Genomic DNA, 144,179 nt, shown 5'->3' on the forward strand with positions numbered 1-144,179 from the left:
AAGTCACAGTACGTAGAACAGCAATGTGCAGGTATACTGCGATAGAGATTCACAACAGAAAGAAGACTCTCCAGAGCATCTAAATTTTAATGAGACAAGACTTTTGTGCACAAGGCTGCTCTTGTTAATGTCTAACATGAAGTTACAAAATCCCAAAATATATAAAACATGTTGTAATGTAGAGAGCGAGGGTTGGTACAGACATAAAAGTAATTATACAATCATATACAATAAAATAAAAAGGGGGTACAACTCCCCCCTCAACTCAACTCGACAACTCAATAACTCTACTTATTCTCTATTACGACATGTCATGTACTCTGGAATTGTGTAACTTGATGTTAGACCTCAAGAAGTACAGCCTTCTGTGCGAAAGTCTTCTTTCTGTTGTGCACGATCATTATACAGTAAATACGACTATCCATTTCTTGTCATTAAATGCTTTTTCTTTTTTTTTTTTCTGCAGTGATGAGCATCCATAAGGACACATGCCAGAAAGGGAGTCTCTTTTGGATGACAAACCCTCATCACCTCATGAGGATACAATGGTTGATGAATGGTTCTCAAGTACGTCGAAACTTCAACAAATAATTCATGAAAAAGCCAGTCAGTGCTAGCACCAGGAATTGAATGTGGACCGTCCTGCTACCAGTCAGAGACGTTGCATTTCAGGCGCTCATTGACTTTTGGTGAATTACTTGTTGACTTTGTCCCAAGGTGGAGCTCGCCACAGCTCATTTGCCTATCTGTTAATGTTGTGGCGTGTGTTGCGTTTCTCTCTTCGTGTGTTCCAGGCTCAGAACGGTGGATCAGGTCAGGTACATTTCATTTAGACATGGCAAACATAAAGTGGTGTTTCTCAACACAACTTAGCAGTGGCCTTCATGCATTACTGCTACGGCCATTAAGCGTGAATGGAAAGCTGCACATTATGCATGATGTAAAACCCCAAGACTAGGGAACACGAAGGGACAGACACAAACACGTCCCTTTGTGTTCCCCATATGCATCATCTTCACCAGCTCGCTTGCTTCCTAGCCATTTTTTCTGCACATTATGTTCACTCTACTTTTATCGTGTGCTATATAATCTTCTTCAAGTTCTGTCAAACGACGTGTAATGCTATAAAAAAATTCAGTACACTGTTTATGTGGGTTGAATGGTAGCGCATGAATGCAGGAAGGAAACTGTCATGTTATGGCAAGTGTTTACGTATTGTGCATTTAACTACTAATTTTGTTGGTTAGCTTTCGTCGGCGTATCATGTCAAGCCATGTTATATTAATTTGGAACATGTTCTTCTTAGTAGCCAGAGCAGCTGATACACAGTGAGAACATAGTCCATGTGTGTTTGCCTTTTCCACCGCAGCCCTTGGGTTTCCTCCCTGATGGCTACACATGTCAGGGATAGGTTTCAGAACCGGTAGTTCCCGCCAAGTGTGAATTGCTTTTCAGGGGATCATCACGCTGGCAGATGAAACATATGGTTTAAATTATTTGCAGGACAGGAATTGCGTAACTTCACACAAACACTACTACTACAATGTAAGAGTGGTTTCAAATCTAGCTTTTTTGTGTTCCTGACATTATCGCACGAGATGTAGTATCCACTATGATCCTTTATATGGGGGATATGTACAGTGCAATCAACAGGTGCTATTTACAAATCTGTGTTTTCTACTGTGTTGAAATGGGGTAGTTTGTATCTGAGAGCCATAGTGAAACACAGGCAGCCAAGGACAGACTTTTGATGCCCTCGACAAACATGGATACACATTGCAGGGACTTTGGATGCTGACTAAATTTCCAGAACACACAGCTCAAGGCAGCGGTTAAACAACAAGTGGTTAGAGAAATCCAAGACAGTTGCATGTGTAAGCAGTCTGCTGTTGGATTTGCTTCTGTCCGAGATACGTTATCTCAAAGGGAACGCACGCTCAGAATGATACTAGGGCTGCCTGTAAAATAGAATGAGGAGAGGGGAAGATATATAACCCTTTTTTCTTGTCTGTTATTCTATTGGTTAAATTGTCATTTGCTTAGCATCATATATGTGTATATTCCAGAGTCTGCTAATAAATATATCTGTTTAGAGCTAGCAGTCGCATTGCAGATGTCTCATCCGGTCCTTGGCTGCTTGTGTTTTACTATGACCATGCTTGCTATTGCATAAACAGAAAACAAAAAAGACAATAAAAAACACGAAAAGAGCGACCTAAAAAGCTGCCTGTTCTAGTGCTCACATGGAGGCAATGCAATGAGGTAACATGTTCCATTCATGAACTGTGCATAGTAGTACATATCACAACGGCAACAGATTATTCAGATTTTTCTCGAAGTACTTTGTTTTTTGGAGCTTTGTTTGCAGAGTCAATTATTGGAGCTTTATGTGATTCCCCTCTTGAGATACTTTAAGATTGCTGATGCTGTGCAGTTTGTTAATTTTGAAACTGTACTGTGCTGAGGTACAAAAACAGAATTGTCATATCTGCATTTGAGCACATAGGAATAATTTGTAAGTACCTTCCTTGTTGACATTAATATTTGCACCAAGTCACAACATTGTTGATTGATGGGAAATGTAAATAAATATACAGTCAACCCTCGATTTATGAACACCCTCGGTTCCCCGAAAAATCGTTCATAAATCGAGGGATTCATAAATCGAATATTCCTTTAAGTGAGTACTATCGAGCAAATGGAACAGTATTTCCGAGTTGGTATTGTGTTTATAATGCAATATATTGTGTAATTTTGCTTTCGACCATGCCTTCTGCTGTATCAATCTCACAAAGCACAGATGTTAGCGCATTCACACTCATGTTTATTATGCAATACTTAATAGTTTAATTTTGCTTTGGACGATGCCTTCCGCTGTGTCAATCTTGGAAAGAGGAGATGTCAGCACATTCGCGCTCAACTGGTCTCGGATTTCCTCTGGGGTTTTTAACCTATGTTTATTAATCTTCGGGTGACAGCGGACACCTTATTCATGAATTGAGGTCAGGAACACTTCTGCAAAAACCCGTTTGTTGTTCGGATTTCGAGGGGTTAAGAACCGAGGGTGCAATACCTGGAAAACGTTTTGTCTGTTCAGGCGTCATTCATAAGACCACGAATAATCCTTTTGAAGGTTTTTGTTGGCCTAGGAACGATCCGTTCATAAATTGAGGGCAAAAACGCTGGGCAACTCCTAGTTGGTTCCCAGAAATTCCATTCATTATTCGAATATCGAGGTTCATAAAATGAGGGGAAAATGCATGTAAAAAGTTTGGTTCCTCGTGCTAGTGTTCATAAAACGAGGGAATTCATAAATCGAAGGTTCATAAATCGAGGGTTGACTGTATTTATTTGCTTGCCAAACAATGCACAAATGTCTTATTTTCTAGTGAGATATTCCCTGTTCACCAGACATAAATGTGGAAAAGTTAAAGGGGCACAATGATGGTAGAGTCCAGCGTTGCTTTTTGCCACTTCACATAGATTCACTGTTATTCGTGTGCACATGTAGGAATAGGAAGGTAGAGCATGCGCATAAAAAAATTCGTATGCAGCCACACATATGGTTCAGAAGATTAATTAGATCATGTCCAAGCATACTGTAGAAGTGGTTTTTTTCGCGCGGAATTATTTTTCGCGTTTTTCGCGCACACCTCCAAAATCGCGAATTTAAGTTCCCGCGAATAACTCTGGCCATATGAGGGCGAAAAGCGTTAGGCGTTCGACGCTATACCGCGACTACCTGATACTTTCTACTCCATGTAGCATAGGCAGTTTAAGCAAGCGCAGAAGATTGTTTTATCCCATCAGGCTAGATGAAAAGAAATGAAAATTCATCATGCTTTTGTTACTCCTATAAACGCTCCGCACTATACATGCAATATACCACTATACCACGAAGCCAGAACATGCCTTTCCCCGCATTCTCAAAACCAGCTTGAATGATAGTACCACATTTCAACCGAACTGGTCAGTGCCCCGAGTGATAATTAATAAGAACTGCTAAAATAAAATGGCTAACTTGCACACGGCCAGTACTATGGCCTCCTACAGGGTCCCTAAAGGCCATTTGACAGGACCTTTCCTACTATCTCTGTGAGGAGAAGAAAGGAATAGACCTAGAATGCCGCAATCCACGTGAACAACGGAAGTGTTAGTACGTGTCGAAATATGACCGAGTATTGACGGCGCCACGATATGCAAGAGCAAAGCACTCCTCAAATCAATCCTCAAAGCAGCTCTGCTCGAAAACGCGAAAATATTTTGCACGCGGAAAAAACCACTTCTACAGTATATAATTGTGCTTCATGTGCAATGGGTATGGTAACGGATTGCTTCCATGAAGCCTTTTAATTTATTTTTTATAAATGCTATTTTTTATTTTATATAAATTTCATATTACATATTGTATACTTATATTTTTATAAATTAAAAACTCAAGTTACACGGCCCCTGTAAGAGTGCCCTTTTTAAATGGTTTGGTAACGTGTCTCTAACTGTAAAGGTAAGAGGCCATCGAGAATGCTGCAGACAAGGTTGCAACTTACATATTGCTTATCGTGTCCTACATACAAAGTGATTCGTACAATAATTCCTGAGCACAGTATTAATTCCGAGGCTGGCCAGTGATGTCACCCAAGACGACAAGTAACATAATTGCCTCTAACACTTTTACACCCCATGGGCTGGGTTGTGAATTGAAAGAGCACACTACAGAAGGATAAGGTGCACCTGATTTCTAGGATCTTTGCTATGCCCTAACTCTTCAGACACCACATTTCTAAAAACACCATTTCTAAGTGGCAATATGTGCTCTGGTACTTCTTTTGCGTCTGCATAGTGTGCAACCACATGGCTACTGGAGCTTTCGTGTGCATGTTTTTGTGCAACGGTGCTCATTATAAACAATATCCAGATGTTAGACATAAAATGCAGTAGTTTGTAGCGTGCCACACAACGCAGCGTGGGGGTGTGATTCAAAGAAAGCTCCTAGAAAATGCACAGCATCCCACAAAAAGTTTAAAATGTGATTTGTATTTCGTTTTACATCTCTCGTCGTTACATACCATCGTCGACGCTGTTGCACATTGATAAATCGTACGTAAAACTTGTCCCATAGCAGTATGCGGTTTCTCAAATACATAGCACAATTTTTCCTGCAGGAATAAAACGCTGTCGGCATTTTCTTGCTAACACGGCTGTCGAAACGTCAGTCTCTACAATGGGCAGGGGCTGTAAAGGGGCTAACGCAGACGCGACTTGATACAAATTGTACGTGCTCACAAAACACAAACGACGAATTCCAGTCACAACATCGCACAGAGGTTGGTTCGCGAATGAGTTCGCAGCTGCTGCACTGTTTACTTATCGCGGAACGGTGGAACCCGGCTGTCCGCCATCTTCAAGCACAGATACGTGAAGCCGCGAGAAGCCGTAGCTGAAATCCACTGACAAGTACGAAGGCGCGTACACGTCACAATGCCCGTTCGGGTGCATCTACGTCACAAAAATGGCTGCGCCCATGTGTGTTTCGGAATGAATTATCTATTTTTTTTCATGGTACAGTACCGAATTGAGAGAATGAAGGTGCATTTTGGGGAGAGCTGGATGTGGGCTTTCAGAATATCACAACCGTTTCGACTATTTGGGATATCGGCATAGCTGACATTTAAACCGTTAGATGCTGTGCAGTGCTCCACTCAAATCCGGCGCTGAAATCTAGTTCAAAGCGCCACCGCACCATTTGGAAAGGAACGATTCATACGACCCAATAAAAGTCGCCTCGCCTCGCTCATTCGTTTGCTTCCGTATAGGTGGTGTCGGTCGTTTCATTCGAGTAAAAACGATTGGGTAAAACTTCCTTATCTTGAAGATGAACAACGAAATCAGCTTTCGCATTGCATAATAAGAGATGAAGAGTCCCTTTTTGTAGTAATGTACTCAGGTTTTGTTAGATTGTGCACTTGAAGTAATAGTATAAACGCGAGGCAGAAAGGTGAAAGAGATAACGCATTAAATTGGTTGTGACTGGGAGAGCAAAGAATATCGGTCACTGCGATGCATGCTGGGCTGTACACGTCTTGACGGTTGATGACTTCAGTGCAGGGATTACCCTGTAAGCATCACGGTAGTTGATCCGCTTGCGTGTCCTTTATTGCTATCGCAAAGGCAAATAAACTCACCTTTATGTTCCGATCAGTGGTCTCCAGTCCTGGTTATAGACCGCTATTGTGTTTGTTAGTCTGTTTTGCGGCCCTCTGCTCGCTTACTGTTGGCCCATTTTGAGATAGCTGTTTCTGACTTTTGCTACCTAAAATGTGTGTTTAAACGTCTCTATACAAGATAATGTGACCAACGAAAACAAATTCCTGCGACTGATTATTCTATTCCACAGCAATATGTCGTTTAGAGACAGAACAAAATATCGCTTCCTTGTTCCAGCAGCCAATATCATAGCATCTGGCCTATGCGCCTCCCATTTTTAAGTATAGAGGAAGAAGAGCATCATAGAACATCAACTCAACGTGGATACTGAGGTGAAGAACACAAATGGCATCGCAGAGTCCACGGTCACCTATGCATCCACAACTTATGCAAAGTACGTACAGTCTTTTCCCCGGTTCAGTTCCAACTTCGGTTTATGCAGCAGTCAGAGAAGAACGCAGGATATTCAGTAACCGTCGTGTCGCACATACGCAACAAGCACTTTATTTTCTAGGCCCAATTTTCCTACTGTAACCGGTCTGTAGCCTAGATCACTACGTTCACATAATCCCCTCCACACTCTAACAAAGCAGCCATTCCCTCCGGCCGTAAAACACCGTACGGAACCTTTCTTCCCTCCGGGCTGTTGACCCACAATTCGCATGAACTTTTAAACACGTCACACCTAACCCTTTAAATACCATGCCAATGATGAGGACGGTGCCCAGAAGAAGAACAGTCTCTGTTCGAAATATCGGCGGCTTCTGTCCTGAGGCAACTCCTTCCTTCCTCCTTCCTACTGTAAAGTTTCTTGAGTATTAACAATATCTTAATCAAAGATATGGAGTAGTATTTCTTTTAAACGTGACGTTTGGTATGGGATCTTCTCGCATTCCTGCATACACATTCAGACGAATGTGGAAATGAGATAATTAGATGAGATGTGGTAAGAAGAGGGCCTGCGTGCGACTGTGACCTGATGGTCTTGATGGGAAAGGATGGTTTTTACTGGCGCCATAAGTTCGCCCACAAACTTTGCACCACCCACGCGATGAGCCCAAAACTTGCCCCAAATTTGGCCCCATACACCAATTACAGATCTATGTACAGGCCACATTATATTTTCACTCGTCTCCATCACCGCCTAAATGCCATGTTCACACTACGACTTCGAAAGTCGCGAACGCGTGCATTCATTCACGGCTTTGCTTATCTTTTCAAAACGTGTATTTTTTGTATTTAATGCAGCAACCTGGAAAGCCGTGCCCGCTGCGAGCAGCACACGGCACGCATCTACAAACGTCTCCACACAGTTGACATAGGGTAATGTGGGGCTACTTGAAGATGGGGGCAAGTTGACGGGCGACAGTTCGCGTTTGTCGCGTGGCATTTTCTTAGCAATATTTTTTTCTCGTCTGTGACACCAGGGTGAGCACAGTCGTTGTCTGGGCTTTGCAGTAACGTGTTCACCCTCTGCACGTGGCTTTTTAGAAAGACGTGAGACGTTGTTTTGGAGATGTGGTCGAGGCAAGAGGGGGCTTTTTTTGTCCCATCTGTAACTTTCGCGAGCATTAACTTCCAATTGGCTCATTTCTGCTCCTCGGCTAATAAAAGATGACCTCGCCGTTATGATGGTGTGTGATGGGATGGGAATACTGAACGGAATTTCTGGAAAAGTGGTACGTTTTGTGTACTCTTATGTTTCTAACCCACTGACCGTTTGTGTTGGAACGAAAAAAAAAAAGAAACAGCATGGCGCGAGACTTCTACTTTACAAGGACATAACAAACCGAACCATGTCGTCCCTTGTGCATGTTACAGTCGTTATTCTCATCGATCAGTTCCATGGCGTCTTTTCTACTGGCGTTTGTGGGAACAGCGGTGGTTTACGCGTCGGGCTATGCAGCGCACTTCCTGAGAAGCTTCCGTGAAATGCTTACCCGCTCGTGTTACGGACGTGAGGTCGCCCTAAGGCACGTGCTACGCTGTACAGCGTTAATTATACGCAGCTAATACACTGGAGCTAAATTTCATACATTTGCTTGAAAAATGTTCCGATGATGCTTTTCCACAGCACCGCACAGTCCCGCTAGGTCGGATGGGGGCCGCGAAGGACGGCACAGCCACCACATTGAGAGCCATAAGGCAAGGCATGCTTCACCTGGGTGCGCCAAAGGTATGTCCAGTGATGGGTAAACTTAGCGTCTGGTAGGTTCCATACTGATGCTACACTCACTGGGAATTGCAGAGTCGCGTGTGTCGACAAGTATACGCGCAACAATTCCTTGTCTTGTGGCGTGTACCGAAGGTATGCGCTTGACGTGTATGAGCTTCGACCAGACATGTACAAGATACTCAAAAATGTAAAGATAAGATAATAAGATAAGATAATAAACGTTAGAATGCAATTCAGATAGAGTATAAATACATGAAAATTAAAGTAATTACGGTAGAGTACAAAATACTTCAAAAACTATGTGAAATACAATTAAGATACTATTTATCCTTGAACGCAAAAAGTCACCGGTCACTGGTCAATGCGGCTAGTCGCCGCTATGTGACATGAATCACCTAAACCCCGCCCACTACGCAAGCCGCCGCTGTGTGATAGGAGTCATCTAAACCTAAGTCCCAAAAAGATGACAAAGACATACCAGATAACTCCACTAAGTATATGTGACCCAGAACAAAGCAAACTTCTAGTAGGTGCCTGCTCGGCGAGGTCAGAATTCGGCGTCACCACGTCAGGGCACAGATATTAGAACCCTCACTCGCCAACGATTAGTACACACGGGGCAATATCTCTCAATGGAGACTTCCAAGAAGGGCCAATGTCCGGGTCAAGTCCGAGGGACTCAGGGAATTTTCACTGAACAAGCAAGATAATGGAAAGACAAGACACAGAAAGTTTGAGAGGGAGATCCAAAATATGTAATTAGAGTATTGAGTAGAAAATACCATAAAATGTATTTTAAATAGATTACAAATACACAAAACAAAAAGTATTGAGTACAGTACCAAAATACCACAAATTGTATTTAAAATACAGTATTTTAAATACAATACTCCAAATACGTACAAGTCTGGCTTCGACGATGTCGCCGCCTTTCAAGCGGAAGCAGTAGTAAGAATCCCAGCTAGATTGGAGTTGGAATCAGGAAAGACAAATATGGAGATGATAGCTCCTACAAAACACATGAACTGGCTACTCCCAAACGCTTCAAAATAAAAATCAGTAAGATTTAAAAGTTAGAGGCGCTGCAGTGTCCACAAGAAATGTCATTAAAACAGCTAGATTACAGCTAAAAAATGTCTCCAAATGAGAGAAGGCCGACACGAGACACCACGAGAGAAACACATTACTGTTACTCGACCTCGAGTATATAGACCTCTCCATGTGTGTAAACAAATGACGCCATAGTGTTCGACAGCGCCACCCATAGAGCTCTCCCTGTTTGTAAACAAATGATGTCATAGTGTTCGACAGCCCCACCAATTTGGTAGAGTTGAACTAGGCTCAAAGGCAGGGTCGAACAAGGTCGTGCCTGACAGCCAGGGTCTTGACGGGACTACAGTGGTCTCTGAGAGGTACACGACCTTCTGTCCTACTTTTCTTTCAATGGGGGCAGCGAACAAGTGCCCATTCATGAAACCCAGCCATCCCCTTCCGATTTGTTTCGGTTTCGGTTCCTACAACGATGACGTCATTGACGTCATGATGACGTTTCGTCGGGTAGAAGTCTATTGCTTTGTTGTCTCAGACACCGCTGCCGGTGCTGAAAATTCTGCGTTTCGAAAATTTTCGTTAGTGTTTAGTATCTTACTGAGTAGTTTGTCAAAAACATATTTGTATCCTATTTTAATTTTGTTTCATTACTTGATACTCAGCCCTCTAACTATTCTGTTTATCTATGTGTTTTGAAATCATGTTAGCTTCAGAATGTATTACTGGCTATGACCAGTGATGGGAAAAGTACCACAAAATTATACTTAAAGTAAAGTACCAAGTACCTGGCGTCGTTAGTACTTCAAGTACAGTACAAAGTACCCAATTCCAAATGCACTTCAAGTAAAGTACAAAGTATTAGGCAAAGTACTTCAAGTATTCATCAAGTACATTGCCAATTTAATTTGTATCGCTTAGCATTTCACTGTTTAGTATCTGTTTTGCTTTTTTGGCAAAACTGTAGCGAGCATTCTCGACGAATGCTCTAAAGCCATAAAGTCCTAGGTTAAGTGCGAAGCCGCGAATATCAATTTAATCAGATGACATAATTTGGAGTTACTCGTACATGTAGAGAGATAATCAGTCAGCTGTGCTGTGATTCTGTACTATACCCTGACTGATCCAAGATCACCCGCAGAGTGTGGTGCTCCGGTACTAATCTTGTACTATAACAGGCTAGGGAATTTCAAGGGAAAAAAAAAGTACTGGGCAACGGAGATTATATATTTCTCGGCATTCCATGCTGCTTTTTGAAATACAGCATGCTTAAAAAAAGAATATGAAGAGAGTAAAAAGGGATGAAACACAATGTAAGCCATCATTTTTATACGACTGTGATCTGCAGCGACCAATGTGACCAATTAAAAAAACGTAAAATGTAAAAATGAAAGCATGTATGTATTTCAGAGTGTTCATCATGTAATGCAATCACACATTGTGATATAAAATGACTATTAATTGCCAATGAAGGAAACAATATAAAAAAAGCATAGAACCCTGCGTTGGGAGAACTAAAGTGACAACTGACCAAGTCATTGTGCTGCCGGTTGCTGTGTCATAACGTGTGCGTGTCTTTGCATTCCATTCGTCTTGTATAATCATAGAAGCGTTGATACTTTTTCAACATTTCGAGCATCTCAACAATAAATTTGCTTAAACAAATATGCTCTTTAACAGCACAAAAATCATTTTTGGTAAAATGTCAGACTGGGACTCTTGGTACGCATCCCACTAAAAGCGCTAAAATGACGGCAAGAAGACGAAAACACACATCTGTGTGTTTTCGTTTCCTTGTTGTCATTTACCGCTTTTAGTAGGGTGCATTTTTGATACTCGTTTGTGCTTTTTTGTCTGGAGTCCAAGTTTGAGTACTTGAGTACTTGATGGGAAAGTACTTGGGAAAATAGTACTTTAAGTACGGTACAAAGTGCACGATTTAAAATGTACTTATAGTAATGTACAAGTACACAGAAATGTACTTAAAGTACTACTTGAGTACTTGGTACTTCAAGTACTGCCCATCACTGGCTATGACTCTATGTATGAGCGCTATGACGCTCCCTCTGTTTCAAGGCTACCCGGCATATATCTCTGGTTCGGTGAGAAGAGAAACTCGAACCTGTAAACCCCGCACTTCAAAAATGTTCGAACAGGCCGTACTCCACTCTTACACTTGTCATATACCTGCTACCCTTTACGACTGTATTCCGTTTACAAACGTTAAAGAAATTCCGAAGTAATTCAAGAACTGAGTGCTGTGGTTATTTCATTGCACCGAGTGGGTATATGAAAGAAACGTGTTTAGGGTTAACTTAGGCGCATTCAAGCGTGTTCTATTCATTGTGTCACTTAATCCTTCTAAGCGTTCACAAGGTACCATAGGAAAGCAAATTTGCAATCAGCTTTAGCTGAGGGTTCTTACTAACAAATGCTACCCTTGTAGCGAATATCGCGTAAAAACACATTTTAAGGGTTTTTTTTTTTTTTTGTTACTAAGAACACATTTTAAGGGTCACGCCCGATGCTTTATGCATTTGTCGTCTTAGAGAGCAGTGCGACATTGGGAACGCTACTCCCGTTCCGATGTCTAGTATCGTTCTCGCAGTAGTGTTTTTTTTTTACATTGTTTTGCTTTCATTTTGGTATCTTGTGCAGTATTTTGTCCTTGCGTTTTAAATATTTTGTACGTATTTCTTTTACATCGCGCGCAGTCTTATGCTGACACTGCCTAGAGTACACGGGGGAACTGTAGTCAACAAACTTGAACTAATCTTGGTCTCACAACAGCAGCGTACATACACATGTGTCGTGTGACAATAAACTGAACAACATCGCTTCGTGTTGTGCGGATTCAGCACGCCTACCCTGTTAAGCCTAACCATCGCTGAAACGTGAATTTCATTCGCTACAACGACTTCAATGAATATCAAAAACACGCGAAGCTGTCACGTTGTTCAGTGATGTCATAGTCTGAAACACGGTCATTCTCAGACCAAGCAGATATATGCTTTGAGGTTGCAGTTTGTGTTTTTCGTATCACGGATTTTGAGATCTGGGACTTTGAACGCTGGGACATTGTGCCATAGCCGTATTAAGTTTCACAAATTCTTTCGATTGCCTTTTGGCATCATTTGAACTCTGTTATGGAATCTCGCTTCGGGTACATTGGTCTGACTTCAAACTTCTTACTCAGGTGTCTTCGTTTCAAGAGCAAACCCCATGTGAATTCAAGGTCTTTTTCCTGAGTATTACAAAAAATTTGTACCGCATATTGTGCACCTATAGAACTTGGCGCGATACGAAGTCACCAATACAGGTCTTGTTATCCATTTCATTTCTGGAAGGTCGATCACCTTCCTAGTTGTGTGCCATTCAGAGTAGGCCTAGCCGTTACATAGGCACCGGCATCGGAGAGTAGTAACATAGCAAGGAGGCACTCTTGCTTCCATGCCACGGCCAAGTTTCGCACCTTTAGGCGTATAGTACGTCTTTGTCTACGGCTATGGCTCGCTCTGGAACGCCGGGACTAACGAAATTAGGATAGATTTCGAAAGCTTTCTGCTACTCGGAGAATAGGCGAAAACAAATGGCAACTGTATCACGTGATATACCATACACTCTAAACCTTTTTACACCTTAAAGGGTGTAAACCCAAATGTGCAGGGCACGCACCTTTTAAGGTGTAGTTTAACACTGTCAACATTGTTACGGTGTAATCATGTGGAAGGGTATAAGTCTCAACGCTGAATAAGAAAATACGCAGAAAATGTTGTCAGCTTGATGCGAAAAAACTACTGTTTTCGCATCGAGCTGACAACACTTTCTGGGTATATGCCCAGGACCATCTAGGAATGTATTTCTATGTCATTTTGATAATCACCAAATGAACATATATGTAAAAAGTTTCACTGCATCTAAAGTATTCAGTAAAAGTTGGTCTGCTCATGTTGCATGTCATTAGGTAATTGGTGAACTATAATGCGATCAACTATGCGTATACGAATGTTATGTGAAGGAAATATATACGGCTATACATAGGCAACTCAAGGATAGTCAATTCACCAGAACACACTTCAATGAGCTATATGAAAAATGGTATGCATGGCTTGTTATATGCTCTTGATTCTTTTTTTTTTTTTTGCTGAAAACTGATGGAACAAAGAGAGGTGTCACTTAAACAGGTACCAGAATGTCACATAAGCTATGTTTCTGACAATCGTATAGTTGTTGACATTGTGATGTCGTCAGAAGTGTCACGATTGATGGATTCACAGTTTCAGCAAGTTGTGTAATTGTAAAAGAAATTCCTGAAAATGACTTTCCGGTATTTTCAGAGATCTTAGGAATATATGTTGTAAATTCTCAGATTCTTTTCATTTCCCTGTGTTTAATCACCGTTGAATACGATTGCCACTTGCATGTCCATGTGGTAACTACCACTCAGGAATCCACTGTTTTGAAAAATTGGAAGAGCGTTTCACCTGACGTGCTGAACCTACACAAGCTCCCGGATGGCAGGCGCCTTATCAATCCATGTCATGCGCTTCTGTAGTGTGACGTACTTATGTCAATTCATGTGACGCGCTCTCTGATTGCCTATGTTATTTCTCAACTTATGTCAAGCTCTCCTTAGTGTGCCTGAATTAATCCACGCTGCTGTTAATCATGCCAGGTGTTTATTATTTCGTCATGTAGTGCGTTCTTCTAGTGTTTCGCAAGTAATTTTATGTAATGTGGAAAACCTGCCCACTCCATCGTCAAAATATAATTCTTGTTGTTGTTATGTAATGCGCTCCCTTATAATTAGGGTTCCGCGTTTTCGATGTTATTTCTGGGCAGATTCGGCGTATGTTTTTTTGTGTTTATTGATTTTCGAGAAATCGGAGTTTTTCTATGTTTTTCCTTGCGTGTACATGGTTTACCCGACAGTTAACGGCGCATAGCAATTACAATGTAATTTCAGTGCTGTGAGCGTCTAACGCAGCCTCAACAACAACAACCAATGCGAATTACCAGTTTTGTGAAATCACAAGAAGCTTTATTGCTCCACAGCGAAGTGATGGCGCATTCACGAAACCAATGAAAGCACAACACATTCAAGCTTATAGTAATAAGTGCAAGCATACTTGCCGAGGTTCTTGTCAAACATTGCTACGCGCTCTTTAGTTCGCGAGTTCTATAAGTGCTGCAAGAAATGGCCGGAAGGCGTTTGTTCACCTTCTTCGTTACGATGATTCTTCATAATCACGTGGCGCCGCGATTGCAGGTGCTCTGATTTGTGCGCCTGAGAGTTCAAAATCTTAATTTTCGCAAACGTAGTCCGAGGCTCTCTTCCTTTTTCTTCCCATCTCGGGTGCCGCGGAAAAACAGGACCGCCGTACGTGGAAAGTGGAGGTGTATGTACTGTCGTAACCTCTCCACTAAACAACTAAAGGCCTGTGACCGAGATTGTACTTGAGGTCACGTCCCTAAAAGGCTCAGAAACGCTGTGAGGCAACTACAATGGCAGAATGAGATTGCGACTAGCGCACCCGATCCGGGACAAAGGGATTGACCCTAGAACACTCAATGTGGTCGCAGGTCATCCAACCATAGCAAATACCAAGAACGAAGAGCAATAAAGGAAAGCCTGCTTGGTATGTTGGAATCTTAAGCTGGGCATGTGCAGCAATTTATCTGTCATGGTTCCTGAAATGTTCCTCTGTATTCGATGTTTTCCGATTAAAACCGAATTAGGGAAAATTTAACCGGCGTATGTTTTTCGATGTTTTTCGATTAAAACCGAAAACGGGGACCCTACATAATGTTCCCCTGTCATGTCTGCAGTATTCGATCTCTTTTCAGTGAAACAAAGTAAATGTATGTTCAAGATTCAAACACACCCTCAATACACCCTGTATCACACCCTCACCGAGATTTTTCAGAAAAGGGTGTAATACAACATTCTTACACCCTCGAGAGCTCTCAAACGGATTTTTAAGGTGCACAAATAGTGTATTGCTGCTGTGTACAGCCACTTTACACCCATTTTACACCTTTAGGAGTGTGAAAAGATTTAGTATGTAGATGCGCGCGTGACCACGTAGTGCGGTGTGTCTCGTCCTGAACATTGAGACGGCCGGCGGCACATGTGAGCGCAACTAAGGCTCAAGTATTTCAGGGCCTGACCTAATGGCACGCCAACCTCTTCTGATTGCAGAACAGTCCTGCCTTGAATGTCTGGCACAGCTCAACGAAGTATCACTCTATGAGATGCCAAAGGGTGAGCTCACCTTTTGATGCCATTCTTGTACTCAATAAGGACCAACCGTGAGCCGTTTGGAACGTTCACGTGGTGTAATACGGGTACAATACGGGTCGTTGAACTTCGGATGCAGGCGAGCTGCTCTAAGGTAGACACTCGTAGTGTTTCCCTGAGTCGATAGAAGTCGGACAAAAGAGGAACACAAGCTTGTTCATGGCTGGAGACTCTCTTTACCAATGACCGAACGCTGCTCACACACGCTTTGAACGAGGAACAAGTCCTTTCAATGTTGCCATGAGGACGCATACAGGGTGTGCCAGAAACGTGTAATTGAATTATAATAAACAACTACGCCACCTAGAATCATGCGGTTAACGGCATTTGTTCTTACTAGGTTTCTGCCACTTCCTGATGTGATGTCATGTAACGTAAGTTTAATTACGTAAATTTTTGCGAACTGAACTCGGAAATTTGCCAAGTAAAGATAACTTCTTTTTACCTCACCAATATGAAGAGCGTGCCTTACTTCCTTAAATGCATGGACTCCCTGCGCTTCGCGAAGCACGAACGAACTTTCGTGGATCTTCCACTGAAAGAGTTAACAATCGTCGTCGCATGTGATAGGTCAACATCCGCGCCAATATTACCGTAAATCAACATTTCGCCTGCTGGGTTGGGCGGACTGCATGGGTTGCCTCACACGACACTAAGACCATGCAACGCCCTGTTGGGCATTGTTTCTTCGGGACCTCACATATACACTCAACCACTCCCAGCTAGACCAGACAATATCTATCATGCCATGCTGCAAAGGTTAGTTGCACACCAGACTATGATGCCCCTCGTGCAACTGGGGCCCCGAAACCTGCTCGACCGATACTCATGCTGATACTGTCGACCCCTCGGTAGTGGAGGAAGAGTACAAACAGTAGTGTAGGCTTTACTTTACATCACTCTGAGAGACGAAATGATCTGTAGAGCATCATAGCTACCGCCGTCCTCCGTATGCTGCGTCGTGTGCTGCCTGCTCTACAGTCAGAATCCCCTCTTTGCACTTATGTCCCCGATGACACCCTAAGTTGACACCGTAGCGCTCGCACCACTGACATCCGGAATTCACGCGTATGCGCGCGTTCAATGGTTTGTATATTGGCAAGTACGACACGCAGGGTAATACTTTTTTCACAGTGCTCTGGCGAGGAGTACAAGGCGTGCATGATGTAATAAACTGCACATACGAGGGTCGTACCGAAATTAATGAGCAACAATTTTTTTGCAAACCACCCGCTAACAGCAGACGAAGGGGACTATGGCGATAGGTGGCGCCATCTGTTGCGCTGCCCTTGAGAGCCTTGTGACCTCATTATCTTGCATCATGTGAGCACTTGCACTCTTAGCAAGATGGCCGACAACGATATGACGTTGCGTCAGCGTGCTGTCATCGAATTTCTCATTAAAGAAGTCCCTGCTGAAGAAATTCACCAGAGACTTCAGCGTGCTCATGAAAGTGTGTGCATGGGCGCTAGCAGTGTCCGGAGGTGGGTGAAACATTTCAAATCTGGAACACCAGCATCAAAAATGAATCTCGGGGCGGTTGCCCTCGGACAGCTTCAACCCAGGGCAACAAAAGTTGCGTTTACATGAAGACGGCAGAAGGCGATTTCGGCACAGAAGGCGACATACGGCTTGCATTAAACGGTTGCAAGACGACTTAAATAAGCTGTCGATTGAACGCCGCTGAATCGACAATGTTGGGTAGTTTAGGAGACAGCTGTCGACTGTCATCTTCCATGTAAATCGGCAAAGAAGACTTTGCAAGTCATATCCACTACGTCATTTCCCTCTCGCAAGAAGCAACATGCCGGAAATGGGAGCTCCTCGCAATCAGCAGAGGTGCATTTGGAATAAAGAGTATGCAGTGTATTATCCTGGAAATGAATATTGCATCACAGCTCCAAAGCGTCGAATCTTTGTTGTTGGACTTGAAGAGGGCGCTTCTATCGGATAAGTCGCTCGTTAGTCGCCTGGCGTGTAGTGGCGTGTAGGCGCCTGGGATTCTTCCAGCCGCCCCAGCCTCCCACATGTAAACGAGTAGAAGTCGACTGGGCGAGAAAAGTCGACTAACACGTTTAGTCGACCTATGTTTGCATGTAAACGCGGCTAAAGAGAGGTGGATGCCATTATTCAAAATGACAGGCGTGTAACTGTGGACATTATAGCAGGAATTAACACTTGGAATAGAGCACAATGCAGTGCAAGAGATGATAGGTAGCTTAGGCTACAGGAAAGTTCGTGCTCGGTGGGTCCCGCGCTTATTTACCAAAGACCACAATCTTCAGCGAAAAGCCCCGAGCTCAGAACTGCTGCAGCGATATCGGCACGAAGCTGATGACTTTCTGCTTTGCCCTGTGGCACCCACCTTACAGCCCTGATCTGGCGCCCTCCGACTACCAAGTGTTCGCATTTGTGAAGGATCAGCTGCGCGAACAATCTTACGAGACAACGCAGGCCATCTAAAATGCAGTGTGTCAATGCCTTCAGATTGCTGGAACGGATTTCTACTGCGGAGAAATTCTCGAGCTTCCTGAACTCGGGACAAATATGTACAGAGAAGTTGAGAGTATGTGAAAAAATAAAGGAGGGACTGTAGATTAAAATGATCCATTTTGTTTGCCACCAATAAATAATAATGTGCTAGAAAAAAAAAATGTTTGCCCATTACTTTCGGTATGAACCGCGTACATAAAAATATCACCACCACCCCTTTAAGGGGAACCACCACTGATGTATCCAACGAGACAGTCGCATTCCTCGTTCCTCATAGTCATATGCGACAGCAAACTTGAGTGAGAGGCACCGCATCCGCCGCGACCCGGAGTAAAGTCGTCATGTTGTAGAGGAGGTGGTATCCCTCTACATGAGTCCTGACCGGCGATGATGGAATGTCCCAGCGGGCAGATGGTCGTGGCCTCACGCTAGGACGGTGCCGGTAGAACTGCCGTGCCAGCGCCGTAGCGCGTGGCAGCAGAGGCGCGTCGTCGTCGTCTTCCACGGGCCGCCACATCACTCCCCCCCTCAGACGCGGAGCGGTGCATGCGGTTGAGGTCCGCGTCGATACCATGAAGAGGAGAATGAGGACGATTCGTGGATGGTGGACGATTGGAGATACGGCTTGCGATTGTGGCTGTTGATGCAGCAGCGGGATGGCGGGCACAAGGGCGCTGCGGTCCGGGCGGGTTCCAGAGATGAGTTGTGAGTGCTGAGTGGTTGGGTGCTTGAGTGCGTTGTGTGGCGTTGAGTTGCTGCGTTGCTTGTTGCTGAGGGAGTGTGTTGAGTGATCGTTGTTGAGAGCTGTTTGTTGCTGATTGTGTTGAGTTGCTGAGTGGGCGACAGTACCGCGACCGGTACGACAGCGTGAATGCCGGTTGCCGCCAGAGAAGTGCCGGGGAGGACCATCGCGAATCAGGTGGAGGCCGTAGACTGAGCTTGCTGTGGTCTCCCTGCGGGTCCCCGGTGGAACAGTGGTCCCGGTGCGCCTTGCCTGCTAGAGGGTGGTTCGCTGCTGGTTTGCCGAAAAATTTAGGATGTTGCATGGCCGAATTACGCCGAACATGGTGTTCGTTGTTCGGGTCACCAAATGTAGAGGAGGTGGTATCCCTCTACATGAGTCCTGACTGGCGATGATGGAATGTCCCAGCGGGCAGATGGTCGTGGCCTCACGCTAGGACGGTGCCGGTAGAACTGCCGTGCCAGCGCCGTAGCGCGTGGCAGCAGAGGCGCGTCGTCGTCGTCTTCCACGGGCCGCCACAATGTGATCAGTTTCAATCCAAACAGCCAGATGCAAGATTTGTCAATGGTAGAAACACAATTAACCCTGGATATCTTTCTTTATACAGGTTCTCCATGTGCCCTAATCATACAGGGCCCAACGAACAACAACCTTTTCTATCTGCAAATAGGTATGTCACTCTTGCCAGCTTTCTCTGACATTGGCATTTTGGAACGTTATAGAGTGAGCTGCACCATATCAGGCGAGGCCCCGCCTCCATGCGGTTATTAATGTTAATGTAGAGCAACACATTCCACATGTGTTTCTGCCCCACACAAACTGGCGTCATAGGACGTCGCCAGATTGCCACCATTTGGCGCATTCGCTACCGTATCATTTGGCGCAATGGTTGGCGCCCAGATGTTGGCAACCCCATCTAGGTTGTGAATAGCTCACTGCGCACGAACCATTGCGACGAATGATGCGGTTATCGCCCCTAGCCGTGTTTACATGAATGCGACACAAGCGTATCGAATCGAGTCGAAACCGGAGAGAACACGATACGCCACCGTTTACATGAATGCGCATCGAGCCCAGACCGGAGGTGGCGCCACGCCGTGTCATATCGGAAAGGTAGAGGCGCACTTCCGCAAATACTGCCGTTTCCGGTGTCCCGCTACCTTAGCACCGAACGCTGAAACGTCGAAAACGTAGCATCTACGCCCCATTTTCAAGCGTACTTCAGAATGAAATCTGTTTTACGGCTGCAAGCCCTCCTGCTTCTGTTAGTGTAGACTAACCCACATATCCAAAACGGAGCGTGGCTGCGAACTCCCTAATATCATCATTTTGTGATCCCGACTAGGAGTAGCAGACGACGCAACTAGCCCGCAGCCGAACGCCGCTTCCCAGTTCCCACAATCCTCTCTTCTTGCCTTGATGCGCATCGTCTGTTTACATCCACAGTCTGAATGCGCATCCACCGTCTCGATCCACCTCTGTTTAGCGAATTGAATACGATACGCTCTCCTAGCGAATTGACGCATTTACATAGGTGGATTCGATTCGACATGAATACGACGCTAGTGTCGTATTCATGTAAACGCGGCACCTGATTCGAAGAAATAGGGAGGTGCACGCCTCGCTGTGGCACTTTGGATATATAATTGACACAAAAAGGCATACGCCCACCTCTCTCTTCGAATTACAAGCGATTACCCTACGATTCGTGGCAGTGGTTGGAGCACGACATGGTACGGGGAGAATTTTTGTGTTTAGGGTGTGGGAGGGAAGTTAAAGGGTCCATGGAGAGATCCCCAGAAATCGGAGTTCTCAGTGGAGAGAGGCTCGCAGGGAGACCTATTTGAAATATATCCTATTTTTGCCATATGGCGTTCAACGCGGGCGCAGTTCACACACACACACACAACGAAGGAGCGTGGAGCGGTTGCCCGGCAACCCCCTCCCCTGTAAGCGGATTGACGTCACTTACATCCTTTGTGGACTCCAAGGTTGCTCCAAGCTAGCCCGCCCGTGGCAAAGGTCGCCTGCTCTTGACGTCACAACCAGTTTCTCCGTCTTGTCGGCAGCGGTGCCGTAAAAGCAGGCGCCTCTTTTTCTTTTTTTGCCGTGGTTTGTAGTTTATATCTCCGTTATTCTAACAAAGGCTGGGTTCGTACTCCACATGGTGAATGGATCAGCGGGTAGGAGTGCATTATATATGACTGCAGATGTTTTTGGGATATCTTCATTCTTCATGGTCACTTTAAGCTTTCAATGTGAGGTGTGTTGTTACATTTTGCGGACGGATTCGGATGGATTTGAGAAGGGATAGGTGTTACTCTAAAAATGTGCCCAATTGAATCATGATCGAGGCGGGATGAGATTTGATGGGGAGGATTCATATGGCATGATCGGAGGCCAGGAGCGTGATAGAATTTATGAAACAGCGATACGCGGGAGATTTTCTTCCCGTACACTTATCTCTGAATACATCTAGTCTTTGTCTGTTTTGCCGTGTCTTTTAGAACGATATTTGCGTGCGGTGAGTGGTTGTTAGTGATCAATCCGGTGATTTGGATGAGATAATCCGTTGGGGAGTCACAAACAGCTGACGCATACTCCAACCGGGGAAGAACAAATGCGGTGTAATCCAGGCGTCTAACAGGGGAAGGATTGTGAAAGAGGTGTTGTTTAACACCATAGTGTGAGATATGAGTCGGCGATTAAAGGGGCTGGTTGATACATGGCAAGAGAAACACGACTGCAAAACACCGACAAGCACGGGGAACATCATACATTCAACCTTTAATAACAAGAAATGACAAAAAGCGAGCAAAATACATACAAAACGATTATCACAGCTCTCTCCAGAAAACCTAAGATAGCCGAACACCAACCATACCGTTCGCAATTATGAATGAAGATTTTCTGTTTGTGTGAGAGCATCGCCGCAGGAGTGCCAAGCACATATTTCCTAACCTCTATATCTGACGTGACCCATTAACCTACCCCAAAAAGACGATCTGCTGACTTGCACAAAATCTCCGTGGACTCAAACAACGGAGAACAATGACATTCCCCAACATGCGCAGTCAGCTTAGAATCGGGACACAAGTTCGCTACTAGGTACCGAGTATACAGTATACAGGTTTTCTGGAGGGCACTGTGATACTTGCTCTGTGTGTCTTTTGCTTGATTTTTGTCATTTCTTGTTGTTAAAGGAACTGTGAAATGAATGGCAAACCTGTAGAAACTGTATGCTTTACTGAAGTCTTTTAACTTGGACGCGCCATATACGTAATGGCTCTGCTGTACATTGAGCATTTTGTCAGCAATCGAATGTCAGAGATTGCTGCGCCTAGCAAAGCTTGTGGACTTCCAGACGCGCCAACCCTGAGGCGACTCGCGCGCCATCTAGGCGATGTCGTGGCGGTTGTCGCAAGCGCAGTGCGCGTTCCATGGTCGAAGGTGCACGGTTTGTGTATCCCGAAACACAAGAACGTTAACCAAACATCCGCGTCAATCACCTGAATGAGAGATTTTGCAAACAGCAGCGATACAACCAGCACGCGACACGGACACGTGGAGAGAGAGAAAGGCGTATAGATGGCGCAGATCGCACAGATATTTCTCACAGGCGCCGAGCTCACAGGTTACAACCGTTAACAGTAATACTCCAGAGTTGCTGCTGCTCTGCAAAACAGGTCTAATTGTAATGAGTAATCTGTCTCAAATGCGTTACACTCGATGTCACGTGATATGCGACCGCCAGTCTGGGGCCGGCTCCAACTTTGCTTTCGGCGAACGTCAAAGTTCACAACATTTCAGCTTCTAGAAGCGTTCAAAATTAATTTACGAAAAGTATGAAGAACTGAAAGGTGATTACTTGTGTTGATGATCTCACAGCCAAGTCCTACATGATGGTATCTTCGAACACTGTGGTTATATTTCACTGTACAGTTGACTTAAAGGTTGAAATTACGACGTTCCCCGTGTTTGTCTTTGCGTTTTGCTGTCGAGTGTTTCTCTTCGTTCGAGGTTTGTTTGGAAGTCACTGTTTAAGTATCTGAATGATATTGATGAGCGAACAGCAACATCGTTTAGGTACTCATACGAGCGGGTAATTTTTCATGGCGCTTTACAGAACAGGACGTAGCATCAGCGATACGCAGTAGTTAACTACTTGTAGTTAAATTATTAGTGAAACTACTGTGTGGTAGTTAAAAATAGTTAGGAACTACTTGCAAAAATGGTCGTTACACTACTAATTAAACTCATTTTTAGTAGTTAACTAAAGTAGTTGGGTTACAACGGGCTACATCTACTTCGCATTTTTTCACTTAGCGTTCCGTGTGCTTCACGGCCTTCTTTCGGCTTCTTTTTTTTTCGGCCTTTTTCTCTCTCTTTCTTTTCTCTTTTCTCTCTTTTTCGGCCTCTTTTGTCGGTAATAAGCATAAAGCTTACTACCGACAAATTTGATAATATTTTCATATTGCGCATCACACGCATGCACAAAATATCAGCACTGTGCATCTGACGCAGGCAGCAAAAGCTCATTCAGCAGTGTCCTTGAAGGAGAGAACTGCATAACGCACTGCAATGTTCAACGCGGGTACATAGAACACTCAAAACGCTTACACCCTCCATCGTTAGAATGGAGGCCATAATTGTATCATTGCATGACATATCACTACATCAGTATTGTATGGAGGGGCACGTGCTATGCCTATGACTGTTGCGAGTGTGGGAGTTCGCTGTCTTCTCGCTCCCCACGCACTAGTTCTACGCCTAAGCCATCATAGATATAACGAGGCGTACAACATATTTGTGTAGTTACAAATGTAGTTAAACAACTACATCATAGTAGTGGCAAAGCAGTTTTAACTAGGGCGGCTGTGATATAGTTACACTAGTAGTTAAACTGGAATTTGACGCAGCAGTCAGTAGTTGTAGTTACATCTCTGCGTAGCAGCATTTCCCAATATTACACAACACTAAGCAGTTGCTGCAGCAGTTATCAATTGAAGCAAGGTGGTCCTGGAGAATATAATGACTCCCAGAGGAGGGAGTTTGGGGGGAAAACACAGCCATCCGCGAAAAGCAGTAGTTTATTGTATACTCCATTGCCCGACGTGCATCATTAATGTGCAGTAAACTTAGTGTTGTGGAATCCATGCTGGCTCGACAAAAATTGCAATGTAACCGTGCTGCGCCGGAGAGCAACAGCAGCGCCGCCACTCTCTCCGTTCCAAAGTAAAAGACAACAACGCAGCCATTGCGGCTTGCCGAAAGAACCATGTAGCACGTAACTTGTAACTTGTGTTCCCTGTAACCAAGAGTAAACATATTACAAGAAGTTGTACTATACAACAAGTCAGCAAAGCCTCTTCCTGCTCTGGATGCCGGCTCCGAGATTCGCGTGCCCGAGCACACCCCAGGTCAGTGGACTCCTGGAGTAGTAGTCTGCACTAGGGTTCGGAATCCCGAACGGTCCCGGTTTTTACAATCCCGGGATTTCGGGATTTCGAAGTGTGGTTCCCGGGACAGGATCGGTATTTTTTCGCAACTATACCCAGGATGTCGTATAGGACTGTATCCACTTGCACAACCATGCTATCACAAATTCCGATATAGTTCGCGTCTTCTGTCATCCCACGGAACATTTTAGCGGGGGGAAAAGAGCGAAAAAAAAAAACTGCCCACGGGGCAAAATCTGCGTATTATATTGAGCATTCGCACCGTGCTGGAATGTCGACTTTGCAATGAAATGCGTCTCTTCTTGTCATCTTCTACGGAATATCTTCTAGCTGCGCCCCAGGATATTTCCCGCAGTTAGTAGTGCACGAAAGGATATATATACTTATGACGTACGTCAACTGTAGTTACGCAGCCGCTAAAATCAATGACGTATTTCTCATCATCCGCTGGAGTATTCTGGGGAATGTCGCCTGTTTGAATACATGGAATGGTCCCTTCTTGCTTTTATTCATCCACAGTGACTGTTGTGTTCTAGTCTGGATCAGCCGAGTCTATAGTTTTCTGAAAAGGCTGTCTCCATTTTCTCTTTTTACTTGCAGACAGATATATTTTAACGTCTCAAATATACGTATTCGAGAGGATCAAAACAACAAAGAGAGATTGTGCAGAGAGAGAGATTCTGAAATATTTCGTGTTGTAGGATTGAAAGACTCCTTCTGATTTCATGGGAGTTTTATGCTATTTGAGGGCTGTTCCCCGCTATGGCTTGCGTATATTTCACATGAGTCAGCAGCTAACGCCGTTGTAATGTGTCGTGGACGACCAGGTTGCAATGGTTCGGTTTCGTATTGCAAATGATATTTTTCGGGGAATGGACGGTTGAAATAAAAAGTTGGTTTCCCTTTCACTCGTACCACCGAATATTTGTTGTCAAAAAATCCGAAATTTATAATCATAAAATCCAGGGATTTGGCCTTGCGAAGTCCCGGGATTTCGGGACATGAAATTGTGCTGAAATCTCGGGATTTCGGGATCCCGGGCTCCGAACCCTAGTCTGCACGTCAGCGGAGCATAGATCCTACGAGTAGGCAGCGACGATGGGTCCACATTAAAGAGGAACCGCCAGGACATACGGCCTTCTTTTGTTGCCACATCGAACGCAAAGGAAGGCATGGTGCGTAGGGAACCACCGCGAGTAGCAACACCCCAGGCGTCTCCAGACATACGCGCACCACGAAGAGGGACCAGAATGCGGAAGGAAGTTGTTAAGGAAAAGGGTGACTGCGGAGACAACTGCGAAGAAACCTCCAACCGCTGTACTGGATGCAGTTGAGGCCAGCGTGGAATCTACAGTTGAATCAGGATTCGCAGCCGTACCTGAAATCGCGCTTTCTCCATCTGAAGACGTGATTCACAGTGAGATGTCACTTACGGATATGGCGGACATTGCGCTGACAGCGTCACTTGTTGAGACGCAGAGCTTGACCCGGGAAAGCCATAGTACTACGGATGCACCGCAACGTAAACCAGAAGAAGCAACATGGAACATCAGCTGGAGTTTCGAAATGCTTAGCGACTCTATACTTCGCGTGGTGCCGTTCAGTTAACCACGGAAGAAGGTAGCACTGCCATACCTACAACGGGGGCTCACGATAAACCTTCTGTGCCTCCTGCAACAGAAACTGCACAGCATAGAGACACTAAGGTCACGGGCGCGTCAGCACAGCCTTTGGTGCAAGCTGTTATCACTTGCTTCCCACCCCTCTGGACGCAGTATAGAAAAAAGCGAAGGAACAAAGTGATACGTGTGGCCCGATGCAGCGAGACTAATGCACCACCACGGGCACCAGCGTCGATCGTGGACGCTAACAATCTTCTTACGACCTAGACGCCAGGCTCGCTGTCGGGTTTCCCTACACGAGTCTTTCATCATCAATCATCGGTACAAAGTCCAAACCACCTCATCAATTCGCGGGCTGGAGTGTTAAGGAAAAGGAAGAAGGGTGCTCGCGCTCGTATCATTCATCGTGTAGTCGTTCTACTCATTCTCTCATTAAAGCCTGTTCTGTTCGCACTCTGTCGCTTTTTCAACAGAAGTATTGCATTTCCCGAAAAAAAAAGAAGGGAGTTGTAGTGTAACTGGGCTGCGCCGGAGAGCAACACCAGTGCCGCCGCTCTCACCGTTCCAAAGTCCCAGACGACAGCGCAGCTATTGCGGCTTGCGGCCGCGGCCATATAGCACGAACTTGTAACTCGTGTACCCTGTAACCCATGTAACCAAGAATAAACATATTACAAAAATGAGGGACTCAAGGCCCTCTGCGTTATGGTAGAGTGAATAATGTGCTCGGTAAAGTTAGATGGCAGGCTCCTTGAGAGAAATTAACACCATAGTGTCTTTCACATTTTTGTGAATTTTGATAACTGCGCCGAGGCCCTAGTTGTGTGGCACCACTGCTTATTTTGGGCTGCTAGAAGATGATAGTGAGATATGATGCACAAATATGCCTAGTACATTTTGACATAGCAGTATTGACGCCGTCGAAATATCATTATGAAGAAATTAGGAGACAGTCGGCAAGCTTTAAAACTGCGCGCTTGCATACTTGGATGGAATTCGCTTAATGACAGGGAGTACACCAACACCAGTGTTGCAACCAAACTTGGTAAAGTGCAAACCTTTTTCCTTGCGGAATAAAAGATGACTCCAACATACGGCATTGTTATGATCGAAATAAACCGCTATACACGCTTTCCCTCTGCCTCTCTTCGGCAAGAACCTCGGCAATGCGGATTTATCTCTGATTCGTCTCCTCAAACAATCTCCCACGATGATTACACTATATATCTCTATATCTACACTATATATATATCTCTTTTGTGGAGACCACTGAGAGCGCGCTCCGCGTTGTCGGCCGCCCCGAGGGAGAGGGAAAACGTACATTGCAGTTACTTTCACACATCAATCACGAACGACATAAAGGGTGACTTGCGTTCCTTTTGTGTTGGTGTCATAATAACCGCATCTCTTATTCCGCGAGGAGAAAGGTTTGCACATTTACTGCCTCTTGAAGTCTTAGAAGCCTTTGTGAAAGTCTGGTCAAGTATCCAGGGGCATTGGTCTCTAGTGGAGCGTGGAGTTTGTTCATGCGGTTTCCTGCAGTTGTGAAAAGTAACGCTGGCACGGCAGACACCAATACTTTTGTTAACTAAGTACGGAGTGCTAAAAAAATTGCATCGAAAATTTTCAGCTTCCACCTTTATGCCGGTGCATACTACTATAGGAAATTCAAATATGCTCGCTGCTATGCATTGTCGATTCCATATTCCGCTATTTCCTGGAGCTGTCGGGGGGATTGTTGTACCTTCGCAATTAACCTTAAGGAAAGTTCACTGAAACTGGAAGAAACAATGATGCATATATCTTTGGGTCTCGGTATTGTGCAAAAGCAGCGAATTACTACCGTGACGAACTTTTCACTGCCACGACAGTACGTGAAACTACAATTACGTACAACACACGATAGGGTTACACACAGGCGACGGTATCTAACGATTAAAAATGTTAAGAGGGCAGCGTTTTCTTTTAATTTTTATAAATTATGGACGAAAGCAGGCCAAGTAATCATGTCTATAATTTTTTTTAGCTTATGTTACATATGATACAACTTCGCAAAACTGTTTTTATTGTGCGTCATCGTCCTCTTTGCGTTGATCCCTCATGTTTTTATTCATTTCCTCTGCATTACAATAGAGACCCTGTAGCTTATCTCGCATAACCGTGTACATTCTGCATGAAACACAGTTCTCACACTGTCCTCATACACGGCCTGTACGCCAACAACACTTTGTGTCCTGTCAGCCTGTCCCGAGCACCTCGATATCGCCAGACCTGAGAGCACCGGTTTCCTTTCATAACCCCTCCCTCCGGGAGGCGTGTCCTCGATTTCGGCGGAATACGTGTGGAAATTTGTCTGGTATTGTTTTTGCGTTTTGGCCGCGCCAAGCTACGTCACGAGTCCTATGACTGGCATTCCGGGGAAGTCGTTAGGTGTCCCACTTCTGAGTACGCCATCAAGTAACCATGAGGATAAAGTCTGAGCTCGGACATACGTCTACGACGACGTAACGTAGCAACACAACATGAGCTCGTGTTGTGTTGGTACGTTACGTGAACTAACGTCAAATTACGTGTTACTTGGAATAGTTGTGTCCAAGCCCACATTTCGGCGTCATTGATGACAACGAAACCTGAGACTGTACAACAACAACAACAACAACTTTATTTAGAAATGGAGAGTGGGGAGGTTCATCGCCAGAGGCGATACCCTACCCCATTGCTGTTGGGGCTGAGACCGCACCAGCTTGCCTGCATATATGATATTTTATCTGTGATATCAGGTAACATTGTCACGTTGAAACGTGCGTAACATGCCTCAGTAGCGTCTCTCTCATGTAATGTACTGTCGACTGCATCCTTGAGATGGGCAGACGTCCCCAATCTCTCTAAACACCCGAAGGAGGCGAACCCCTCCACCCTCTAGAACTCGTGCACATTGTTTTTGACATGTTCTCGCTTTTTTTATTTGCTTTATTTATTTATTTATTTCATTTTCGTTTCGATGCAGTGAGTGGCTCCGTTTCCCGCTTGGTCTTTGGAGATGCAAATGGATCCTTCACCATGTTGATGTCGCAGATCAGCGGTCAAGTGATGGCCGCGTTCCACCGCCCATTACGACTTCAAAGCGGGTGTAAGGGATGCTTCTGCAGTTGCCTTGGACAGGTAAGTGGGGGATGATGAGTTTTCGAAGGGACCACCAGTCGATTAAAGAATACACATTATATCTCTCGTAGGCGGCGATTTGATGCTAAAAACTTGTGATGGGACGGTATAGACGATTTGCAGGGTATTCTTAGGCCCCTTTAGGCTTGTGTTTTGTTCGTCTGTTTGACTCACGCCACGTTTCGTCACGAAGTTACCGCCACCTGGGGTGCATATTACGAGAACCTGTGGTAATCAAGAGAGATAATCATTAGTATATACTATTCCGGTTAATTTCATCTCCTCTGTGGCTTAGTCTTTCGTATAATTTCGTTTCCATAATACGTGAATTGATAATATGCGTGCCGGCCCATGACGCATACTAACACCTCCCCCCCCCCACACACACACACACACTCCTTCCTGCTGTTTTCTCACCATCTGTCCAACTCTGTGCGCCGCTCACAGCCACATATGCTTCGTGGTGCTAACACCACAAAAATATGATTACATTGTAAGATATATTTAGTTACCCGCAACTAAAGGAATACACGAAAGGTACTGTTAGCATAGTTAGGCGATCCTTACCGTCACACATGATCTTTTTCTTCCGTTGCCATGTTGGATCTGCTGATTCTAGACAATATTTGTCTAGAGGTAATGGCAAAAGGGCAAGGGTGCAGGCCAGCTGGTACATGGTGAAAAAATTGGAGCCCGAGGAAGGGACAGAGGAGGGACGACACGACACGTTCTCGAACACAGCAAATCCTTTAATGACAGAATAACCTACGTACCCAACAACTTCCGAGCTGGTGGCGAGGGAGCAAACCGACGAGAACGTGTCGTGTCGTCCCTCCTCTGTCCCTTTCTCGGTTCCAATTTTTTCACTGTCTACAGGTAAAGTGGACGTCCTAGCTACCGAGAACGCTCTTAATTAGTACAGGACTGTACGCGACATTGTATTGTTCCGGTGTATCCCTTATGAAAACGATTTTCTAGTTTCTATACAGGACCTATTGAGAATCTATCTATCGTGTCTAGTGTCAATCTTGTGCATAGGAATAAGATAGAAGCTGTATAGGGTTTTTAACTGGTAAACTCTATAACTATAACTATTTCAACTGTTTATGCCATCGTTTATAAAGCAAGTGCAACTCACTGATAGCAGTAGCTAGCCGCAGAGTACGGGGCTGGCTCCATGCATGCGCAACGTGCAGCACCACATTAACTTGGCGTGGAGATTGTGCTGGGTTAGTTCGAGTAATTTGAGTAACAAACACAGTCCTTAATGCAGTAATGTATTAACCAGTTGGAGGAAATATTTTTAGTGACTGTTATTCGCTACCGAAATAACAATCCATGCGTGCTCTCGTCACCCGTGTGGTTGCATCTCGGGCTAAGACTGCTACACATGTGGCCTAGGCATTTCGTTGCGGCACGATGGGGTAACTTCGCCAATAATCCTGGCGGTTACCGTGGTACAGGGAGCTTCCCAATGAAGACTACTGAGGGATGCTCACATGTTTTCTGTGGTGGGTAGTCCTCTTGGACTACCCAAATCCCAGAGCAAGAGGGTTAGCACTCCTCTCCTGTTCCACCATCATCTCTCCCCTCCCTCTTTCACCCTCCCCCTTCTCCCTCCCTTGTGTGCATCGAGCCGCCACTTCAGAGCAGGCTGACCGCACCTTCCCCCTACATCACCCCCCCTCCCCCCCATTTCGTTGCGTGTTCTACCAGTATGTGTTCCTCTGCAAATACGTCACAGGCTTGTGCATGTGCAAGTAGATTGTGGTCTAGTTTCGAAGCGTGATGTGGGCAAGCTGAGACGCTTGTCCCATCCTACAGTTGGCGGTACAGGTGTTTCCCCTTTTGCTTTTGTTTATTTTACGTATTTCTTCGGTTCCTTTTCTTTTTCTTTTTTTTTGCGGTTTGCAGTGGGATGGCACGCAGTGGGTGGGATGTGGCGGTACAATAACTGGGAAGTTCCTGGTTTTCGAAATAGAAAAGAAGATTGTCGAGCTACTGCCATAGGCTATGCGGCGCAAACAATGCGTAGTCAACCAGTTGTCGAAGCTGTACCGAAAATGAAACGATATTGCGTTCATATTCTATACGACTTGTAATAGGCTCTCCAATTCCTTGTTTGCATTGTTTACAAACTCTATACAATCTAGAAATCTTTTTTTCTTAAGGGTATATAAAAGATCAAACGAAAATGTATACAATTTCTTTAGGAACTCTATGTATTGCACTGTATACATTTTCTATTGAAAATAGTCACCAAATATTGATTAAAAACGGATTGGGAACAGATAAAGGCTGTATAGAATTCCTATACCATTCCAACCTGCCCTCTCTAGATTTCTGTACACAATTTGTATAGGATATAGTTAATGTTTTTATAAGGGGCCGGCGCCAAGGCGCGCACTCTCTGACTGGTCTTGTTCGCGTCAAAGGGCGATCACAGATTGGCCTTATCCCAGTCACATTTCCAGAGAGGGAATTGCGGAACGCTCTCAATGTCCATTGTCTGCTCTTGCCATACATTACATCATATTGCACAGAAACAACTCCACTAGACTCCGCCAAGCAGCTCCGCCGTTTCTTGGGCTTAGCGAGCTGGGAAACAACCGCTTCGGAACGTATACGTCTGCAGCAACTGCTGTCCGCTGAAGACCTTGGCGACAGGAGACATCCCAACTCCTTCGACACATGCAGAATCTCCTTGGAACCAGGGCTTCAACCATTGACAAACCCCTCCTCAAAGAAATGTTCCTGCAGCGACTCCCGCCCACCGTGCAGATGCTGCTTGCAACCGCTACAAATCTGCCAATAGCCGACTTGGCGGCGCACGCGGATAAGATCATGGAAGTGGCTGTCCCCACCATCGCCTCTGTTAAGGCCTTCGACGCCACTTCGCCCAACGCCATGCCACCGATGCCATGTACTAACACGGCCCATGTCAACCCTAACCAAGGTTTGCCTCAAAACGCTCCCGACAGCCTCGAAAGCCTGCGGGTTCACCAGATGTCATCGCTCCTCGCAGCCGTCCTTCCGCATCAAGATTCCCCGGCCGCCTCCGCCCCCCACGATTTCCCGGCCGCCTCCGCCCCACACGCGCCACGGTGTTGGCGGCGCCCCGGTTCCCCCCGTCCAGTTCGGCGACCATGCTCACGCACTAGGGAACCTCTGGAAAACCCCTCAGATTTCTGCTTTTACCACTGGTCTTTCGGCGCCAGCGCACGCAACTGTCAACCTCCCTGTGCGTGGCCGGGAAACCGCCCACGGAATCACTAGCGGCGACGTGCGGTTCCCCTCCCTCCCCCACGCCCAGTCGCCTCCTGTACATAACCGACCCAGCTTCCAAACGCCGTTTTCTAGTCGACACCGGTGCTGAGGTCAGCCTACTACCTGCCACACGGGCTGAAAGACTGGGCCACCCACTCTATCATCTTGCTGCCGCAAACGGTACCGGAATCCCTGTGTACAGCGAGCGCTCCCTCACACTTTCCCTAGGCCTTCGTCGTACCTTCAGATGGATTTTTCGCATGGCAGGAATCACCCACAACATCCTGGGAGCAGATTTCCTCCACCGTTTTGGCCTCCTCGTCGATCTTCACCGCGGAACGCTGTGTGACTCTACGACTCGCTTACACACCCCTACGCTCCGCTGTGTTCAGCATCCTATACCAGCTGCGCCCCATCACATGATTTCCTCGGTCGAGACGCCTTTCGCTGACGTCGTGCACGAATTTCCGTCACTCATGAAGCCTCCCGACTCGACCCAACCCGTCGGTCATGACGTCGTCCACCACATACAAACTACAGGCCCTCCAGTGCACTTCCGTCCTCGACGGCTTGCCCCGGAGAAATTCAAGATCGCTCAGGCTGAATTCGAACACATGCTTGACATCAGAATCGCTCGCCCATCCAAAAGCGATTGGGCCACCCCGCTTCATATGGTTCCCAAAAAGACTGGGGATTGGCGTCCCTGTGGCGACTATAGGGCCCTCAACAGCATCACGAAGCCCGACAGGTATGCCCTACCAAATATCCAAGATTTCACCAACAACCTGGCCGGGGCCACCTGTTTCAGCAAGATCGACCTGGTAAAAGCTTACCATCAGATTCCTATGGCCCTGGAAGACATCCCCAAGACAGCAATCGTTACACCATTTGGACTCTACGAGTTCCTCAGGATGCCGTTCGGACTCAAAAACGCAGCCCAAACCTTTCAGAGGTTTATTGATACCGTTCTACGAGGCCTCCCGTTTGCGTTCGCTTATATCGATGATATATTAGTAGCCAGCACGAACGAAGCTCAGCATGCAGACCACCTACGCCAAGTTTTCACCCGCCTACAAGAATATGGGATCGTAATCAACGTTCAGAAATGAGAATTCGGCAAGAGATCAATAGAATTCCTCGGCCACTGCATTTCAACTGACGGCATATCACCCCTGCCCGACAAGGTTGAGGCTATTCACGATTTTCCCCGCCCGACTCTGTCAAGCAGCTCCGCCGTTTCTTGGGCTTAGTCAACTTCTACAGGCACCTCCTGCAGCATCTTCATCCTGAATTTCCACGCCTGGTAATTACCGTCCGTCAGCTATATGATGGCCTACCATTTGCCCGTACTGCATGGAATAAGCGACACGTCAGAGAGGACACTGCAAAGTGTATTATCGAAAAGCTTAAAAGTCTGCCTCGGTGTACCTTGTGCAACTTCAAATGTCCTAACTACAGTAGAAGCCAGAGAACTTCCATTAGATGTACTGAGGACGCAGGAAACAGTGCGACACTACGTTCGTCTCTGCACGCGGCATCACAAACACCCCCTTGCAAGGAAGGTGGCACGTCGAAATTCGCAATTCATCAACGTGATCGCTCCATATCGCAGTGTTTTACCAAAAGCACAGTTGACATTAACGGCGGTCGATCCTCCGTGGACACTGCAACTTCCTCGTATCGCGCTGGCTGTTCCTGGTGTATATCACCAAAAGGCTTCACTAACATCTCCAGTGTTGAAACAGTACTGTCTGACTCTGATGGAGAGCCATCGTGCTAGGACCGCAATTTTCACAGACGGGCCGACGTCAACGTCTGGGTCTTCATCAGCGTTTGTTGTGCCACAGCATAGTAGAGAAGGAATGGCAAGGCTTTCCCACAGAACATCGTCGACAGCAGCGGAATTGGTAGCCATGCAGCTTGCAATGCAGTATGTGGCCGCACGCCAGGAGCCCGCGCAATGGGTCATATATTGCGATTCAAAGGCCAGCCTCCAAGCCATAACATCATTCTTGGGAAGTGGCTGTATGGCGCCAATAGTACGGGACATTCTCATCGCATACAAGAAAGCAGTAGATACTGGCCACGACATACTGCTTCAGTGGATTCCTGGACATGTTGGCATACGGGGTAATGAAGCTGCAGATGAGATGGCGGATATAGCGCACCTATCGTCAACGGAACACACGGTGACATCTTCCACGTCAGATGTGAAGCACATGTTAAAATTGCTGACAGAAGACATTTGCAGAAGACGATGGTTGCAAGTCGACAGGCGGCCATCTTTGCTTCATCAGATTGACCCGGAGCTGAAATTCCGTGTTCCGTCCAGCATACCGCGACCTATACAAACACTTTTGCATCGGTTTCGCCTTAACGTTCCGTATGGTCAACAGTTTCTCCATAAAGTCGGTAGGGCTAGTTCAGCAAATTGTCCAGTGTGTGCATCTGTGGAAAACACGGAACACATCGTTATGCACTGCACAAGATATGCATCCCAAAGGGCTACACTGAAGGTTGCTCTAGACCGCTTGGACAATAGAACATTCGATATAGTCAAGGTGCTGGGTGTATGGGAACCCGGGAAGAGAGATGCGACGTTGTCAGCGCTTGTCACCTTCATTGTGAGCAGTGAGATGGTATCTGTATTTTAAGACCGCATTCTAGGCATGTGTCGTCGAGTTTCCCGTTCCTGTTAGTTTCTTAGCTCACTTCAGCTCACTTCTAGGGGATGTAGCTACGCATATGCACGTACAGTTCGGTGACTGGGAGGGGTGATGTCTTTCTATTTTTACCTTTTCATCTTTGCAGTTTTCTTTCTCCTTTCATTCATTTCATTTCCTTTGAGGGAGTAGCAGAATTCGTCTGTGACGAATTCAATATCTTCCGGTTTTTTTTCTATAATCAAACTCAAACTCAAACTCAACTCCACTAATTCGCGTCGGATTTTCGGCGTCACTGTCGGTGATGAACGAGGAGTAAAATGGCACTGTAGTTCCGGAATCGACCGCGACGGATGCGATAGTCCCCTTAAGGAAAGAGCCTTACGACGAGAGTCGGCCCTATTTCGTACGGAGACTGTTCTTGTCCTGGTGTTCCGTTGAATGGTGCAAGTTAACACTTATCTCCAACAGCCATGACACTTGGTGATCCTCATGACACGTCGACGACCACCACACGGTACACATTCGTGCAATGTGACCCATTTCGTTGCATGCTCTGCAGCGTTCGTTGGAGAAACGGCGGTTTGACTCCGCCTGATTCGTGTTGCCGCAACGAAAGCGTGTTCCTTGTTGCGGGGTATCGACATCTCGCACTTTACGGGTATTAGATGAAACTGACGGAATAAAAGCGGTAAGCAAAGAACGTGTTCGAAGGTCAGTTTCTCTCCCGTACTCGCAGAACACCATGATGGATCTCAAGACCATGTTGTCAGGTGGAAGATCAGAGAAGTCTGACGGACATTCTTCGTGAATACGAATATCTCTTTGTAGCTGGTTTGGGCTGCTGTTCGGGGGTGGAGGTTCATCTGCAAATTCAGTCATAACCAAGCGAGAAATTCGGCAAAGTATGGCCGTTTCCGTTTGCAGTTTGTGGAACGGTCGAAAATGACCTCCAGAGACAGCGGAACAAGGTGGTTCCAACTACGTGGAAGTTTCCCAGCGGGCTACACCCATCGTCGTTCTGCTTAAGCCGAAGAGGGCGGTGCGCGTTCGCGGCAACCCCCGCGTCACGGTAAATCCTCAGTTGGATGTTGCCCTATACTCCTCGCTCTGTCCCGAAGGGCTTTCTGCCAGGTTGGTGGAAATGAATTCAACAAGTTTGACCTCTCGGAAATCCCCTAACTGATAGAGCCGAATCAAGCGGGAAAGAAGGTCCTCTTGGTGAACTCATATAAAGGCTTGTTCCAGTTCAACAAGATGCCTTTCGGGTTTTTCTCAGCTCCAGTGATGGAACAAGCTCCATGGAAGAAGTCACCACTGATCAAGACGGCGTTGCCTCCTACCTGAATGACATCATTGTCGCCAGTAGAACAAAGGCTGAACATCTGTTGCACCTTCAACAACTCCTCCAACGTCTGCGTGAAAAGGAAGTGTGACTTCTTTAAGGATAATGTACAATATCTTGGACGAGTTGTGTCGGCAGACGGTTTTCGATCTTTGCCGAACAAAGTGCCGGCAGTCGTCAGCATGCCCGAACCGAAGAACGTGGCCAGAGCTTCGGGCCTTCCAGGTCTTTAATACTACGGTACTACGGGAAATTAAGGTTTTCGTGGAGTCATGCGCACGACTTGATAGACTTTGAAGAAATGATGTGCGTTTGAAATAGTCCCTTGCGTGCGCCCAAGCATTTGAACAGATTCAAGGACATTTCTCGTCAATCGATTCCTTCGCGCATTTCGACCAGAGTAAGACCATGTAATTGGCAATGAGCAAACTTGCGAAGTGGGGCAGTCACTGCGCAGTGGGCAGTGGTACTGAGCGAGCATGCTTAAAGGAGCAAGAGACATGAATACGAAGACGCAGATCGTCTTGTTGTGCGTGTTCGTGTCCATGTCTGTTGCTGCTTTAAGATGCTCCTTCTAATTGGTAGCTGATGCGTCGTTAGTTTGCGTTACCGCTGTGATTCACCATAAGATTTATGGCAGATATGCCCATGCTTTCAAGACTTTGACGTCCGCCGAAGGGAATTACACTCAGACAAAAAAAGAAGCTTTGGCAATATATTATTATTATTATTATTTTTTTGCATTAAGAAGTCTCACCAATGTCTCAGGGGCAGATAGATTGCTTTATATACAGAACATCCGCCTTTGGCAGACATTTTTGGATCAAAACGAGGAATTCCAGTCACAGCAGCGAACAGATTCAAGGGTTGGGCTTTGTTTCTCCTGGGTCACGCGTTTGGCATTAAGTATAAGTCAACGGCTGAATTCTCGAATGCTGACGGCCTTTCAGGTCCAGCCCAGATCCGGTATTCGACGCTGCAATTGATGGTGACATTGGTGGTGGTGAACAATTCTGTAAAGGATAAAAATAAATACCCTGTATATACCGAGCGTTCTTTGTTTAGCCTTTGCAGAGCTTTTATGAGAGAATTTTTTTATAAGAGCAGCATAGATGTCGTTTTTCACTTGAGTTCCATGGCCAGGCGAACATTCCTCCCGAAGAAAGTGTGCAACGACAAGATGACTCATAAACTAAAATGCATTGCCTTTTTAATTAGGGGACCGTGCAAAAGCGAGATAACAGATTGAGGGACTATCTTAGTTGCGCGCGATTTCACGCTTAAAAAGTCCTTAAACACGCAGGTATCCATCACAGAATTTTGATATACAAATGAGATGACAACGAAACAGCGACGATCATGAACGCAGGGAGTACAGCGGTCATTTCACGTGCGTCCCTAAGTCTGCTACCGAATTAGGTAGATCACATGACACGGTTGGACCACGTAACCCTAGAGTAGCTAACCGGTCGAGTAGGTTTGGGAACGCGCTTTACGCCCTCATCGAGTAAGCATGGAGCCGATCGTATTGTCTTCGCAGATGATGTTTGGGAAGACGTTATGGACCTCCTACATGATGTATACATCGTTTCTAAAAATCATATAACACTGTACAGCCAACACCTATCCAATCCCAACTGAAAATATCGTAGCAAGATGTAGTAAAAAGATGCACTCGCGATCGTTTCTTAGCAACTTCGGAAGCTTGAAGTGAAAAAAGAAAAAAAAAGAAAAGAGACATAACAATACAACATGACGTGAATGTTGCTTGGATGAGTACATAACCGATGCGCATGGAATATAAAACACAAATGCAGAGTACAAAATGCACTCCTGAGTCAGGGAAAAAAAAGTAAACTTGCTTTCGAATCCGCGGAAGTGAATCCCGCCTAGCTTCACTTTCGAAAACCAAGTCACAAAACCCGCATCGAAACAACTGTTGATAATTGGGGGTTTACGTCGCGAGACAACTGAAACAACTGTGCCAGCTTGTTTGTTTTCCAATGGTGTTATGATGGTCCATCCCATCCTGTCCTGTCCTGAAGGGATTATCTTTGGGAAAGCTATTCCCGTGGTACGCTGGCTCAGTTTCGTTTCCAAGTTCCCGGAAAAAGAGGAGACGAGGTTGGAGTGTCGTCACTACTCGGTCTTACCCACCTGTATCGACCTTGGGAAAGTGAGTTGACAGAGTTTACTGGTGGGTTGGCTCGACCTAGTTTTGAAACGTAGATACTAACGTCATCGAATAACTCAACCTGGTTTTGAAACGCTGCTTCCACTAGAATGCTACTCCACTTGATTTGGATCGATGGAGATGACTGGAGTAGGTGCCGCCCAGATGGCCGCTTTGCGGCCCATATAAGCTTCCGTCGGCGAGGCCGGTGGGCTCCTGAGGCGCGCTTTTTTTGGTTTCGGCTGAGTTGCATACCGAGATTCTGCGAATGGTATTTCACGGCACGCGCTCTTTTCTTGACTTTCGAAGGTAGAATGGCGTTCAACGACGATTGTCTCCCGTTCTGTTATCTTCCTTTTGCCCGACATTCCCTAACTAAAGAGTTAATTAATTTCAGATAATTACTCGTCTCGTAGTCACATATTTTCTTCCAGAGGATGCCCACCTAGCCCCAAGAGGCAAGTGCAAAAACGACATCTATGCTGCTCTCGTAGCATTTTTACACAAATCCTGTAAATCGCAAAAAAAAAAAAAAAAAGAGTAAAGTAAAACCTTCTATACTCACAGGTGTGAGCAATGTCTGTGGTTTTTCACCATCGAGGATATGACAGTACGTTTTGGTTTCCGAGCTTGTTCTACTGTCCCGCGTTCTCTGTCTCTTCACGGTCACGAAACAGATATGTCAAGACCACAAAGGTCTGCTTTTTATTTATTTAGTCTATTTATAGGTCTTTTATAGGTCTCTTTTATTGGGATCGTTCCGCCGTCACTATATAACATTTCCACACAAGAAGTACGAATACTTATTTTCTCAAGAAATACGAAATATGAATACGAATATGCGCATGTAGAGCGTGTGCAGCAGATATGCGATCCCTACGCGAACACGCAGTTACGCACTGCTGGCGTCACATCTGAGGAAGTGCAGGTGCCCAGGTGGTGAAATATGCCAACGCCAACTAGAAGGGCTGTGACGTTAATGTCAGCCACCATCCACCATGAATGTGGCCACCGAATCCTCGCATTTCAGTGCGGCCAGGAGGTGACCAAAACTCGCGCCGCGTCAGACATTAGCAAAAAATTACAGGAGCGAATGAAGCAATGCTCCCTCTACGCCGTCACAGTGGCTTGTCTCGCGGATGTGGGACCTTTTCTAGGCTGGGTATATGATCACCTCACCTAGCCCGCAGAGGGGAAATTCCGGCATTTCGTTTTCGTAATTCTTCGTTCACTGTTTGCTATTGTTGCAGGAGATGACGATTGAAGCCCCACCTGGAACAAGAGTGGGCTCAATTTCCGAAGATTGTAGTACGTGGGGCACTACCATGACCATCCGTGACACAAGTGGACAGGGGGCGCTAAAGATTAATGGCCCCGCTTTGCCCCCCTACTGTACTTGCCTGATCAATCAGGCCGTATTTCAGGTGCGTACCATCCTAGGAGATATACATGTAGGAAGTCAGGTAGACACGTTTGGGGAAGAATAACGAAGGTTCTTAGTGTCAGGATGACTTCGGGCGGCAAAAAAAGAAGAAAAAAGCAAATATAATAGAAAAGAGCGATACTGTAGCTAATGTGAACTGTTTCTGTGATGTGCCGTACACAGACATTGCCTGTCGTTCATACTGTCTTTCAGATGCTTTGACAACATAAAATGTTAACAAGGTAAAGTAATATAAGCCAACATATATCGACCTATGCGCACCGAAAAGCAGGAGAGATTCCATTCGATTTGTTTCTGTGATGAAAGCCCACACAGACTTGTTTGTCGTTCTTATTATCATTCCGCAGCTTTAACCAGATACGTAAAATGTTAACCTTGGTTTCCCTTCCTTGCTTTCCATCATGGCAGCATGTCAGTCGGGAACATAAATCACTGTTGCTTGATGAGTTTGGCATTATTTCCCACCAGGCGTCGCCGCGAGCCGCTTCGCCGCAATATTGTAGCAAATTAACATTATTCGGCGTTCTCTGTCACATGTGTAACGTGTTGAGCTGTGTTAACAAGCAATACGCAGCTACTCTTGTCCATCAATATAAACTGACTGTCTGCATGTTTACGGTACCTGGATGGTGTACGGAGCATGGTAGGGCTCGGGAATAAAAGTAGCTATATATCTGCTGCCTCAACGAAGAGTAATTCGTTAGCAATGGTTGTACGGCTCAGAAAATGCGGAGAAATTTTTAAATTGCGCGAAATGGTTTGCAGATATGACACAAATGTAGGAGTAGAACTGAAATGTGCTATGGTGTAATGCTAGACGGGGTAACGGTCTATGGGGTTTGACGTGAAGTGAGATCCACTGACCCGAATTATAGAGGATAACTTGTTAGTTTCTTTCGTTTTCGTTGTGTACACGGGTTTAGCATCTGCATAGTAACGACTTATGAGTGCAGGAATACGTATTTCGAGAGTCATTGATTTTAACGATCTGCAGTGTTCACAAAAAACCTGTGGGAGCGGCGACAGACCTAACTGAATTTTCCGTGACGGGTAGACAACGGTCACCAACAGGGACAGGTGTAGGACAACCGCCTGTTCATGTGGGCATGTCCACGCCACGATGAAGCAATACTTCGCTGTTCCACCTTGGCAGTCTCGCTTGCAAGACGTAATAAAACGTAGCGTTCCAAAGCCCGCAGCTGACTTGCGGTAACCTCACCTAACAAACACGCCCTGTGCTATGTTTTACTAGGCACTCCTAGCCATGACGGTGTTCTCATGCAACCCTCCGCACGCGAGCTGTATACGAGAAAATGGGAGGGCTTACGTTGAATACCGTGCAAGAAACTTCACTGCGGTCACGGTTCCCGTGGCGCCATCTATCGTCAGAGATGAGGTTTCAGCGCAGACCACAGGAATTCCCGATCGGGAAGCCCAATCATGTGATCACATTTAAAATGTGCAATGTCAGGAGGAGGAGAAAATACAATTACAAACCCTGGGTTATATATTCGTACAAAAAATTCCGGGTGCAGCGCGCAATCCTGTTGCGCAAGACAACTTTCAATCACGCACGTGTGAACACGGTGGTGGTGGTGGTGATGAAAGGGCGCGCCGTTGTCGACCCCATAGAGGTGGGCAACGTCACGGCTGACGCCACTGGGGGAACGTGCGTCCTGGGCCGACTTCTAAGGGTACTGTGCCGACATATGTGTGAAAGCGTCTGAGGAACACCCAGGAAAAACCCCAGACCGCACAGCCGGCACCGGGAATCCACCCGGGTACCTCCCAGTCTCGACGTGACAGGGCCAACACACTAACCACTCAGCCGCGGGAGCTGTTCGTGTGTGAACAACTGCTTGCTTCAGCTGCCAGTCTGCTACGTAATGTCAATCGCTCAATAGTGACGCGCGCCCCTTCTTTTTCTTCCTTTTGAGGTTGGATTTGTCTGAAACAGCGGAGTCGACCAGTTACTGTGCTCGCTCCTGTGCCAACAAAAGTGCTTCACTGATCTGACGTCGGAGTTTGTGGAGGGATCGCCGCCGCTGCAAGCACTCTTGTAACCTCATTCACAAATAATGCGCGCTTCGGAAAGGAAATATTTCGCGTGACAGTTCCTGAAGTTAGGATGTTCATACCACGCGGTAAAATATACAGTTTCATCCAACGTGAAAAAAAGACTTATTAAAAAATCTACTTTTCCGAGCATGATGGGGCGAACTCTAATCATCTCAGGAAAGATTTTTCCATGACTTTATCGAATTGAAGTCGCGACAATTTCAATTTTCTCAATATATATAAAACGAGAGGTTGACCTGGTACAGTCCGGAGATCATTTGGGATCATTCTACTTGATGCGATCCATTTGGCTTCAATACTACTACTTCGTTTCTGTGATGAAAGCGAAAGTCTTGCTTGTCGTTCTTGTTATCTTTCCGCAGCTTTAACAACATAAAATGTTAAGAAGACAAGACTATTAACATGATAAAATGTTAAAACAAAATTATTAACAAAATAAAACGCTATAAGCCAGCATTCATCGACATAAACGTACCTTAAAGCAGTAGCGGTACAATCAGACTCCCTATTGTCCAGATTGTACAATGTACAATCGGTAGAAACGAAGCTTACGTCGGATTTACACCGTTGCACTGCAAAATACGTTTCGTACTACTTTGATAATAGCTGAAATAAAATTGCGAAAACCTTCGTTTTGAGGGCCGCAAATTGTCGGCTGTGCGCAGATCTCTGAAAGAAGCCATGCCGGGCGGCCATATACCCGCCCTTTCACTCTATCTTTTCCGAGCTCCCACTGATAACAGCAGCATGGCTGCAAAGCAAAGTGATTTGAAAGAAGAGCGAGAAGCAAACAAGAAGGAGCGGGAGACCGTTGTCATCCCCCGCATCTTGCATTAACTTGACGGAGGATTGAGCGCGGCTGACAATTGGTGCGACACGAAACGACGTTCATTCCATTTTTTTTCTTTTTTTTAGCTGTTACCGAAATAGAAGGGGATGTATTTTGCGGTGCGATTATGTAAACACGTCGTGCGCTATCTGTATCTGAGAAGTAAACAGCGTGAGGTGGCAAATTTCGAAGATCATTAGGGGAATTCGGCTTGTCGTGAATTAAATTTGACAGAAGTGCTGCAAGGCGAAACCTCCCGCGAGACAAACAGCTTGGTCCCATACAGACAAGTACAGTTTTGATATGATTTCTTATCATGTTAGGTGAGACACCCGGTATATATGTTCGAGGCGTGCTCTCTTAAAAGGGTCGTCAACGCAAAAAAGTCGATTAGGTGCATGCTTAAAGATGAACTTCACCGCATAGCACGCTCCTAGCCAACCACCATCTTGAATGATATCGTTATCTGGCCTGATTTGCTGAAAACGGGAGGCGTACACCTTTTTTATGACACTTATGCTGTTCATTATTGTCACAAAAAAGGCGTACGCCTCCCGTTTTCAACAAATCATGCTAGATAACGATATCATTCGATATGATGGTTGGGTAGGAGCGTGCTATGCGGTGAAGTTCATTTTTAAGAGTGTGGCGCAGTTAAGCGAACAGCTGTCGAGTGAGCTGTGCCACGCATGTTAAACATGTCAAGAGGTCAAGTGATTTAGCGCCATACTGGCGCCTTACTGTAGGGTTGTCAATTGGGATATCCCGAAATCCCGGCCAATTTTTGACGTCCCGAAGTCCCGGGAGTTCTTCCGGAACATCCCGGGATTTCGTGAGAACAAATGACAGGAAAATCAAACACCTGTAGGTCATCAGGCACAGACTCACTCCTTCGTGAGGAAATGACACTTTTTATGACCAGAGGGGGCAAACAACCGCTGCCTCCACATGCGTACATATATTTCCTCACTGTCGTTTCTTCTAGCGTAGAAGCTGAACACACCTTCAGTTCGGCAGCCAGTATTTGCACAAAAGTTCGCTCGCAACTGGGGGACACCACCCTCGACTCTCTGTGCCTACTCAGGTCGTGTGTTAATCATTGTACAATGTGATACGCACGCAGCGACGGTGTTTTAAACCGTTTAGTGTTTCGTTTATTTCCATTCGTTTTTCTTTTTGTGTGTGTTCCTGTTCTTCATTCAAGTGGAATGTTACACCGTTTGAAGAAATTATAAAGTAATATTTCCTGTTATACTTCAACTGTAGCGGGACTGGCCTTTTTTTTTCACGCGCAACAGTGAAATGCTGATAAATAAAAAATAAGTGGCATATCGTAGCGAAATAAATAAATAAAATAACAAAACGTAATAAAATAAATAAACCTAAGTGTTTCGCCGTGGCTATTTCACCATGCAAATTTTTAAGTGTTTTCCTTCAGGATAAGGTAGAATTGACAAAGCGCGCATGAACTGCGCAGAACACGCCGATATAAACACTTGAGGTAGATGAACTTGGAAGTAGAGTCCTGCACGGGGGGGGGGGGGGCGAGCCCATCTCTCTTATGTAACGTTATAGGGCATGAGGCAATAGAAGGACAAACACAACAGAAGCATCACGACGCCCAATTGCAACTGGGATAAGCATGGACTGCCGTATCCCGTTGCATTTTCGAATTGATATCAACGTTGGTATTGCTCTATAGTTTTGAAAGTAGCGATATTCGTTACTCTGTTTCAGAAGCGGGCCCAACACTCATACCAGTGCATACTCTTTGTGAAATGTTTGGGCGGAAACCCAGAAAGATCAGCAACGACCGTAGACTGCACTTCTCCCCCCCCCCCCCCCCTCGCAAAGCATTACGCATTACTTGCGGTAGAGTGGTACACGAAGAGGGTATACACATAGAAAGATACGCTTTACATTTTCGTTTTGTCAACTAGGGATAAGGGAAGAAACTCGGCATAAACTTTTATTACATATAAGTTTTCGGCACAAAAGAGCAACTTATTGACACTCGGAAACTAGAAACCTCGTAGCACTGATATAAATGGAAACGCTCTCATCAAAGATGCAGTTATCGAATGGACGGACGGAGTAACACGCTGCACATGAATACCGGTAACTAACAGAATTTTTTATAAACGAACACGGGAAATCTGTTTCAGTTATTGGTCCAGTCAATGGTAATCTACTACATTTATGTACCATTATTGGTTCGTTTGAATTTTTTCTGGGACAACTTGACCGATACCAAACTGAATTCTTCTAACGTGAGAAAAAAAGGAACGAAACATTCGATGAAACGGGCGTCACCGATTCGATGATATACCGTTTGAACGTACGTCGCTGAACGGCGTGTATTTGAGTTCGTATACTATACGGTGACGCCCTTTGAACGATGTGATGTCCCTCGTCAGTTAGGAAGCTAATCAAGAAACAGTCTGTTCGGAAGCTTGCAGTGATCTTCTCTTGCTGTGACATTGTAGTTGTGAGCTATGAAATATCTGATGCCCGTGCTGACGGGCAGCCTTGAAGGACGATTGAAGCGCATGGCCATTGAACGTCAGCAAGATTCTGACGTGTCAACCTATAAAAAAAAAATGATCCAGTGTTCTTTGAGAAGCTGACACGTTACACGAATGTTGAAGAGCAAATGGTTTAAATCATCGCTGAAGTCTCCATGCGTGACAGGGGATAGTGCACTGAGCAATTGAAGGAACCAGCTCACTTTTCCAACTAATTATGTGGCGCCATCTGTTAAAACGCCTTTATAGTTTTGCCACAATTTCCAGGTGAAATCAATGGCAGGAACCCCAGTAGGCGAGATATGGACGGACGGAAATAAATGTGCCGGTGTCTCATTCCCTATGGACCTGAATGTGGACCTCAAAGGGTGTCTTATCGGCTGCACAATTCTCATAGTGAGTGTCACTCGTTCTTTTCTTCTTTCATTCTTCCTCTTACTGTAACCTGTTCGAACTAATAGTGTATGGGTGATTTCCAAGTGAAGTGCTTTCTCAATTGTCACAGAAAGCCGTTGTGTGGGATCACGTTCTTATTAAAGCGTTGCAAAAGGAAGGTGTGGATGGGCGGGATGACTGTATCAAGTGAATTGACATAGGCGTGGTCTTTTAAATAGAGATGGAAAAAGTACTTCTCAGATGTAATTGAGTTAGAATTGCGACTCGAATTATATGCTCAAGTATTAAATTGCACTTACAAATGAAAAATACTAATTGCAACTTAATGGCAATTGCACTTGCTCTGGCAAGCGGCTGCCAGCACTCCTAGCTAGGAGGCTAGGAGTTGCTAGCACTCCTAGCTGCTGTGTTCGCATCTTCACTGCGTTACTCTTTAGACACTCAGCGAAAGAAAATGCTAGTAACAGGAAGAAAAGATTGCCCAGCTGTTGGATTCGAAATTCAAAGTACCGTGTATCTGCGAAGTCCGGCAGGCGAGATGCCGCAATTTTGTCGTGTCGTCCTCACACGCGACTGACCATTCGTCGACATCGTCTACTGAAGTACGGGAAAAGAATGTCGATCACTTCGGTGAATGTTGACGAAGGCTACTGTAGGCATTTTGGGGTGCTGGACCTTGTTGTGGACGTCCGTCGTTGATCATTCACCGCTACTGCTGTTGATCCTTGAGTAAGGGCGACAAACATTGCCACCCTTACTACTACACTCTAAACCTTTTGATACCTTAAAGGGTTGTTGAGCGACACTAAACACGGAAGCGACTGCACGTCGGAGTGAACAGGAACTTTACTGCCGCTCAACAGGTTATGGGCCCAGAAAACTACTGGGTGTGGGCGCATGGGGCGGACGGTCTGGGGTCTAGTACTGCGGGCTGCCTTAGATCAAGGATGGCGGAGTTTTCAGCAGCCAAGTTTGCAGTAGCGAACCTGACCGACGCGAATTGCCAGCCGTGGAAATTCCAAGACAAGATGCTACAGGTACGGAAAGGAACTTGGGTGTACGCGGAGGAAGCGGGTCTGAAAATCCCGACGGCGTCCTGGATAGCAGGTGACAAGAAGGCACAGAGTACAGCCTGTACAGAGTATCGAGGATAGCCAGATGGCGCACGTCTGTAAGTGTAAGACTGCACGAGAGATGTGGAAAAAGCTCCGGAAGATACACGAGTGCGCAAACGTCAGCAACAAGCTCTACCTACTGGGGAAGCTGTATCAGTCACGTCTCGGTCCAGAGGAGGACATGCATAGGCGCACCTTGGAACTGGTAGAATGGCTCAGAGGGATTGGACAGGAGACTAAAGATTTCCAGGTAGCTGATTGTCTCCTTAGTTGTCTTCCTCAGAACTACGAGGCACTCGTGACAGCTCTTGATGCTTGTCCAGATGGAGAGCTAGCGCTCGAATACATTAAAGGCAAGCTCGCAGAGGAGTGCAAAAGAAAGCAGGATACCTTGGTAGGAACATCTAATCCTGAGACTGCGAAACGAAGCGCGTACGCGTAGGCGAGGGGTTCCTCTGCTGCAAATCAGGGGACGTATGCAGAAAGATTCGAAATGGAAATGTGCTCTATGTTCCATCTCTAAGGAAGCAGTTTGCTTTCCGTGAACAAGTTGACGCAACTGGGAAGTGTTGTGACTTTCGACAGGGACCGCTGCACAATTATTCACAGCGATAGGTTAGCAGCAACCGGTTACCTAGAAGATATCTACCGGCTTGTGATCAGCAGCGCCATGGAAGAACAAATCACACGAGCTTCCAATCACCGTGGACTACGGGCAAGACGTGGCAATAGCAAATCGGTCAATGCGGAACGTCTGCTCGCCAAGACGGTGCTCGGGGTCTGGTCGTGGCCTCCTTTTTACTTACACAAAGAGGGTGTTGCTAGGAAGAATTTTCTCCCTTTCCGACCTTGCAGGTTACACAAAAGTAATCGACTGATGAGTCTCGTCACTTCAGACTGGGAAGGTCCACCACGAGGACCCCTGCGCTGCAATCACAGATGACGACATCGTCAGTGTCGTCGCTTCCAATAGTGTTCAAGAAGAAACTGATGATGAAAGCGAGGATGCACCAGCTGTGTCGCTAGAAAATGCGCGAGCGGCACTGAGAACAGCACTAGTATTTTCCGAGCAACGAAACAATATTTCGCAAGTTAATGCCATTGGCAAAGGTTCGCAAGAACTGGATGCGTGTATTAGAATGAAGCAGATGACAATGAATAGTTTTCTGTGTAATAGTCAATAAAGATGTCGTTTTAGGATCACTCTGGATTTTCGTGTTTCATTTATCCGGTTCCCCCGCTATCCGGACATTTTTACAGGAAACAAGGCCGTCCGGATAACCGCGGGTCGACTGTATATGAATCTGGATTAGTTCCTCGGGCTTGGAGAGTAGCTAAGGTTGTCCCTATACCAAAAAAAGGGCGATTTGTCACGCGTTGAAAATTACCGACCTATTTCTTTAACTTCAACATGCTGTAAACTCTTCGAACATATCCTTAGTAGTCATATATCTCTATTCCTAAGTGACCATCATATAATCAGTGATTTTCAGTATGCATTTAGAAGGGGTCACTCTACTACTTATCAGTTGATCGAATTTGTTCGCTATCTATCGTAATCCATTGACAGGCTAAAACAGGTTGATGATGCGTTCTTGGATATGGAAAAAGCGTTTGACAAAGTACCACACACTAAGCTGTTGTACAAATTGCATTTCATATTCAAAAATGATAAGCTTTTAAGCTGTTTATCGTCATACCTTAGTAACCTCTTCCAGTTTGTTGAAGTTAACAAGACACCATCCAGTCAATTACCAGTACACTCAAGGGTTCCTCAGGGATCGGTTCTAGGGCCTCTCTTGTTTCTTTTATATATAAATGACATGGCCAGCAGTGTGAGCGCTAACATTAAGCTTTTTGCAGATGATTGTGTTTTATATAAGGAAATAAGTTCGACAGTTGATCAAACCTGTTTACAGGATTCTCTAGATGCTATTGCAGGTTGGTGTAAAAAATGGCAGATGGTTATCAATGAACAAAAGAGTGTTAAAATGACAATTACCAGGAAGAAAATCAAGCTGGAGCGTAATTACATAATTAATGGCATTGGACAGGTCAGTCAGTTTAAGTATCTAGGTTTATTATTCAGTGATGATGATATCAGTTCGAACAAGCATATGAACTGCGTATTAAGTAAAGCAAACAGCAGGTTGTACTTCTTACGAAGAACGTTGAAGGATGCGAATTCGGACACAAAGTTAATTGCATACAAGGCCCTCGTCCGCTCCCATTTTGATTATGGTTCTGTGGTCTGGTTTCCAGCAACTATCACAAAAATTAAGGAGTTTGAGCAAATTTCTAAGAAAGGGAATTCGTTTTGTTTTCAATAAATTCGCTCGTCATGATTCACCCACGCAGCTGCTCGAATCGGTAGAGGTTTCCACGTTAACCGATAGGGGAACAGTTCAACGTTTAAAGACACTCTGGTTAATCATTAACGGTCAGTCATGCATTGATCCATCATTGTACACTAGAATGACGGATAGAGGAAGCTCCCGAAACCAACACACTAAATACATTGAGCATTCTCGTTTTCATTCCAATTGTTTAAAGAACTAGTTTTTTCCTCTCACGATCGCCACCTGGAATTGTTTGCCCAGCAGGCTTTTGATTGTAACTCATTAGCATCATTTCTTGACCTTGTTCAGAGTATTTTGTGTTGAATTTTGTTAGATGTGCGTGAATTTTTATAACCTTAATATTCATATTGCTGCTACGAGGATGTAGCCTCACTGTTCAGTTTGTTTATTTATTTATTTACCCTCAGGGTTCTTCGTTACAGAGGGGAGTGGGTACTACACTGAAAATAGGCATACAAATATATTATACAGAAAAACAAAACAAGAAATGCAGTTGATTCAAATGCAGGTTTCGTGGACAAATAAGCGTGTGGTATGGAACAAAGCACATGTATCAAAGCAGGTATAATCAAATACAATACTCACTAAGTGCATTGTTGAAATGTGTGATACAGCTGATGTTGCAAACAGAGGAAGGAAGGTGGTTCCACCTACGTGCTGTGCGAGGAATAAATGAATCTGCCAGTGTGTTAGTTGCAGCTATGAGAACAAACACTTTGTGAGAATGATCTACTCGCAAGGATTTATAATGTGCAGAAGAAAGAAGTTCGTTTTTAGCGACGTGTTGTGATAATAAATTTTATGAAACAGAAACGCTAGAAAAGTTGCGTCTGGGCTGTAATAACTGTAACGATAAATGATTCTTCGTTAGTGTCACGCTGGATGTTCGATGGTAGTTGCAGAGAATGAATAGCGCGGCTCGGTTTTGCACTTGCTCTAATGCGTTAATCAGGGTACGATTACTAGGGCTCCATACAGCTGATGCGTACTCAAGATGGGGTCTAATCAGCGACTTGTACAAGTTTAGTTTAAGGTTACTAGGGACACGAGAGAAGTTACGTTTAAGGTATCCGAGCGTACGATTGGCCGTATTTATAATTTAGCTAACATGTGATTTCCATGAGAGGTTTGTAGACAGGATTACACCTATGGCTCTGCTGGCGACAGTTTACGGTTTATTCTCATGTGTTTACATTTTGCGATATTTAATTCTATTGACCATTTCTGACACCATAGTGAGATCGCTGTTAACTCGGCCTGAAGCTGTTCAGTGCCATAGGTTGTGTTGATTTCGGGATACACAGCGCAGTCGTCGGCGTACAGTCTGAGGGACGATTTGACAGCGCCAGGTAGATCGTTAATATAGATTAGGAATAACAAAGGACCACGTACAGAACCCTGCGGCACGCCAAAGGTAACCGGAAGGGAAGATGATCTTTGATAGATACAAATTGAACGCGGCAGGAAAGAAACTGCTCAATCCACACTAAGCTTTTCTTATCAATGCTAAGTTTGCTGAGTTTGTACAGGAACAGAGAATGAGAAACCTTATGAAATGCTTTAGCGAAATCAAAAAAGACGCAATCTACCTGGGAGCTGTAGTCAAGGATAAGGGCAATGTTATGAGTCAGTGAAGCTAGTTGCGTAGCACATGAAAAAAAAAATACGAAACCATGCTGGTGAGGACAAAAAATGAGTGCAAATGCAAGTGATTGACTAAGTGTGAAAATATTACATGTCCGAGAATTTTACATGGCACACTGGTCAACGATATAGGCCTGTAACTCAAGGGTGAACTTCTATCTCCCAACCTTCCTTCCCACCCAACCTTCCAATCGGATGGAACACAACCTTCTTCAAGTGACTGTTGAAAAAGTGTCGAAAGTACAGCGGCTGATGAAAGTGAAGTTGCTTTAAGAAATTTGCTATTGATTCCATCAACGCCTGCAGACGATGACAGCTTTAACGAGTCAATCACCTTCATAATCCCAACGATGTCAAACACTAGGGGATCCATTGGAAGAAGGTTAACTGATATGCTATATGACACATCTACAGACGCAATGTAAGAAAACGAATTAGAAAATTGATCATTTAACACGGAAGCGCACTGATCAGGCGGAATATCATCACCACCTGGTTGTTGAAGCTTAACATCATGTTCGCCCCAATCTCTGAAGATACTCCAAAACTTCTTGGGATTCTCTTTTAGCATGGTCGGCAGAGTTTGCTCGAAGAAAGTATTCTTTGCGTTTAAAACTTTCTCTATATATTTTTGCCAGACCTCTTAGCAGCGCGAAATAACCTTTTTTTCTTATTTCGCAACCTCTTGAGATGAGTGTTGAACCATGGGCAGTCAGACCGCGAGAAAATTCTGCGTTGCGGAATGTATTTTTCCATGAGAAATTATAAAGTTTCTGAAAGCGTTCCAGTAGTCATTTCCTGACCGCGTGTGATATATTCGAAGAAAATCCGACGACCATGCTTCAAGCAAGCTGTTGATAGTTGTGAAATCAGCATTGTTGTAATCCCGAATTAATTTTATCTGCCTTACTGGACGCTGAGTAGACATGTTACGCTTAAAGTGGATGAGTTTGTGATCACCAAGACCAGGTAAGCACGTCATAGATGACAAGTAAATTGGCGTTGTAGTAAAGACAAGGTCTAATGTTCATGAAGTGACCTCTGTTATCCTAGTTGACTCTTTTACAAGTTGAGTTATAATTAAAGTCTAAGCACAGGTCTAAGAATTCATTACAGTCAGAAGAATATGGTACAACAAATGGTGATTCACCCTCCCAAGTTATATTAGGCAAATTAAAGTCACCGAGCAGGAACAAAGGTAATCCTGGATAACGAACAACTACCGTATTAAGGACATCATGAAGTTTGCACATGAATGACCGATCCATCGATGGAGGACGGTAACAGACGCCCAAAACAAAAACGGATGTTGTTGATAACATATTAAAACCCAAAGTATTTCAAGACCACAATCAATGTTCACGATAACTGCATTGAAGTGTACGGCTACTGCCACGAGGACACCAACACCAGTGCGTGAGCCTCTATCAGCGCGGAAAACATTGTAATCACGTCCACACCTAAATAACTCACAAGTTGAGATTAATGCAGATAACCACGTTTCAGTCAGCACAACTGTAGATGCATCACGTGAGTCAATAACTGAGCAAAGATCGTCACGCTTGTTTACGACACTTCGTATATTAGTGTACAGGACAGATATTTCATTTGTAAAACAATTAGGCATGCGTTCAACGACGCTTACATACCAATCGCGTGCCTCATGACTCGAACTCGCAGAATCCAGCGTTTCTCCTGAATTCATTCTGTTCTGGTGCTGTGAAGGGCTAGTATTTTCGTAGACAGAGTCAGCTTCACTATCATACATAAAACATTTGTTGTTGATGTACAACTTATTGTAGCGAAAAGGACTGTTCATGCTCTTCCCATACTCCAATAGCTTTTTCCTAGCAAGACAGGTGGGTTGAGAAAAGTCTTCTGCAATGCTGAATTCACTCTCTTTCAGCTTGTGCCGCAACTGTAGCACACTGTCTTTTACTTTAAAGCTCGCGAAGCGGACAATAATGGGCCTGCGCTTATCATTACGGAAAATACCGATCCTGTGCGCTCTTTCGATACTATTAGCAGGAAGGTGTGCAGTTCCCGGCTTATCAGCTCTGTTGCAGTTTTATCTGCCGCAGCCCAAGTTTCACTGTGATTATCAACCAGTCCGTGGAATATGAGGTTATTCCGCCGTTTCCTATCCTCGCCATCAACCAAGCGGCTATTAAGCGCAGCGTGTTCCCGTTTTAGGGTGAGAGTGGCCTGCTTCAGCGAGTGAAACTCGCATGCAAGGCGGTCTATGGTTTTCGTCTTACTCTGTAGGGTGTCCAGACGACTATCAATGTGATTAAGTTTCGTTTCCAATTTTTGTTGCGAAGCTTGTATTGCGTTCACAGATTCAATGAGAGACGCTTGGCCGTTATCTAGCTTTTCCATCTTAGCATTGATATCAGATAACAGTTGCAGTACTTTTTGTACTTTATATGTGGTCTTGGGCGGACCCGGGTTCTCTTCTACATCACCACCTAATGACAACAGGTGACGGATGACAGAAATGCACTGGCAAGCAATATCACAAAGAACTGTGGGGCGTGGAAACACTAGTAAGCATGGATCGTCGCTACGTCGAGCGTGCAAAGGTATTGAATTTTGAGAACCAACCTGAAGTAGCAAACTAAGATTAGTGAACTGGATCCGGACCATGTTCCCACGTCAACTGAAGAAGTCGAAAGTCGAAGTCAGGGTTGCTGCTTTTATACACCTGACGAAAAGGCGCTGCTGACGTAGCAGAAGTCACACTTGATGTCCTGTAGATGGCTCCCGTGCTTGACACATGCTGTACCGGATCCTCGTCGTACAAAAGTAGGTTGACTGGTATGCCGCAAATTGGTTCACGGCAGGCGTTGCTCTGAAGCCACGATGAACACGCATGATCAAAGTCGGGCAGGACAACAAGAATCTGAAGTAGCAAACGAAGATTAGCGAACTGCATCCGGACCATATTCCCACGCCCACTCGTTGTTGAGTTGTTCAGTGTACTGCCTGTTACTTTGTATGCCACTCCTTCTATGACATTTTTAATGTCACAAGTATTCTAAATAAATAAATAAATAAACTACATTTCTGACAATCGCATAGTTGTTGGCACTGCGATGTCTGTCAGAAGTGTCGCGATTGATGGCCTTACAGTTTCAGCAGGTTGTGTAATTGTAAAAGAAATTGCTGAAGATGACTTCCCGCCGGTATTTTCAGAGATCTTAGGAGTATACGTTGTAAATTCTCAAAATTATTTTTATAGCACAGTGTTTAACAACCGTTGAATATGCTAGTCAGTTGCATGTCTACGTGGTAACCACCAGTCAGGAAACCACTCTCTTGGAAAATTTGAACAGCGTTTCACCTGACGTGCTGAACCTGCACAAACTCCCTGATGGCAGGCGCGTTATCAATCCACGTCATGCGGTTCTGTAGTGTGCCCTATTTATGTCAATTCATGCTATGTGCTCTCCGATTGTATACGTTATTTCTTAACTCATGTCAAGCTTTCCTTAGTGTGCCTGAATTAATCCACGCCTCGCTGTTAATCATGCCATGTGTTTATTATTTCTTCACGTCGTGCGTTCTTCCAGTGTTTAATACGTAATTTTAAGTAATGCACTCCTCTATAGTGTTCCCTTGTTATGTCACCAGTATTCGATCTGCATTCAGTGAACAAATTAAATATATATTCAACATTCAAATACCCCCTACATACACCCTGTATCGCACCCTCGCTGAGATTTTTCAGAAAACGTGCAATACACCATGCTTACACCCTCGAAAGCGTTGAAACATATTTTTGGGGTGTAAAAGGGGTGTGTTACTGCTGTGTAGAGCCATTTTACACCTTTAGGGCTGTGAAAAGATTTAGAGTGTACTACTACTCCAGGACGCGCAACGAGCGGATGCTGGTGATGAGGGCCTGGAACGCCTATGAGACGTGCTGGTTACAGGTTGCTTTACATGTTACATACTTTCACGGTTTTACGATCAAAAGAGAGTTACACAATGAGGACATACTGACTGGACAGAGTTTACTCAGATCGAAAATAGGTCATAATAATACATCTAGTGCATTTAATATCGTGATAACCTAACCTAACCTAGCCTAATATAACCCTTTGTTTTCATCGACAGAAGTACATGTTCGGCATGGAAGGCTGTACAGTTACCTGGTGCAGAGCTGCTCTGGTGTGCTGCTTTGTGTGCGGCAAGTTTGCAAGCATATTCAACCCTAACTGACACATTACGTGGTTCTTGGGCAGAGGATCCGCAGAGAGTTCCTTTTAGTGTAAACAAATAAAGTGAGAATATTCTGCATTTTCTAAGTTCGCGTATTGTTTGTGTGTAATAGAGTAATGCGCGTGAGCTCTGAAGACAAAGAGGAATGCGTATAGTCAATGTGGTGGCGCCACCACATTGGCTATATGCATTCCTCTTTGTGCTATGTTGCGGCTATGTGCATTCCTCCATGTTTGGGCCTACTGTTCGGACGTTCTATTCTGCTGTCTATTATGGATGAAATAAGCAGTATTCACTTCTTTGCGAGGTTTAACTTTCTGGCTGGTCACTTGCTTAGGATTCTGATGGAGTCACAATAGAAAATATGTCAAGCACTTTCCTAGTGCGTCTTCGTTAGTGCTTCAGCGACCAAAGAATACAGGCGAGTTCAAAGCTCAATGTTCATACCACGTATTTCAGACTGCCCTGAGCCTTATCTTCGTACCGGACGTTCAAGAACTACGCAGAGACACGAATTCAGTGAGAATATTGGCATGGTGACATATGGCTCGTGTTACGCATTTTAGCCTCTAAAGACAAACATGCTAACAATGCAGTAATCATATCGCTAAGATTGTACTTTCACTACCTTACGTAGTATTGTAAAGTTTTAATTATCACTATAAAATAAATGAGCCAAACTATATTTTCATTTCTGGTCCTTAAGATCTCTACATGGTCACCATCGAGAAGCACACGTTTCTCGTAGCGTTTCTTCACCTTCCGCAGGCAGTCATTGTAGAACAATGCAAATTGCATCGAAAACCACTGTGTTCTGCGTTGTTAAGTTCTCGACCCTGCAATGTTTTTTAGTACTCGGAACAAGGAAAAGCCGCTTGGGGTAAAATCGGCGCAGTAGAGCGGATGTGGCGAACTATCATAGCCGTATAGCCTGACTTCCTGAATTTCAGCTTGAGATGAGTGAGCCGGTCCATTGTCTGCGAGGAGACGGACGCCTTTAATAAGCATATCCTGTCGTTTTTTCATCAGAGCATTTCGCAATGGACCTCTACCCGAGAAACGTCATCATGACGTTGTTAGACAGACTGAAACCGAAGCAAATCCGAAGGGGAGTGCTGGGATTCACGAATGGGCACTTGTTCACTACCTCCTATTGAAAGAAAAGTAGGACCGAAGGGCGCGTACCTTTCAGGAACCATCGTAATTCCCTCAAGACCATGGGTTTGGCGCGCGACCTTGTTCGCCCCCTACTTTCCAGCGTAGTTCAACTCTACAAAACCGCTGGCGCTGTCAAACACTATGACGTCATTTGTTTACAAACAGGGAGAGCTCTATTTGTTCAGCACTGTGCAGTAACACGCTGCCATAACTACCCACGCAGCACATGGTGGGCTAATAGACGTCTAAAAATGGAGAAAAGAATGTCTATAGAATGTCTAAGCCTAGACCAAATGTCCATCATCCGTCCACAAGACGTCAAATAACGTCTAACGTTACGCCACCAAGCCATCTAGCCTTAGACATCCAATATCTATGCACGTAGCCGAGATTTAGCTTTTTTTTTTTTTTTTTACCAAATGCCTCGAACTGGGTCGCACACTTGATAATGTATTATACATGAAGTCTGCCGCTAGATCAATTTTATCCCTCCATTCAGGAGACAGGCCTACGGTGATACCTTTCCTGTACCTTACTTTAGTAACCCTTAAGCGTACTTTAGACCATGACTAGTCCTGCTACCGTCCTCGCATGCATTCATGCAGAAATGTGATGGATTTGAAATTCATTCATGCATAATTCAGATAACAAACCTGTATCTCAGCATGAACATTTAAACCACGCACCAAGTCTACTGTACAAAAGGGAGCCTAAAACAGGATTAACGTTGCTGCCCATCAGGCATCTTGTGTTTTGAAGGCCACCACATTCCTTTCTTCCGATGTGTGATTGTTGTCTCTGCAGCGTTGCCTCCAATGACTCACTGTGGCTAGAAAATAGAACAGAACATGCCAGAAAGCAATATATGCAGCCTGCTAGTTCTAACTAGTACAGTGGCTACACACACTTTTTCACGGAATACCTGCTTGGCCACATAAGAGGGAAACCGGTAGCAACACCGATCTGATAGGTGCTGCAGAAAAAATAAATAAATAGATAAATGACAGGACTGTTACAGCCACGCAACACAAATTGCAGCGACAGCTGAAAATCTCACTGTACGTGTGAGATTTTCGAAACGAGGCAATAACGGCTGTCGCTGTGAAAGACAGCTGTATACGTGGTACCATGTTTACCCACGAATGTAAGTCGACCACTTTTCCCCAAACCAACAACTGAGAAGTAGAGGTGATCGACTTAGAATCGGGTCAGCGCCCCCGCACTGCCCTAAACTCCAAAGTACGCCGGAAAAGCCCTGGAGAACACAAGTCCAGATTCCAGACTGCTGTATGTGTCATTCACGTAGGAAAGACAAGTAACTGCGAAGCGAAACCTTACACAAGACTGGGAACGACGACACTGCAAATCACGGGGAAGGCCCGACGCTCCTTTCCTGAGTCTTTCAAGCGGCACCAAAGAAACGAACAAATGTGCTGCGGTATGCGAGTTCCGTGTCTCAGTGTATTGTATGTGAGTGGAAAGAACGACATGGTGCTATCATCAACAGCAGCGCGAAAAGCTCCCCGAAGAGTACAGAGAACAAGAGATGGCATTCCATCCTTATTTCCTATCACTTCGGGACCGGTATCACTACATCATAGGACAAATCTGAAATACTGACCATACGCCGGTGTTTATATGCATATATCGGGTGTTTCAGTTAAATCCCCGGGCTAAATAATTCGCGAACGGGTGCACCAATCCACGAACTTTCTTTTTTAGAAGTATCTGTCCGATACCACCTACAAGCTGCACACCGTGTGAATGAGTGGGAGGCGCTCATTATTAAAATAAAATGCAAATGAGTTTCGTAAAAAAGCGTAACTTCTGAAGCAGGGCGCTGTCGGCATTAAAATGGGTACTACCCCTTTTGAGACCTTCAATGGACACCTTTTAGAGAAAAATCTGCCACCGAAGCGGGTCATTTGTTGCAGTAATTAATTGGTTTCGGTTTACGTATTTTTGTCGCGGCTGGTCGCGGCGCAGCGCAAAAGGACGCTCTTTCACTCCCTTATCCATCAATAAATTACGTCCTTACATTAATGAATTAGACCAATGAATTACACCAATGAAATACGCCCTTTTGCGCTTCGCCGCGACCAGCCGCGACAAAAATACGTAAACCGAAACCAATTAATTACTGCAACAAATGACCCGCTTCGGTGGCAGATTTTTCTCTAAAAGGTGTCCATTGAAGGTCTCAAAAGGGGTAGTACCCATTTTAATGCCGACAGCGCCCTGCTTTAGAAGATACGCTTTTTGACGAAACTCATTTGCATTTTTATTTTAATAATAAGCGCCTCCCACTCATTCACACGGTGTGCAGCTTGTAGGTGGTATCGGACAGATACTTGTAAAAAAGAAAGTTCGTGGATTGGTGCACCCGTTCGCGAATTATTTAGCCCGGGGGTTTAACTGAAACACCCGGTATATAGGTAGTTGAAAAAAAAAAAAAGCAGAGGCAGACAACGAAGGTGCAGGAAATAAGAGAAAAGGGGGAAGTTGTTTATTTACAGTTGGAAAGTTAAGGAGATACGTCGACGTTGCGGCGTAAAAATCTGATTTTGTGCTGAATCTGATTTGTGCTGCTGTTTTTACGTCAAAATCAACAATGATCTAGATTGCAACTCCTCTAACGTCGTATATGTAATCGAAAGTATAATACGTGCCTCGCACAATACGTGGGTCAGACTAAAACGTCCTTCAGAATTGGGTTCACTAACCACCGGTCGGATATGACGAAAAACCTAATCTTCCAGTTTCGCGCCATTTCAGCCAGCAGAGCATTTAATTCAAGATGTATCAATTTTTCTCCTTCAATCAAACCTCGCAACAGATCGATCTCGAGAACAACGGGAGTCATACCTTATCTACAAATTCCAGTCTGCCATAAACAAAGATCCTGGTGAACTGTCAACAACAAGAACTTAACTATTTAGATAAGGTACTGTTTCTTTCTTCTTTTTTTTTTTTCGTTTCAGATGGGGTCCTGACAACACACCCCTCCCCTGCTCTAAGGACGACGACACCACCCGCACTTGACTTAGTATTCCCAGACTTGACATACTGGCAGCTCCCAGGTGGCGTTGCCCTCCTGATTCTGACGTCATTCTAGACATGTGTGAAAGCTCCAAACAATCACTGTAACCCTTTAGTCCTGATGAAGGCGAAGCTTCCGCCGCAACGTCGACGTATCGCCTTAACTTTCCACCTGTAAATAAATAATTTCCCCCTTTTTTTTCCCTTACTTCCTACACCTTCGTTGTTTGCCTCTGTTTTTTTTAAATACCTACTTAATTTCGCGGCTGCCCGACCACATTTCTTTCAGCATGTATGCAATATATATATATATAGAAGTGCAAAAAAAGACGCGGAAACATTTTAGGGAAGTTACAAACACTAGTTTATTACATGGTGAGACGTTAAAAAGTAAAATGGGCAAGGGGTCGACGTTTCGACAGTGGCACTGTCTTTGTCAGGACAAAAGATGCGTAGCTGATTACACATTTCTTAAATAGGTTTGCTACATGACGTCATAATCGGTACGGGCACGCCACAGGCGTTTGTCAGTGAGTCAGATTCGGGAATATTCCAGAAGGTCAAGTCCGGGTGGTGATGTCATTCGCCGCTTTGGGGAAAATTCCGGGCAGGGTGAGCACTGCTTCAAACTTTGCTGAAAAAAAAAAGAAAGAAAGAAAAAGAGAAGGGAAACGAAAAGGAAGAAAGTGTAGCTCATCTAGACGGTAAGCACTTTTGACGGTAAGCACATCTTTGACGGTAAGCACTACTTGCAAGTTCATGGCACGGCTATGGGTACAAAAATGGCACCTAACTATGCAAATATATTTATGGGAGCTCTAGAGGAGGAATTTCTGTCTAAGCGCCTGAAGAAGCCCACGCTTTACAAGCGGTTCCTCGACGACATCTTCATGGTGGGGCCACACTCAGAAGATGACCTAATCACATTTATCAGCGACTTTAACAAAGCACATCCGGCCATCAAGTTCACCCATCCTTATTCCCCTTTAACTGTTAACTGTCTCGATGTCCAAGTAAAGTTAACCAACGGGGTCTTGTCCACAAACCTGTTCCGTAAACCTACGGACTCTCAACAGTATCTAGCATTTAACAGTTGTCACCCGCGTCATACTAAACTTGCCATTACTTACAGCCAAGCACTTCGATACAGGCGCATCTGTTCCAGTGACGATGACTTGGACAGAAATCTAGCTCAACTTAGGGAAGCATTCATCGGTCGTCAATTTCCACCTAGCTTAGTTGACGACGCTCTAAACAAAGCCCGCAAAGCAGATCGCAAAGCCCTGTTCGAAAACTACAAACGCGTGTTAGATAATCGTTCCGTAAACCTCATCTTAACATTTAGCAGCAATATTCTAAACAATATACTAAACCGTCCCCATAGTATCCTCCTTCAATCAGAGCGCATGGGACAAATTCTCCCTCAGCCACCGCGGGTAACCTACAGGCGCGCGCGCAACCTGCACGATAGTCTAGTTAGCTCTAAGGTTAGCAAAGCAGCGCATCCAGGAAACGGCTGTCACCCGTGCGATGGTCGAAGGTGTCAAATATGCAAAGTAATGCAAAGCACCCACGTACTTAAAAGTACAAATTCCAATTTTTCCGTCAAAGTTAATGGTGACTTCGAATGTAATTCATCTAACGTCATTTATGTCATTCAGTGCGGCATGTGCCAAGCACAATACGTAGGTCAGACTAAAACATCATTTCTGATCAATTTCAACAACCACCGATCTGACGTTACCAAAAAGCCAAACCTCCCGGTCTCTCGCCATTTCAAACAACCAGGTCATTCACTAAATAACGTATCACTTTTTATTCTCCAGTCAAATTTTAGCTCAGATCGGTGCAGTGAACAACGCGAATCTTATCTCATTTACAAATTCCAATCAACCATTAACGAAGATCTGGGAGCACTTTCAAGGGTAAGAAATTTGGCCGCCTAGATGAGCTACAGTTTCTTCCTTTTCGTTTCCCTTCTGTTTTTCTTGCTTTCTTTTTTTTTCAGTAAAGTTTGAAGCAGCGCTCACCCTGCCCGAAATTTTCTCCAAAGCGGACAGTGACCTGCGGCGAATGACATCACCACCCGGACTTGACCTTCTGGAATATTCCCGAATCTGACTCACTGACAAATGCCTGTGGCGTGCCCGTACCGATTATGACGTCATGTAGATACGCATCTTTTGTCCTGACGAAGACAGTGCCACTGTCGAAACGTCGACCCCTTGCCCGTTTTACTTTTTAACGTCTCCCCATGTCATAAACTAGTGTTTGTAACTTCCTTAAAACCTGTTTCCGCGTCTTTTTTTGAACTTCTGTAAAACTTCGTGGCCGTTTGACAATCCTTTTACCCCATATATATATATATATATATATATATATATATATATATATATATATAAAAGGAAAAAAAAATAGCCAGAGCTCTTTGGCTGCACGTATAGCAACTGTTTGTAACTCAAACGTCGCCATGCCAGTACTGGACAGCTGTTTCAGCCTTGTTGGGCCTCATCAACAGTACGCAGGCAGGCAACGTTTTAGTGGGTGGCATCAGAAGGTCACGTAACACGTGATTCCTCCCGTCAGGGTGAGATAACTCACTCACTGAAAGCTCAGTGCAAAGCCAGTGAAGTATAAAAGGAAAAGTATAGCCAGAGCTCTTTGGCTGCACGTATAGCATATGTTTGTAACTCAAACGTCGCCATGCCAGTACTGGACAGCTATTTCGGCCTTGTTGAGCCTCATCAACAGTACGCAGGCAGGCAACGTTTTAGTGGATGGCATCAGAAGGTCACGTAACACGTGATTCCTCCCGTCAGGGTGAGATAACTCACTCACTGAAAGCTCAGTGCAAAGCCAGTGAAGTATAAAAGGAAAAGTATAGCCAGAGCTCTTTGGCTGCACGTATAGCATATGTTTGTAACTCAAACGTCGCCATGCCAGTACTGGACAGCTATTTCGGCCTTGTTGAGCCTCATCAACAGTACGCAGGCAGGCAACGTTTTAGTGGATGGCATCAGAAGGTCACGTAACACGTGATTCCTCCCGTCAGGGTGAGATAACTCACTCACTGAAAGCCCAGTGCAAAGCCAGTGAAGTATAAAAGGAAAAGTATAGCCAGAGCTCTTTGGCTGCACGTATAGCATATGTTTGTAACTCAAACGTCGCCATGCCAGTACTGGACAGCTGTTTCAGCCTTGTTGGGCCTCATCAACAGTACGCAGGCAGGCAACGTTTGAGTGGATGGCGTCAGAAGGTCCCGTAACACCTGATTCCTCCCGTCAGGGTGAGATAACTCACTCACTGAAAGCCCAGTGCAAAGCCAGTGAAGTATAAAAGGAAAAGTATAGCCAGAGCTCTTTGGCTGCACGTATAGCATATGTTTGTAACTCAAACGTCGCCATGCCAGTACTGGACAGCTATTTCGGCCTTGTTGAGCCTCATCAACAGTACGCAGGCAGGCAACGTTTTAGTGGATGGCATCACAAGGTCACGTAACACGTGATTCCTCCCGTCAGGGTGAGATAACTCACTCACTGAAAGCCCAGTGCAAAGCCAGTGAAGTATAAAAGGAAAAGTATAGCCAGAGCTCTTTGGCTGCACGTATAGCATATGTTTGTAACTCAAACGTCGCCATGCCAGTACTGGACAGCTATTTCGGCCTTGTTGAGCCTCATCAACAGTACGCAGGCAGGCAACGTTTTAGTGGATGGCATCAGAAGGTCACGTAAGACGTGATTCCTCCCGTCAGGGTGAGATAACTCACTCACTGAAAGCCCAGTGCAAAGCCAGTGAAGTATAAAAGGAAAAGTATAGCCAGAGCTATTTGGCTGCACGTATAGCATATGTTTGTAACTCAAACGTCGTCATGCCAGTACTGGACAGCTATTTCGGCCTTGTTGAGCCTCATTAACAGTACGCAGACAGGCAACGTTTTAGTGGATGGCATCAGAAGGTCCCGTAACACGTGATTTCTCCCGTCAGGGTGAGATAACTCACTCACTGAAAGCCCAGTGCAAAGCCAGTGAAGCATAAAAGGAAAAGTATAGCCAGAGCTCTTTGGCTGCACGTATAGCATATGTTTGTAACTCAAACGTCGCCATGCCAGTACTGGACAGCTATTTCGGCCTTGTTGAGCCTCATCAACAGTACGCAGGCAGGCAACGTTTTAGTGGATGGCATCAGAAGGTCACGTAACACGTGATTCCTCCCGTCAGGGTGAGATAACTCACTCACTGAAAGCCCAGTGCAAAGCCAGTGAAGTATAAAAGGAAAAGTATAGCCAGAGCTCTTTGGCTGCACGTATAGCATATGTTTGTAACTCAAACGTTGCCATGCCAGTACTGGACAGCTATTTCGGCCTTGTTGAGCCTCATCAACAGTACGCAGGCAGGCAACGTTTTAGTGGATGGCATCAGAAGGTCACGTAACACGTGATTCCTCCCGTCAGGGTGAGATAACTCACTCACTGAAAGCCCGGTGCAAAGCCAGTGAAGTATGCTATATGCTATATTGCAATTGATTTCATCTTGGAAAAAGTGTCATATATATTTTTTTAAATACGTTTCCAGTTAGCTGGGACACCCTGTATATATATGTGTGTAACCAACAAAACGACGGAGTCAGCGAAAGGCAGCCGGGATGTGAGCCTTTCCCCTCCGTCAACGAGAAGTTGCATTTTACGGTGATGCTGGCACGTCTTGCAGACGGCACGCAGCTTAGGTCGTACATCGTGTTCCGTGGGCACATTACAGGAAAAAACGAAAAAGGTGGTACGCGACGTGGGAACCGACATGCTTGTCATTCCCGGGTGACTGGGCTGCAGCTACTCAATGTGAGCGTGAATAAACAATATATCATGTAGCACGAACGAGCATGGCGAACGAATGATTAGTGCGAATTGGTCACGTACTCACGCCACCCGGAAGGATCAAGGGAACTTCGTCCCACTCCGAAGTTTGCAAAAGGGTGTCGTCAGCGTAGCCAGCCCTGCCCCGTGTCCTCCTTGTGGGCATGTTTAAAATGTGTGAAATTTCATTGGACAACGAAGTTTTTTTATAGCAGTGATGAGGAGCTTGGTAGCATGACTGAGGGGAAACCTTCTTCTGACGAGGAACAAATGTTTTGTCTTGGCAAAACTTTGTTATATTCTTGCCAATCCAAAAGTGTGTGTGTGGTGGCGGTAGGGGTGGGGTGGGGGGGGGGCGACTTAGTTTCAGGTAAATACAGTAGTTCCTTTTACCCTTCTCATGAAAAATAGCTAAGGCTTTATAGCTGCAAGTTGAGCATGTTTGTAATCTCAGCCGGGCGCACGGAAGTGACCCAGTCTTGTGTCGGTTGTAACAGTGTGTACCTCGGCGAGGGCACACTTTGCACGATAAAAATAATAAACGCATATATATATATATATATAGATAGGGGAGAAAAGACACCAGAAACTGAAGTAGGGAGTAGGGGAAAGTTATTTATTAAGCTGTCATTTAAACTAAGGGTCTGGGGAAGTCTACGTTTCGGCGGAACTATATATATATATAGTTGTGGAAGGAAAAAGACGCGGACAACAGATTTTAGGGAAGTTAGAAACACTAGTTCATTTAATGGGCAGAAATTAAAAGTTGAATGAGAAACGGGGTCGACGTTTCGACAGTGGCACTGTCTTCGTCAGGACAAAAGATGTCAGGACAAAAGATATATATATATATAGTTGTGGAAGGAAAAAGACGCGGACAACAGATTTTAGGGAAGTTAGAAACACTAGTTCATTTAATGGGCAGAAATTAAAAGTTGAATGAGAAACGGGGTCGACGTTTCGACAGTGGCACTGTCTTCGTCAGGACAAAAGATATATATATATATAGTTGTGGAAGGAAAAAGACGCGGACAACAGATTTTAGGGAAGTTAGAAACACTAGTTCATTTAATGGGCAGAAATTAAAAGTTGAATGAGAAACGGGGTCGACGTTTCGACAGTGGCACTGTCTTCGTCAGGACAAAAGATGTCAGGACAAAAGATATATATATATATATATATATAGTTGTGGAAGGAAAAAGACGCGGACAACAGATTTTAGGGAAGTTAGAAACACTAGTTCATTTAATGGGCAGAAATTAAAAGTTGAATGAGAAACGGGGTCGACGTTTCGACAGTGGCACTGTCTTCGTCAGGACAAAAGATGTCAGGACAAAAGAGATATATATATATATATATATATATATATATACAGGAAAAATCAGAAGACGACAAAGAGCTTACAGGAAAACACAAAGGGGAGTTTATTAACACATATAGGAATAGGGGTCGACGTTTCGGCAGTCAGCGCTGCCTTCGACGGGACTGGGGTTTGGTGACAAGAACAAGCTTTATATGTGGGAGAGGGTAATGTACAAGGGAAAGAGAGCAGCGCATGCGCTTTTGTCATGACTAGCATAGGTTGGTGACTAAGTGAAAGGGGAATGACCGGGTCTGTGCAGCAGGACCTTGAGGAAATACCCGTGAGCCTGAAAAAGAGACAAAAGAGTGTATGTATTGCGCTGGATTAGTCCAGCACAATCCAGCACAATAATCCAGCACAATAATCCTAATCCAGCACAATACATACACTCTTTTGTCTCTTTTGCAGGCTCACGGGTATTTCCTCAAGGTCCTGCTGCACAGACCCGGTCATTCCCCTTTCACTTAGTCACCAACCTATGTTAGTCATGACAAAAGCGCATGCGCTGCTCTCTTTCCCTTGTACATAACCCTCTCCCATATATAAAGCTTGTTCTTGTCACCAAACCCCAGTCCCGTCGAAGGCAGCGCTGACTGCCGAAACGTCGACCCCTATCCCTATATGTGTTAATAAACTCCCCTTTGTGTTTTCCTGTAAGCTCTTTGTCGTCTTCTGATTTTTCCTGCTTATTTCATTCTCGTGGTCAACCGCCCTCCTAAGCTTCTAATCTATATATATATATATATATATATAGGGTCTCAAAGCAAAGTGTGGACATATTTTTATATATATATATATATATATATCTTGAAAAGTTGGAGTTGGATCGGACGGCTACGTAATTATAGTTGAAATAAATGGGAGACAGAAGACGAAAGTAGGGGAAGTAACAAAAAAGGGGTTTATTAAAACTTAAAAATCATAAAAGTTAGGGAGGACGTCTACGTTACGGCGGAAGCTCCGCCTTCTTCGGGACAAAAGAGCTAAATGTGGCCACGAGGCTGATAAGGGGCTTGAGAATGACGTGGTCGGTTGGGGGAAATTCCCGCCACCTGGCGGTTGTCAATTGGGGAAATTCCAGAGCGTTTCTGTGTCAGGTCCAGGAGTGGGGTCATCGTCCTTGTGGGTCAGTGGGGACCTTGATCTGGCTGAAACGAGAAAAGGCAACAGGGTCTTATCTAGGTTGTTAGACTTCTTATTGTTGACAGCATGCCAGGGTCCTCGTTAATGGCCGATCGGAATTTGTAAATTAGGTAAGATTCCCGTTGTTCCCGGGAGCGGTCGGAGGTAAAGTTCGACTGGAGAATAAAAACTGAGGCTTCGTTGATTGAATGTTCTGGTTGTTTGAAATGGCGTGAGACTGGGAGATTAGGTTTCTTGGTAACATCCGATCGGTGATTGTTGAATCTAATTCGGAAAGAAGTTTTTGTCTGACCCACGTATTGGGCCCGGCATGTGTTGCATTGGATTAGATAGATAACGTTGCATGAGTTACAGTCTACGTCTGCGTTGATCTTGACGGTAAAGCTGGAATTCGTACTTCTGACCGTTTGTGCGGTCTGCATTAACTTGCAAATCTGGCATCTCTTGCCATTACATGGATGACAGCCCGCCGGAGGGCTAGTGGGTTCGCCTACTTTAGAGCGGACCAAGCTATCTTGTAAGTTACGTGTACGTCTGTAAGCGACGCGTGGTGGATTAGGAAATATGTTTTTCGTGCGTTCTGACTGGAGAAGGATACTGTGGTGGCGGCTAAGTATGTTGTTAATGTTTGAGATATTTCCGGCGAATGTTACAGTTAAGTTCACGGCATTACTTTCTGATTTGTTTTGTCTTGTCTCCAGTAAGCTTAGACGGTTTGCCTTGCGAGCTCTGTTGAGAGCATCTTGAACTAGATCGGGTGGATACTGACGACCGACAAAGGTTTGTTGCAGCTGTTCTAAATTTCTGTCCAGATCGTCGTCATTCGAGCAGATTCTCCTATACCGAAGGGCTTGACTATAGGGAATGGCCAGTTTCGTGTGGCGAGGATGACAACTATGGAATGACAAGTACTGCTGAGAGTCTGTGGGTTTACGGAACAGATCAGACGTTAAAACTCCATTGGTTAGCTTAATTTGAACATCAAGAAAGCTAACAGTGACGGCAGAATAGGTGTGAGTGAAGTTAATAGAAGTATGGAACTCATTGAAATCGCGTATAAATTCCAATAGGCTGTCTTCCGAATGTGGCCAGATCATAAATATGTCATCAAGGTAGCGCTTGTATAAAGTGGGTTTGTCCTCACGCGTGCTCAAGAATGCTTCTTCTAGTGAACCCATGAATAGATTTGCATAGTTTGGTGCCATTTTAGTGCCCATAGCGGTGCCGTTGACTTGTAAATAGTGGCCATCGTTAAATTCAAAGTTGTTGTTCTTTAGGATCAGTTCTAGTAGAGTAGATACGACAGATGGATCACAAGAAGAATCAGAGTACTTTGAAAAAGCCGCCTCGGCTGCAGCTATGCCATCATCGTGGGGAATATTGGTATACAGGGAAGAAACATCTAACGTAACTAGGAGACTAGATGGGGGTGGCTGACATTGATTTAGTATTTGCAGGAAGTGATTGGTATCCTTGATGTACGATGGTAGTCGCGGGGGTATGTCTTTAAGAAGATGATCTACGAAACTAGAGAGTTTTTCAGTGGCTGTCCCATTGCAGGAGACGATTGGACGTCCGGGGTTCCCCGGTTTATGAATCTTTGGGAGCATGTAGAATCTACCTGGCTTTGAGTTACGGGGAAGAAGGTATTCATATACCGCCGAATCGATCTTCTTTGCGGCCTTTAATGCCTTTAGATGTTTTGTGATATCTGAAACAATCTGTTCCGTGGGATCAGTGTCTAAAGTTTTGTAAAACGTGGCACAAGCCAATTGTCGCAGTCCCTCATCGATATAATCCTGCATATTCATTACGACAATTGCACCACCTTTATCTGCCCTTTTGATTATTAGGTTTTTCGATTTTTTAAGATGCGACAGACTACTTTGCTCGGCTTGACTCAAATTTGGTTTGGTTTTGCGGGAAGAGGGATTATATGAAGTAATTATATCTTTTTGAACTGCTTTTATATATATATCAAGAGCTTTTTCGCGATTGGGCTCTGGCGTAAATTCACACGGTGGCTTGAAAGGTTTGGGTGTTGTATCAGGCTTATCATGAAAATACTCTTTCAGACGCATACGTCGGGCAAAATTATCTAAATCGAGATGGAGTTGGTATTCGTCTACCTTGTTATTATTTGGGCAGAATGAAAGCCCACGGCTAAGAAGTGATAGTTCAGAATCGCTGAGGGGGTGGGACGACAAATTAACAACATTTTGAGGTGACGTATTGGTTGTGTTGTCATGAGCGTTAGGATTTTGATTGTCACAGTGTTCGGTTTCACCTTGGGAATCTAACGAGGGAGTAATTATGTTACTACTACCTGCGAGATTCGCGTTATATTTAGACATAAGGTCAGGATCTATCTGGTCCCTTGTCATTTTTTTACGTTTGGTGTTATTCACAGTTTCTTCCAAGTTCCTAGTGAACTGTGCCAATTCTGACTCATGCGCGTCCGTAAGGGTCACAGTATCGCGGATAGTTTTAGCTTGCTGAGATATTTCTGCAGTTGTTTCCTCACAGTGGGCTATTAGAACTTCCAGTAATGCAGTAGAGGCGTTGCTAAGGGTTTCATTCCATTTCTTTTGAAGGGTGTGGTTCAGAGGGAAGGTTGGCTGGAGCTTAATCGCGAGTCCTTTAGGAATTTTGTTATGATCGCTATAGACTTGCAGTGCGGTACGGTGGGAATTGTAGCGTATATATTTGTCGTTTAATTGTCGGATTTTGAAAAATGCTTTTGTACTCGGGCATGGCTCATTTGGATTAGAAAAGGTAGGCTCACCGGCGGTTAGTCAGTCCTGTTTACGTGCCCTCGATGTCCGTTCGGAGTGTCTTCGTCGCAGCATGGCTGCCTCTTGTGGGGTGGGCCACACTGGATCCGGGATGACCGGGGCGTCAGCTCTGCGTGGTGGAAGTTGTCGAAGCAGGTGTGGGATCAGGTCCTGGAGGTGGCGGCTCATCATCCGCACTCCTTCGAAGTTTGGGTGAAGGCCATCCGCCGCAAGCACCTGGGTTGGACGTCGTCGGTAGAAGCCATGGTCGAGGTAGAAAAGGTCCCGGGACCTCCTGCATAGCTGGACCAGCTGGCGGTTGAAGGCGTGTGCCCGTGGGTTACACTGAAACCCCCTACGCCTGTCAATGAAAGGGCGGCGTCTGTTATATGATCGAGGGAGCACAAGGGTACATACCGCCATTTCAATGCCTCCACGGGCGCGGACCCTTTCGAGAAGTGTCTGGTAGTGCGAGATGGCCAACTTGGGCTCAACGAACGGCATGTCGTTAGTCCCACAGTGTTGATGATGATGATGATTAAGGTTTTTTTGGCGCATTAGAGTCCCACAGTGTAGGACAACGACACGAACGCTGGCCGGTAGTAGGTCCACCTCCTCGATGAAGTCCAGGATACGTCCTCCGCTGCGGGACACGAACATCGTTGGTGTCGAGCGGGACCTGAAATCAAAGTGGTGGTACAAGTGCTTAGTCTGGGAGTCGCCGAGAACAGCAACTGTGGGAGCATAAAATGGATACTTCCTGACTATCTTCGGCCTGTCTGTCCTAGCAGCCATCGTAGAATAATATCTTGAAAAGTTGGAGTTGGATCGGACGGCTACGTAATTATAGTTGAAATAAATGGGAGACAGAAGACGAAAGTAGGGGAAGTAACAAAAAAGGGGTTTATTAAAACTTAAAAATAATAAAAGTTAGGGAGGACGTCTACGTTACGGCGGAAGCTCCGCCTTCTTCGGGACAAAAGAGCTAAATGTGGCCACGAGGCTGATAAGGGGCTTGAGAATGACGTGGTCGGTTGGGGGAAATTCCCGCCACCTGGCGGTTGTCAATTGGGGAAATTCCAGAGCGTTTCTGTGTCAGGTCCAGGAGTGGGGTCATCGTCCTTGTGGGTCAGTGGGGACCTTGATCTGGCTGAAACGAGAAAAGGCAACAGGGTCTTATCTAGGTTGTTAGACTTCTTATTGTTGACAGCATGCCAGGGTCCTCGTTAATGGCCGATCGGAATTTGTAAATTAGGTAAGATTCCCGTTGTTCCCGGGAGCGGTCGGAGGTAAAGTTCGACTGGAGAATAAAAACTGAGGCTTCGTTGATTGAATGTTCTGGTTGTTTGAAATGGCGTGAGACTGGGAGATTAGGTTTCTTGGTAACATCCGATCGGTGATTGTTGAATCTAATTCGGAAAGAAGTTTTTGTCTGACCCACGTATTGGGCCCGGCATGTGTTGCATTGGATTAGATAGATAACGTTGCATGAGTTACAGTCTACGTCTGCGTTGATCTTGACGGTAAAGTTGGAATTCGTACTTCTGACCGTTTGTGCGGTCTGCATTAACTTGCAAATCTGGCATCTCTTGCCATTACATGGATGACAGCCCGCCGGAGGGCTAGTGGGTTCGCCTACTTTAGAGCGGACCAAGCTATCTTGTAAGTTACGTGTACGTCTGTAAGCGACGCGTGGTGGATTAGGAAATATGTTTTTCGTGCGTTCTGACTGGAGAAGGATACTGTGGTGGCGGCTAAGTATGTTGTTAATGTTTGGGATATTTCCGGCGAATGTTACAGTTAAGTTCACGGCATTACTTTCTGATTTGTTTTGTCTTGTCTCCAGTAAGCTTAGACGGTTTGCCTTGCGAGCTCTGTTGAGAGCATCTTGAACTAGATCGGGTGGATACTGACGACCGACAAAGGTTTGTTGCAGCTGTTCTAAATTTCTGTCCAGATCGTCGTCATTCGAGCAGATTCTCCTATACCGAAGGGCTTGACTATAGGGAATGGCCAGTTTCGTGTGGCGAGGATGACAACTATGGAATGACAAGTACTGCTGAGAGTCTGTGGGTTTACGGAACAGATCAGACGTTAAAACTCCATTGGTTAGCTTAATTTGAACATCAAGAAAGCTAACAGTGACGGCAGAATAGGTGTGAGTGAAGTTAATAGAAGTATGGAACTCATTGAAATCGCGTATAAATTCCAATAGGCTGTCTTCCGAATGTGGCCAGATCATAAATATGTCATCAAGGTAGCGCTTGTATAAAGTGGGTTTGTCCTCACGCGTGCTCAAGAATGCTTCTTCTAGTGAACCCATGAATAGATTTGCATAGTTTGGTGCCATTTTAGTGCCCATAGCGGTGCCGTTGACTTGTAAATAGTGGCCATCGTTAAATTCAAAGTTGTTGTTCTTTAGGATCAGTTCTAGTAGAGTAGATACGACAGATGGATCACAAGAAGAATCAGAGTACTTTGAAAAAGCCGCCTCGGCTGCAGCTATGCCATCATCGTGGGGAATATTGGTATACAGGGAAGAAACATCTAACGTAACTAGGAGACTAGATGGGGGTGGCTGACATTGATTTAGTATTTGCAGGAAGTGATTGGTATCCTTGATGTACGATGGTAGTCGCGGGGGTATGTCTTTAAGAAGATGATCTACGAAACTAGAGAGTTTTTCAGTGGCTGTCCCATTGCAGGAGACGATTGGACGTCCGGGGTTCCCCGGTTTATGAATCTTTGGGAGCATGTAGAATCTACCTGGCTTTGAGTTACGGGGAAGAAGGTATTCATATACCGCCGAATCGATCTTCTTTGCGGCCTTTAATGCCTTTAGATGTTTTGTGATATCTGAAACAATCTGTTCCGTGGGATCAGTGTCTAAAGTTTTGTAAAACGTGGCACAAGCCAATTGTCGCAGTCCCTCATCGATATAATCCTGCATATTCATTACGACAATTGCACCACCTTTATCTGCCCTTTTGATTATTAGGTTTTTCGATTTTTTAAGATGCGACAGACTACTTTGCTCGGCTTGACTCAAATTTGGTTTGGTTTTGCGGGAAGAGGGATTATATGAAGTAATTATATCTTTTTGAACTGCTTTTATATATATATCAAGAGCTTTTTCGCGATTGGGCTCTGGCGTAAATTCACACGGTGGCTTGAAAGGTTTGGGTGTTGTATCAGGCTTATCATGAAAATACTCTTTCAGACGCATACGTCGGGCAAAATTATCTAAATCGAGATGGAGTTGGTATTCGTCTACCTTGTTATTATTTGGGCAGAATGAAAGCCCACGGCTAAGAAGTGATAGTTCAGAATCGCTGAGGGGGTGGGACGACAAATTAACAACATTTTGAGGTGACGTATTGGTTGTGTTGTCATGAGCGTTAGGATTTTGATTGTCACAGTGTTCGGTTTCACCTTGGGAATCTAACGAGGGAGTAATTATGTTACTACTACCTGCGAGATTCGCGTTATATTTAGACATAAGGTCAGGATCTGTCTGGTCCCTTGTCATTTTTTTACGTTTGGTGTTATTCACAGTTTCTTCCAAGTTCCTAGTGAACTGTGCCAATTCTGACTCATGCGCGTCCGTAAGGGTCACAGTATCGCGGATAGTTTTAGCTTGCTGAGATATTTCTGCAGTTGTTTCCTCACAGTGGGCTATTAGAACTTCCAGTAATGCAGTAGAGGCGTTGCTAAGGGTTTCATTCCATTTCTTTTGAAGGGTGTGGTTCAGAGGGAAGGTTGGCTGGAGCTTAATCGCGAGTCCTTTAGGAATTTTGTTATGATCGCTATAGACTTGCAGTGCGGTACGGTGGGAATTGGCACAGTTCACTAGGAACTTGGAAGAAACTGTGAATAACACCAAACGTAAAAAAATGACAAGGGACCAGATAGATCCTGACCTTATGTCTAAATATAACGCGAATCTCGCAGGTAGTAGTAACATAATTACTCCCTCGTTAGATTCCCAAGGTGAAACCGAACACTGTGACAATCAAAATCCTAACGCTCATGACAACACAACCAATACGTCACCTCAAAATGTTGTTAATTTGTCGTCCCACCCCCTCAGCGATTCTGAACTATCACTTCTTAGCCGTGGGCTTTCATTCTGCCCAAATAATAACAAGGTAGACGAATACCAACTCCATCTCGATTTAGATAATTTTGCCCGACGTATGCGTCTGAAAGAGTATTTTCATGATAAGCCTGATACAACACCCAAACCTTTCAAGCCACCGTGTGAATTTACGCCAGAGCCCAATCGCGAAAAAGCTCTTGATATATATATAAAAGCAGTTCAAAAAGATATAATTACTTCATATAATCCCTCTTCCCGCAAAACCAAACCAAATTTGAGTCAAGCCGAGCAAAGTAGTCTGTCGCATCTTAAAAAATCGAAAAACCTAATAATCAAAAGGGCAGATAAAGGTGGTGCAATTGTCGTAATGAATATGCAGGATTATATCGATGAGGGACTGCGACAATTGGCTTGTGCCACGTTTTACAAAACTTTAGACACTGATCCCACGGAACAGATTGTTTCAGATATCACAAAACATCTAAAGGCATTAAAGGCCGCAAAGAAGATCGATTCGGCGGTATATGAATACCTTCTTCCCCGTAACTCAAAGCCAGGTAGATTCTACATGCTCCCAAAGATTCATAAACCGGGGAACCCCGGACGTCCAATCGTCTCCTGCAATGGGACAGCCACTGAAAAACTCTCTAGTTTCGTAGATCATCTTCTTAAAGACATACCCCCGCGACTACCATCGTACATCAAGGATACCAATCACTTCCTGCAAATACTAAATCAATGTCAGCCACCCCCATCTAGTCTCCTAGTTACGTTAGATGTTTCTTCCCTGTATACCAATATTCCCCACGATGATGGCATAGCTGCAGCCGAGGCGGCTTTTTCAAAGTACTCTGATTCTTCTTGTGATCCATCTGTCGTATCTACTCTACTAGAACTGATCCTAAAGAACAACAACTTTGAATTTAACGATGGCCACTATTTACAAGTCAACGGCACCGCTATGGGCACTAAAATGGCACCAAACTATGCAAATCTATTCATGGGTTCACTAGAAGAAGCATTCTTGAGCACGCGTGAGGACAAACCCACTTTATACAAGCGCTACCTTGATGACATATTTATGATCTGGCCACATTCGGAAGACAGCCTATTGGAATTTATACGCGATTTCAATGAGTTCCATACTTCTATTAACTTCACTCACACCTATTCTGCCGTCACTGTTAGCTTTCTTGATGTTCAAATTAAGCTAACCAATGGAGTTTTAACGTCTGATCTGTTCCGTAAACCCACAGACTCTCAGCAGTACTTGTCATTCCATAGTTGTCATCCTCGCCACACGAAACTGGCCATTCCCTATAGTCAAGCCCTTCGGTATAGGAGAATCTGCTCGAATGACGACGATCTGGACAGAAATTTAGAACAGCTGCAACAAACCTTTGTCGGTCGTCAGTATCCACCCGATCTAGTTCAAGATGCTCTCAACAGAGCTCGCAAGGCAAACCGTCTAAGCTTACTGGAGACAAGACAAAACAAATCAGAAAGTAATGCCGTGAACTTAACTGTAACATTCGCCGGAAATATCCCAAACATTAACAACATACTTAGCCGCCACCACAGTATCCTTCTCCAGTCAGAACGCACGAAAAACATATTTCCTAATCCACCACGCGTCGCTTACAGACGTACACGTAACTTACAAGATAGCTTGGTCCGCTCTAAAGTAGGCGAACCCACTAGCCCTCCGGCGGGCTGTCATCCATGTAATGGCAAGAGATGCCAGATTTGCAAGTTAATGCAGACCGCACAAACGGTCAGAAGTACGAATTCCAACTTTACCGTCAAGATCAACGCAGACGTAGACTGTAACTCATGCAACGTTATCTATCTAATCCAATGCAACACATGCCGGGCCCAATACGTGGGTCAGACAAAAACTTCTTTCCGAAATAGATTCAACAATCACCGATCGGATGTTACCAAGAAACCTAATCTCCCAGTCTCACGCCATTTCAAACAACCAGACCATTCAATCAACGAAGCCTCAGTTTTTATTCTCCAGTCGAACTTTACCTCCGACCGCTCCCGGGAACAACGGGAATCTTACCTAATTTACAAATTCCGATCGGCCATTAACGAGGACCCTGGCATGCTGTCAACAATAAGAAGTCTAACAACCTAGATAAGACCCTGTTGCCTTTTCTCGTTTCAGCCAGATCAAGGTCCCCACTGACCCACAAGGACGATGACCCCACTCCTGGACCTGACACAGAAACGCTCTGGAATTTCCCCAATTGACAACCGCCAGGTGGCGGGAATTTCCCCCAACCGACCACGTCATTCTCAAGCCCCTTATCAGCCTCGTGGCCACATTTAGCTCTTTTGTCCCGAAGAAGGCGGAGCTTCCGCCGTAACGTAGACGTCCTCCCTAACTTTTATGATTTTTAAGTTTTAATAAACCCCTTTTTTGTTACTTCCCCTACTTTCGTCTTCTGTCTCCCATTTATTTCAACTATATATATATATATATATATCACTTTTCCGAGATGAAATCAATTCCAACATAGCATATGCTGAAGGGCACTCCTTAGGAGGGCATTAGCAAACTCCTAAGACAATGCCTTAATTTTCAATAAACTTTTTCACTATAAAAGCTACGAAGTTGTCCCAATGAGAACATCTGTTCCATTCGGTCATCTGATATCGTAGCCGTTTTCAGAACAAAAATCCGTTCGCTAGATCGTCCGCAAAAAATTCGTGAAGGAACACTGTTTTTTTCTTCTTTATTTTGTTCATTGCGCATCTTCCGAGACGCGTATTTCCTTCATCCCCAATGTGAGAGCGTGAAGGAGCACACTATCGCCTATTGGGGCAACTTCGTGGCTTTTATAGTTAAAAAGTTGGTTATTGAAAGTTGAGTAAGACATTGTCTTACGATTTTGCTAAAGCCCTCCTCAGGAGTGCCCTTCAGCATAAGCTATGTTGCAATTGATTTCATCCCGGAAAAAGTGATATCCATATGTAAAAAAAAATAGGTTGACACTTTGCTTGGACACCCTGTATATATGTAGCAGCATGGATGCCGCCTTCACAATGGAGTTTTAGAGACCGGCGGACTTTCTCTCGAAGAGAGTACGTAACTACAAGACGACTAATCACCTGAGACTGATTTACCAATTCTTTAAGAAAAGCGATACAGCAGAATAAGAGACTATCCTCGTTCCATTCCGCGTTTAACAATCCCTGAAACATACAGGTGCGTTAAAATATCCATCCCCGAAACAGCGCCGATTTCACGTCAGAGGGCTCCTCCTGAGGATGTCAGTCTGACCGCATAAATTGAGAAAGCTGCAGCGGGGTAGTTGGTAACATTCCATATCACAAACTGCTGAACTCGTCTGTTGCTGCAGTTTGTCATTTTACATATAACTCAATTGCAAAAACGACAACGGCACTGGTGTCATGGCTTTTTTATAAAAATTCTGCAAAGGATAAAAATGAACACACTGTACAATATAAATGACAATACAAGGCAAAAGCTGTATCACTACGTCAACTACTATAACTGGACTATCCTTGACTTTGCTGACCAAAAGCGAGGGAGGCTCCGCCCCCAAATGGCGCACCAATAGGAGGACTCGGGAGGCGGAGCGCTGCGGCCTCTGCTCTTGTCTCATAGATGGCGCATCGGTAGCGCTCGGCTCGGGATATGTGAGCCGCTGTCGTCTGCTTCTTCAGGTAGAGCTACGACCTTGAAGCCTCTGCTCTCGCGTAAGAGATGGCGCAACATTGGCGCTCGGTAAGGGCACGTGTGGTCACCATAAATGCCATAACTTTGAGCCTCGACCTTGAGACCGGCCGGTAACCTCAATTCCGATGACGCGGCGCTAGCAAACCATAGTGCGTAGTTTTGACGATTATGCTTCATGGATATGTCATTACATTACCAAATTTGTGGCCAGCTCGACGTTTCGCTCCGCTCTTTTGCGTAAACATTGTCTCAGCTCATGAAAAATGAAAGAAATATTTGTTCTACTCCTCGCACTGAAATAAATCATTTAAAATAATTGAACCTCTGTATGCAATAAGGCGATAAGTCGAAAAATCCCAAAATGAGAAAAGGGGCCTGATATGATTGTCCGTCCCATTGACACACATGCATTTCCCGTTTTTTTACCATGCTGTAGCGGGCCAACAAATCGCAATAAGGTCCTAAGTTTTCATTGGCAGGTGCATACTGGTATGTAGATGTCATTGCAACAAAAATAGTAAAAAGAGGATAAGTCGACTTATCCCCTTATTATATATAGAGGTTCAATTGTACTGTGCGTTTCTTTTCACGTTTTTTTTTCTTTTTGTAAGCAGTTACGCAAGTATACTGCGTAGTTTTGACGATTATGCTTCATGAATGTGTCATTACTACATTACTAAATTTTTTGGCCAGTTCGACGTTTCGCTCCGCTCTTATGCGTGAGCATTGCCTCAGCTCATGGAAAAGGAAAGAAATGTTGCTGCTTTTGTTCTACTTCTCGCACTGAAATAAATCATTTAAAATAATTGTACTGTGTGTCTCTTTTTTTTTGTAAGTAGTTACGCAAGGGTCTAGGACATCTCGGTGCAGGACAATTCGGTGTGGGACAATTCGATGCGGACATCTCGGTGCACGGGCATCTCGGTGCACGGACATCTCGGTGCACGGACATCTCGGTGCGCGGACATTTCGGTGCACGGATATTTCGGTGCACGGATATCTCGGTGCGCGGACATCCCGCTGCACGCTAGCCTCGCTATTTAAAAATAAGAGATGAAAAAGTGTTTAGACTTCCAAGACATTCTTCTTTTGTGACCTTTGCGGGTCAGTGCACTAAGGCGGGGGAAATACGACGGGTGCATCGGGGGCGGTGGAGATGAGCCGGTTGTTTCGTGGCGGAGGAATCGGGACGGGGGAGTTTAAATTGGAATCGAGCACGACTCACCAAGGGTTAAAAAAAAAAGAAACGAGGCGCCTTTCGCGATGAAATTTGCTGGGTGTTATTTCCAGCCTCGTGTCCTAACCTCCAGTAACTTTTTAATCGCACTTTATTAATTAATCCGGCATCCCAATTGTTTCCCAGCGACGTGCGCCTCACGTAGACTTTTACTTTTGGTACAAAAAAAAGAAAAGAAAAGAAAACGCGCAAGACACGAAAAGTACCAGAGAGCGCTCCAACGTCTCTCTCTCTCTCTTGTTCATGCAGAGCATCTTGTCGTTTTTAAAGACACGGTTTAAATGCACTTTTTAAAGACACCCTCTATATTCAAATGAACAAGGATATCGACGTAAAACATCAAGTTGGGCCTGTTTTTAAGATATGACAGATAAAAGCGCTAAAACCAAGACGAAGGACGAGATACAAGCCGTACCTGTGTGTGTCGTCCTTTGTTTTAGTACTTTTAGACGTCATAATATCGAATCCGCGTTTGCACATTTTACGAATGTGCAAAACTTGCTGCATAATTGTCTTTATGCTTGCAATGTATGTTTGCCAGTGCATTAATAATTATTTCCTAGAGATACCACGCAAATCATCACTTTCAGCGCTACCGACACAGCCCCAACACCCTTTTCGTCCTTTTCTTCCCTGTTGTCCGTGCACCGAAATGTCCGTGCACCGAGATGTCCGTGCACCGAAATGTCCGTGCACCGAAATGTCCGTGCACCGAAATGTCCGTGCACCGAAATGTCCGTGCACCGAAATGCCCCTGCACCGAGATGTCCGCACCGAGATGTCCTGCACCGAATTGTCCTGCACCGAGATGTCCGTCGCCCGTTACGCAAGTATGTAAAAGGGAAAGAAATGTTGCTGCTTGTTCTACTCCTTACGCTGAACTAAATCCTTTGAAATAATTATACGCTGTTTCTTTTTTCCCTTTTGTAAGTAGTTACCGAAGAAAATAATTGTCCTGTGTGTGTCTTTTTCGTTTTGTAAGTAGTTACGGAAGAAACTGTTTCGTATTTGTAAGGGATTCCGGGATCGAACGTCGTTTGGTCGAAAGCTGTCGCGGAACATTTGGACGAAAGCCATTTAATCGAACACCTTTTGACTGAAACGGCAGCAGTCATGAAACAGAACACAGGCAACGTGACAAGATTAAGAAGCAATTTCCCAAGGCCCTGATACCTTCTGCATATTTCCTGCAGATATGTTGGAAAAACGCAGCGAACCACATGTCTCACGTTAGCGTGGGCGTAGGAAAAAGTTGTCCCAGTTTGCGGAGCATTTTACCAAATGAAATGTTTGGGCGTACTTCTAGCAATACGCTGAGACAGTATCAGCCACGAGGACATGAGAGTGGAGCTAAACGTCTAATTTTACTTTCAAAGCTCCTGCAAACGCAGTTTCAGCAAATGCAAATAAATAGCGAAAAAAAAAAAGGCACATCATCGGATCGCCTTCTGGATGCGAAAAAGTGGATTAGGATGACGAATGTGTTTATGGGCGAGCGGATGACACAGAGTGAAATATTCCTTGGGATAACAACATTTAGAACTGAAGCTTTCTTTTGTTGTTTTCTTCTTTTTTGTTTCATCAACGCTCCAAGCAAACGAATACAAGAATCGATCGAACGACTGCTGCCGTCTCGATCAAACGGTGATTGATCAAATGCCTTTCGACCAAATCTCCCGCGTTCGATCAAACAGCTTCCGACCAAACGACGTTCGATCAAATGTCCCGGAACCCTTACAAAAAGGAAACACACACACAGTGTACAATTATTTTCTTCCATAACTACTGACAAACAGGGAAAAAAAGAAACAGAGTATAATTATTTCAAAGGATTTAGTTCAGTGTGAGGAGTAGAACAAGCAGCAACATTTCTTTCGTGAACATTTCTTTCAAGACTTCGTGTTGTGTCTGTCCCTTCGTGTCCCCAGTCTCGGGGTTTTTACATTATGCATCATCTTCACCAGCTCGCTTGCTTCCTAGCCATTTTTTCATTTCTTTCCTTTTTACATAGTTCTGTAACTACTTACAAAAAAAAGAAAAAGACACACAAACAGTACAATTGTAAATGATTCATTTCAGTGCGAGGAGTAGAACAAGCAGCGACATTTCTTTCCCTTTTACATACTTGCGCAACTACTTAAAAAAAAAAAGAAACACAGTACAATTATTTTAAATGATTTATTTCAGTGCGAGGAGTAGAACAAAAGCAGCAACATTTCTTTCCTTTTCCATGAGCTGAGGCAATGTTCACGCATAAGAGCCGAGCGAAACGCCGAACTGGCCAAAAAAAATTAGTAATGTAATAATGACACATTCATGAAGCATAATCGTTAAAACTACGCAGTATACTTGCGTAACTACTTACAAAAAGAAAACAAAAACGTGAAAAGAAACACACAGTACAACTGAACCTCTGTATGCAATAAGGGGATAAGTCGACTTATCCTCTTTTTACTATTTTTGTTGCAATGACATCTACATACCAGTATGCACCTGCCAATGAAAACTTAGGACCTTGTTGCGATTTGTTGGCCCGCTACAGCATGGTAAAAAACGGAAAATGCATGTGTGTCAATGGGACGGACAATCATATCAGGCCCCTTTTCTCATTTTGGGATTTTTCGACTTATCCCCTTATTGCATACAGAGGTTCAATTATTTTAAATTATTTATTTCAGTGCGAGGAATAGAACAAGCAGCAACATTTCTGTCCTTTTTATATACTTGCGTAACTACTTACAAAAAGAAAAAAAGAAACACACAGTACAATTATTTTAAATGATTTATTTCAGTGCGAGGAGTAGAACAAATATTTTTTTCATTTTTCATGAGCTGAGACAATGTTTACGCAAAAGAGGGGAGCGAAACGTCGAACTGGCCACAAATTTGGTAATGTAATGACATATCCATGAAGCATAATTGTCAAAACTACGCACTATGGTTTGCTATCGCCGCGTCATCGGAATTTAGGTTACCGGCCAGTCTCAAGGTCGAGGCTCAAAGTTATGGTGACCACACGTGCCCTTACCGAGCGCCAATGTTGCGCCATCTCTTACGCGAGAGCAGAGGCTTCAAAGTCGTAGCTCTACCGGAAGAAGCAGACGACAGCGGCTCACATATCCCGAGCCGAGCGCTACCGATGCGCCATCTATTAGACAAAAGCAGAGGCCGCAGCGCTCCGCCTCCCGAGTCCTCCTATTGGCGCGCCATTTGGGGGCGGAGCCTCCCTCGCTCTTGGTCAGCAAAGTCAAGGATAGTCCGGTCATTGCAAAAAAGCAGACTTGTCCGTAACGCGTTACTAGTAATTGCGTTACTTGTAATCAATTACTTTTTGAGTAATTTTTCGAGTAATCAGTTACTTTACTATCAAAGTAATTTTTGGACTAATCAATTACATTTCTGAGCAATCGATTACTCAGTCACTCAGTAATTGATTACTTTTCCGGCAGAGATTAAGCTATCTTTCAGGTGTTGTGCCCCAAGTCAAGCCCCTCGTGCGGTCAGCCTCTGTTGGATCGTTCTACTATAGCAAGCGGAGGTCATTGTACTAACGTTCTGGAATTTCAGGGTCTCTCTCCCTAATCTCTTCCAACACCAGTGTGGTGGTACCAGGGATGGGCAATGTTTAAACACATTGTAATTAAAATACCAGTTAAAGTATAAATACAGGTATTTATATTTTGATTAAATTGACTCTATTGACTATTGATTGACTGAAATTGACTCTATTGACTATTGTTTAAATACAGACTTGAAAAATGTATTTATAGTTATATCTAAATAATAATTTTCCAATTTTCGGGTATTTATTCTTGTAAATACTTTATAAATACTCCTAAATACTGAGTATACTGTATGGTATCTGAAAGTTGCCCTGCATTTGACCTTTCGGTAAGAAGGGCGAGTTTGCGGCACAGGTACGCCGTGTTTACGCTATAGCATGCGCATGCGGCAAACCATTTTAGATGACAAGTTTTTCACTGTTGTTGCGGACAACTGTCACGTCTACCCGACTACCTTGTTGTACGAAGCATCTTAGTCAAATTTAACACAATCATTTGTTCATCGGCACCTGTGGAGACTCTCCTCTCATTTGCGAATCTGATTGTACGGCCGAACAGAAGATACCTAGATGCAGTCTTCGAGAAACCTCTATTATTAAAATCATCACGATAATCTAACAATAAATGCTATTGTTCCTTGCTGATTTGTTGTTATGGTCATCGTTATTTCTATAATTCCAGATCACATCTTCCTCACAGTATTTATTGTAGTAGTTACGGTAGTTAAATACTGTATTTATATTTTGTATTTAAATACTAATGTTGAAAAGTATTTATGAGGAGTATTTAAATACGACTTTCATTCGCCTCAGACCACAGAGCGATCCTAATACCCGGCTTTCAGCGCCAGCATTCCAGAATGGGACAACGAGGCGTGGCCGCTCGTCATCATGTCGGTTGAACGAATACTTATTCGCGTACAAGAGGAAAGTTGCCATTTCACATGTAACCTAACGGGCGATAAAAAATTCTAAAGTAGCTTTTCCGCAAATTCAAACCAAATCTCTTCTGAGTGAAGGCAAAGCATAATACTTTCTTGCCATGACCCGTTGAAGGTTGATCGAGAGGTTTTATCAAGGGAGTTCATGTCCGGAGAAAAATCCGGCAATTTTCAGATTTTTTTACGGAACTCTTAAATTTTTCATAGCTATTTAAACTGTTTAGCGCTGTTGTGTAGGAGGCGTAGAACGTGTTAAAATATTTTGCGGCGCGCTGACTTGGACGAGTATGCAGAAAAAAAAAGAAAGAAGATCAATTTCGGAAATATTGTTTTTTACCACATATTCAGCCGTCAGTTGCACACTGGGGAGGTCCTGATAAAAATATGAGACAACTTGCATTTGATAGCACGCCCCTCGAACATTTATTTTGCAAAGCGTCATTGAAGCAGTTTCTGTTTTAGCGGTGGATTCTTAACTTGACCACCCTCGCACTCGTCCGGTATTGCCCGCAAGGCTGCTTCACCCCAAGACCCTCTTCGTTTCGACCCACCTGCACATTAATTCATATTTTTAGAGCTGCAGACAGCCGGATCAGAAGAAGGCTCTACCGGAAGAGAACATTCAGGGACACCAAGAAGACTAGGGGCGCATCGTGCACACAACATGCACGCGTCACGTCTACACGCAAGGTACTCTGGCCTTGAAACCCTGCTTAGCAGAGGCTCCGAAGCGAGAGAAACAGAGTACACAGCACGCTGTGCAGATGCGCTACTTAACTAGACGCGCTAGGGAGCCTCCATGTGCGTCCCCTTTTCAGGGAGGCGACAACTCCGTCGTCTGCTACGAGCGCCGGCATCTGGACTCCCACATCGCACTGGGCGTCAGCGGCGGGGTTGCGTTTGTCTGAATTTTTCGCGACAGGAAGAGGGTAAAAGAGGAGTGAAGGATACTAGCGTAGCAAAACTGTCATATATGCTAGTAGAGCTGGTCATGGGTTGTAAAATATATTGTTAATGCTTTGTAACGTTTGTCTAAACACATCACGGCACCTGCACACGCAGTCGTGTCTCACCCAACGATTTACAATAGCAAACATGGGAATGTGTATAGACAACAGAAATATGTTGATTGCAAGCAGATTTTATTACATCTCATCCAATAGGATATAACAGAAATAGAAAGAAAAAAATGGAAACGTAGGTCGCACTGGTGCCGTTTTGCTTGAAAACGATGTCGTTTTACCGACATGCTCCAGTCGCAAGTGCACCCTCAATCGCAGTTGTACAAATTTGTCCACGACTGCATGATATAGTTCTTCTTTGTGTTGGTCACAAGCCGGAAGATTGTTGTCCACGTTATTATGAATAAAAGTCGACACAGTCTTGAAAGGTGAGTGCATCGCATAAACGCGTTTCGAAGCAGATATCGCCCTGAATGCCTCTTCAGTCCAATGCAAAAGAACTGTGACCCGAACGTGGTACACCCAGAAAAAATGGGACGGAACACTGGTATTACCCGAGGAAATTACTCGTGGAACGACCGATTTCCGCAGTAAAAGAGGCAGTTCTGACGCACTTGTTGAAAGCTGGATATAAAATTCCGGAGGGATGAGTTGCGATATTTGTTCCCAAAACACACAATGACGCGAAGATACAGAAGAAATGCAATTACTTGCGTGTACATGTGCCGGATGGCGGCTCGAACGCGCAAAATGCACAGCGGCAATGGGCAGCGCGTAGCAAGTTGGGAGTCAAAATGTGCGCTCCACGCGAGGGCGAGGAGGAAAGGCGGCGTTGGCACGGTTAAAGGGTGTCTCCTCCCTGAAAAGCGGAAAAGCCGCAGCAACCCATGGACGCTCCCTAAGACGCGCGCTTCATCCGCAAGCACCCCTCCGGGTCTGAAGAGAGGAGTGATGTGGAGACCCGTGGATGACGACGATGTGGCTTTGCTGCCACGCGCTGCCTCGTCAGTTCTATCGGCAAAGTCCTTGAGTGAAGCCACGGGTTGAGAAGAGTCCCTACAAATCCCGGACATTCCATCATCGCTCAGCTGGAACCCATGTACGGTAATACTATCTCGTCTACAGAGGATATACTGAAATACAAACTGTTGGGGCACGTTTAATAAAAGTATGGGGCGTAAAACGTTTGTAGCGATGACAAGGGTGCGTCCTTGTAATGAACTCGTGCATCTGCAGCGACACAACTATACCCTAATAACGTTACTGATGTGCCATCCTGCAAATGCTGTTTTACAGCGTCAGCTGATGAGGGACGATCCTCCCGAAATTTCATGGTCGTCCACAGAAAACGCACGGGCGTCACGACACCCGCCAGGCGAAAAGATAACGTCGTCGTCGACCGTGGCGGCCCATCAGCTGCTGCTACAGACGACGACGTGTCAGACAGTCAGTTCCGGCATGGCGATGTCTGAGCACTTACAAAACATACACTCTAGTACATGCTGTCAGAGAGCTCCGGCTGATCAGCCTTCCACGCTCACACAAGTTATGTTTGTATGTTCCGTGCACCATAGACGGATAACTAACAACAACTAACAGAAAATATCTAACTGATAGCAAGCTTTCATAAACGCCCCACATTCATCCGTACATCTCTAGGTGACATCCAGGTGACGTTCCTTCGACATTTAATCAGTGATCAAATCCCGGTCTGCTGGATCTTCATTGATTATTCCTCTGGCAGGTGAGCATTACACGGACAGATGTGCTCACCTTGCTGGTTATGTTGCTGGAAAGTCAATGAACAATGTCCAATGAAAAGTAGTGCCGCGCCGTTCCTCAACGCTGCCCCGCTATGTCCCATAAACGTTGCTGAATATCACGTTATGTTGATTTGCTTCTGACAATGTTATACAAATGACAAATCTATGACAAATGTTGCTTCATGTTGGACAACGTAAGTAACGTCGCACCAACACATACAACGCACAGTGTTAGTCAGTTGCAACATCAGGGAATTTTCGCGAACCGGCGCGGTGCACACGGTCGATCGGTCGGCCGGTGCGTGGTCCAGTGGCGAGGAACTGACCGGAGACTCGCCAAAAAGAGTTCTGCGGGAACCGACGGGAAGCAACCGCTGCGATACTTGTGGCGCCACCTCTCGTTAGGAACAGAGGCAAAAACATTTTTCCGATGCACTGTAAATGCACTTTCACAGGACACTAATAAGCGTACTCGCACAAGTATATTCGACCGATAAGATTTTTTACAATCCACGAAATGGAACGTTTGAACAATTCTCAGTCAGCACAGCATCGTCACATGGAACAGCATTCAATAGGGCGGCAAGGGCTGTGCAAGGGTTTTCTACGGCGAGTTTCTGACCTTTAGTCTGACTAACGGTGAACCAGAAATATCAACACACCGCAAGGTTTCCGAAGAACGAAACTTTGTGAGGATACATTACGCCATCCAATGAATACTTGGCTGCAGCCAAGTAAATGGAATCCATCGCGGCGGCGGCCATATTTGAGCATCGCTGAGGAGTCCTCAAAAGAGAACGTTCGGAAGCGAACCGATCGCTGTCTTGAAGCGGCCAGGAAGATCCCCGCGCGGGAAGGATAATCTCCACGAGATAAAGCGCATGCGCGTCGCTCCCGTTCCTCCCAACTGATCGTATCGGGTGTGCTCAACTGGTTCCTAAAACTCTCTGTTGAACCGACGCCCCAACACGGGTTCTCGAAAGTTCACAAACAATCGCCAGAGTCGCTATTTGATGCGTGTGATACTTTCGCACCTCTCCGGTCATTCATCGGCTCGTGAAAATAACGGGATGAAACATGACATCATTTTCTCGCACGCGGAGTGCTGCGCGGCCTCCTTGCTTGCACCTGTATGTTACTGTGTTTTAGCGCCTGGCGACTAATCAGTCAAAACCGGTTGTAGGCTGTGAAGGAACTGTCTATTACTGCGAAAACGTCGTATTTCCTTTTCCCGGGTTTGTGTGAAGCAAATATTGATGCCGATTTTGGGTTATTCTGTGTCGTCCGATTTTGTTTTTGCTCGAACACGTTCTTCTCTTTTTCTTTTACGGTAAAAGAGGGGCGAAAGAAGGAAAAGAAAGTGAGAAAGAGAAGCTAAGAAAAGGAGACTTCTGGAACCAAATGGATTTCTAGCTTGCGGTATCCCCACAATCATTTACACGAACTGAACACAGTTGCGAAATATATCACTCACTAGAAAAGGAAGGTGGAATCATAAAAACGGCTTTCGAAATTTGAAAAAAATGAATAAAATCTGGCTCCCACCGAACGTGGATGGAAATACTTCTTCTTCCTTTATCTGCTCGGCCAACGTCACTGTGCATTAGTCATGCCATTCCTGGGCTGTTTTCTGACCTTCAGGAATGCAGATGACCGTTGTTTCTTTCCGTCCGTGTCTGAATGATCTGATCCCCAAACTTTGTCCATTGTTTTGTTCCGGCAATATAACGCAGCAGCTACGGCCGGAGTGGTATACTACTTGTCCGCTCCATGCAGGATGACGTAACACGTTGGTCTTCGGAAAGGGAAGTTTTTGAGACTCCTCTCCGCATTCCAGTTTCGGTTTGATTGCTCCCTTCTTTGAGGTGTAATTCGTCACACGAAAAACAGACAAAGCTGATGGCAGGTATACAGTGGATGTTATACGCCAACTATGATGTGCATCCATTTTTTCACCGATTGTTCCGAAGTACCCCTTTAAGTGACCGCTTCCTGCAAGCAGCTCGTTTCTTCACGTCGAAATAAATTACTGAGCTTTATTTATTGTTACACCTCCAGGGTCGCTTTCAGGCACAACTGGTAACATTCTCAACAGAGGTATCGACTCTCCCAGGCAAGTTTGAATCTCGACGTCAAATGCAGCAACGGAGGGGGTTTGCCACGATAAGGGCATCACAGAAGCAGAGATACCTTCTTCCTAAGCCTACGACCTCTAGCACGCTTGCGAAGATGATCGCCCTGCACATATAACCACGGAGAACATACATCCCGAAACCAAATGTGTAGCAGTCTAAAATTTTCGAATTAACGACACGTATACAGCACTTTAGACGAAATGCTTATACTGGTTTAAGAGGCTCGTGCCGTGTAGAAGAAGAGAGTGATAACATTATTATCGAACAGCAGCCACTGAAGAGCGTAATGCGAACAACGGACTGTACCACGTACAGCGACACAGTGAGTTTCACCGCCTGCTAATTTCTTAGTCTCGAATGTTGAAATTCGTTAGAATATTGTGATGTAGTTGCGAAGGCGGTTCTGTGACCTCTTTTTACAACAACAAAATGAACACGAGAGAAGAAATACCTTTTTCTAGTGAGAACAGAATTGGCTTGCCATATAAACGCCGAAAGTCGTGCGAAACGATAAAAAACCGCTTGAAACGACGGTGCGGTGGGTGGGGGGAGGGGGACGCCAGGCCACCAGAACAGCCTGGCCTGGGCAAATCTCAGGGAAGTGACCTAATCTAATTTAATCAAACGCTTCTTTATCTTTTCTTTATCTTTCATATCAGTGGGACGGTCCCCGTTAGGTTGAGCAAGGTTGTTGCTTTCCTGTAGCAGAGGTGCTAGGTGAAAACGAAATGGTGCTGACAAGTTGGTGCAGGACTGCGAAATAAACACGAGCCATGGGGTACAGACGAATTCTCGTCGACGACACTTTGTTTGTACCCCTTGCTTTGGGTCTATTTCTCAGACGTTAAGAAGATGTTAAGATTAAGAAATCCATATAAAATCCTTCTGGCCCACATATTTTCGCAATGCTTATATATTTTTTGATTCAGTGTGTCACCCGCGTTCCCTCTCACGCATAATTCACTTCTACACGAGGTAACTAATTTTTAAAAGTCGCAAGCACGTCTTCGGAACCACATGCTAATATTATCTGAATACCAAGTACTATGCCGCATAGCATCGGCTCACAATAGTCAAGTACAGCTACTAACGCCTACTTTAAAGTTACCTCCATTTGTTCTACGATGGTGGATTTGCAGTACCGAATCTATCCGTATGAGGCTGAAGTAGTGACCAAGGTGAAACCCTGAACGCTCAGACCAATTTCATGCACCTCTTTCCAGCATGAAGCACCGTCGCGAATTAGCTTGACGAAGAGCGGTCATCGTGCGGTCTCGGTCGAACAAATACAGATACTAGTAGTGTTCATCGCCACTGCAGTCATGGCAACGCTTGTGGTCGGCAGCCTCGTCATTGCGTCCAGAAGAGCACCTGCTCGTGCCACCTTCAACGACTGCAACTCGAACGACTGCAGATTTCATGCTAAGTTGCTCGGCAGATCGCGGGAAAGCGGTGTGCCGTTATGTGCCAATTTCTACAGTCACGTTTGCGGCAACTGGTATCCAACGAGATACGTGGGAAGAGGTGCGTTGGACGATCCCTACTCTCACGATGCCGAGCTAAGTTTCATTAATCTCGAAACCTCAAAAGCAAAGCAGACACTTCCAGGGAGTATGTTCCAAAAGTGCTTCCACGAAACGCCCCTTGACAGGGAGGCGTTGCCTCTGCTACGGTCGCTAATGGTGGAGCTGGGCCTTTTTACTTACAACGCCTCGACAATAAGAGATCCGTTGGACATTCTCCTAGAAATGGTGCTGAAAAGAGGAATGACCTTCTGGTATGATATTCGCCTTTTGAAGCCAAAAGACACGCCGCGAGTCATATTATTCCATCATCACAGGCTCGTTGAAGACTGGCATCAACGAATGGAATTATGCAATGATGAACAACACTTTATAAAGGTCGTACAACAATACCTGAGCATTATCGGTCCCTTTCTGAACGTCTCTGTCACAGGGCTTCTGGAGGACGCGAAAGTTATTCTTCGATCTCTTCTTAACATTACCTGGGCAGAACCTTTTGAGGGCATAAGTTCACTTGACCTTATTCAACGCTGGACCCCACATATTCCTGGTCACTTGTGGTTACATCTACTCAACGCGCACTACGCTCCTTACCATGTTGTCCGTACCACCTCTACCGTGCTAGCTGAAGATGTCAGACTTCTTCGTGTATTGGACAATCTCTTGCACACGATTCCATCACACAGAATAGTTTCCGTGTTAGCGTGGCATTTTGTACAAGAGCATGGTTGGATGGCTGCCCCCGAAGTTGAGCAGCTCCGTTTCGGCACCGACAGAAATCGCGAGTGGCGCAAGAAGATGGCATGCCTGAAGTACACCAGGCAGGTCTACGGTTTGTTTACTGATGTCAACAGAGATCGTTTCGTATACAAGCCGAATGAAAGGCGTAAGATCGACTACATTCTACGTTCGCTTAACCGGAAGATGGTTGAAATGGTCGATGGCTTTCGCTGGATCGATGACTCGTCCAAGGAGGCCATCAGCGCGAAGCTAGCAGACATGAAGGTGGAGTTATGGCCAGCAGATATATTTTTCAACTACACGTCACTGCAGCATCTGTACAGCAACTTCCCTATGACCAGCGACTCCTTCTTGGAGAGCTTTCTCAACGCCACCGAGATTCGCAGATCACTCGTCAATCACGTGCACGCTGATGACGTGTACAACCGAGATATCACGAGTCCCTTTGGGTTGTTTGGATACAGTCATTACCTGAACACAGTTATGGTCTCCATATCAGCTTTAAACTATCCACTTTACTATCCTCATGGCACGGCGGCAATGAACTACGGTGGACTTGGATTTCAATACGCGAAAGAAATTGTAAAGGTGCTCGATCACGTCGTCTGGTGGTCGAAGTCGGCGGCCAGCAATTATAAGATACGGACGTCCTGTACTGTGCGTGGGATAGACGGGACGCGCGTCCGCAACAGATTCCTGCTGCTTCTTGCTCTGGATATCGCTTTCTGGACGTTCGGTGCAGAGATTGAAGACGCGTATATAACTAGCGCTGACTCGAGACAGTATGGCACACAAGAGACATTCTTCATGACGTATTGCTATTCCATGTGTAGCAGTTCCAGGCGCGAGATGGACGAGTGCAATTACCCTCTGATGAATTCCTACCAATTTCAAAGGGCTTTTACGTGCCCAGACAATACATACATGAATCCAGAACAGAAATGCGAAGTATTCTGAACATCGCTCTCCTGGCCCCTCTGGCATTAAGTGTTATTAAAACGTGTTTGTTCCACTTTCCCTTCTGTTGATTATTCCGTATAAAGCACAGTAAGGTATAGTACCACGACCCATACGCGTTTCCAGGGAAGTGAAAGTGCTTTGCGCGAATTTTTTGAAAAGTAATAATCATAGATCTCTGGCGACGTAAAGCCGCGAATTTCATTCAGCAATGAAGAAAAGGAGGTTAAGTACGGGCAAACGTCCTTTCTCGTTTCGCAATATAGAGCTGAAACTGCATGAGAACCTCACCATGCAGTACTTGATAAGTCTGCATCTACGCATCACGTATAGTAACGTAAAGTGTACAGAATGCGATATGTGCTTCGATTATGCGTCAGCTGAGGTTAGCGGGTGTATTTTTCTTCTTTTTTTTTCTCCATCCGAGCTTTTTCAGCATTAGCACGGTGCATACTGCTGTAAATACATCACAAGGTAAATATCCGCATATATTTCGGAGCATTATTGCACAGTACTATAAGGACAGGATTGATGCATGTCTAAAGGACTATTCTCTAGAGATCTGGCCTAGGATTTTCCCTCTCCCTCGCGCGCCCCGCCCACCCGGAGCGCGCCAATGGGAGGACGCGTGGGCGGAGTCGACTTTCATTGCCATCTGGGGGCAGAGGTTCGAACGTAGACGGAGACGTGCTTTTCGCGATGCTACGTCCACTGGGTCTTTCCATTCACCATGGCCCTGAGTTGGCCCGTGTTCCAGAGATGGCGCTGCCCGATCTGTGAACTTAGGGACGCGCGTTCCTTGGGACAACGAAAATGGTCGGCGATAAGTACTGTGTCTGAGCGATGCTCGCGTTTGTCTGTTTGTTGGTTTTTGCTTTTAATAAACGTTTTATGATGGCTTGTTTTTGCTTTTAATAAACGTTTCATGATCGGCGTCCCTGAGCGATGGCCGCGTTTGTTTGTTTTTGCTTTTAATTGACGTTTTATGATGGCTTGTTTTTGACGCCGTGTTTTTGTCAGAGACGCCGATCATGAGGCGTTTATTAAAAGCAAAAACAAACAAACAAACGCGGGCATCGCTCAGAGACGCCGATCATGAGGCGTTTATGAAAAGCAAAAACAAACAAACAAACAAACGCGGCCATCGCACAGGGACGCCGATCATGAAACGTTTATTAAAAGCAAAAACAAGCCATCATGAAACGTCCATTAAAATCAAAAACAAACAAACGCGGCCATCGCTCAGGGACGCCGATCATGAAACGTTTATTAAAAGCAAAAACAAGCCATCATAAAACGTTCATTAAAAGCAAAAACCAACAAACAGACAAACGCGAGCATCGCTCAGACACAGTACTTATCGCCGACCATTTTCGTTGTCCCAAGGAACGCGCGTCCCTAAGTTCACAGATCGGGCAGCGCCATCTCTGGAACACGGGCCAACTCAGGGCCATGGTGAATGGAAAGACCCAGTGGACGTAGCATCGCGAAAAGCACGTCTCCGTCTACGTTCGAACCTCTGCCCCCAGATGGCAATGAAAGTCGACTCCGCCCACGCGTCCTCCCATTGGCGCGCTCCGGGTGGGCGGGGCGCGCGAGGGAGAGGGAAAATCCTAGGCCAGATCTCTAGAGAATAGTCGTCTAAAGCATGGGCGCGCTCATCTCGTAATCTGAGCCCCGCCATAAAGTAATGGCAGGACAAAGGAAATGTAATCGTGTGAAGCTAAGACCCCGTTCCAGTACCAATAGTGGGCGTTGTATTGGGCTGGGAGAACTGATGGTGGTGGTGGTGGAGTGGGGGGGGGGGACTCCGTAAGAGAAACCACTGAGTATACACTCTAAGCCAGGTAACGCATATATAACGGTTAAGTACCGCTTGGCCAAGAGGCACATTACAAAATGTTCCTCTTACACACACAACCCTCCCCCCCCCCCCCGCCCCTGCGCAGATGTGGTACACACGGCCACACACGCGGTACAAGCAACGCATAGCGCGCAGCGATTTAGACCTACTCGTCGGGGTCGTTCCCCTCCTCTACGATATATGCCCGGGCACAAATCTGGACTGGTTCCAGAATGGTTCTAGTTGAATCTGGACAGGTTCCAGTTCAATGTGGATGGTCCCGGTATCGTTCCTGTTGAATCTGGGTGTCCCCAGCTGGATTCCCAAGTGGGGTGGTTGGTTCCATATTGGTCAAATCAGTGGTACCACTCTGGCCTCAAATGGTTCCAGGACTTACAGGGGGAACCTCACAGGTACGATTTTGTTCCCAGAGTGGTCAATTGCACCACCTGAAATTCCAAGCTGGGTAGTGTCCCCCTTTGAGATCTGCTAGAGGAGCAAGAGTTCACTCTTGCCATATACCCTTCTGGTTTGTTTCATCCATTAACTTGATATATTTTAGCATAAGCATGATGCATGTTCTATTGTTATTGTTTTTTATCTATCTAGGTCTTCGATAAAATATACGCTGTAACTTTAATTCGTGCTCATACTCTCATCTAAAGGTGAATATCATGAAAGGTACCAGCAAAATGTCAAAAGACACATTCAAAAGGTGACAGACTACGCTAAATAGTTAGAATAAGGAAAACCGAAGAGGTAATTCCACGGGCTGATCCAAAGCATATGTAATAATTATGAGGGCGCCACGGTGCGGAGGGAGGCTTTCAAATTAAATCCGAACACGGGAGGGCGAGAGGCGAGTATGTCAGTTGAAACACTGTAAAAAAATTGCACTGTAAAAAAATACTGTGATTTCTACGGGCGTTTAATAGTATCTGACGACGGCGTGTTACCGTAAACACAAATACTGCGAAAACTACGTAAAACGGTGGCGCCATCATCATGCGCCGGGCAAAAACTTGAATGCGGAGGCAAGGCCAAGCCAAGTACCGTCATTCGCAACCGCCGGAAGCGGAACATCGTGCGCGGACGACCGTTGGTGAAGGAGGACGAAGTGGTTGTTGTAAATCTCGTGAATGCACGTAGTCAGGTAAGCACATTTCTGTTCGCACGTCCTGTTGTTTGCGATTTGAGCGTGTGTGCACCATATACCTGGTTTTTGTTCAACTTATAGGACACCAGTAAATCGTGGCACGCGTTTGCTGTGAAGCGTCTCCCTAGTTCAGATCTCATGCGTCCTGGCTCGTAGGGTCATCAAGGCGCTCTTATTGTAATGTGTCGTTGCCCTTGTGTTTTTAACTCTTATGGGCTACGTTGACCACTGTAGACATGTACATGAAGCGGGCAGAATACCGTGCTGTCATGCATTATGTGTGTACACGGCGGCGAACTATGCAACACTCAGATGTCACGGATGTTTGGAACGTTACAAGAACACACCAGGACGGTCGCCTCGAATCAATTTGCTCTCCGAAACCACGAAAGTATGTCACGTCCATTCGTGCTCCCGTCTGTTCACTACAAATATAGAGGTACTGTCACATATGAAGCAGCACATACGAGAGGGCCATGATCAGATATCCTTATGAACGCTGCCAGAAGAAGTTCCGTGCCGTCTCCGCGTTTTCTGTGCACCTTCTTATGTTCTTCCTTTGAAACAATAAAACGGTGAGTATAATTTCCTTTCTCTTTACAGGGTTTTGATGCCAGAGCTGACTGATGGGTGCACATGGTTCCCTCGTATGTTCTTCCATTGAAAAAATAAACGGTGAGTATAACTGCATGTCAATTGCCCTGCTCCCTGTAATAGTTTCCTTTCTCTTTGCAGCGTCTTGATGCCAGAGCTGACTGACGGGTGCACATGGTTCATTCGTATGCTCTTCCTTTGAAAAAATAAATGGTGAGTATAATTGCATGTCAATTGCTCGGCGTCCTGTAACAGTTCCCTTTCTCTTTGCAGGGTTTTGATGCCACAGGTGACTAGCGCATTTTCATCACTATGTACATAGAAAATAAATCCCAATGTGTCAAACATCACAATCTGTTGCGCATGGTCATTGCTTAAACTGCTCTCATTGCTACGACTATATGTAAAAAAAAGAAAAAATAAAGAGGGGCTCCAGGGACGGGTACAGCACGATAAGGGTACACGGCATATGTCAGTTAAAATTACTGGCCAATGCTGTTCTTTTAACGACCACAGCACAGTAATGCTACACGGCGTATGCCTGTTAAAATTACTGACCAATGCAGTATTTTTTCACGGGCACAACTTATACGGGGGCACCGTAAAAAAAACGGCCAATGTTTGGCAGCCAACTTTCCATGCATTTGCCCGTTTTTTTTTACGGTGAAATTTTTTACAGTGTGAAATTTCAGTATATCTACTGGATATCAGGTCGGTCTACTGGAAAACTGAAAAAAGATAAAATACGATTAATTTTACTGAATTTTTGCATGAAACGTGGTTTTACTTTGCAAACTCCAATATACGTTTGCTGACACTGTCTGATTACATTGTAGTTCGCGTACTAGCGGGAAAATCATGTCGTTCGTGCTGGGAGCACTACTTGAGTGCTACAAAAATCCCCAAGAGAATTATTTTTGATACATTGAGGGGTCTTCGTGTTATGTGGCAAGCAGCTGCCCAAATAGAACAACTTACAACAAATTCATTGAAGAAATATGCGCATATTCCGTAAACAGTGACAACTTTAGCCGAGGCGGGCTCATGGACGACACAGAGATATTCTACAGGACACCCAGTAAACCCACACCTCTGGTAGTCCTGTTGCAGAGGGATGTGCAGAGTAGGGTTTAACATAACCACGTTAAGATAATCATATAGATGGTCACAGTACGAGACAGTCAATGCCCGCAACCGAACATATGTAACAACAGGAAGTTGGGCTACAAAACTAACGACTGGAAATGTCTAACGGACAACGGAAATCTGCTATCTTTCTATTTGTTTGTTTTTTCGTGGTGACTATTTACTATAAAGCGACGTACGGCGAGCACCGTCAGATAAAATCCGGTACCACACAGTGCGGTTTATTGCAGAACGAAGAACTTTGGAAGGAGGCGAATGGGCTTGCTTCGGCACTGCAGACGCATGATGGCGTCTGCTTCGCCCTTTTCTCTTGTTGTTTCAATTCGAAGTTTCACAGTTGTTTCTATTACATCTACTCAATTTTGCTGAATATCCTGGTGCCGACCCCCAAATTTCCACCAAAGTGACCCGGCAACACTGAGTTGAAACTTCGACGCGTCGTAGCAAGTTGTTTTCTTTCTCTTCGGTTGCCGTGGCAGAGATCACACATCTCCCGTGCAGTATTTATGCATTTTTACAGCGTTTTCTACGACGACGCGATGAGAAGGATTCATGTGAACCACATTGTCGGTATCTCGGTGGAGTTTTGACGCTAAGAACACGACACAGCGTACGGAGAAGAACCGGACGACGAAACTCCGAATGGACTGCACGTAACGCTTGTTCTAATGCTAACAAGTATAATTGCTTACCTGTCCAGAATGCATTTCGTTCGCCCTGCACGCTTTCGTCTATGGAGCACTACAGTGGATGTCACCCCTGTGTTAACGTGTTCCGATTGGTTGCCAAAATTTGGGCGCGTTAAGTAGCGGCTTCGGAGTGCATGGAGCCCGGTCCATTTTACTAAACTCCTTTTGTGAAGTGTGGCGCTCCCGCTCTCCTACCCAGAAGTCAGAGTGCTACTCGCGCTCTCCACCTTCCTCTCCCGTTGGACTCACCTGCACCTCAACTAACTTGTTTAACGCTGCAGACAGCCGGATCAGAAGACGGCTTTAGCGGAAAAGAACATTCAGTGACACCCAGATGACTAGAGAGGCGTTGCACAGGCAACGTGCACCATGATGTGCACACGCAGCGCTCTCTTGGCTTAAAACCCCGTTTAGCAGACGCTCCAGAGCGAGTTGACAGAGTGGACGGAGCGTGCTCTGTAAAGCCGCTTCGATGCGCTCTTTGACGACGATTCTGCGCGCTTCCTCTCCTGCGACCACCTACTACCTCGACTCTTTCATTTTAACAGTGCATGTCGGCACTCTTAATTTTTTTTTAGTGCTGTTGGTACGAGTGTCTTAGAAGGAGGGGTAAGTACATAGTCATAATCACAGTATTCATGTAAATGAGATCACAGTGTACGGGAAAGGCTGAAACAGCAGAGGAATAGTAGCCTAAATAATCCTGTTATGCGCACAGACTCGAAACGCGTGCAATAAAAGAGGACACGCTGTCACAGGCAACTACTTTTTGTCGTAAATTATTCCAGTGCTCAATAGAAAAATCAGGAATTTTTCAGGCACCTTGTTCGGAACCTGAATTGCTCGGTTTACAGTGTTTCAGACGTGAACTACGTCGGTGAGAAAACTACATAATCGCCCTTCAAAATACATTTTTCGTTGTGTGCGATGGGCCAAAATAGTTTCAACCGTTGAAGTTTATTGCTATTTGTCAGAGACTAAAGACCTGCCTCCACTGAGAGATCCGTGGGAGAGAAGTGACGGGACTATTTGTTGTAGACAAAGTGAATAGCTCACCTCCGTGCTTTTTAACTATATGTTGTATGGCAGTCACAATTTCAGGGAGCCAAATTACTGCTGCATATGCAATACTGAGCCAACAAGTGTTTTGTATGCGAGGACGTTAGTGTCACTGTTAGCATATTTTAGGGCTCTTCCACAACCTAGGACAACCTAGATTTTGCTTTCCCGGTTGCTGTGTTATATTTGCTGGTCCCAACGGAGATCATCCCATGAAGTATGAATCCCAGATATTTGAATTCTATAACAACAACAACACTTAGTGTAATCGAAGCATGATCTCTTGTAGGTGACACTGATTTTGACGGTTTTCGTCGCACTGATACACATTTGCCACATCGACAGCATGCATTACGACTATGGACTCTTGGAGATTGAGTTCATCGTGTTATGAAGAAATTTCAGAGTACAAAATGGAATGATCGGTAAATAACTTAACGATAACGTTGGTGCTCTCAATGATGTCGTTGATAGATATATCATAAACAGCAGAGGTCCAGGAACAGACCCCTGCGGGACTCCTGAGGAACTCGGAGGCGTGGAGTTTTTAGTTTTTTGTTATAGATAACAAACTCATATACCTATTGTTTAAGTATGATTCTAAGCATGCTATCTGACATGAAGCTTTAGTCATTTTTCAGAAATCCTGCAATAATACCAATTGTTTTGCGTGTGACACCATGTCGAACGCCTTTTCTAGGCGAATGAACATCACAGGCGCTTGCTTACTGTATGAGTAAACATAGACTAGTGATGTGTAAGCTCAACCAATAAGAGAACCGCGGCTGAACACTTGCTGATTAAGCTGTGATGTGCCGAGAAAACTGGCATGTGAAAATGCAGTATATGTTCAAAAAGCGTGGAACAAGTGCACAGCAACGAGATTGGGCAGCTTTCCACATGGTGCCCAAAAAGACTGGTGACTGGCGCCGTGTGATGGCTATAGAGCCCTGAACCGAGCCACACGTACCTGACCGCAACCACATTCCGCACATCCAAGATTTCGCCAGCCATCTTCACGCAGCAACCATGTTCTCAAAAGTGGATTTGGTGAGTGTCTAGCGCCAAATACCCATGACCCCCCAGATGTGCCCTAGACTGTAATCACTACCCCTTTTGGGCTGTTCGAATTCTATGGCATGCAGTTCAGCCTGCGGAATACGGTGCAAACCTTTCAGCACTTAATTGATACGGTCACGATAATCTATTATTTGTTTTCGCGTACTTCGATGACCTGCTAATTGCCAGTTCGACACCACAAGAGCATGTCACTCACCTCCGCGCCCTCTTTACTCTTCTCCCACATTTTGGCGTTGCCATCGATGCAGCCAAGAGTGTTCGGCGTTGCAGAGTTGGATGTACTGGCACCGCATCACCAGCAGTGGCAATACTTACCTGCCCTCGAAAGACCAAGTCATCCAAGACTTCACCGGCCATCTTCCGATCTTTACTGACCACAGATTGTTAACATTTGCGTTCATTTCATCTGGAACCACTATGCGTCCGGAAGATTCGCCGCCTCGCATTCGCCTCTGAATTAACCGATATCCGGCCTGTGACAACACCATAGCGGATGCACTCAGCCGCATCTCCAACTTCTCATCCGGTATCTCCCGCCTTTATCAGCTAGCCTCCACTTCTTTCTAGCAGCATTGGCTGAATTTTAACGTGGAAACGCCGAATTAACACGCGGCTGCCTCAGCGCCAGTTCTGCTTTGCCTCTTGATGGCATGCTCCTTCCGGGATAACTCCGGTTTACACTTTGCAAAATAAATTTCGAGAATAAACTCCTCAAAATAAATCACGAAAAAAATCCACGGTGTAAAGATAAAGCCGTAAAAATCAACTTTTGCGATATAAACGCTTCAGATTCAAACTTTCAAAATATATTATCTCTGATTGGTCGACAGGCACGACAGTCTCAGAGCAGCGAAGGCTTTTGGCTCCCACGTCTGAAAATAGTTCCTCGCAGTGTGTGACTCTTTGCGGTGGGCTGAGAACGAGAGTTCCGAGTCTGGACCCATCGTTTGCTGTATTTTTCGCCGGCTATCGGGATTCTGTTGACACTGCAGTTAGTGCTTTGTTCTGCTGCTCACCTGTCAAAATTGAGTATGTCGAACTCCGCATTCGTGTCGTAAGTCACCAAATCAGTTCCCGGTGCTGGTCCCAGCTATGGTGGACACCTGCCATATTGTGAACATTGCCGCGGATATCGACATTTTCCTACAGGGCTGCCTTGGTTGTGAAATCGGAGAGATGGACAATGACGATCGACGAAAAGGCCCGATACCTTGTGGATGTGTTGTGCTTGTCCGTCTGTGTGCGTTCGAGCCTCAGAACCGTAGAATCGTGAAATCGGACCTGCCTGTGTACTTTCCTGCGTGTGGTTTTCCTTGGGAGCCTACGTTCCGATAAATGCAGGGAACTGGTACTGGACACTCTCGAAATTCTTTTCTGCAAATAAGCTGCATACGAATGTGAAGAAACCGTTTGTTTATGTGCAAGTAAAAACTATTTTCTCTCCGATGAATAACTTATGTCAGCAGAGGCGCCTTCATTTTCTATAACCAGCGTACGGTAACCTCAAAGTGCACCAAATATGATTCTAATTTTAGGAACGACCACATTGATTCGCGCACCTTCCTAGACAACGATTTGCCATACGATGCAAAGCTGCAAGAGATGTATGTAGCAATAATACTTCAATCACTTTGTTTTCACCGGTCTTTGAATACCTTGGAACCTAACAATGCCATTTTCAAGGCCTTAAAAACCATGAAATTTTCTCACACATTTTTTTTATTCTTTTTTATGCGCGTGGATATACAGTGTAAATTCTGGTTATCTGATGTCGGAACTGAAGAAAACCAAGAGCAATAAGTAACTGAAATCAGAAGTGTGAGAAATGAAAGGCACCCTGTGATGTATTTGTTTGCCGTCCTTTCTCTCCTATGATCTTCACATTCAGATATCCCCAAGGACGCTTATTAACAGATCACTCTTTACACAAAGCACCCACGCGAAGAAGAGATATAAAATTTACAGTACCAGCTACATTGTATGCAATGGTACCATTGCACCTATTTTTACAGCTTATAAGTATTGTGCTGAAATATGAAATCGCTATAAAACCTGCATCCTGCGCTACATCACATTAAATGTGCTGGTTGCAGTTCTGCAGCGTTCTCTCCCTCATGTTCAAGTGGAAAGGCAAAAAGAACGCTCCAAGACTTACTCTTACACAACTATTATTTCAGGGCCATGTCCTTGTACTAAATGGTCCCGAGCGTGCTTTTGAGAACTGTAGCGGCACATAGGGAAACTGATATTGCATTTCCACCAACCCTCTATTTCCAATAAACGAGACCTAATTATTACATCCACTTCGGATGTAGAACATGTTGTCATCCCATATAACTGCAAAAATATGATTTCTCCAAGAATAAAAAAATCAATTCATGGACATAGCTAGCTTCGAGCTAGCTTCGAGTGTAGTTCAGTTCTAAAGAATTCCTGGCGCTGCCGAACACTATGACATCATTTGTTTACAGGCAGGAAGAGGTCCATTAACCAGTGGTTGCTGAAAATATACTGGTATTTGTGTTTTATGCGATGTATGGCCCACATTTTCCATTTGTTCAGCTATGCCACTGTGAGCTCCTACCCCAGACTAGTTCATTCCTCCTCTTTTTTCCTTCATGCGGTCACCTACATGTTATATTGCAAGGAAGCTAGCTGGTACTACCAGATCCAAACAGGTGACTTAACATGAACACAATCACATAGCAGAGTGAATAACAACCACCTTTGTTGACTTATCTTGCTTAGTCGATGGCGACCGAAGGTGGCATATTTATTTCCTCACCGTTTTTTTTTTATTGTTTTTGTTCCAGCTAAAAGCAGGAGCACTACACTGAGCAACAAGGCGTAATAAAAGCACGGACACGGCATAGAAAAGCAGAAAATTCAATTGCTAACCTTTGCCTCCGCAAGCATGGCTTTGGCATAAATGCTTTGCGCCGTGATAAAGGAGACTACAACTGTGTTCGCAGTACCATTTAAAAAGTTCGCACCTATACGGCCAGATTCCTGCCCCCATTGAGTGCAGATATTCTGATGCCTGCACAGCTTTATGCTGTTCTTTCGGGTGAAAGAAAGCTTGAAGACTGCATTCGTCGTGGCTCACTGCCAAAGACATACGGTTGGGGAAGAAATTACTGGGCATAAATCACAGTGAGGCATGCTCCACCCAGGCCACAAGGAGGTACTATTACTTTGAGCCACCTTCTGTTAATGCAGCAAAAACACCTATTTCCACTGAAAGAAAGTCTGTGTGCTTTTTTTTCTGTTGTGGTTGAAGGGCACACGAGATCATAATAAATTGTTTCCAAAAGCTGTAACGTCGCATTTTGACATGATCTGAGCCAATATGGTCAGCTGATGCAATAAGATCTACAGGAAACATATTCCAGCAGATTCTGGACATGCTATAGGAGAGGATCTGTCCTTGAAATGATGAGATTTGTTGACTTTTCAGGTGACTTCAGGTATATGAAAACAATAATAGACGTTGACGTCTTACGAAGCAGTGACTGCAAGTAATCTGTAGAACTGGGGAGAATAGTAGAATGCAAAATGTGTTCAAAGCGTGATATAGCATCATACAGATGGGATATGAATGAGCTGATGAAACATGACAATGCGTAAGACAAATACACCTGTAGGTTCCCAAAATGCAGGGAGTCGATTTTCGCAGGAGACAGCCACAAAGGCTTTTTCTTTTTCCACAAAGGCACAAGCTGCAGCACATTACGGTGACGGAAGTTTCTGTGTTTTTTTAAAGGACAATAATTTTTTTTCAATATGTTACACGGGAGGACTGGTTACACAAATAGGGGAATATTTCTTTTAGACGACCTATATGTGAATATACTGTCTGAAAAAAAAAAGTGTCATTTTTTGCAAGTGCTTGATATTCTCGAACACTTGGTTAAACAGTGCATATAGATCAGCTTGATTATGTAAAAGCCTGAGTCTGGGCACACAGAGGGATTACACCAAACACCCGTCCCTCTGTGTGCCCAGACTCAGGCTTTTACATAGTGGAATTCTTCCACCAGCTTGCCTGCATATACGCCATCTTGATAGATCAGCTTGATATTTTTAGTTGAAGCAAATCTCCATGCAGCAGTTTACAAGCAAAAATAATCTGGGGCCCCTTCAAGAATGCTAATTTGCCAGAAATTTATCATAAACTTAACCCAAAATGCGCCCCGTTCTTGAGTTCTCACCACGTCACTAGATTTATTCTCGTCCTACATGCCCTTTGGGATGGCAGACCCATGCTTCCCCTCTAACACCATTTAAGGAAAGCGCACAAATGATGTATATGTAGATGTCAGTAGGAAGCTCGCAAGGGACAACTTTTTCATATTTCGACACAGTTTAATGCGCCCGCATTGTTCAAGAAAACAAAATGATCAGAAAAAAAATTCACATTCCATATATGCGTCGTCCAAAAAATGCACACTATTTTTTTCAGTGATATTCAGTCAGGCTACACCCCTGGCTGGTTTTGGCTGGAATAGCCCAGACTGACATTTACACCAGCAGATGTATGTCATGACATTGAAAAGATGAAGTAAAAAAGTTATATGCATGTCATGACATTGAAAAGATGAAGTAAAAATGTTATATGCCTCACTATGAGTATTCTATGGCCAGCTTCCTTAATTTACTACTTTTCATAGCTTACACCTTGACGCGTGTTCGTTATCCTTCGAGCAAAGAGTTCGAATTGTTGGACATAAACGAAAACGGTCTAAGCGTGTTGCACTCCTCCGCAGGCAACTGAAGGACTAACTGAACTGCCCACGCGCGCAGCACCTTGTGTAGTGCTATTTCATGTCCGAAGTAACTTGTTCTTTTTTTTTTTAAGTAACTCAGTAACTGCGAGTTACACTTGAGGCTGAAGAACTTCGTTATTAACTTAGTTACATTTTCTAGACGGTAGCTTAACTCGTAACGAGTTCTTTCTGACGGGTTACTTCCCGATCTCTGGTTTCAACTGTATACCAAGAAATAACAAGCATGCGCTTATTTTTCTGCAGTCAAGATGTGAATTACGTCGTTGAATTGCAGGCTTCAGTGAAAAATCGTAACTGCTAGTGACGTAACATGTGACGCCAGTGTCTTTCACCACACCCCTTGTTATTCCATGAGAAGTTAGCATCACAATCAATGAGCTTGTATCGATGCACTTATGAAGGGTAATTTCATGTGTGCCGATGAACATAGTGCAGTGCAAATATAAAATGTAGTTTGTGGCTCTGGAGCACGCTCATATTCCGTATGCAATGTGAACCAGGAGAGCATTTTCTGGCATAAACATTAAGTGAGTGAAGCGTAAGAAATGTAAGCACTGTTTACGTGCATTTGACAGTCTGCATTTTTATTTCTGAGAGGCTCTCTTCGCAGCAGGAGGGCAAGGGTGCTGGCAGTGTGGCACATGTTCATCAAATGTAGAACCAGAGACACAGAAAAAAACTGACAGCATAAACTGATCTCAATAATGTAATTGTGTCTGTGTTTCTCTGTCTCCTGTTCTACATTTGTTAATCTTTTTGTGTAGTTGCTGGATTTCAGACCAACAGCAGGGGACAGCAATTAGAGAACGTTCAGAACATGCAAGGCATACATTTCTTCATTCTCCGCATTCCTCATTCAAATGACGTGGAAGAAGTAACCGTGCAAAGAAACAACCTAACAGTGAAGCTAGCTTCAGTACACTACAATATGGCACATGTAACAATACATAGTACACCTCAGTGTTTCACAAACCGTGGGTCAGGGCCCCAGTGAGGCTGCGATAGCCCAAGCGGGGTTTACACCACTTGTGGAAAAGAGAAAGCAGATGAAGTGGACAGAACCGACAGAACCAAGGAAACTATCTCGCTACAACTGCAATATATTGAAGTCGTTTTACAAAAATGCAAGTTCAGTACAGTGCACAACCAGTCGGGAACCAAGTTAACGCGCTGCAATGCTTTCAATCCAAGTGTGTCACATTATTCCTCACTGTATCATGACGAGACCATGGACCTACATCAGACGTCACTTGCGCGCAGTAGTATAACATTCATATTACTGTATACGTGTCAGGGCAGAGTTCAAGCTTCCCAAACAAGAGCGCGCACACACACATGCGCCGACGGAGGAGACGTCAGCTGTCGTACGCACAGCCATCCCGAAAGCCATGCCCATCTTCGTTGATGCACCCACGAATCCAGAGGAAGACAGCCGAAGCTCTCCCACTCGCATTAAGTACCTGTAGCTTGAACTGTAAACAGTTTGATGCACGCTTCACAAAACGAGAACAGCTTATTGTTGATTTCATGGGCGCGGCCATGCGAGCCGAGAAGCTGAGTTCGATGGTGGCGCTAGTCTTCGGTGCAACAATTTCCAGAGTGAACCGTCCTCGATCAGCTCAGATAGGTCAACGCTTTTTTATTCTTTTTCTTTTTATTATTATTATTTGTCTTTCATTTCCAATTCTAATTTCAATTCCAGATCAAGGGCTCAACCGCTCAGCGCTCTGACACTAATGCGACTTAGAGTCAATAAATAGTCTCTGTTATAAAAACAGCGGTGCAATTTCACAGTGTGTAGCAAAGGAACGGGGAACTCTCGCTTCCCTAAGGGGAAGAATACTTGAAGTATATTTGTGTACTTAGTAAAGCAAGCACCGCCCATCACCTGCACTCAGCGTCGACTATATCATTGACCGTGCTCATACAGGTAGAACGATGTGAGAGCTGCTGAGCTTTCAGCCTGATATTATTTTTGGCGCCAGCGTATAGGCGTTTACGTGCTGCAGAATCAGACCTGAGAACACTCTTCCAAAGTTTATACATTGTATCACGGCAGCCTTCTCATGCATGGGCACCGTCACGCCGGGTTTCTTCAGCAAGTAAACATTTCCGTTGCAACACACTCAAAAAATTATGTGATTCATTTTCCTCTCTCTACGTTCCAGAAACATAGTGTCTGAGCCAAGACAATATAGTTGCCAGCGCAGCTGTCATACAGAAGTATATATAAGATCCCGTATCGTGAAGACCATCACCCAAACATGGTAGCCACGGTTTCGGTTTTGGCCCATTTGCACGTCAAAATTCAGGGATGTAAATTAGAACACACGTGCGTGTTTCAAAAATTTTAAACGTGGTGTGGCCTTCAACTAGAACAGTTTCCCATACCGGTATCTCGCTTTTGCTCAAGACCTCCTAATGAAAGGGCTAATTAATGAACTTAAGTAATTACTCATATTTATTAGTCATTATAGTCTTTCTTGGAAGAGATATGCGCCTGATGGTAGAACTGTGAAAATAACGCGCTCTCGTGGCTTTTTTTATACAAATTTGTTCGAGCTGAAACACGCACGCACACATACACGAACTAAACAGGAACGTGATGCAAAGGCAGTATAGCACACTTCGTGTTCGTAGCTCTTTTTAATAAAACATTTTTGTAATACAGCAACTAGAACAACCTGTACATTAGGTTCGCGTTTACGCGAGTGGAGGAAACCCATATCTGTAAGGTACACTGACATTCTAAATTCCATAATTCACTAAGATGTAATTTTTTTTTATGCGGCCGTTTTTCTTTCTTTCGAGAAACAGAAGGAGCAGAATTGCTGTCAATCTTTCTTCATGTTCATTTTAGATATGAGATGAACCCTTCATATCTCCATGCTTCAAATTATTATTCACAGTGGTAACATTTGTTTGAGTTTCAGAAACAAACATGCTCAAGCAAATGTACCCCATTTGTAGTACACCGTTTCAGGTTTTCCATTACGGAGACACCTCGCTTGCACTATTCTACTTTCCTTATTATCCGTAGGGACGTCGGAAGTCTTTCACGGCAAGGGGGACGGAGCCCTAACCTATCCTAAGCCAACCTAACCTAACCTGGAGGAGAGCACTGCGGGACATGGAGTTAGAGATTGAGAAATGCAGCATATACAAAAATAGGATCCACTAGAAATGGCTCGTCCAAGTGATCTAATGACGGTGGATGTTGTAATGCAGATGTGGAAGGCCATCTGGCGTTCTTGAATATCGTGAGGCGAAAAAACCTGTAGCGCGAGCCATTTGTACACTCAGGAGACAAAGTCCCGGTTTGACTTGAACACCCCTCTACTACTGTGCGCAAACGACGTATGCTTTAGGTTCGGGGGTCTCGTCATTACACAGTGAGAAATAATGCGATGGACCTGGGGATGGAAGGCATTGCCGCACGTTAGCTCAGTTCCCGAGTGTTTGTTGAGAACTGAACTTGAATTTTTGCAAAACAACTTCAAGATATTGCAGTTGTAGCGAGATAGTTTCCTTGGTTTTCTCGCATACTGCATTCACTTCATCTGCTTTCTCTTTTCCCCAAGTGGTGTGACCCCCCGCTTGGGCTATCGCGGCCTCCCTAGGTGCCCTGACCCACAGTTTTGGAAACACTGAGGTATATACTACTATTGTTACATGTGACACATTGTAGTGTGCTTGTGACTGATAATTTGTACTGTTATTTCTTAAACGTTATTTGAATAACTTTTATCTGACTGCACCATTAAATAGGAATTTTCCACAACGGCTTAGAATTATTTTTCATTTACGATGCTCCCACAAAAACCTTGGTGACAGGTTCTCTCTCATTAAATTCCTTTTGAGTTGTATTTGCACCGCTTACAGCATAATGTGAGAATGAGAAAATGTATGCTTCACATTTTCCCACCATCCTCTAATTGCTGCCAACTGCTATTGTGCTAAAAATCCAGCAACTACACACGAAAAAAGAAAAGTAAATTGACAAATGTAGAACAGACGACACAGAAAAACGACACGACAACATGATTGGGACTGTGTTATGCTGTAAATTTGTGTGTGTGTGTGTCTCTGGTTCTGCATTTTTGTATACGTGTGCCATGTTGCCAGCACCCTTGTGCTCTTGTCACAAAAAGAGCCTCAGACATCAAAATGCACGTTGTGGGAGGCACATAAACACTGCTTACCTTGGTAACCTGTATATAACAAGACATTTGAAAGGATTGCTAAATTAAAATTTAATAGTGAAATACATAATTCCAATAGAAGAGAGAGTAAAGATTGGAATAACAGGTAAATGTAAAGCACTGAGGTGTTGGCATTCTTCTGATGTGTATGATATACTGCTCTATTTAACCCATGACAAATATGTTGTCAAACATTGTAACTTCTTGCATTACATCAAGGTGCTATACCTGTTCATCTAAGTGACTTGTCTTTACACGGACATGTGGCAGTGCTCTGCAAGAAATCAGAGGTAAGACAGAAACCGTGAACAATGCCAATATTACTCGGGATGATATTGGTATTAATATTTCATATTGATATTGTATCGAGGGTCCTGCTGGCGCAGATATGGATATTTTACTGAATTTCGTGTCCACGAAACTACTTTGATGAGTGTGCTACCAGATGTTTCAGTTCTCTATTGTTGCAGATTTTGTTCACTTCTTCTGCCTAAGCAGACCCTTACAAAGTTTGAAAAATTTTGAGTCATCCAAAAGTACGAGTAGTGTCGATACCGCGGTGGGATTAACTAAGGCTACACATGCTAGGCTACCTTAAAATAGTTGCATGTGCATATTCTATATAAAATGTGTATGGCACAAAAATTTGATATGTCTACGATGAAAGATGAAAGTCACTGAAAAGGTTAGCCAGCTGTAGGGACTTTTCAGTGACTTTCATCTTTCATCGTTGATTTCTTAGGCAAATTGAGGCTTTGTTTGTATCTGTCCCCTCTATGTTGTTCCAGCCTCAGAACATCAGTTTCTCTCTTGATATGTCTGCTTGTTTGATATATCAAGCAAATATCGTGCCAAATTCGTGTTACCTATATGACATGCTACACCTGCTGAGATATGTTACGGGAAAGAAAGACTCCTGGAGCGATTAAAGGAAGTGCATACGAGTACATATGCTTTGCAAACAAGTTGTTCCAAAGTATATTGATGTTCGTGTTGAACTGGCAAAGCATTAGTCATCTCATAAGAAAGTGATGAAAGAAACTAGGGAGAAATGCAAAGCCATACACAAGCACTGCTGCATGGCCATGTTCACAATGGGCAATGACGCATTTCATTTTCCGTACCACGGACCGACTATGCTCATTGAGTCGTTTGCAGTGTTTATGATTGATGTAAGCCATGGCAACTACAGATGAACTTTGCAGACTGTACAATGATGTCTTTTGCGAACAAGGCAAACCTCAATATATTCCCTTGTAATTTTGGTCCTACTATTAATTGAGTTGAGGGTTTCACGTATTTAGGTGTACACCTCTCTTCCAATCTTTAGTGGAAATCGCACATTAGTTACATGTCTTCTAACGCTCTTTAAAAAATTGCCTTCTTGGAGTGCACACGAAAACTACCTTTTGTAGACACTCACTCTAAATATTTTCACACCTTTAAAGGTGTAAAATTGGTGTATTCTCATGTATTACACCTATTTTACACTCTAGAACCAATTGCCTTGAAAATTTTCGATGGTGTAACTATGGTGAATTACACCTTTTTATGAGACATTGTCATGGGGGTGTGATGAGGGTGCAACAAAGGGTGTATTTTGAGGTGGGACAGGCTCCATTACTCAGGCTAAATGTATTCCTGTTCCTGTGCAGTGTTGGAGTGCTTGTGGTACTCATAACTTAAGCTTGTGATACAAGTTGTGATATAAAGACCAAAAGCTCAATTACTCAACATTTGGTACACTGTCATATAACCCCTCAAGGTTACAGGACTATGTGGTATAGCTGTATTAAGTGATACGTTTGGATACCCTCATGCCTACGTAATGTAGGATATGTATGCTGCACGGCATAATGTCAACCTAGTAAAAGCATAACTATTCAGTTCCTGTGATTGTGTCTTATATGTATGATGCCCCCACATATCCACATCAATGACCTATAACGTGTGTGTGCCGTGCAACATGCAATGTCGTATTTTTGCTTCACACAGGTTACAGCTGAGTAGTATACCTAGAAAGTATTAAAAGTTCACTGCGAGAAAAGTATATTCTTGGCTTTTTAAAGAATATTTTACATGGCTGTGATCGAAGAGTGATGCCAAGATAGCCACAATGACACTCCAAAGTATCAAGCATGTGCCTTCTGTAAATACTAGAAACCCTATACTTTCGCAGTGAAGCTGTAATAATTTCCAGTTGCCACTTCTATGGATTGCAGGTTACATTACACCCTTCCATACAATTACACCCTTGATTTCTTGAGGGCGTTCCGTTACACCTAAAAAGGTGTGCGCCATGCACATGTTCTTTTACACCCTTTAAAGGGACTGTCGCACCCGGAACCGTGGTTACGAATCCAATACCAATGTGTTCGGTACACTACCACGAGCTATTTGCCAAATTTTCTCCTTCCGAAACTGACCGGGTGATGAGGAATCGAATTTAAAAGATCCGGTTTCGTTTTGATCCTCGAAAGCGCCAGCGCCAACAACATCGCGTGACGCAAGGTGGAATCTGGCTAATCCGCTGAGAAGGACGCTGTCGTCTGCCGCCAAGTCTGGGGCTGCTTTGTTTTTTCCGGCACGTCGCCCGTATTCACATGTGACACTTTCTAGTGACGCGGATACTATCACTACGCTTGCATCCTTCGCGTGAAATGTCGTTTGTAAACCGACGCAGCGTTCCTGACTCCAGGAAAACTTCCTTCGAAAACCTCGATGTTTGATTTCGCACGCCTAGGATACAGCTACAGCCAGACCCCAGACGAAGCGAAAGTTGGAAGCAGCTACATCACTAGCGGGTATCCAGATGAAGCAAGGAGCGTTCATGCTGTCCGTGTATGCTCCTTGCATTTCACCGATAATGTGTACCTGGATGAGAACATCATGCAAGTGCAACTTGGATTGACACAAAAAAGGAACGAATTGAAACTTGACGCCGTTCCGACAGTGTTCCACGAACAAAGCGAGCCAGTAACTTCGACAGTCAGTCACAATGTCTATGTAGTTTCCCAATCGGATCTGTCACTCTTGCGCGTGAGTAACTTAGCAGCAAAAGACGAAATCGGTACAACGTAAGGTATCCCTAACCAATGATTAATAACTAGATAAATAAAATACAATAAACAAGTAAAAGAACATGATGTCATTCATATGAACGTGATTGGCTTTTCTCGTTGTCGGACGCGTTATCACGAAACTTTCCCTGTTACTGAACCTGTGATTTGTGGAATGTGGTAGACATGATTGGTTTTTATGTGTATTACAGCTGCAGGCAGCTCGACAGGGTCAAGCGCAAGTGGTACGTATTTTACTTAAATATATATAATGTGTTTACAATTTTTGGACACAGAACAATTCGCAAACTATGAACCCCGATCACTAAAAGGAAGAACTGACGCTGTTTGTGTGCTGGTGTTAGAAACAGGCACCATATACAAGCAGTACCTCTGTCCGTAACATAAGCGCCATAAACCACTTCCCAGTTTCCTTTTATTTCGCTGTTTGTGTGCTGTAGGGCTGCGGTTTTTGCGGTTGTCGTAGCCAACTTGAGGTGCACTTTTGACGTTCTGTGTTATAGAAGGACCAGGTGCTGCTGATCCAAGTCCCATCCATCCATGAAACGGCATCAAACAATGTACATATGTGCACGGCAATTTTGCTGAGAGACCTGGTTTTTACACTAATGCCTTTACTACGCCTCTGACAAATTAGTATCTTCCAGAACAGTGCTTTCTTCATCCAAGTTCAAGAAGTAAAGAGAATGACTTCATGGCTTCTACTGACATCTCACAGCTACATGCCAAGACAAAATCACTTGAAAGAAGGAAAAGAAAAAAAAGGTCCGTTTCAGGTCCACCCAAATCTTTGTGCAGAGGCTGACAACAACAGCGTTATTGTGAGATGATGCTGATGCAGCGTTGAGATTGAGCCCTTGTTTTCTTTTTTGCAATGCTATACATTACTGCTGGTTAAATGTAAAATGATGCACCTACCTCCAGACATTAAAGGGGCTACCAGAGATGTAGTGTCAATTCAACAGAAAAGCTCTGCATGTTCTACGAGGCACTGTCACATAAGCATTGGCCAAATTTGCTGTCCTGTGAGCTTTGATAGGATATGCCGTAGATAGTAAGAGGCCGCTTACTGTAAAACGGAGGTGCATTATTCGAGTAGTGGGGTCTGAGGCATGAGGGTCATTTCAGGATGTACTAACCCTTCCAAAATTTTACATTTGATTGTGCCCAGAGATTGATCCAGATCCCCCCTAACACCCCGAGTTTTTTTCCTGTGTACCACTGTTATAATGAAACCGTCCCGTTTTCATTGCAATTGAAGTACTTACGAAACTGTTTTTTTTTTTTTTTTTTTTGTGAGTCCCCGCTTCAGATTCCAAGGGACATTGCCAGTGTGGTGGACGCTGATAACTGTCTGTGCATAGCAAATAATAAATATCTGTGCGTGAAGAGTTGGATGTGGACTTGTGCAATGGCTCTTGAATGGACAACACTCAGTCAACACAAAGATTTATTCACATTTGCGTAACTTATTGCCTGTCATTATAATAAATATTATAATATATAGACAAGAGGTAATGCTCTGCCAAGGATCTCTGAAGTTACAGTCTTGAAAGCTATTTTCAAAACAGTGGTGCTAAAAAAATTGGATCAATGGCAGCTATCAAAATTTGTTTTGCTGTATCAAGGCAGAACAATCTTCCGTGGGAATGACAAATTGTGGACATTCCCAGACAGATGTATCACTTACCATGATAATGAGGTGTAACTGTACCATTAGTGAGTTATGAAACGTTACCTGAAATTATTTGACGTGTTATATCCCTCACATGCTATAATACTGCCAACGATAAGAAGCATTACACTACCATTAAAAGTATAACTGTCACTTATGGCCAGGTAGTTTATTGCTCCTGCCTATTCCTTTGCACTTCTCGGGATTACTGTAGTAACACAGATTCTGTTTCACACTTCTCAATTGGAAACTACGCAAGTCTATTATGGTGTAGGTGTGAACAGGAGATGAGGCACACTAAAGATGATAGTCCTGATAGGACCGGGATGGAAAAACGTTGGCGAATCATGCGGACGCACAACCAGGTATCTGTCGTCTTCTCGGTCCAAGGAATCTACAAACTCGGCTTGTAAACACACAATAAGCAGTGAACCTGACGTAGCTGTAAAAAGAAGGGACACATTCCTAAACACGCAGCACAGTAATTTCCTGACAATCATTCTAATTCTAACCCGGCCCTTGAGTTGCACAGTTGGTTAGAGCCTTCGTAACTTTCATGGGGCATTCGTCGTGTGTGCAAACAACGACGACAACTACGAAAATAAGGATTGCTCAACGTGCCTATCTATATCGTGGGCAGAGTAGGCGAAGACTGCGATCGTCGCTGCAATACTGCGGTGGATACACCACCAGAAGTTCTGGCCGAAGACAGAGAGATGGGAACAAAGTGTGATGCGTGCTTACACTGTACTTCGCCGTCATTGCACAACTCTGCCACTTCACCAGCACTGCAGCATATAGGTACTCATCCGGTTCCTGGGGAGCACAAACGCCGCACAAACACTTGGATTGTTTCCTGCGTCGTAGTGTGAATGTCACGGGATTAAGTATATTGAGCACTCCGATCATGAACGTACCTAAAGCAGTGGTCCTGAGGCTCATTCTGTTGCGCTAACGCAGCTGCGGCACGTACATCACCAGCGACTTGCAGAAGAAGCGGATCCGTCGAATATGGGTCGTCATCAGACATGTATATTCGTCACGGGAGCTATTACTAAAGGCATTTGAACAGCACGATTCGCCACTTCCGCGATCCGAGTCCGCCACCTCCGTATGTGCCTTCGCCTTCGCCTCCCAGACCTTGCTCATGCAAGCTGCAACCCGCGGGGACTCCTCTGGCTCGCCGCGTTCTTATTGGTCAGATTCCTTGTGACGTTGCTAAAGATTCTCAGCAGGGAGTTCAGCTTGACGACCGCATCCGTCGTCTGTTGTAGCGCCGCTTACACACGAATTACGCAAAAAGTATTCCGTCGATCGGAATGGGACTTTTGGAGTCATGGTCAGTGAAGGACGGGGAATCTCATTTCACTGTGGTTTCGGAATCTATCTGTGGTCGATGCGACTGTCCCTTTAAGGTGTAAAATTATTTAGTGTGTACGCTGCTGGCATACAGAACCCTTGTACAAAGTGCCTTGGAAACCGTTCAATTGAAGGCTGTTAGGTTTATCACTAAACAGTATGCTGAGGATCAGCTTAGAGGATCCATACTTTGTCCGTCCAGGATCCTCTTCACTAGGCTGTGCACATCATCTGAATATTGCGCCCTCTGTACAGGTATCAACGTTTTGAAGTACAGCTTTTTGGCTTCTACAATTGCCAAACCGAATGCAGTTGGCGGTGGAAACAGGGAACATTCTTTGAAGACATTTTCGCAGGCTGTATGCTCGCTCCTGCCATAGCCATAATAATGGCAGCAGTATGTATACATAAGTTTGTAAAAGGCTGAACAAACAGCCAACACATATTGTCACATTGTGGTTTGGGTAGGGTGAATGGGCGCGAAATAAGTACTGTTTCCCTAATTGTGGGTTGAACCTCCCCCAGGACAGCTGCAGAAGTAGCACAGGAAACACAGAGCTTAAGAAAATAGGCATAACTGCACAGAAGTATGTGGACTTCATATCCTGCTGCATCAATAGACCTCTCCCTGTTTGTAAACAAATGACGTCACAGTGTTCAACAGCACCTCCAATAGGTGACCGGTAAATTCTCAAGGAACTGACGTCAGCGCCCACGTGATTTCTCACTTCCGTGTCTAGAGACTTAGGTGGCCGACTTGTTGCTTGTTTCGCGCATGCTTTCGGACCCTCTGTCCGGTGAAATGAGCGGTTGTTCCGCGTATGGGTGCAGAAACGCTTCGCAGAAAGGGTTCAAGCTGTGTTCAAGGGTTCCACGTGAAACGCGGGACGTCAAAAGTAGTGGGCCGTTGCCGTGAAGAGGGCGGACCCCAGCAATAAGTTGTGGATGATGTACGCCATAGCTACTGACACTCGTAGTACGTGAGGCTTCCGTGGTTAGTGAGCTTGTAATCGCTGTAATAAAAACTTTCTATCAACTCGTAAGAAACGCACATTTACCGCCCTCATTCTATCTCCTGCTCTTGCAATATGCAAACACACAAAAGGAAGCTAGCCATGCTGCAGTTCGCCGTCACTGTACATCCACGTGCTAGACGCGCGGCTATTTGACTTTCCTCTCATAACCTCGCTCGCCACAGACGCTTACAAGTAATACCGCGTCATACACAGTTCTTATTAACTAAAACTTTCAGTCTTCACATTTTGCTCTGGCAGTTCTTACCTCGTTTTAGTACGCTTCGACAGGGACTATGCCAGCCACCCGCTGCCATGCCGTAAATATCATTCCAGTGTCAAAGTGGCTGTGGCCTGTTACCCCTTCTCTTCTTTTTTTTTTTCTCAACCTGCTGGTGGAGCTGCATGAAGACAGGAATCCGTCTAGTACCTACTAGCTGCAGTGCGCCTTGAAAGGTGCTTCTCCCTCAAATTATCACGATAAAACAACTGCAAACGTGCGCCGTCGTTGATTGCTTTAGCGATCATATTCCTGTCATTCATATCGGATACATCATCCCTCTTCTCTCTTGTCTCTCTCTTTCTACGAGTGTTTTCCAGTATTATTTTGACTCATGTGCACATATAGAAAGATACATCGTAATTTATATCATAGGGGGCGTTTTTGCTACCGCCTTTACCAGCTTTGCAAGCTAATCTGAGGGCCTATTTCACGTTTCCACAATACGCGTCGTCTGCTAGCGTAGACACGGAAGTGGAGCCTTCCTATGACCCTTAGAAAGTACCGATCACCTATTTGGTAGAGTTTAGAGTCCAGTTAAGCTAGTACAGTTGAGCTACGCTCAAAGCTAAGGGTGGACAAGGTCGCGCCTAAACTCCATGGTCCTGAGGGGATTACAGTGATCTCTGAAAGGGCACGCGACCTTCGGTCCTACTTTTCTTTCAGTAGGAGGCAGGAAACAAGTACCCATTCATGGAACCCAGCCCTCCCATTCCGGTTTGTTTTGGTTTCAGTCTGTCTACCGACATCATGATGACGTTTAGATCCTGTTGAGTTTTTTTTTACGTGCTGTCCGGGACATCTGCTTCACCGCTTCACTAAAGCAGTTATTATTACTGAAACGTTCACAACATCACCAATGTAAAAAAAAAGAAGTGCGTGTTAAGTTCAAGAACTGGCAACCCTTGACCTTGGTTCAGTTTACCAGAGTTGGTGAAACTGGTGCTATGGAAGTCACCGAAACATTCATTGCATCACCAACCAAAGTTTGTAAAAATAATTGAGTGCTAGCATGAAGTTGGGCAACCAATGATGAGAAATTGTGAGTAGCATTTTAACTACTGCATATGTAGCTGCGGCATAAACACAACTAATTCTGAAAAGTAGTACAAATTTTGTTATTTTATTCCCCATATTCCCACCAGCAATGGGGTAGAGTATCGCCTGTGGCGATGAACCTCCGCACTCTCCAAAGCAAAACATAAAGTTGTTGTTGTTGTTAGTACAAAATTTGAAGGTAGTCTACTGTACCTTCCTCTGCATGGTACTAAACATTGTGATCATTTCAAGTGATTATCCTCTTGCACCATATTCTGTAACATATTTATTGGCCATCTGTGTTCCTAATTGTGGTGCTGTATCAAACTAGCTACTTCGCCCACATACCAGCATTCCTACGTTTCACAGAACATGTAGTCATCATAGTAGTTTAAACCTTGCAGAAGTTACAGATGATGTTTAGTAATGTTATAAGAAATGTAGTTAATCCTTCCAACAACAACTTTATTTTTTAGATGAACTGGGAGTTTCATCGCCATGGGCGATACTCTACCCCATAGCTGCTGGTGGTGTGAGGAAAGAAATAATGTCCTATGGAGTCCAAAATGGTCAAAAGAGCTTTGAGGGCAGGCATTCGTGGGCTCAGTTTAGTCATGGGCCAAGCAATTTTAAGGAGGGGGTGTGAGTCCAGATTAAGAGATCTGGATACGGCAGTTTGGAAATGTTTGTAGTGTGGGAAATGACGAAGAACATGTTCTAGGTCTTCTACAGCACCGCAGTGACAGCATCTGAGACGGCCAACTTGCCTCAAGTGGTAATGCCGCTCGGCTGTAAATGCCCCATTGAGTAACATTCGATGAATTAATGCACCATCTTGACGAGAATTGTTTTGTGGCATCCAGAAATCAAGTTTTGGATCAACATTTCCCAGTTTAGATGGGAGGAGTATGTAAGTTGGCCATTGACAGGAAGCCAATTTGTACAATCCATATGGATTCTACAAAGTGAATAATATTCACTTTGTTTTTGCACTTTCAGTACAGCAGATGAAAAAAATAAATAAATCGACAATTTGAAGTGCCTATAGTGCCCTTTCTAGTGCCTAAATCCGAATTTTTAGGGCCTTTTATAGAAGACTAATACAAGGTTTTTTTCGTGCATAAAAATCCGGCCTCTAGTCATGGCTACAGGACCCAATGATGAATATTCATCTGTCGGATAAGGAAATCTGATTTCTGCATGACCTGTAGCAGCCCTTGCTATCGTTGACTGTGATCTCATTAAACGCCTTCATCCTATGACGGTGTTCTCGGCACAGTTTCACTTTTCGCGGCTCTTATCAAACATAACATTCACGGTTCTTCGTAGCCGAGGCCGAGGAAAGCAAGAGACGTTTACGCGATTACTGTCGTGACAAATGGTTGAAGCAGCAGTTTTGCGGTCTGTTCTATATGTTGCTCATCCTGTGCATTTTTCTCTACCGGATTCCCTGTCCAAAACAGCTACGACTGCATCAGTGCCACTTCGCCCCATGAATTCCTTCACGAGTTGCACGCGTGTTAGCACACCAAGTCGTTACACGTCTGAAAAATACCTGACGGAATCAGCAGAAGACCTATATGATTTATTAGAGCTTGCAGTGATTATCCCTTTTATGCAGCACATCCGCAACACCACACCGCTCCGTCGTCACTCCATTTTCTCAGATAGTCTCGTTCCCAATGGTAGTCGATAATGTGATAAAATGGAACACTGAATAGCCTCACAGTGACTACCGCAGTCCTACAGTATCCAAAAACTTTAGAAACGCTTTTAGGACAGAGAGTTGATGGCCTGGATTTGGCCATGCACCAAGCAATTTTGACGTAGCTAGAGGGCGAGAGTCCAGCTGATTTAGAGAGACTGATAATATGGTTCGGAAAGTGGGTAGTATAATAGAAAGAAATATAAGAGCAGATCTCAGCCAGACTGATTCCCACTTGGTGTTAAAAAAATAATCAAAACAAACATTTAAAAAATCATTGTCAATCGGAAAGGTTGGTAGTGGGGCAATGAAGAAGGATGTGTACAGTTTTTCCAAATCACCTCAGTGGCAGCATCTAGGGGAGTCGACTTGTCGCAAACTGTAAAGCCACTGAGGTGTAAAAGCCACATGGAGTCGCATCCGATGAATTAATGAAGCGCTTTGACGATTGGTGTTTCGTGGATTCCGGAAAGAGCATTCAACATTGATGGGGTTAGAATGTCAGTAGTTGTCAATTGGCGGCAAGCCCGATCTACAACTAGAGGTCGAAGAATGGAACGACAGTCTCCTCTCAGCAGTTCAATACTCATTCGTCGCCTAGGTGAGATATCTGCTTCAGCCGCGCCGCCAGCCCGTTCATTGCCCACGATAACGCAATGGGCTGGAACCCACTGGAGAACTAGCCCGGGTCCTGCTTTGTGCACATGTTGGTACGCCATAAGCACTTCCGTCACTATGTGTCGGAACCTCGTAATGCCTGTGTTCTCAATAGCACGCAGCGCAGATTTGGGGCCAGTGAACATTGTCCATTCTCGCGGGCTAAAATAAAGCATGCACTGTGGAGAGAATAGAATCTGGAATAGAGCTAGATGTAGAATGGCATAGAGTTCAGCAGCTGCTTATGAGGTTGGATGCGAAAGGCGTCATTCTTGCGCTACGCCTTCGGACCTTAAACAACAACAAGCTGTAATACTCTAGACCTTGGCCCATTCATACATTCCTCATGTCGAAATTATGAAGAAAAAACAGCTGATTTGTCATGAAACGCCACGATACGTTTGACAAAGCGTCACTCCGGATCAAAAGGCGCTGTCGGCACGCTCACTCGTCGCTGAGCTTGAGCAGGTGCCACTTTGTGAGGGACCACTCGCGAGAGTCATCCCAAGCAGCATGCCAATATTGGACACATATGGGTTGCCAAAATTGCCAATATTGGATCAATATGGGGTGCAACCAGGCTCTATATTGGACCAATATGGGCTGCCCATATTTGGAAGCCCATTTTGCGCCAATATTGCCAATATTTCTGTGATAACACCAACGGGAAGTCCGTGTAATAATAAAGCATTGTCCTGTATAATACTCGCCACTGATAATACTTTTCTCTGATTTTTGCTTTTTTATTTCTGCGGATCTAATTTATCCCCGTTACACATCATTGAAAAAAAAAAGAAAAGAAACACGGCATCGCCCAAAAAAACGAAGAACTACGCACTCCTTGCTCCCACGGAACTGCCAATGCCAAAGGTCAAGAAAGGATCTTCCCGGAACAGCACCGCAAACGGTACTGCCCCGACGACCTTGTTATCGGCCGCGCGTTCAAAGATGCCAAAGATCCCTCAGAAGCCTTCATTGGGATCGCAATACTCCGTGAGCTAAAAATTTCCAACCCACTCCGAGACTACAAAGGAGCGAAACACTTTCGTGACGGTGACGGACATACGCCAGAGCAATTCACACTGCTTGCAGCAACTTGAAAGCACCTAATTTTACAGAAGAGCCATCCCTTCCTATCAGACATTGTGTTTTTTACTTGACCTGCCGCAATTCCGTTATCATTACAGCAACCAGCGACATGTTAGCCCTATGAAACGTCCGTTCGAGCTGTCGCGCATGCGCATTGGCTGTAGGACGCGTGATTTCGCTCAAACAACCCGCTCGCTCTCAGTCGGCTCGACCGATTGGCATTGGCATCGTGAAGGAAGATGGCGGCTATTCCCAGAACGTGGAATCCTGGAGGAAGGAAACACAGGAGCGGTCGTTCCGAACAGATTTCTGTGGGATCCCTCTGGCGGCCGCTCCTGTCAAATCCGCCATTACTTCCTGTCCACCACGTGATCCTTTCTAAAGTTTCGGTTTGGCAACGCTTTGTTGCTCGCGCTGGTTTCCGTGCTTTCATGCATTTCCAACGTCTTTTATTCTTAAAATGTGAGCGCCATTGTGGAAACAACGTTATGTTAACATGTTCTTACCACGGCTGCAGCTGTCGTTCAACAGAAAGCAGCTCTGTCACAAGAATAACGTTTCATTCGTAAGTGCGTACTTGCATGGTCGGTTGTTTTGTACCTCTGTCTGTGAGAGAGTCATCTTGAATCGTTCGTTTGCAAGCTGGCGCTGTGCTACAGCTGCAGATTCATCTGATTTCTTTCATCGTTGTACAAGTTTGATCACTGGCATGCTTTACCACTTCAGCAACAAACACAAAAGTTGGCCACGTCGTCGCACACAAACGTCGCTGCCATGAATGATGTTTCTAGTCTTGCGTGCTTGTCCTGCAGACTGTGGCCGGTCTTGTAATAGCAGGGTAAACCAAGAGTAAACCTCCGAGCACACACAAACAAAACTGGACGCGCGGCGTTCATCACAATGCAGGTATCCGAGCTGCAAGACAATCACGACTCCCGTCGTCTGCTTTGGGAGCTGGCCTGCGCATGCTCTTGGGGTCACGTGAGTAGTCACATTGTAGACAGGAGCATTCCAGAATGCATGCGAGGGCCCGTCCCAATGGGAAAAGCTGGAAGGGCCGCTCCTGTGTTTCCTTCCTCCATGCGTGGAATGTTGAGTTGTCGAATTCTAGCGAACGTTACATTGGGATTGCCAAGCGTTGACTATTTCGAACAATGTGTATCATCTGCGGGAAGTTGTTGGATGTAACGATGTCCTGAATTGGGTATTTCACACGCTTCAACGTTCAATCTTGCCGTGCTGTTTGGGCATTTGTGCAACACGGGTACGTACCATTTTCTGTATTTTCAGTCAATATGGGGTGTACGCGGCAATGTGAGGCCCATATCGCCAGGATTTTCCCAATATTGGCTCAAACTGGGCAATATGGGGCCCATATTGCCCATGTTGGAGAAACGAACGTATGTTTACATGTATGTGCTGCCTTCTCCGCTAACGTAAAGACAGACCGTTTTATATGTGCTTTCAGTGTCTGGGGTTCGATCTGTGAACCACTTGGGGGCGAGCATCCAATTACATAAACTTCCTTTGGCTTCCCATCCTCGTATCGTTCCCACGGAGAGTGTCCGTTTACTTCCCTTCTGTGGTCTCCATCTCTCTCTCTCTGTTTAGTTGTAGTTGCAATAAAGAAGTCAACCTGTGCGGACGTGTGTGAGCGTGTAGTCCGTCTCAAAGCGACGTATCCGCGGATGGCACCCTTACTGCTTGCCTCTTCCCGGCGCATTTAGCCCTTTAGAGCTACATTTTTCTGGTGCCGAAACCCGGGAAAGAAGGCCCTTTATCGACAAGGTACCACCGTGGAGTAATCGACGATGGACCGACTCAAACGAAAACGTTCCACCATCCGTGCAGCAGTGACAAAGATAACGGAAGACATCGTGCAACTTACTCAGCAGCCAAGCACAACGAATGTTAAAGGTGAGCTGCAACAGAAACTCGACCTCCTCACTGTTAAAGAGAGTGCCTTAGAACAGCTAAACGTCGCAATAGAAGAATTAACGACCGACGAGGCCTATGACGAGGAACTGACTGGATCGCAGGCTTATGAAGACAAAATTTGCACCACAAGGTCGATTGCCAAGCATGCCCTAGATAGTCCCCCCACTGACGCAAGGAGCTCCAGTAATTCGAGAAGTCAAAATTCCACAAATGTGAAACTTCCGAAACTGGAAATCTCAAAATTCGACGGGGATCTCAGAAACTGGGAAAGCTTTTGGGACCAGTTCGACTCTACCATCCACTCTAACGAATCGCTCTCCAAGGTGGACAAGTTCAAATATTTGAAAAGCTACTTGACAGGAAAGGCAATGACAGTGATCAAAGGACTTTCGCTTTCCGAAGAAAACTACTCGACCGCCATTGAACTTCTGAAGGACCGATTCGGGAAGAAAAGTCTAATTATCGACGAACACATGTCAAGATTGTTAAACTTGCCAAAGGTAAATGATTCAAGTCAAGTCGCTAAGCTACGCGAACTTTACGACGAAGTGCGAACTGGGGTCAGGTGCCTGGAAGCCTTGGGTGTGGCTCATTCTTCATATGGTGTGCTGTTGCTATCCGTTTTACGCAAGGCAGTCCCTGTGGATATCAACTTGGAATATGATCGAAAGCATGCGGACAAGGATGATTTTGACTCCTACTTGACATTTTTGAACTTAGAAGTTGCCGGACGCGAGAGAGGTCAACGCGGGGGAGCTAGCAAGCCTCACATAACGAAACAACTTGGAGACGGTACCCGAAGTCGCCAACACAACAATCTCCCATCAGGAGTTGCTTTAACGGTTGGCGCAGAACAAACAAAATGCGTATTTTGTGAGTCTACTGATCATTCCCTGCAGAGCTGCGCGGCTCCTCTTTCTTTGGAACAAAAAAGGGAGAAGCTCAAAGCAGAGAGACGATGTTTTCGATGTGGCAAACAATATCATCGGGCACGGGAATGCAGAAGTGGGTCCCGACTGTGCTGCGCATTTTGTAATGGGAAACACTTGACAGTGATGTGCGACCTAACATGGAAACGTGGCGCCGGATCCGAAGTTGCCACAACAGCTACTGAAACTCAGACAATGAAGCCAACGGTAGTTGCCACGTTGAGAGATTCCAGCCCGACGTACGCTGCAAACAGCACAGTGCTCCTTCAGACTCTTCGTGCATATGCAGAAAGTGAAAGTGATCGAAGGCTCACACGCATTCTGATGGATGGGGGCAGCCAACGCACATTTATTAAGAAGTCATTGTCGGAGATGCTTAAATGCCAAACCTTAGGAGAAGAAGAGTTAACAGTCCACACCTTTGGCTCTACATCAACTATCCTGAGAAAATGCCGCAGGGTACAAGTATGGTTGCGTAGCCAGTTTGACCGTAACGAAATCGCAGTCGAGGCGCTCGAGATGCCAGAAATTTGCACTGATGTCATGCGAGTGCCGAACAACGACCTCATAGCCAAAATGGAACGGGACGGTCTCTGCGTAGGTGACGTTCCGATGACTAACACCGACTGCGACCATGGAATCGGAATCCTTATCGGAGCAGACTGCTATTGGAGGGTCGTCACCGGAGAGACAAAGTATTTGAGCGAATCATTGGTGGCTATCAATACAATCTTTGGTTGGACTCTTCAAGGACCGGTACCAACAAGTACAGTTACAACTTGCACTAATGTCTGCGTCATGAGAACGGTAGTTGACCAAAACGAGGCAGACATATCGAACGAACTGAGACGATTTTGGGAACTAGAGCATATGGGTATACAAACAAAGGATACGGTTTGCGACAAGGTAAACGACACTATCGTGCGAGAGTTCGAAGCAAAGATAAAGCACAATGAAGACGGAAGGTACGAGGTACACATACCGTGGAAAACCAGTGATCCCTGTTTGCCAACAAACAAGCGAACTGCAGAGGAAAGACTGAACTCGTTAACGAAAAGGCTTTTGAAGAACCAGCACGTCATGATGGAGTACGACACCACTATTCGGCAATATTTGAATGACGGACACGCAGAGAAAGTTGATATCAAAGCAAACGCCGACGGACCAGTCTTCTACCTGCCTCATCGAGCTGTATTTAGACCTGACAAAGCAAGTACTAAAGTGCGCATCGTGTTTGACGCCTCGTCCAGTGCTTCGGACTGCCCTTCGTTAAATGACTGCCTGGAAGTTGGGCCAAACCTGAATCCTGATCTCCTGGCGACAATTCTAAGATTCCGTAAGCACAGTGTTGCCGTTACAGCCGACATTGAGAAAGCATTCTTGCAAATTTCTCTCAATCCGAACGACAGAGACGCTTTCAGATTCATGTGGTACACTTTCATGCCGGAGAGCGGAAGACCACTGTCCGAGATTGAGGTGTGGAGAATGACGAGGGTGCCCTTTGGTGCCGCGTCCAGCCCATTCCTTCTTGCAGCAACACTTCGTTATCATTTCAACTTAATGTCTAGCACGTACCCCGAAACCTGCAGGAAGCTAACGGACGGCTTCTATGTGGATGACTTTGTGACTAGCGTCAGGTCAAGAGAAGAGGCTGAAATTCTGCACGATGAGGCAGATAAAGTTCTTTCGGCTGCTGGCATGCATCTAAGGAAGTGGGCGACGAACGACAGTGAGCTACAGGTATCGTTCAGGACTAAAAACAAAGACAACAGTCAGATGAAAAAGGTCTTGGGCATTGTTTGGAACACGACAAATGACGTCCTGTCACCTCCAATGGACTCATTGGACCAGTTCCTGACAAAGAAAAGAGACACGAAGAGATGTTTACTTCAAGTTAGTGCACGAATATACGACCCTCTCGGCATTCTCTCGCCCTACACAGTCAAGGCAAAAATACTAAGTCAACGAGCATGGGAATTGGGCATCGGATGGGACGACGAGCTACCCGAACACATCAGTAAAGAGTGGCAACAGTGGTGCAAGGGAATTCCATTTCTACCAAAGATCACTGTGCCAAGGGCAATCACAGACAATGACTCAGTTGTGTCCCGAAGTATTCATTGCTTCTGCGATGCGAGCCAGCAAGCGTACGGTGCAGTGCTGCATCTGCGCACAGTGTACGAAGATGGAAGCATAAATGTCGTTATCGTGGCTGCTAAATCGAGAGTAGCCCCACTAAAGCGAGTTTCACTCCCAAGACTTGAGCTTTTGGGTGCTCTTGTGGGTGCTAGGCTTACTAACTACGTGACAGCAACTTTGAACTACGAAGGCCTCACCGTGCGGTATTGGACCGATTCGACCGTGGTTCTTCACTGGGTAAAAGGAAGCGCTAGTAGATGGAAACCCTTTGTTGCCAACCGCGTCACCGAGATTGAAAGTATGTGCAACCCTTCAGACTGGCATCACTGTCCAGGTGAATCTAATCCAGCTGATCTGCTAACAAGAGGAGTGCTGCCCGACATGCTCATGAAGGACGACTTCTGGTGGAAGGGACCTGAGTGGCTCAACAATGAAGAGGCCCTCTGGCCGAAATTCGAAGTTGACACCTTGGAGCTTCCTGAAACAACATCGCGAGAGGAAAGAAAAAACGCAACAGCGATGATGGCGACGGATGCCGATGTTAGCACGCCACTCCTCACTCTTGAGAACCACAGTTCTCTTCTGACTGTGCTTCGAATCACCGCGTGGATCAAGCGTTTTATTCACAACTGTCGACAGAAAGATGCTAGGATTTCTGGCCCGCTCAATGCGGCCGAAATCCAAAGTTCGCTGAGACAATGGATCCGCCAGGTGCAGAGGGAAAGCTTTCCAGGAGAACTGGAGATACTATCATCGGGCAAAAACACTGTCGGCGAAACGTCTCCACTACGAACCCTGTCACCCTACGTGGACGAGGATCAAATAATGCGCTTGCGAGGAAGGTTGCAACAGCGCGAAGCAGAGACAGCAGTTAAGCATCCCATAATTCTTCCCAAGGATCACGACTTCACTTCGAAACTCATCATGCAGGAGCATTTGCGACTTCTGCATGGAGGTGTTAGAGACACCTTAGTGCAGCTCCGTGAATCCTATTGGATACTGAGAGGAAGGCAAGCAGTCAAACGAGCTATTCATCAATGTTTGACCTGTCGGAAATGGCGATCCAAGCCAGCGGATGAGGCAATGGCACCACTACCACGCGACCGTGTGACAGAGGCAGAACCATTTGTTGTATCTGGAATTGACTTCGCCGGACCTTTGTTCTACAAAACTGAGACCGGAAGCAGCAAGGCATACATAGTTCTGTTCACGTGTGCCGTAACTAGAGCCGTGCACCTCGAATTGGTAACCGATCTAACAGCAGCCACTTTTCTATTGGCTTTCCGTAAATTTATTTCCAGGAGAGGGATATGCCATACTGTGTACACAGATAATGCCCTCACTTTCAAACGTGCATCGAAAGACCTTAAACAGCTCTGGACCGAAATGCGAGGCGGCGAAGTACAGGACTATTTCTCTGGGACGCACATAACTTGGAAATTTATCGTTGAGAGAGCAGCGTGGTGGGGCGGATTCTGGGAACGGATGGTGCGCACGGTCAAAACGACTCTCCGGAAGGTCCTGGGCAAAAGTAGCTTGACGCTTGACCAACTAACAACGCTACTCACAGAGGTAGAAGCCATGGTGAACTCTAGGCCCATCTCCTTCGTCTACTCGGACAGCAACGAACCCGATCCCTTGTCACCGGCCCACTTCCTAGTCGGTAAGCGTATAACCCGACTGCCTGACCAGCCTACTGTTACCTCGGGGCCCGGCCAGCCGCAGCTGTCGAAGATGCTGCGTTACCGAGAGGCTCTCCTGCGGCACCTGTGGAAGCGGTGGGTACACGAGTACCTCCTGGAACTGCGTACAGCACATGAGCAGCGCACTGCGACCTCAACGGCACCGCAAGTAAACGATTTAGTGTTGCTAAAGGAGGACCGTCTTCCCAGACAAATGTGGAGGATGTGTCGTGTTGTGAAAGTGTTCCCTGGCAGAGATGGACGTGTACGATCCTGTGAGGTCCGACTTCCCGGAGGTGGAACACTTAAACGTGCCATCCAACATCTCTTCCCGCTAGAGATTGTATAACAGAATGAGCTAGTGCTCATTGCGGGGGAGTGTGTTGGAGAAACGAACGTATGTTTACATGTATGTGCTGCCTTCTCCGCTAACGTAAAGACAGACCGTTTTATATGTGCTTTCAGTGTCTGGGGTTCGATCTGTGAACCACTTGGGGGCGAGCATCCAATTACATAAACTTCCTTTGGCTTCCCATCCTCGTATCGTTCCCACGGAGAGTGTCCGTTTACTTCCCTTCTGTGGTCTCCATCTCTCTCTCTGTGTTTAGTTGTAGTTGCAATAAAGAAGTCAACCTGTGCGGACGTGTGTGAGCGTGTAGTCCGTCTCAAAGCGACGTATCCGCGGATGGCACCCTTACTGCTTGCCTCTTCCCGGCGCATTTAGCCCTTTAGAGCTACAGCCCATTTTCAGCCAATAATGGGAAATTCTTGACGAAGCAGGTCCCATATTGGAGCCGTATCGCCAATGACGGCCAATATGGGCCCAATATTGTGTGCTGCTTGGGATAGAACTTCGCGAGTGCATGCAGGTAGCAAACAACAGCTGTTCGTGAGGCATCGAGTGCTCCTGACAATGTACTGGTGACCCTTTCTGAACTTGCATCAATTGCGTTGAGGGCGTCCTCAAAGCCAACTGTGGCAGGTCTTCGAATATGGCCGGCTCGCCTTCCAGGCTAACTCCGCCAAAGCCGAACTTCCCAAACCATAGTTTTGTCGAGACTCTCCTTGCCACATTTTCCCACGTTGCATTGTAGACGTGTTGCGTAGCTTCCTCGGCGTTGTCGCCAAGTTTGCACTTGTATAGCAGAAATCCACGAACGAACCGACTTCGCTTGTGCATTTTGCCGATGGTTAAACACCACCAATAGTATTGCCGACACAATAGCTACTCTGTTTCTTGAAGGACAAACATAGATCTGTTGAACCACATCTGAACTAAAGATAGATTGCACTCGCTCTGCTAGCAGGGCCCTACAAATACTTTGCGCCAGAAGGGTGTCACTATATATTCACGATTTGCCCTAAGCATATACTAAAATTACACGTTATCACGGTCATTCTTATTATTGTTTTTAGTCATACTGCATAACGCTGTGAAGCTGTGATGTTCATGAGGAACGTCCGTAGTAATAAGGCCATCATTTAAAAGTCATCTTCATTTCACGGTCACGCGAAAAGCCAACCTTTCTTTCCTCCTTGTTTCTCTTATTTCTTCGTTTCTCTCTTAGCAATACAAGAGTTGCACAGAAACAGATAGAGTTGCGATTCAGCAATCCTTCTAAACGCGCCTTTGTCCCCCTTTTTTTTACTGTTTTTCCCTGCCAGAGTGTTCTCCAACCAATAAAATAAGTCCCTGCAAAAGAACGATGAGAGCAGATGGCCTGCCGAGCGAGCGCGAGGGCCCTGTTCCGCACGCCTTTCAAAAATTATTATCTTTCTGGACAGTGAGCATTGTAGAACGAGAGGACCTCGTGACATATGCTTGTTCCCTCACGTGACCAGTGACGTACAGCGACACAGCTCAAGCATGTATAAACCGCGTGCGAACTGCGAAGAAAAACACAAAGAAACAAGGCACGGACTTCTCCACGTGAAGTGAGCATCGTGTGGGCCGTCCGCAGCAGCTTTCTCCGACAATTTCTTTTTTTATTGTTGTTGTTGTTGTTGATGATGATGACGTAAATTGCATTGCGCAGCTATAACGCACCTCAGAGCGAAAATATTTTGCACGGTGACTCCTGGTAGACAGCTTGGCAGACGAGAAATGATTTCGAGTGATGGTAAATGTCACCTCATTGCCCCTTTAACGCACAATGCGTTCTCCGGTTGGGGTTTAGTCAGTTCATGGCATATCATATTGCGCCTTCTTTCAGTAATTATCCTTTTCACCCCCCTCCCAAAAAAAGTCCGCCCGATTTCGAAACGTTCGTTTTACCGAGGGAGCCCTTATCCTGGTCACTTTCGTTTAGTCAAATGACTTACGTACCAGTGTGCCTCCTCCCAGCGTCGAAGTCTGGGAGGCGCCATGATCGATACGGTAGATTCGGCAAATCGGACACGGCGTTTCTACGTGTGAGCACCAGTCCGCTTTGGCGCCCTTGTATCCAGTGCAATCCAAGTCGTACTTCCTTCCGCTGGGCTCGGTGTGCCATGCCGTGTGTGACGTGTGTTTGTTTTGTCTGCTATCACAGTGTGTGCTTGGATTGCTTCCTGTTCCGTAAGGAACTGTTATAACGTTGGAACGGCGCACGGAACTTGTGGGAGGTTCTGTTCGTAATATGTTAGGCCTACCGTATCTGTCGTGGAGGCTCACTTCTTGAGATGCCCCTCTTCGCTTGCACGGTTTCCAGTCATTACGATAGTTCCATGAATAAGAGTACGTACCTAACACAATGTTCTCTTTGCCAGCAATGTGACGCCCCGTAATAATCACTGGGAGTAGATTTACACGCAAGGTGGGTCAGCCTATTTGAGTGGCGACTGTGACAGGGCAGACTGTGTGGAGATTGATGACCACCTGAGACTCTTTTGAATGACACCCTATCTTGTGGATGAATAGTATCTTTCTACAAATTTCCATTGTCGTTTGCGAGCTTTAATGACCTTCACCTCATGATGGTTGTCACAGTTCCGATATGATCTCGCAACAGGGGCACAAATCGTCGCGGCCCTAAACATATCGCGAAAAGATTTGCTTACCTCTCTTAGTAGATCCAGGTATCATGTCACGTTAGGAAAACTGCAAACAGTTCGTATTCTTTGGTGTCACAAACAGGTCAGTCACCCACCCAGTTCACGGTGGATCTGTCGGTGGCATGTCCTCCTGCTCGTGTCCGCGTGTAAGCGGACGTTTACGCCAGGTTCACACCCGGACGAGGACGGCAGCAACCTGGTGGAAGGGTACAAGTTGCTCATAAACGCCGTCTTCCACGAGTAACCTTAAATGTGGGGAGCCGTCCGTCGGGATGGCAAAATTATTCACGGATCCGACCAGGCGTCACTCTTTATCATAGCTGTCTCGCGACGTAAAGTCTAAAATTATCAATATATTATTAGTCCCACTTAATTTTTCAACATAGTTCTCTGCAATGTTGGCACATCCGTATAGAACAACATAAAACACACACGCACAGCCACCATGCATCAGTAGCCTACCTCACTTCTATCATAGAACCACTCACTAGCATTTCGGAGTCCGGTGCTGCAAATATTGGCCAGCACATTTCGTTCATATTTGGGAAATCAACAAAAGTCACTAGGGGCAAGATCTTGCGAGTAGAGAGGGTGTTCCAGTAGTTCGAACCCATAGCATTAATGGCGGATACCGTAATTTTCCAAATGTGGGTGGGAGCATTGTCCTGAAAGAGGATTGTTCCAAGCGTGCCCATAGCTTGTCGTAGATGAGTTATTAGGTTCTTGTATAGTACCTCATGTGTCAGCTTTACCCTTCTCCAGGTTATAATCAATCATAGCGCTATTTTTATCGCTCGAGTGGTCGCCAGAACATTTCGCGTACACTCGTACGTCATGGCTGCACTGAGCAATAAGAGACCTGCCTAATGATATGGATCCCGACCCATGAAGAACGCTGTTCGATGTAGGACCCCAATGTTTCCCATTCTCAAACGGGCGTCAGCCAACGCGCTACATCCTTGACTGCGTGACAAATAGCGGTTCTTGGCATCTTTCACCCCACGCAAGCATGCGATTGTTAATCTTTATCTACTTTGTAAATTATATGTTACGTACAGAGATGAGAAGTTGTTGGTCCGGTAAATATCGCAGTTTTGTTGTTCATTGTGTACAAACAGATGCGTGCATAGGAAGAGGTGTGGATCCTTATCTTACAACGTTCTCTTACTATACATTAGCAGTAAGTGCGCTATAAAGACAATACACGCAAGTATACGACAAATCACGCGCCTTATGAGGATCACAACAGGAAGTAAGGACACAGGATAGCCCTATAACAACATCTTGGCACGCGGTGTTGCGTTTCTGAAAACATGACCTACAGCCAAGACAACAGCGTCTCCGGCCACTTCACGGCCACGACAAATTGTACTGTGTAACGGCACACCTTCGACTGACACAGCGAAAACATGAGACGCCATCCTCCTAAAACTCACTTCGGAAGGGAGTTACGTTTCTGCTCTTGCACTTGTCATTTTATTTGTCTATCCGTTCTTTGTCCTTTATTTGCGTGAAGCACAAAAACAGAAAAATAAGCTTCGTTCAGAAGCCAAACTCAGGAACATAACCTCAGGTCCCGCCATTGAACGGGTAACCTAAATTCACCAATGCAGAAGGAACATTGTGTTGTCTATATACAGGGTGTTTGCTCTAACATGTCCAGAAATTTTATTTAAAGAGAAACGAGGCTACTTTTCGGCTACTTGACTAAGAAACAGGTGCTACTAGTCGAACAGTGCCTGTTTCTTACTCAAGGAGCAGAAAAGTACCACTTGCTTTTCTTTTATCATTCGCTTTAAATATAATTTCTGGACACGTTAGAGCAAACACCCTGTATAGAGCTCTGAAAGAGATTCAATCCTGCTAAATTTTGAAGTGATTGAGCATAGTAGCGAAGAGTTACAGTGAAAAACGTACGAATCTTAAATTCTAAACACTCACAATGGCAGTGTTGCGATAAGTAGTTAAAACGCTGCTCCCCAGACGCACAACACTCAAGTGGCTATCACTTCACGATAGCTCAATGCAATTCCACCGCTTTAATGTTGTTCAGCACGACGCCGTCGGGGGAGCAGCGTTTCAACAGCATTCCGCACCACCACCTTTCAGATTATTTTGAGTAGATAATTCGTACGTATATCACTCATTATATCGTTGTGCTACGATGCTCAAGCACTTTGAAATTTACCACGACTTAGGCCCGGTTTCACCAATGCTGGTTTACTTTGAACCGAGATGGAGGGTTGCTAAAACTTGAAGTTACATACGTTAGTTGGTGACGTAATGAATGTTTCAGTGATAATAACTAGTGAAGCGCAGCGTACAATTGACGTTAAGCGACCGCTGAACTCGGTTCAAATGTTAATCGGCGTTGGCGAAACCGGGCCTACCTTCCGCAGATATACAGGGTGCGTCACGTAAGACCAACCAGAGGTTTAGTAAATGCGCGATTGATTTTTCTTTCGCAAAAATAGTTGAATGTATCCATTCCCGATGGGGCCTACTCAAAGGTGGTGGTGCATCAGTAATTAACACAGCAGTTAATTAACTTGCATAATTAATCTTCATAGTTGGTGAAAATAGGTTGGCCGCGCAATTGCAAGGTTTGGACCACAAGCCTGAGGAGTCTACCCTGCAAGAATCGAAACCGCAGCGCCTTTTTGTGCTCTAGTAAAAAATACGGGAAAATGCAAGATATTCGATCGCTGCGCGTGTTTACTGCCCACTTTCTCCTCTCCCCATATCAGTGTCACTCTTTCTCAATTTGGCTTGTGCACGTGACGTCACGCGCAGCCTTTGAGCACCTTTGAGCCACGTGACATGGGAAACCATGGGGCGCGTCACAGGCGTCTTACTGCGGGCCGAATGAGGCAGCAGCATGTGTTTTTACAATTTCCACTCGTAACTGCACGCATACCGCAACAAGTGACGTCATGCCCCCCACTCTGACTCCGGTGGGGCAATATGCTTTCCAATGTCACGTGCCCACACGTGAAGTCACTGCACAAGCCTCATTTACATTATCCTGTACCTCAAAGCATGGAACACACCGCTTTGTTCCGGAGTGAGTGTGAGGCGGAATAGTGATGCCGTTTCTCACCCTGTGTTATCATCAAAATGCCGCCTTTGATTTTGTTCCCGCCGTTATCTGGTTTGGTCTGCTCAACACCGGCAGTTCCAGATTTCATCTGATAACTTGACCAGCTCCGGTGGCGCAGCGGTAACGCGTGCGCTTGGAGACTGGGAGGTCCGCGGTTCGAATCCGCGGGCCGGCTGTGCCGTCTGGGGTTTTTCCTGGGTTTCCCTCAGATGTGTAATAGGCGTATGCCGGCACAGTTCCCCTGAAGTCGGCCCATGGACGCAGCTATCCTCCCCCCGAGCGGATTCCGCTCGGTCTTCCACTTCACCCTTTCCTCCTCTCCACCACCTTTCCCTTCCCGAGAAACATGCCGCCTAATCAGGCAGGCAGACCTCTCGGGTTCCTCCCAACGACACTCCTCCTCCTCCTCCTCCATCTGATAAATTTCACGGAATATAACTGCCAATCGATAACTTAGAAAAACCACGCAGATAACAAAATAAAACCATTGATTCGGCTGCTCGATAATTCTGTACGTTCTGCCAGACAAAAAAAAGCAAAAGAAAACAAAAATAAACACAACAAAACAAAAATACGGTAACGACCAGGACGCTAGGAAGCAGGGTTCCCCACAGCCTGACTTCACCAAGGCTGGAAAATAGTGCGTTTTATTTTTTACAAGGGCACAGAAAAGCGCTGCCGTTTCGATTCTTGTCCTGTTTGGTGTGCCTGTATATTGTGCTTGGACATTTACTCCTTTTCATGTACCCTGCCGTGCTGATCACTGTCCCTTGTACCGAATTTTGAGTGAGTTTTGAGAGCTTTAAAGCCTGATCTAGATTTGTTTTGTAACACCTGAGATGCATTCAAGTGTTCTCTTCTTAAGCACTTTGATTTTGCCGGCACTACCGTGTAGTTTGTAAATGTGTTATTCTTATTTTGTGCACCATTATCTAGACTAACGTCGTTCATGGGCACAATTACGTAAATATCTATCTATCTAACGGACTACAGACTCCTCAGGGTTGAGCTATACAACTTTGCTATTTGGCGGTCAACATACTTTCACTGAATATAAATATTAATTATGAAAGTTAATTAATGGCTGCACTAATTACTTTTTTATTCCGTGTTAGCTGTGGTTACGCAACTGTGGCTATGAGCAGCGTACAGATGTGGACAGATGGAGAGAGGACAGCAGGAAGGAGTGGGGGACAGAGGGGTTAGTATGCGTCTTTTGCTGATTTCGGGGGAACTTAACCGACATTCGTTTGGAAAGCCTTCAGAAAACCCAGGGAAAACCTTAGACAGCACAGCCGGTGGTAGGATTCGAACCCACCACCTTCCAGTCTTCGACACGATCTTGGCTATCACCAACGAGAGGGATGCCTTAACCCGCTAGGTCATGCCGCTGGTCACTAATTACTGATACGCGATCACCTTTGAGTAGGCCCGTCGGGAATAGATGACTCTTCTCGAAGAACAACAAACCACGAGTTTAATAAAATACGGTCAGTCTTACGTGACGCAATAGTGAGTTTTAGTATAAAGTTCGCTGTCAGTAGTAGGAGGGGGGGGGGGTCCTATTAACATGGTGGCGAAACTACAACCTGGACCCTTGACCCCTGCCCTGAGGCCTGCGCGTATTTTTCCCCGCGCAGCGCGTGTGCGGAGGGTTGTCCACGTGCTTATCGGCGGGGGGAGGGCTGCGCGTGCGCTTACCCTCTTACATTTTTCAGCCGGGGCCGACTTCTTTCGACATTTTTGCGCCTTGGCCGACTTGGGTCGCGTATTTTTTCCCGCGACCGGCGGGCGGCGCTCGGGTGGAGGCTCTTACCGGAGGGCGGTGCGTGGCCGGAGGGCTGCGTGCGCGTTTACCCTCTCACATTTTTGAACCTGGGCCGACTTCCTTCATAATTTTTTCAGCCTGTGCCAACTTCAATCGCTAATTTTTTCTAGCTACAACAGGTGTGCAGTAGCCTGTTTACATGCAAAGGATAGCCATACACAAAAGTATAAGTGAAAATATATTTATTAAAGTCAATAGTGCAAGGAATTATGCTGTGACTCTGTCGGGAGGAGTAAAACCCAGCCAAAAAAACTTGAAGCAGAAGAAACACAATACACGTAACAAAGAATATACTTATTAAAGGTATGATACAATAGCATTGAATAGGTATCACCAGGTCCCCCAAACTCACCTCGGAAAAGCGTGCAACGAAGAAGGCCGCCACTAGATACCCCACTGTTGCCGTTCCGGATCACTTCAGCGCGCTAAGTTTAGCGGCAAAATGTTCTTGTTGTTTCTGCGAATGAATCTAGTCTTTATATGTCCAAATAAAACGCGTATAACAACTTGCTCTGTCGTGTTTCACTTTTTGGTCCCGTTTTTAAACGTGTTGAGCGATCGGAAGGATCTAGTGCACGGCTGCGTGCATCACATAGCGTACCTGTCGTACCAGGCGCCGCAGGCGCTGCAGTCGTCCATTTCTCCTTTGGTGACTTGGCCTGGCTTGGATTGTGCTTCAACTGGATCTCTAGCGCGCTACAATCCACGCAAGCCAACGTCTGGTAACAATGGGGTATCTAAGGGCGGCCTCCGGCATTGCACGCACCGGGATACGAACAAATACATGGGAAAATGGCGACCTTGGGGGACCTGGGTATCACATATCAAACACAATATTTTTTTATTAACTGTAATCATACAGACAAGTTTTCAATGAATCAGAAGTGATAACACATTTAATGAAAGAAGATGTTCTTAATCAATACGATTACAATCAAAATTACAAGTTTTATTATAAAAAGTCTGAGATATGAGAACCTGATAGATGTAAGTAATTTCGAGCACAATAGCTAAGTTTAATATTCTTGACACAAATTTAATTAATCAATTTCTATTGAAATGAATAGCGCAGACATAAGGCAATAATTCGAATCAACACGATCAACACATAGCATTAATATAGAACCAGTCATCCAACATGTAGGGAAATAATAGCTACACCATATCAAAACGAGAAACGATCACCACATTTCATCAAAGAAGATATTCTTAATCAATATGATTACAAACAAAATTATAAGTTGTGTTATAAAAATATATTCTACTCTATTATATTCTATCTAATATTCCTATACGTGAGAACCATCAGTGCAATAGCGGGAAGTTCTGATAGTTGTATGTAATTAACTGTGAACAGCAGAGGCCCTGGAAGACTAAGGGACACGAACACAAGAGGAAATAAAATCTATACCACTACAAAGAAGTTATTCTTAATCAAAACAACATAGTAATCCATCATTCAGAAAATCAGAAGAAAAAATCAAACTCATGAGAAAATAGTCATGTTTAAAATGAACTTCACCACATAGCACGGTCCTAGACAACAAACAGAACTAATGATATCTGCCCTGATTTGTTGAACACGAGTGCCAATAGATGTATGGAAGACCACGGAACACGAACGACAAGGAATGACACGAACACAAGAGGAAATAAGATCTATACCACTACAAAGAAGATATTCCTAATCAAAACAACAGAGTAATCTATCATTCAGAAAGTCAGAAGAAAAAATCAAACTCATCAGAAAATAGACATGTTAAAAATGAACTTCACCACATAGCACGCTCCTAGCCAACAGCTAGATCTAATGATATCTACCCTGATTTGTTGAAGACGGGTGCCGATAGATGTATGGAAGACCGCGGAACACGAACGACAAGAACACAACAGGAAATAAAATCTATACCGCTACAAAGAAGATATTCTTAATCAATATGATGACAATCAAATTAGAAGTTGTATTATAAAAAGTCTAATATTCCTATACCTGAGAACTATCATTGCAATAGTGTGAATATCTGTCATAACATTTCGAGCGCGATAGGGAATCTCAATTTCATATTCCAACATTACTGAACTTTTAATTTCTTATTAAGCGAACAGCATAGACGTAAGGAAATAACGAGAAACAACAAAATCAACAGCTACAATTAATAGAGAGCCAAACCTGCGCACCATCCAACACATAGAGAAATAATAGCTAATCAATCTATCAAAAGGCGAAATATTACAATATAGCACAGACATAACGCTGAAGAACAGAGGAACACGCGGCGACATGCAAAGAACAACAGAGGAAAATAATCTATCATTGAACCATCATAAAATCGACCAACATACAATTTTCATTATAACAAACACTACAAACCTTGATGGAGGTATCCAAGACATAGAAAATATGCTCTGGTTTCATCTCGGTTTTCACTCTTTTCCTCAAAGCCGGGAGACTTTATGTCTCTATCTATATGACCAAGCTCCCATGCTTTATCACTCAAAGGGTTGGGGGCTATATTCCTTCGTCCAGCAAACAGGACGTTCTAGAGGTCAGATAAGATAGTTCAAAGGCGATATATTTTATTGTGCAGCGCAAATAGATGTCGATATTATTCGCGGGGATCACTATCTTTTCGTATCCTTTCCTTGAAACGGAGTTCTTTCGTCAAAGTGGTTGTTTGTTTGTTTGTGGTGGTGGTCGACTAAGTTTGTAGAGATGCGATATTGTTATTGAACATGTAGAGAAAGTCCAAATTATTAATTGGTAGCAACGATACCCAATCAAAAAATGAGAAACAAATTTAATTACATAAATTTTTGTAATATCTTGCAACAGAAATTTCGAATGAATCACACAGAAATATCAAATGTGAAATACAACTCAGAGTTATGAGGCATTCCCATCTTAGAGGTACTTACTTATGTCAATCGAGTGTACAATTGAAACAAATACAAGACAATAATTATTTCAGGCAGTAAGTTCACAACTCATAGAATATCAGTCGAGTGAATACTTGAAACAAAGTCAAAACAATAATTCTCACGACAGGTGGAGATTACAGCATTCTAAACCAGATAATAAAATTTTAATCAATAAAATAAACATAGATATGCTTTTAATGTCTATTAATGTCTAACTATTTAATGTCTTCGGAATTCATCAATCTTCATTGATGAATTCATCTCGGATCCAACTCGATGCAATGTGTAATTTCACAACAAACGAAAACTTCAGAGTTTGAAATAGAACTGTAATTTATCGAAATAAACAAGTGTATAACTGAAACAATAAATGTAATCTTTGTCATCATTATAATGAATTCTACGCATCACAATGAAAAACACCTTACATTTAGCATGGCTAGACATGTCTTCGGAAATCATCAATGAAGACAACAAACGAAAACTTCAGAGTTTGAAATACAACTGTAATTAATCGAAATAAACAAGTGTGTAACTGAAACAATAAATGTAATCTTTGACATCATTATAATGAATTCTACGCATCACAATGAAAAACACCTTGCATTTAGCATGGCTAGACTGAGAACAGTAATCTCTAAGGAAATGAATATTCCACAATTTGTGTAAGAATTCTCATATGGAATGAGACCTGACCACCAAATAGTTTTAAGTTCAACACCCGAAGGATAGAATTGCCGGAGGAGGATTGGTCACTGAAATTTATTGATTTACTGATTGGTCACTGAAAATGTAGTGCCCAGATGCTATGACACTAAAATAATGTGATAGTTTTTCTGTATGGCTACGGGAAGTCTCGAGTATATTTTGGAATTGGATCTATGTTTATGTGTGACCTGCGCTGATCTTGTTATTATAATTAACATAACATATCTTCCATTGTGTTTATGCATAACGCTCATCTTCATTGTATATTGGTCAAGCACTTCTGATGGCGGTTGTGTGATCCGCTTCTCCCAAAATCTGATTGCCACTTGGAAATTATTTCATATACGTTTGTGTGCCGTGTGTTACGAAGACTACGTGATTAGAAATGTAGACTTGGCCAGCACGTCATGCTCGTAAAATCTTTCGTTTGCATTGTGGCATCTGATAATAGATTCGCTTTACGCGAAGGCTTCGTATTATCTCGCAGGCACTGAACCCGAATGCGATTGTAAAAGTTGTCGCGAACACTTTGACTTATCCCGCCGCAATCAGTTATCTTGCCTTATTTCCCGTTTTGCCCTGTCTTGGACGGCTCATTTTTCCTATCCAGTCATACAAACGGACAACTGTGTTGACAAAAATATTTATTTATTTGTTCCGCACTCCAATCGGGTTGCTTGTCAAAGACTCCTTTTCTTCTTTTACTACGTCTGGGCTAGTGCAACTGATTGAGAAATATACATGCACTGTGGAATTTAATTCATGAAATATTAAAAGTTTTCACAAAAAAATTAGCTTTGTTGTAATCATAGACTGATGTATCATGCCTCTAAATTTCAATGACCAATCCTTTTCCGGCAATTCTATCCTTCGGGTGTTGAACTTGTACAGAGTGTACTCGAGTAAAACCTATTTGGTGGTCAGGTCTCATTCCATATGAGAATTCTTACACAAATTGTGGAATATTCGTTTCCTTAGCGATCACTGTTCTCAGTCTAGCCATGCTAAATGCAAGGCGTTTTTCATTGTGATGCGTAGAATTCATTATAATGATGTCAAAGATTACATTTATTGTTTTAGTTATACACTCGTTTATTTCGATAAATTACACTTCTATTTCAAACTCTGAAGTTTTCGTTTGTTGTCTTCTTTGATGAATTCCGAAGACATTAAATAGTTTATTCTGATTATTGGGCGCTTGAATCCTTGTAGATTCGGCATATAAATTCTTGCACCTTCAATTCTGTAGTTTGTACCATATCTCCGAATACGACCATGTCTAGGACGTATTGAAATGCAGCGATAATGAAATCGTTTCGCGGCTCCTCCTTTTCGAAGCAGTTTTTTATCACATCTTCCCATGACTCATGGTATCGAGTACAAAATCTGTCCATGTAGAGCAATTGTCTCTTCTGTTTTCAAGTGCACGTCTACACTTAATTAAAAGCATATCTATGTTTATTTTATTGATTAAAATTTTATTATCTGGTTTAGAATGCTATAATCTCCACCTGTCGTGAGAATTATTGTTTTGACTTTGTTTCAAGTATTCACTCGACTGATATTCTATGAGTTGTGAACTTACTGCCTGAAATAATTATTGTCTTGTATTTGTTTCAATTGTACACTCGATTGACATAAGTAAGTACCTCTAAGATGGGAATGCCTCATAACTCTGAGTTGCATTTCACATTTGATATTTCTGTGTGGTTCATTAGAAATTTCTCTTGCAAGATATTACAAAAATTTATGTAGTTAAATTTGTTTCTCATTTTTTGATTGGGTATCGTTGCTACCAATTAATAATTTGGACTTTCTCTACATGTTCAATAACAATATCGCATCTCTACAAACTTAGTCGACCACCACCACAAACCAACCAACAACCACACACACAACAAACAACCACTTTGACGAAAGAATTCCGTTTCAAGGAAAGGATACGAAAAGATAGTGATCCCCGTGAATAATATCGACATCTATTTGCGCTGCACAATAAAATATATCGCCTTTGAACTATCTTATCTGACCTCTAGAACGTCCTGTTTGCTGGACGAAGGAATATAGCCCCCAACCCTTTTAGTGATAAAGCATGAGAGCTTGGTCATATAGATAGAGACATAAAGTCTCCCGGCTTTGAGGAAAAGAGTGAAAACCGAGATGAAAACAGTGCATATTTTCTATGTCTTGGATACCTCTATCAAGGTTTGTAGTGTTTGTTAGAATGAAAATTGTATGTTGGTCGATTTTATGATGGTTCAATGATAGATTATTTTCCTCTGCTGTTCTTTGCATGTCGCCGCGTGTTCCTCTGTTCTTCAGCGTTATGTCTGTGCTATATTGTAATATTTCGCCTTTTGATAGATTGATTAGCTATTATTTCTCTATGTGTTGGGTGGTGCGCAGGTTTGGCTCTCTATTAATTGTAGCTGTTGATTGTGTTGTTTCTCGTTATTTCCTTACGTCTATGCTGTTCGCTTAATAAGATATTAAAAGTTGAGTAATGTTGGAATATGAAATTGAGATTCCCTATTGCGCTCGAAATGTTATGACAGATATTCACGCTATTGCAATGATAGTTCTCACGTATAGGAATATTAGACTTTTTATAATACAACTTGTAATTTGATTGTCATCATATTGATTAAGAATATCTTTGTAGCGGTAGAGATTTTATTTCCTCTTGTGTTCTTGTCGTTCGTGTTCCGCGGTCTTCCATACATCTATCGGCACCCGTCTTCAACAAATCAGGGTAGATATCATTAGATCTGGTTGTTGGCTCGGACCGTGCTATGTGGTGAAGTTCATTTTAAACATGTCTATTTTCTGATGAGTTTGATTTTTTCTTCTGATTTTCTGAATGATAGATTACTATGTTGTTTTGATTAAGAATAACTTCTTTGTAGTGGTATAGATTTTATTTCCTCTTGTGCTCGTGTCTCTGCTGTTCACAGTTAGTTACATACAACTATCAGAACTTCCCGCTATTGCACTGATGGTTCTCACGTATAGGAATATTAGACTTTTTATAACACAACATATAATATTGTTTGTAATCATATTGATTAAGAATATCTTCTTTGATTAAATGTGGTGATCGTTTCTCGTTTTGATATGGTGTAGCTATTATTTCCCTACATGTTGGATGATTGGTTCTATAATAATGCTATGTGTTGATCGTGTTGATTCGAATTATTGACTTATGTCTGCGCTATTCACTTCAATAGAAATTGATTAATGAAATTTGTGTCATATTGGAATATTAAACTTAGCTATCGTGCTCGAAATTACTTACATCTATCAGGTTCTCAAATCTCAGACTTTTTATAATAAAACTTGTAATTTTGATTGTAATCGTATTGATTAAGAACATCTTCTTTGATTAAATGTGTTATCACTTCTGATTCATTGAAAACTTGTCTGTATGATTACAGTTAATAAAAAAATATTGTGTTTGATTTGTGATACCTATTCAATGCTATTGTATCATACCTTTAATAAGTATATTCTTTGTTACGTGTATCGTGTTTCTTCTGCTTCAGGTTTTTTTGGCTGGGTTTTACTCCTCCACACAGAGTCACAGCATAATTCCTTGCACCATTGACTTTAATAAATATATTTTCACTTGTACTTTTGTGTATGGCTATCCTTTGCATGTAAACAGCCTACTGATATTTCTAATGTAAAAGCGCAGTTGTCAACACTACTACACGCCTGGGATGTTAAGTCTGCCAAAATATGAAGGCAAGAACAACTGTGTGCCCTGCATTGCAATGAAAGTTCGCAGATGATACCACATTAAGTGAGGTCCCAATAAGAGGCATCTATGTTTTGCATAAGCGTCTCTCCGCACACAGGTTTGTAATAAAATCATCAGTGCAGGCATGCAAGCATTTCTAATCGAATAATTTGCGACGCTCTCATTTACATGCTCACGCTCTTCTACATTAAAGCGTCCCAATTCTGATCGTGTTCACATGCCTCTCTTTCTAATTTGTTATTGAATATTCAACAGCCCGTTCTTAATGACGTGATAAGGCCTTACTTTGTAGCGGTCACAAACGAACACCTACTGCTACGAATAATTCCAAATTTCCTTACTCGAAATATTCGGATCACAGTGTTCCCCCTGTGTATACGTGAAGGACAAAGTACCACCAGTTAAGTCTGAAATAACGAAAATTAGCACACGGAGGTCAACTAAACGCACAGGCTATGAGCACTGCCGAACAAATAGATGGCGTGTTCCTGTTACTTGCTGCATGAAGTTCACTTTGGTTATCCCAGGCTGGACCGTTTCCAGCGTGGGATAACCAAAGTGACCGTTTCCAGCTGCAAAGGATTTTTTGTCCTTGTAATATGTGAGAGTTCGGAATTTTGGGAAGACACCTTCGAAGTTTTGAGATTTCATCAACGACATATGCAAAACGTCGAGTGTAAGGCACTGTATATATCTACGCGTTCGTCTTGATGCCGTTGTCGTACAGTCAGGAAGTGAAGCTACTCGGTGACTTTCTGCAAGCTTTGCCGTTGTATGGAAAAATATATTTTGTAGTGACGCATTTATTCTGTGGTTTGTTTTCCCAACACCCAGGTGGCAGCCTGTCTCCGGTGGAGGGATGTCACAGAGGTCAGTTATTTGAACTGTTTTCCTGCAGGGTGATGGCTGATTCGAATGCTATTAGAAAGACGTTGAGGCGAAAGCAGCTGGTCCGTGTGGCTAAGGAGGCAAGTGCATGTGTGGAGCACGTAGATGAAGAGGTGGTGCTGTCTGTATTTGTCGAGAGAGCAGCAGAATCTGTAGAGCACCGTGATCATGGTAACCCGTCCAGTTCACTTCAACCTACTTCACCATGTACCAGAGACAGCGATTTGCATGCCTCGGAAGCAATGTCTTTCACGGAGCAGCAACATGACATGGAAGAGAGAGAGAGGGTCTGGCAGCTTTCGCTGAGAGTCATAGTAGTGACCACTGTGACATTGACGTAATACTGGAGGAGCGTAGTAGCGAATCCTCATTCGTTGACCATATTCTCAGAGACACTTGCACAGAACACGATACGCTTTCACAGTTGAGGAAATAGGCAGCGATAAGCAATGTTCCTCGCACTACCATAGATTCTATATTGAACGCATTCCAGAGCTCCTCACGACGCCACCGGCATTGCTTTCAACAGCTGATGTAACACCTGTCGTACAGTTTTCTAATGGCCATTACGTCCATTTTGCCATTGTAAATAGTCTAAAAATGTTGATACAGTCGTGTGGCAGTGTTCCGCAGTGCCCTTTGCAGATGTCCTTTAATATAGAAGGTTTGCCACTTTTGGCTCCAGAAGATAGCTCTATGGGATTTTGATCTATCCATGGGCTTCTTCATAATGAAACGTGCTCGAGCTACTCTTCTGTTTCCCGTGTTGGCGTGTTTTGTGATCACGGTAAGCCTTCCGTCGAAGAGAGCCCGATTTGTTAGTGAGTTGGGGACTTGCTTCGCAAGGGCTTCAAGCAGGACAGTTATAAGTTCCGGTCGCTTTGAAAGCAGTGGCGTATGATGCACCAGCTCGAGCTTATGTAAAGTGCATCAAAGGCCATGCTGGGTCGTATAGCTGTGAGAAGTGTACCACAGTGGGAGAATACGATGGTCGCACGAATTTTTCCAGATTGTGAATCTCCAATTCGCACTGACATGGCATTCCCGGTTCAAGAACAACCTGAACACCGTACTGGTGTATGCCCATTGCTTTCCATAGGGGTTCCGATGGTGACAAAATTTTCCTTAGATCACATGCATTTAGTTTGTCTGTCTAGGGGTAACAAAAAGATTATTGATTCATAACTGCATGGATCCGTGGGCTACAGGTTGCAAACAGCCTCTGTACTCTCTCAAGAGCTCTGGAAGAACGCAAGGCGGTTGTTCCATCAGATTTTCCTCGAAAATATCGAGGACTATCTGATGTCAAAAGGTGGAAGGTTACCGGATTTAGGTTCTTCTTTTCCATGGCGGTTTAGTTGTTCTGCAGGGTATCTTGCGCACTGACATCTACAAGCATTTTCTAGTACTGCATGTGGTAATGTCAGCGCTTGTGAGCCCGACACACAGGCATCATCTCGACTATGCAGAGGAGCTTTTGCTGTATCTTGTGAGGCAAGCCACTGCACCGTATAGTTTCTTGTTTACAATGTACGTGCCTTGATGCATCTTGCAAACGATCGTCGCCTGCATGGA

The 144,179-nt window shown here is 44.6% G+C and overlaps 3 protein-coding genes and 1 long non-coding RNA gene across 6 annotated transcripts; all 4 read left to right on the top strand.

Moving 5' to 3' along the window:
* Positions 1–6,446: 6,446 nt before the first annotated feature.
* On the top strand, positions 6,447–59,455 carry LOC135383137 (phospholipid scramblase 2-like). Of its 3 annotated transcripts, none has more exons than XM_064612740.1 (8): positions 6,447–6,598; positions 8,279–8,380; positions 15,630–15,692; positions 19,571–19,633; positions 29,052–29,206; positions 39,905–40,078; positions 45,799–45,927; positions 59,410–59,455. In XM_064612740.1, the coding sequence occupies exons 1-8, from the start codon at positions 6,550–6,552 to the stop codon at positions 59,419–59,421; spliced, it is 747 nt and encodes a 248-aa protein (XP_064468810.1). In that variant the 5' UTR covers positions 6,447–6,549; the 3' UTR covers positions 59,422–59,455. The 3 variants fall into 3 exon arrangements, with proteins under 3 accessions (XP_064468810.1, XP_064468809.1, XP_064468811.1); XM_064612739.1 differs by lacking the exon at positions 59,410–59,455 and adding an exon at positions 55,166–55,319; XM_064612741.1 differs by lacking the exons at positions 45,799–45,927; positions 59,410–59,455 and adding an exon at positions 55,166–55,319.
* A 28,817-nt stretch (positions 59,456–88,272) lies between these two features.
* Positions 88,273–91,283, top strand: LOC135383140 (endothelin-converting enzyme 1-like). Its single transcript, XM_064612743.1, has 2 exons — positions 88,273–88,329; positions 89,231–91,283. The coding sequence occupies exons 1-2, from the start codon at positions 88,294–88,296 to the stop codon at positions 91,226–91,228; spliced, it is 2,034 nt and encodes a 677-aa protein (XP_064468813.1). The 5' UTR covers positions 88,273–88,293; the 3' UTR covers positions 91,229–91,283.
* Positions 91,284–94,163: 2,880 nt separating this feature from the next.
* On the top strand, positions 94,164–95,158 carry LOC135383138 (uncharacterized). The gene is made up of 3 exons (XR_010419687.1): positions 94,164–94,902; positions 94,963–95,034; positions 95,095–95,158. It is a non-coding gene; the product is annotated as an uncharacterized LOC135383138 (long non-coding RNA).
* A 26,333-nt stretch (positions 95,159–121,491) lies between these two features.
* On the top strand, positions 121,492–126,717 carry LOC135384334 (uncharacterized). Its single transcript, XM_064613540.1, has one exon. It carries the CDS (start codon positions 121,492–121,494, stop codon positions 126,715–126,717), a length of 5,226 nt encoding a protein of 1,741 aa, XP_064469610.1.
* Positions 126,718–144,179: the final 17,462 nt, after the last annotated feature.

The sequence above is a fragment of the Ornithodoros turicata genome, chromosome 2 (assembly GCF_037126465.1).
Source record: "Ornithodoros turicata isolate Travis chromosome 2, ASM3712646v1, whole genome shotgun sequence".
Lineage (NCBI taxonomy): Eukaryota > Metazoa > Arthropoda > Arachnida > Ixodida > Argasidae > Ornithodoros > Ornithodoros turicata.

Excerpts from the sequence above, each read along its gene's own strand:
- LOC135384334 (XM_064613540.1), top strand. The coding sequence starts at position 121,492 with ATGGACCGACTCAAACGAAAACGTTCCACCATCCGTGCAGCAGTGACA.
- LOC135383140 (XM_064612743.1), top strand. The coding sequence starts at position 88,294 with ATGCGAACAACGGACTGTACCACGTACAGCGACACA. Across the intron at positions 88,330-89,230 it reads GTACCACGTACAGCGACACA|CATGAAGCACCGTCGCGAAT; the intron begins GTGAGTTTCACC and ends ACCTCTTTCCAG.
- LOC135383137 (XM_064612739.1), top strand. The coding sequence starts at position 6,550 with ATGGCATCGCAGAGTCCACGGTCACCTATGCATCCACAACTTATGCAA. Across the intron at positions 8,381-15,629 it reads TTCACCTGGGTGCGCCAAAG|AACAGTCCTGCCTTGAATGT; the intron begins GTATGTCCAGTG and ends TTCTGATTGCAG. Across the intron at positions 15,693-19,570 it reads ACTCTATGAGATGCCAAAGG|GTTCTCCATGTGCCCTAATC; the intron begins GTGAGCTCACCT and ends TTCTTTATACAG.